A 139,078-nucleotide genomic window follows, 5' to 3' on the forward strand; every position below is an offset into this window, starting at 1 on the left:
CGTCCTTCCACCTATATGTGAAGCACAGTAACCAGAGTGGAGATCGTCTAGTATCTCTCGTCCCTTTTCTGGAGTAACGCACTTTAAGAAAGGTTGTAAGTACCCCCTTTTGAGAAGTTCCCCCTTTATAATTTCAAAATTGGTGGCTCGTCTTTTCAGTGCTGCCGCCTGTTGAGGATCATCCGGCAGTGTACCGTTTGTCAGATATGCCCTGATTGAATCCATCCAGGTTGAGCTTCTGTCTAGGATTCCAATAGGGTTTTCCTCGATGCTTCTCTTCTCCATTACTTCCCAAAAAACAGTTCGTGGAGTATCGGAGGAGGCGGATGATGCTAATTTTGACAGTGCATCTGCCTGGTTGTTTTCTGATCTCGGCACTTGGATTAGATGGAAATCCTCAAGGGAGCCGACTGCTTGTCGGACCGCCTGTAAATATTTGATCATGGCCGGATGAGTTGCTTCGTATTCGCCATTGTACTGACTCACTATCAATTGTGAATCAGAACAGGCGTCTATTTTTCTTGCCCCTGCCGCCTTGCACATGCGGATCCCGGCTAGTAAAGCTTCATATTCTGCCTCATTGTTTGAAGCCTGAAAACTGAAGCGTAGAGCATACTCGAACCTGTCGCCCTCTGGAGATTGACATACGACGCCTGCTCCACAACCATTTGAAGTAGAGCTTCCGTCCACATATACCTTCCAGACGGTCTGGAACTTGAGAGTCAAGAGGACGAGTCATCTCTACAATAAAGTCAGCAAAGGCTTGCCCCTTCACTGCTTTTCTAGGCTCGAAAGTAACTTCGAGGCTCTGAATTTCTATGGCCCATTTGATCATTCGTCCTGATGACTCCATGACAGTAAGGGGCCGCTTGATTGGTTGGTCGGTATACACGACGACTGCATGTGCCAAAAAGTAGGGCTTCAATTTTTTGACAGCCATGAAGAGTGCAAGACCAAATTTCTCCACTAGAGGATACCTCAACTCGGCATTTTTCAGTACGTGACTGACAAAGTAGACCGGGAGCTGACAGCCGTCCCTTTCAGCAAGGAGCACAGCGCTTAACGCATGATCAGAGACGGCCAGGTACATGTAGAGACTCTCTTTGGGCAAAGGGCTGACCAGCCTCGGCAAGGAATGCAAGTGAACTTTTAATTTCTGGAAGGCGGCCTCAGCATCCGGCCCCCATTCAAACCTTGCCTTTTTCTTAATTGCCTGGAAAAAGTATAGGCATTTGTCGCCTGATCGGCTTAGGAATCTCCCCAAGGCCGCCAGACAACCTGTTAATTTCTGAACCTCTCGGATGGTACGGGGCGACTGCATGTCGATGACCGCCTGTACCTTCTCAGGGTTCGCCTCTATTCCTCTCTGATTGATAAGGAATCCGAGAAATTTCCCAGACTCAACTCCAAAGACACATTTCTTGGGATTGAGCATGACATGGTGCCGCCTGAGTGTGGCGAAAGTTTCTCGGAGGTCCGACAGATGATCTGTTTGAAGTTTAGACTTGACAATCATATCATCAATATATGCCTCGACATTTCTCCCAAGTTGATCAAAGAACACAGTGTTTATCATACGTTGGAAGGTGGCCGGGGCATTCTTAAGACCAAACGGCATGACCATGTAACAGTATAACCCCTGATCAGTGACGAAGGCTGTCTTCTCCTGATCTTTCTTCCACAAAGGGATTTGATGGAAACCAGAGTAGGCGTCCATAAAGCTCATCAAAGCATGGCCGGCTGTTGAGTCGACCAGGCTATCAATTTTAGGCAGAGGGTAACTGTCTTTGGGGCACGCCTTATTCAAGTCTGTGTAGTCTACACACATTCGCCAGGTACCATTCGGCTTTTTAACAAGCACCACATTTGCAACCCAGTCTGGGAAGTAACATTGCCGAATGAATCCTGCATCAAGTAATTTTTTAACTTCGGCGGCTGCCGCCTGACTTCTTTCTTCGCCATGGTTCCGCTTCTTTTGCCGTACCGGCTTCTTTTTCGGATCCACAGCGAGTTTATGTACTGCCAGATCAGGACTAATGCCTGGCATCTCATGGACTTCAAATGCAAAGATGTCCTTGTATTCTTTCAATAAGTTGTGAAAGTCGTCACCAAGGTTTCTCAGAGCAGTCGTCCCAACTTTGACTGTTCGGTCAGGACGTGAGTCGTCTAAGATCAGGTCCGCATGCTCACCAGCCGGCTGAGGGCGGAACTCATCCGGCCGCTCCTCTGCCAATGATTGCTATTTTCTTGCTTTTCTTGCGGACTCTGACTGTGACGCCTTTCTCTTTTTGTCGCCTGTTTCTTGAACAGGCGCACTCTCCTTGACATTGTCAAGGTCTGTTTTTTCTCCACTTGACCCAGTGGCCATAACAGTGGGCTTGACATCCGAGAGATAGCATTCTCGGGCCATCCTCTGATCTCCCCTTAGGGAGCCGACTGTTCCATTATCCCTCTCAAACTTAAGCAGCATAAGAGACGGGATTATAACAGCCTTGGAATTATTCAGGGTTGGTCGACCCAGGATCATGTTGTAGGCCGAGAGTTCCTCTACTACTAGGAACCGGACTACCATGTGTCGTCCTTCCCCTTTTTCGCCTAGGCGAATAGGTAAATCTACTCGTCCCAGTGGGTGGACGACTCCTCCTCCAAACCCTATTAAAGGGTGGGAGGCCGGATTTATGCAGTCCGTCTGATATTTCAGTTTTGACAGACATTTGCTGCTGATGAGATCTGAGGAGCTCCCGGTATCTATGAGGATTCGGCCAACTCTCTGGTTGGCCACTTTACATTCAATAACAAGAGGGTCATCATGCGGCCCCCTTACCCCTCCTAGATCCTCTTCAGTGATGACAATCTCAGGAAACGTATATTTGGACGGCCGTTCTTGGTGAACGGAATTTACATCTAACCGCCTTATATTATCTTTGTTGCCCCTAATAGTGGGGCCGCCTCCTGAGAAGCCGCCTGCAATAGTGTAGACGACTGCATCATCTGTATCGGAACTGTCGGCCTGTTGATTCTTTTTGGCCGACTGCTTTTTTGAGGAAGTATTCCCCGTAGATTTCTTGACATAAGTGTCAAGATCACCTTGCTCAGCCAAGCGGTCTAGGTACCGCATGAGACTGATGCAGTCATTGGTGTGATGACCAACGTCATCATGATAAGCACAGATTTTGTCTTGGTTCCGGTTGCTAGCAGAACCCTTCATGGGGATCGGCTTCTCAATTGAGAACCGTCCCTTTATTTCTTTTAGGATAAACTGGTTATCCTTGTTAAACACATACTTTGGGGAGTATGGTTTGAATTCTTTTTTCTTCTTCTGGGCCGGCTGTTTAGAGGAATCAGCCGCCCAGACCTCTTTTCTTTTCTCATCTTTGTTAGACGACTGTTTCTGTCGTCCTTCTCTTTTGTCGAACCTTTTCCCGTCCGACTGTTTTATCGTACACAGATCAGTCGCCTGTATATAGGCTTCTGCTTCAATCAAGGCCTCTTGAAGAGTCGCCACCCTTTTTCGAACTAAGTCAAATTTGAAGGTAGACCCGTCTTTGAGACCTCTAAAAAAGTCAGTATAGGCTACCTCATCCGGTAACCCTTGAATCTGTATTCTCATCAGGTTGAACCGCCTGATGTAAGAACGAAGCCCCTCCTTCTCACCCTGCTGAATTGTTCCCAAATCAAGGGTCGTTTTCTTTGCAGGGATGTTCATGGCGAAGTTGGAGGCAAACAAGTAAGCAAGCGTCCTGAAGCTGTTTACACAACCAGTCGGCAGGTTGCCGAACCATTGCTGTGCGATTCCCTTGAGAGTCGCTGGGAAACACTTGCACCAAGTGGGATCATCCAACCCTTGAAGGTACATCAGGTTGGTGAATGCCATCAGATGGTCCTCTGGGTTAGTAGTGCCGTCATAGGCGCCTACTAGTACGTTTTTTACTTTGGCCGGCTGAGCAGCTTCAGTAATTTCCTTGGAGAAAGCCGACGGCTGTTCACCAAGTCTAAGCAACCGTAGCTGCCAGTCCATAGGTTGGACGTTTTTTGCTGCAGGTCCACCAAATGGAGGTGGCTGCATAAAATACTGTTGTTGCGGTACAAACGGTGGGTTTGGTACCGCCTGGGCACTATGAAAGCCGGACTGACGGGAGGTACCGCCTGACTGACTCTCATGGTACGACTGAGTATGCCTCATCGAGGTATTTTGTAAACTTTCTTGAAAATTTGAAGTAGAGGCCGACTCTGACAGTCGGTCACTCTTCTTCTGTTCTAACAGCAGACGAGCGTCTGTGTATGTTTTCTTCGACCCGTCCGCCTGAATGTGACGAACAGGTTTCCTATTTCCCGTAGGATAACGGAATTTTGTGAAATCAAGAGCAAGTGGCTCCCGCTTCTTGGATTTAGGATGAGGAGTCGCCTCTCGCCCTTGAACTGGCTTCCTCTTCAGTGAAGTGGAAGGTTTTTTGGCCGACTGCTCTTTGACTGAAGCAGGCGGCTGTTTGTTGATCAACTCTTGAATCTCTCCCTTGAAGCCCCTCATGAAGGTCATGAGTTCGTTCCTTGTGATGGGAGCAGACCCATCAGTCGGCTGTTGCCGAGCAGGCTGGGCGCCTGCTGGCTCGCTTCCTGTTTGAAGATGCTCCCGTTCCCTCCTTTCGGTATGACGGGTACGTCGGGCCCTTAGGGTCCCGTCTGGAGCTGTATGAGTTTCCACTTCAAATTCACTTTCGGTGTCATGGTCCGACTGAACTTGAGGGTCGTCCAGGGGACGCCTCTCTTCAGGAGTCGGTACAGACTTGGATGCCATCTCAGAAGTACTCTCCCCACAGACGGCGCCAAATGTTTCGGGGTTTTCTGATGTCCTGCGGGAGAGTTACAACACCGAGACTGGAACCGGCCGCCTGTACCTGCAAAATAACGGAGACTCCTGAGAGCTCCGCCTCCAACGGTCAAGTTAGTACCTGATTAAGGAGTAATGATTACGGAAATTAAAGCAATAAGGTCTCTCTAGGTGAGAGTGTTTAATGTATAATCCGTGAGTGATTAGTGTTCTGTCACTTTTTCTCTCTCTGATTCTCTCTTTTCTGTCTTTCTCTTAATGAGGATTAAGAGGAGTATTTATAGTCTTGAGAAGCGTGCCACTCTCTAGGTTTAGGGTAAACCTAGGGCTGACCGGGCCTCTAAACAGGATTGGGCCTTGGTGGCCGGTTTTCCCATTTGGCATGGGCGGACACATGGCGTGTCTCAATTGGTCCGCAGAGGACGTATCTGTGATTGACACGTGGCAGGCTCCTATTGGCCTACGTGAAGGACACGTGGCGGAACCTGGTTGGTCCACTTGTCAGACGGTGATTGGAGGATAAAAATCCCCTAATCATTAAGATATACAAAGTATATGAAAAATCTAATATATACAAATAAAGTAGGCATTTTTCGAGAGCATTTGGCGCGCCACATAAGCAAAGGTATTATTTCGACCAATTAAAAGTTAGATTTGTATTCTGTTTTAGAATTAAAAAATTCACTCGCCACATAAGCAAAAGTGACGAATGATGAGCAAAGATATTATTTCGACCAATTAAAAGTTAGATTTGTATTTTATTTTAGAATTAAAAAAATTCACTTGCCATATAAGCAAAAGTGACGAATGAAATTTAAAATTTTTGCCACGTAAAAACGACGAATAATGATTTATTAAGATTTAAATTATTCCTTTCAAAAAAAAAGATTTAAATTATTTTAAAACTAAAAATTATCTTTTTTAAAAGATGATCTTTTGATATTAGGATTTAATTTTTAAAAAAACTATAAATTATACAATTATTATATACAAACACTTTAAAATTAAATATTTGAAAAACGTTCAATCATTTTTTTTTTAAAAAAAACATTTTAAAAGAAATATAAATTATTAATAATTAACTAATATTCTTCAATTTTTTAAAAAAAAATCAATATTCTTAAAAAAAAAATAAAAATAACGTTCAGTCTTTATCAATATTATTCTAAAAAATAATAATAATGTTCAATTTTTATCTTATTTAGCAACCATTTCATGATTAAATAAAAAAATTTATAAGAGATTTATTTGCTACTCTACAAATATACAAGATAGAATGATATTAAAGATTTATATACATCCTCTCAAATATATATATATATATATATATATATATATATATATATATATATATATATATATATATATATACTATACAAAATACACAAACATGTGAATATTATTTATCTACACTTCTTCATGGTGTGAATTTTTTTTAGGTCTAATTCGTTGATTAATAAAAAATATGGGAAATAATGTAAGTATATCAAGGCTTTCTGATGGTAAACAAAATAAATTGATTGTTATTCATTATTTTATAAGATGTATGTTTTGTTTTATTTTACCTAATCTATATGTTACTTATCGTGTTAAATTTTGTTAAACAACTTAATTGTAACTTAATATTAATCATTCTGTATTTGAAGGGATTATGTCCATGCTCCAATTGAAAGAAATTTCTTCTTCAACTTATTTTCAGTTCAGTTCCTAATTTCTTTCTCTCATAAAATATTCAGTTCAGTTCAGCTTCAATCAGTTCATTTCAGTTCAATTCAACTTAGTTCAATAAATCAGAACAGGCCCTAAGTTCAATAAATCTTTGGAATATCAAAGTACGAGTTTCTCACCTGATGATCCTATTGGATGAGGAGGTATTATATCTTTATAAATCGTTTACATTTATTAAATCTTTTAATGAACCTTTTAATTTTTATCAATTAATTTATGATTAAACCAAATTTTTTTGTGATTTAGGTAGCTTAATTAAGTCATAAAATTAACTTAATTTTTTATTTTTAATTACAGGGTAATTACGTTCATGCCTCAATTAAAGTCAACTTTGTTCTACAATTTTGTTCAAAATTGATTGAAGGAAAAGTTTACTTCATTAGATACTTTTCAGTCGTTACAAATAAGAAGCAATATTGTCAGCGACAATAAAATAATGATTCAATTTTCCAAAATACTATTGTTTGGGCGATTGGGGACGATTAAAAAATTCCAATGCATAGATTTAATTTTGTATAATTACAATTTTTAGATTAATTTCACAACAATTATTCACTTTTTGGTAAATAATTTAATTTATTTTATAAGACTATAAAGATTAATTTTATATAAATTTTATTTTTGCTTACATGTTTAATTTATCCACTTTTATCAGATGGAAGAGATATGGCAGTGAACAAAGTTGGTGATCCTATCGAAATTTTTTTTAATACAATTTTTTTTTTACATCGAAATATTACATCTAATAACTATTATTTTTAATGTTCTTATCAAAATATTTATTAGGGGAATAAATTACATAAAATTAATAAAAAATTATCCTTAACAAACAATAGCAAAGTAATTAAAAATATTATGAGTTTGATTCTAATTACAAAAATTATTTTTATGAGATTTTATGTATAAAAAATCATGGGATATTAGGATTTAAATTATTAAAAAAAATAAAAGTTATCTTATGAAATTAATGGTTTTATCTAAATACCCGATTAATAAGATGTTTTTTTCATAAAAAAAAATTTAAAACTTATAACGCAATAAAAAAAAAACTTTACCTTCTTTAAACATTTTATGTCTAAAAAATTGAAAAGACAGATAATTTGTTAGAGATCAAAGAAGATCACAAGAAATATACAAAATGATACTTGTATATAGATTTGAGAGTTTAATTTCAAGTGTAAAAAGCAACGAATAATGATTTAGGATTTAAATTATTTTAAAAATAAAAATTATTATCTTTTCACATTAAAGATTTTATTCTAATATGTAATCAATGAAATATCATATTTACAATTTTTTTCTTTTTTTGAAAGATATCATATTATTGTCATATAACTAATAACAACGAATAAAATACAAAACAACAATAAATTAAGTCGCATTATAAATTACATTAAAAAAATTATACTTTTGTAATTGGCAATATCATTTTAATTAAATTATTATTTGTTTTTGTTTATTTCTTTTGTCTGAAATTATTAAATTGTAAAATAAATCAATAATTATAATAAAAAAAAAGATAAAAAAAAACTTAGAGTATATAGGAAAATATTTTTTCCTGAGATATATGTATGAAAAATCGTGCATCGCACGGGCTTTCATCTAGTAATAAAATAAAATAAAATAAAATAAATACTCGTACAAATATTAAAAATATGAAAAATACTTATTTAAAATCATAAAAAAAAAATAAAAAAAACAATAATGGAATATTTGGGGTGGATTGGATTGGATTGGAATAGTTTGGTCCTCAATTTTCAAATCCAAGCTCATCTGTCGGATATTAAATGTAGGCCGCAAGTGCTCTGTTGAGTTGTAAATTGAAATTTTTTATTGATTATTTACGAAATTGTCACCAAATAAACGCTTAGGGCCTCCTTTATATTATATCCAAATATAATTAGGTCGGTCTTTTCGGTAAGCACAATTACATTTTAGTTGTTCTTCTACATACAGAGTACTTTGATCGATCCTTCTAAATTTAAGTTTTGTCAAGTATGACTGATGACTACGCCATTATTGGATTGTACGTACATCTCAAATATAGTCAAATTTGTCCAAGTAACCCAACATACGTACTTCGTATATCATAAGTAGGCCAATCTCGTAGATTCATCATCCATGTTCAATAAATCTCTATAATTATAACAATCTAAACACCAGGATGACAGCAACAAATCGGGCAGCTTCAGGCTACCAGAAGCAGCCCTCAACAGAACAGGCAGCAGATAACAGCTACCAACAGAGTAGTAACAGACCAACAACCAGCAGACAGCAGAACAACCGAAGGCAAAACAGACCAAACCAGAAAAAAGCAAAAGAAAGCAGCAAAATAAATATTAAAAGTGCCTTCAAAGTAGTGAACTAGGATAAAAATATCAAGTGACAAATTATATACAAAACATCATTATCTAACCATCAAACCCTCTTTAAACTTTATCTAAAATCATCATTAGAAAATCATATTTCTCATCATCATCCACCAAATCACGAAATATCACAATTTCATCTTCGGTCATCTTAACACACAAAGATAAAGCATTGGCCTTTGAAATACCGGGAACTTTTCCTAATTCTTCACGCAATCCAACCTTAATATTTTTTGGCCCTTCAAGAATACTCACCAACTTATCAATCTGAGTATTGCTATTCTCCAATATCTTTCCCATCATTGATTCAAAGCTATTTTGAACATTTTGAATTTCTTTGTTGGTTTTCTCCACTTTTTCTTAATTGGCTTCTTGGATGAACCCTCGTCTATACTCCTTTTACTTATCCCTTCAGTCAACACATCATCATCGTGATTTGTAGATGATACTTCGGCAGATTTCTTGGATGATGTAGCATCTTGAGTAATGTCTTGGACATTCTCTTGATCATCTCTATCAAGAGGCATTGCGGCTTTCACTCCAGTTTCTCTATCCTTTGAAAATACCTCCTCAAGATCATCAAACAATGGGAGTGGTTTTCGATATAATCCCTTTGCATCGTTGTGACTGTAAAAACCAGAAAATATATCAAAGCATAATTCAAAAACAGCATACTTCATCGGATAAAAAAAGACTTCATACATAATAGTAATACAGGTATTAAACTAGAAAAATGCAATATTGTATAATAATATAATAGTATACAAAGTATACTGCAATCTTATCTGTAATTTGCCAAGAAAACTCAGCAATACAATGGAAGAAGCTGAAATTCCTACTGAAGTCTATATACATGAAAAACATGATGAATATGAGTATCGTGAGGTAACTGAAGTCTATAAGCTACTTCCCATATAGTCTCCACTACCTGAAAAGGACCATAAAACCTTGCAGAAAGTTTCTCATTTGTTACATTTCTGACAGTTTTCTGGCTTGCAATTTCAGCCAAACCCAACTCCCTACTGCAAACTTTCTTTCACTTCTATATTACTATTTTTATTAATGTAACATATATGAATTACTTATGTATCATTTTAACATATGCATTATTACAAGCCAATATAAATTGCAGCACCACAGATTCAATAGTGTCAGTCCATGTAAAAAAAAAAAAAAACAAATCTAACGTGATCAGGCTCTAAAAATTATTCTATATTTCATAATATTAATTTTTCCATATTTCAAAATGTAAAACAAGAAATATTACCTTAGCCCATTCTTCAAACAAAGTACAATCACCCGTGACCATCTTTAAAGTATCATCCCAACCAAAACCACTACCTTTATGCTTGAAATCCAACAATGCATTAAACCTTTTCTTCAAATAAGTTAGTCTTGAATCTATGTTTGATGCTTTTAATCTTGATTCGACCATCCTCTCAGCAAATAGCTTCTCTAAATGATTCAAGTAGTCACTTTTAAAGCCACCTTCCCCTTTCCATTTTCCGTCAGAATTCATCTCAACCAATAACCGAACCAACAATTCATCTTCTTCACTATACTAATCCATGTCCTCGGAACATTCCTATCACTTGCACTCATTTTTATAAAACTATAAATGCAAAAACAAAAATAATTAAGAAAGTAGGCAATTTAGTCAATAGCACAAATATAATCAAGCATTAGGGGCTCACAAAATGGATGCATAAAAGCTTCATTTAGTTAATAGTGTACAAAATATAGTGAAACATAAAAAATAAAAAAAAAATTAGCCCCTCTGAAGTTTCCAATTGTCAAACATTTGATGAGCAAGGTTGTCTCTCCAGATAATCCACGCATTAGAAGTTTCAAGAACAGTGATATAGTCCTCAACATTGTCATCCATGAATTGTCTTCCAAAATCAGTGTCCAATAAAGGTTCAAGAGGATCAAAGCCCATTTCTCTACGAGTGAGGTTATGGAGAAGACAACAAGCGCTTGTAATATCAGCATGTGTTTCAAAACCATAAAAACTACAATTTCTAAGTATTGCCCATCGCATCTCGAGTAACCCAAAACATCTCTCAATTACTTTCCTAGCAGATGAGTGTTTCATGTTGAAGTACTCCTCCGGAGTAGTAGGTTGATAGCCCTCTTTCCACTCTTTAAGATGATACCTCTAACCTCTATATGGGGCTAGGTAACCTTCTCCATCTGTGTAACCAGCATCAACCAAATAATAGTTTCCTATAAAATTTGTCAAATGTTTAATACAAATCAATTATTTTAAATCTAGCTTAAAGTTAGACTGAAAAAGTAATGTCCTCACCACGCGGAACTTTAATAGGATGTCTTCCACTAATTGAATCTTTGAGAACCCTACAATCAGCTGCGCAGCCTTTCCACCCAGGCAAAAAATTAATAAGTTGCATATTGTTTCGGGATTTTCTTCCGATCGTCCTGTAGAAAAGCATTCAGCAATAACGATCCTAGTCAGGGGCGGACCCACCTTTAGTCATAGTGGGTCCGGTGACAGAGTATTTTTTTTTTAAATAAAATATCAAAGAGACCCCTTATTATAGACAGGCGGTCTCTTTGATGCTGCTATTGGTAACAACAAACAACATCAAAGAGACCGCTTATTAAGGTAGGCGATCTCTTTAATGCTGCTATTGCTACTTAAATATAAGAGACCCGTTATTTATATAAGAGGTCTCTTTGATGCTGCTATCGCATTTCCCAATTTTTTTGCGCTACTTTTTTTTTCATTAAAGAGACCAGTTATATTTAATAACTGGTCTCTTAAGTTATCTCACTTTTTTTTGTATAATTTTTTAATAATTTTTTTTCCCTTTTTATATCTTATATTTGTACAACCGATTTTAATATTTCCCCATAAAGCTTATCAATTAACTAAAAAATCATAAAGTTGATTCAATATAATAATTTTATTGTACCATTTGTTTATAACATGTTATTTGTAGTATTTTCGACTTGTAAAATTGAATTCTTAAGTACTGTATTTGGTTGTGGTATGTATTTTTGTGTCCTATTTTTGGATTGAAATCAATTTGGTAAAATATATATATATATATATATATATATATATATATATACATAAATATAATTTTTGGATTGAAATTAATTATGAACAAGACATGGAAAAAAAAAATTGTACTTTCACAAATGATCAATAATTGATGGTGACACACTATCTCGGAAATCTTGGATCCGCCACTGCTCTTAGTCTTGCGTACACCTGAAATAAACAGAGACACCGCGGATCTGGCACTCTGCCTCCGACGATCAAGTTAGTAAACGTGCGGTAATAAGAATGGGCTAAAGTAAAAGGCAGTAAAAAGGTAGGATGATTAGGGAGAGTGTTTAGGCTATTAGGAGAGAGAGTGTGTATGTAACCCCGGCCCATTAATGACAATTAACGGGGTATTTATAGCCTAGGGATGCGTGTCCCATCAAGGGTTTTGCCTAGTGGACTGGGCTTCTGTCCCAACTCATTCATAGGCCCAAGATTGAGCGCTTATGTGGCAAGGCTAAGCAGAGTTACCCTACTTAGGTGTATGCCACATGAGCTGTCCACATGGACTGTCCACGGGAGACAGTGTCAAAGGGCAACGAGGTCCATCATGAGACGGCACAAGTCGTTGCGCAGCGGCGGAGGCCATAACAAGGTGATGGCACTCCGGCTCCTCAGTGTGCCGGATCCTCAAGGATCCGACTGACCGAATGTTGTTCATGTTGGCGGGATGCTGGCTCTCTTGGCTTTGTGCCGGGACCTCGACGCGCTGACTCCTTTGGAGCCGAATCCTCTACGGACCCGACAGTGCTTTCTTGGCACGAAAGGCCATGTGTCGTGACATAAATGGTCCACATGGCACATGGCAGACTCCAGAAAAATCAGCACACATGGCATAATGTGCCACGTGTCACGCACTGATTAGGCCATTTGGCTGCCACGCGTCAGGACCAAATTGGTCCACGTGGCACAATAAAAAACGTGTAAATACATATCTATAGAACAAGCAGCTAAAACATTTGTTGCTATGTCCTCTTTCCTTCTCCGATATCTAGGCTTTTCCGTTTCATGGACCCTCAATTTGATGTATGTTCCATCTAAAGCCCCAATACAATTCTACATATATCCAGGAAATAAAAATAAAATTAGCTATCAATGCATGTAAACTATTACTTAAACCAAACTCTAATTATATTAATCAATTTTAATCTACCTTAAACCACTTCCGTCTTTCATCCTTGCAAATTTCTTGAATAGGCTCTGGAGACTTAACAAGTTGTTGTGCAATCGCAAAACACATCTTAATACTTGACGATGTTAAAAGAATTTTACCGATAGATAAATTTTGTATGAAGTACGTGAAGTAGAAATGAATGAAATTATCTCATCCTTTTACTACTACATGAAGTCTCTATATATAGGAAAATTTTTACAATAAAATATTAAACATTATTATAATTTTGAGCATATAATTGGCCTAAACATCACATGTGAACTTTCACATTTGTATTTTTCCTCAACACTCCCCCTTGAATGTTCACATGAAATGGGGTATGGATTGCCTCATAAGAAAACTTGCTAGGTAAAACCATATGGGATAAAAATCGTAGCTAAAGAGGCACAACAAAATTATATTATATGCATTGATATACTGCCTCGTTAAAAACATTGTCAGGAAAAACCCATTGGGATAAAAACCTGATCGAAAGAAAAAAGAGTGCAATGCATATAATGCTCCCTCTGATTTCAACATAGTTCACGAAGATGACACATTCCGATTTTCTGAACTAGTTGCTCGAATTTTCTCGGCGAGATTCTCACAAGATTGGATTTGTTGGACGTTTATTTTATCTTCCTTTTGCAGATCATGTGTGAAGAATAACTTTGGGGATAGGTGTTTTGTTTAATTTATCTCTTTAATGTATCCTTCAGCTACTTAAGAGATGCATGTCGTATTGTCTTTATAGATGATGGTTCCACATTCTCTTAGCCATACACGTTCTCGTCCCGCTTCATAAAGGGCTATCAACTCGGTATGATTTGATGATGTTGTTGTCAATGTCTGCTTTGTTGATTTCCATGAAATCACAGTGCCCCCAAATGTGAATAGATATCCAGTTTGTGACTTGGCATTTTGTGGGTCTGATAAGTATCTAGCGTCTGCGTATCCGGTGAGAGTAGCATCTTGTTTTGATTGATAAAATAAACCAAGATCTTGTGTTCCTCGTAAGTATCGAAGTAAATGGCAAAATCCTTTCCAATGTCTATGTGTTGGTGCACTGTTGTACCTGGCTAACAAGTTCACAGAGAAAGCAATATCGGGTCTAGTATTGTTATCTAAATACATTAAAGCGCCAATTTCACTTGGGTACAATACTTGGGGGCCAAGAACTTCCTCATTTTCTTCTCGAGGTCTAAATGGATCATTTTTCACACTACAAGAAAACACTGTTTTAGTGACGGATTATAGTGACGGCCACAAAATCCGTCACTAAAATGCGAATTTAGTGACCGTTTTTTAAAACGGTCGCTAATTAGTGACGGTTTTCAGAAAACGGTCACTAATTAGTGACGGCTTTGGAAAACCGTCACTAATTTAGTTTAAGATATCAGAAGTTAGTTTAAGCTGATGGTATCTATATATTTAAGTATATATGAGGCTTAGGAATATACTTATACTTATCAAATATATTAAGTTTTACACTCTTATTTTTAGGCATGCCATTATGTAAGTATATTATATCACTAGAGTATATGTTATATATCTCATTGCTACTATTAAATCTCATTATGGTATAATATGTAATTTCTACATATTAATTTGTATAATTAGAAAAATATATTGGTGTATATCATTATACCATTAAATTGTATTATTTACCTATTTAATGATATCTTATTAAAATATATGTCAATATTTATAAATTTTTCATCATATTTATTACAAAATAATTAGCACTGTCAAAAACCGAACCGAACTGTTTCAACCGATCCAAATGAGAACCGAACCGATTAAAATCCTATTTTTTTGAAACCGAAAACCGACCCGAACCGCATGTTAGTAAAACCGAAACCGAACCGATCCGAGTAAATGTTAAACCGTTTAAGAACCGAACCAAATCTAAACCTAACTGAAAGGAAAATGAACCGAACCGTTTCTAACCCGAAACCGTTTAAACTGGCATAAAAACCGTTTACACCGAACCGTTAACAAACTGCAACCCGTTTGCACCGAACCATTTATAAACCAAACTGATTATAAACCGAACCGCTTATAAACCGAACCATTTATGAACCGAATCGCTTATAATTCGAACCGTTTACAAACCACTTCCTACTAGGGGTGGTTATTGGGCGGGTCTGTGCTGGTCATTATCTCCTCAATTCATCCCTCGTTATTATGACTTCAGTATGATGTCTTGAGTTCGAAAAGAGATGGTTTTTATGATTTCCATATTTCAAGAATGTTAAATGGTTTTAAATGCCTTACATTTAAAGAAAAAAAACACATAAGACTATCAGACAAGGTTCAAAGGAAGGGTAATGCAATGGGAAAACCAGAAAACAATATTGAGAAGATAGAGCAAGCACCTGAATATGGAAAATGCTATCGGTGCTAAAGCATGATCTTAAATTTGAACCATATATTCATGTAAGTGTTGCGCAATTTTTGATCATAAGCTTATCGTTGACATATGCAAGTCCTGTTTGTTTTTCACCAATTAAATACTTCAAGATCCACCATAGTATAAAAGAAGTGGTTGTCAAGTGGAAAGCCAGCAACCATATAGCAGTGTAAGACACTAGATCCTTTACCATCATACTCCTAAATACAGAGTAGGCATACTTCGAGACAAATAAGAAACAACATATCAATAATGTAAAGTGACTAAAACTATTAATACTTGTTCATTTAAGTATGGTTCTATGAGATTAGAACATTGTAGCAAAAGCCTAAACCACAATTTCATATCCTAATTACAATATTACATTTTGCAATAAACTTTTATAATATAATTTGTAATAAACTAGTAAGATCAGTATGGCTAAACTGGAAACATAACATGATATGTATTTATAAAATTAATGAGAATTTGCATATAATATGAAGTGATGAAGTCTCGACTTGATATAAAACTTGTTAACCAGCAAAAAGTTAGAAGGTAGTATAAAATTTCAAACCAAAATCGTTTAATTGCCCGAATCCAAACGACTCGATAAATAACCAATTTTTTAAAATCAAAAATAGACCCGAACCGTAATTTAGTAAATCTGAAATAAAACCGATCCAAATATGTTAAATCGTAGAAGAACCGAACCCGTTAACGAACCGAAACAGTTATAAACCGAACTAAAATAAAATTGAACCAAAAAAGAACCGAACCGTTTCTAACCCGAAATTGTTTGAACCGGGATTAAAAACCGTTTACACCGAACCGTTAACAAACCGCAACCCGTCTGCACCGAATCGTTTACAACCCGAACCGAATTTAAACCGAGATAAAAACCGTTTACACCGAACCGTTAACAAACCGCAACCCGTCTGCACCGAACCGTTTACTACCCGAACCGTTTACAACCCGAACCGAATTTAAACCGTTCAAGAATAAACCGAAACCGAATCGAACCGATAATTATTTAAACCGAACTGAAACCGACCCGTAAGACATTTAAACCGATTTCAAACCGACCCGATTTCAATCCGAACCGATTTCAAACCGAACCGAAACCGAACTATCAAACCGTTTTGACAGTACTAAAAATAATACATATATGCCTTATGTTTATTAGGATTTTTTTGAGTGATTCTCAGCGACTAATGGAAGGGCAAGGTGATAATATCATAAATATAATGATCTATAAAGATATTTTTTAATGATTATAATAGTACTTTTTGCATATCATTAAAGTATATGATTTTCTACCTGCCTAATAATTTTTCATGTCATCGGATAATCAGGACGGGACAACCGGGTCGGGTTTTTTTTTAACACCTCTAGTATAAGGTAAGTAGAAAATGACATGGAAAACAATACTCGTATGAATTATAAACTCCCATGTCGTCCTTTCGGATAAAGTTTATTGAGCTTACCGTATACTCCGTAGTATACCTTGGGTTTAGACAATAATTGTAGATTAGTAGATATTGATTAAAAAAAATACATTAGTTAATTCCAAACTTTGAATGGTCAGCTAGAACGTTCATCAAATTAAAATAAGCTATTTTCTTAAACTCAATCTACCCCAAGCTAGAAATTGGATCACTAAGCTTATGGAATAATATACTATTTTATTGTGTATATGATTGTGATATACATACTCGTGTTATCTTATAGGCATTTGATCAATCATTGTAAACCTCAAATCAAAGAAGTTTGAAATAATTGAGTATCTTAATATATATTAGGATTCTAAATTTACTAAATTTAACCTTTCATGAATTACTATCGATTAGCGGATCTTGTCCAAAAATATTAGACGTGTCAGAATCTAAGTCACTAAGCTCTCATGCAAAAACTAATTACTATGCCACAATATTTTGAACTCCGTAGGTAATATAGAGTTATTTAAGTTTTTTTTTACGGAGTACTAAATATTCAACATCTAAAAAACTAAATTACTTTGTAATTTACTAGGAATAATTTGGCCTCCCCGATAGCAAGTCTCCCTCAGGAGACAAATAATAGAGTTAATATTATTGCGCTACATGTCGAAAACTTGGTGGATGATTTAGAGTTGAGGGAATTTTACATGGTTATTTTTCATTCAAAGAAAGAAAAAAAAAATATAACGGTTGAACTAGCTTTTAATGAGATAAGCTAAGGAAAGAAATAATCAAAAAAGCCAAATGATGAAATCAAATAATATGAAATTTCCTTAAAAAAACATATACTATATGAAATTAGTTCATGGTCATAAAACTTCCAAGAGACAACAAGGCAGTCCATGTTCTTTCATATTATCCAATAGCAATATCCAAACTCCATAAATAGTAGACCCCCATCTTTCTATTTTTCCCATACATAATTAATTAATTAATTACCTAGTATATATATATATATACATATATTTTTCCTCCATTATAATTTCTTCCTTTTTCTCTCAACTTCTCTCACTATTGTTTAATTTCTAGCCATGAATGTTACAGATGATCACCATAAGCACGATGATGATCATCAAGCAATCGCGACCGATGATCTTAAAACACCTCTTCTCCCACTCAATCACAACGATGTTAATCAAGAGAGTTCCACCTCCCTAATCATGTCACTTGTCACACCTAACACGTTCTTTATTCTTCTAGGACCTTTGTTATGTGGAGTAATATGTTTGTGGGTGAAAGTTGGTGAATTGGAGTCTAGTAGAAATATGTTGGGTGTCCTTGCATGGATTTTTACGTGGTGGCTCACCATGGCGGTCCCTATGCCGATCACCTCCATGTCGCCGTTGTTCCTTTTTCCGATCTTTGGAATCTCCTCCGCCGATGTGGTTGCTAAGTCTTACATGGATGATGTGATTTCTCTTGTGCTTGGTAGCTTCATTCTTGCTCTTGCTGTTGAGCATTATAATATTCACAAGAGGTTGGCCTTGAATGTAAGTCCAAAATGTTTTTCATTTCTTGTCACTTTTAAATTTTGCTGTGGATGGCTAGTTTATATGAATACAGTTAAAACGCATGCTGATTGTTTGTTTTATCGATTAAACTAGCTTATTATTGGATCAATATTAATAGCGCAATAAGATTCTTATTTGATACATTATAAATTTAGTCTTAATTACCAGTTTATATTTACCACCATTTTGGGTTGTTGATGGTGGTGATGATGATTGAGTGTTTTGAGTTAATCAACTATTTGTAAAATATTCAATATGAATATCAGAATATGTGAGTAATGTACACCACATAGTTGAAAAGTAAGATAGACATAAAAAGATACGTGTACTTTATTATCTTAAAAGTTGAAAAGTGGCACCTGGGTTTACAACTGTGGCATACAAACTAATTGATCTTCAATAATTATTGCTCCTAAATGGCCTTCAATTTTAGCTGTTACTCAAGTACTTGTTTAGTTGTATTAGGTACTTGCATACGTATAGCATTACAAATTTACTCTGTAACATTAAATTAATAAATTTGCTTTATAAACTTCACTTTACCTATTCTTAAATTATATTATTGTTTTTTTATAAAACAATATGACACTATTACTATACATACATTTAACATTTATACAATTAGAAAGTATCCATAAGTTCTCACGTTCAAAATCAATTGCAACATTATTAATAGTTTTAATATTGTTGGTATTACTCTCTAAGCCAATTGTCTTATAAACATTAAGAATTTGAGGGGGATTAAAGCAAATTTCTAGTCTTTCTCACATTTTAATCTTGGTTATTCTTATTGGATATATGACTTTAATTAGTCTTTAAATTGGGGTGAAATTATAAGAGTTTTGAATTAATCATCCCCTGACAAAGACATGTTATTCTAGTTGTATTACTTAAATAAATTATGTGGTGATAAAACAATTTAGTACTCTCTCCGTTTCATAATGTTAGTCTCATATGGATCGGAATCAATCACATAAAATAATAAATGAAGAATATTTGGAATCTAACATTAAAGTACAAAATAATTCATAATTAGTTTACCTTATTTAAATTTTTTAATTTTTTTTTTTTTTGGAAAAGCATAAGTCATAATTGCATAATTCAAGGTAAAGATTTCCTTACTTAGAATCATGTCATCAATCCACAAACAATTAATTCCAAAAAATTTAAGTTAAAAATGGAACATATCAATATGAGTAGATCTTTTTAAAACGGCCAAAATAGTAAATGGGACTAACATTATAAAACGGAGGGAGTACAATAATTGTAGTCCCTATCTACTAATTATATAGTAAGGCGACAGCTGGTACAACGAAGTAATAAAGCCAATGATGAATAGATTCCATTATTATGGCTCATATACATTAATAAGTAATTTATATCCACTGAATTGATTGGCACATACAGTATGATTGGGGATGCTCGGTGATTTTACATTGGTCTATTTGTTTGTTCATTATTCCCACAAATACAATAAATTGTATGTATGATTGTATGAAAGATCAAAACTAATTTTCTATTGGCCCAAAATTATTTCCATGTGCTAATAATTTGTTTGTAGCTCAATAATTTTAAATTTATCTTGTGAATTATTAAATCTTTATTCAACTCACCTGAGAAAAAAAAAATAAAGATTTAGGGTGTGTTTTATTTACGTAATTTTCACTTATTTGAACTTATCTTATCTTATCTGAACTTCCCTGAATTTATCAGAACTTATATGAATTTATTAGACCTTATTAAAACTTATTTTAGTTGTAATTTGTACTTGGGTACCCTTTATCAGAACTAATTTTTCCTGAACTAAACTTATCTGAACTTATTACACCTAAAATAAGTGAAAATAAGGTAAACAGAACATAGCCTTAGTGTATAAGAAAAATTATAATAATTATGTCTCCGGACTTTATGTTTATACCAAAAGGCAAGCTCTAATTAGGGTGCTTTTTTTTTATTTCCTACCAAGACAAATGTTTGATGTTTCACATACATGTACAGATAACTCTATTATTTTGTGGCGACCCTGTAAACCCTCCTCTACTTTTACTTGGGATTTGTGGCACAACGGCATTTGTCAGCATGTGGATGCACAACGTTGCATGTGCCGTGATGATGATGCCCGTGGCCACCGGAATCCTACAACGACTTCCGACTACGAGGACAGGGGAATCCAACACCATTGACAAGTTTTGTAGGGCAGTGGTCCTTGGAGTGATATACTCTGCAGCTATAGGTGGAATATCTACTTTAACTGGGACAGGTGTCAACCTGATATTGGTTGGAATGTGGAAAAGTTATTTTCCTGAAGCGAATCCCATTAGTTTCAACACTTGGTTCTTCTTTGGGTTTCCTTTGGCCGTCATAATCTTCTTCTTTATGTGGGTTATTCTTTGTTGCTTGTATTGTGAAAGAGGCTCATCGAGGGTTCTTTCTAATTACTTGGATAAAACTCATCTCAAAACAGAACTTGACTCGCTAGGTAAAATATTCTCTAATTTTACCGAGCTCGTTTTTTTAGTGAAGTCAAATTGCTTCTAACTCCACTGCCCTATATTAACGATCTATTTATTTTATATTTATCATGAATTTTATTTAAGTCATAAAATTCGCATCATATAAGCTCACCTGACCATGTATTAATATTCATATATATAACTAACTAATTTTGGTCATAAATTTTGTTTAAGACAATTGTATGAGCTATGATTTGAAAGTATAATTTTTAAATCATGCATTCTTAATTGATACTCCTTATTTCATTATATTAATACATCTAACTAGCTAGGTACATGTTTAAGTGAAAAGTGATAAATAATTTATTGCTTAAAGTGATAATTATGAATCCACCACGATTCCTAGTGGTAGATGGTTTTGATTAAATAGTTGACAAGTAGGAAAGAGAATAAGAGATGCATCTTATCCAAAACTTTGAAGATGTCATACTTGGTATATTATACGTGGCTTAGTTTAATTATATTTATGTACAAAGTACACGTAGTATGAAAATTGTCTTTAGAACTTATCCAAATCGATTATTTGACTATTGACTCTTGTCAAGAGATAATTTGATTGTTTATTATTTTCATGGGGACGCAGGTCCAATGTCCTTCGAAGAAAAGATGGTGTTGTCCGTCTTTTCGGTAAGTAACGTTTTCTCCGTTCAAAATTAATTAATCACATCAAAATTAAAATGTCCGATTAGATTAAATGTATAAATTGAACTATTAATATGATGGACAATTATACTAATAATTATATGTAAGGATTATATATATATGTAGGTTAGTAGGATAAGTTTAAATTATGAGTGACGAATAAACTAAGTTGTTGTACATATTTTGTAGGTAATGAATTTTTACCCTTTTTATCTTTGGGAATGTAGGGGCTAATAGTGCTATGGATGACAAGGAACTTGACAGATGAACTGCCTGGATGGGGAGCTCTTTTTAAAGGAAGAGCTGGTGATGGCACTGCTAGTGTAAGTACTTTATGCATTGTAATGTTATGTAAATACTTATATTTAGAATTTTAAACATATTTAATTAGGTTTTCTTTTAATTACAATCAAATTTCATCGTAAAATTACGTGTTTCTAATATGTCTATCTTATAAGCACGGGGTACAAAATAATTCTCAAATTAAATTATATAATCTCTCTTACATGTATACAATTAAATTTAGTGGATTATATAGTATTTGGTCAAACTCTCTCACGTTGTTGACCTACGCTTGTCTCAATCATAATAGTTTATAATTTGGTCACAAAAGTCACATGCGACTTGTTTATATGGAATAGAGATATGCGTATGATCAGTTATTCACTACTTTTGAAAGCAAGGTAACATATGTAATATTAAAAGCGGTAAGTTAAAACTAATCATATAGTAATTAAAATATAATGTTTAGATAGATAGGATAAAAAAAAAAAAAAAATAACTTACTAATTACTATGTTCATATATATGAAAACAGGAAGCATGCTCCCTCCATGCATGCTAGGTTTAGTTTTAGAGTATATATATTTTTGTTGTACAACCAATATATAAATTGCATTGCTCTTAATACTTAACAATCATAGCTTGAGCTCATTAGGCTACGTACATATATTTATAGGTGTTGATGGCAACTTTGTTATTCATAATACCAAACAAAAGGCAGAAGGGAGAAAAACTAATGGATTGGAACAAGTGCAAGAAGCTGCCTTGGAACATAGTCCTTCTATTAGGTGCCGGTTTCGCTATAGCGGAAGGTGTCCGCACAAGCGGCCTTGCAGACGTCCTGTCCAAGGCATTGGACTTCCTTGAGGCCGCCCCGTTTTGGGCAATTGCCCCGGTGGTGTGCCTCATTGGTGGAACGATTACCGAGTTCACCTCCAACAACTCTACCACAACATTGTTGATCCCATTGCTAATACAAATTGCAAAAACCATGCATTTGCACCCACTCTTACTCATGGTCCCTGGAGCTATTGGAGCACAATTTTCTTACTTGCTTCCTACCGGAACACCGTCAAATGTTGTTGGGTTTTCTACTGGGCATATTGAGATCAAGGATATGCTCAAGGTTGGCTTCCCTTTGAAGATTTTTGGCACCCTTACTCTATCAGTTCTAATGCCTACTCTTGGTAAGCAACTTCTTTTTAACCTTCTAGTTTAGTTCATGACTTAATTTATTTGCTTTATAAGATATTTATATGACTAAATTTAGGGGCGGATTAAAAAAAAAAAAAAAGAAAATTATTTAGTGAAGTCAGTAAACATTTGATATGTTTTTATTGAGGTAAAATGGTTATTACTCCAATACAAGTATTTTTCAAAACATTTTTACACCATCACCCAAAATTTGTAAATTTAAGTGGGATCAATTGACTCCGGAATTAGCAAGGTAGCTATGCCAATGGATCGTTAAAATTAAAGTTTGGTACCCCAGAACACTTCTTGCACGTCTAATTTAATCTGTGGTAGCTTGGACCATGGTACTCCATGACTGTGACATGTGAGCCCAATATAATTTGCAATTAGGAAATTAAAACATATGAGAAGTTGTAATATATGAAAAATTATGAAATCATGAACAATCATATTATTCATGATCTTGTTTAATTGTATGACATGTACCTAATTGTACTTCCATGCACTGTCTATAAGAAGAATTGATGTAATACTCTATATTATGGATGAAAAAAGACTAATTTCATTTCTAACACATTTCTCTTGAGCAGGAGCCTATGTTTTTGGAACCAGTAAAATGGTGAACTACCCATTAACTTGGCGCAGCGTACAAGCATTGTAACTTTGATCAGCTGCTCGCCGGTATATATACTGAACTTACTGGTGGATGATGCAGGGCATAAGGTGCTATATCGATCAGTAGGGCTCGGCGTAATTTATATGGCCAGCGTCAATTTATTAAGAGCCAAAGATGCATATTATCCCAGTATATATATGTACTTATTTAGCACCCTAGCTGTGTAGTAGTGAGCACATTTTATGTCTTCCGATCCTTCAGGCTATGTTTGATAACTCATTTCATCGACTAGCTTGAATGATCGGGAAGTTTGTAATTTTCATGCTCGCCGTGAGTAGTAGGATCAGATTGTAGCTAGCTTGTTATGATCTTGGAGGATCCAAGAATATCTGACGTAGAAAAGTTGTAAATTCAAAGCAATCAATTATATATATATATATCATGATAATTTCATAATAGTGAGACTTATTTAAGTTGGATTATTAATCCTAGATGAACATCAAAACATAGTTGAACAGATGGACAGCTAGTAGCGATGAGAAGAAATGGAATCATTGTTTAACTAATTATGACAACATACACTAAAAATCTAATATCAATTGACTGCTATGTGACAAGTTTAATCTAGCTCATTCAACCTAATTAAGTTTAAGCATAATCCACATTACTACCTTTCAAAGCCTGAATTTTTTTTCAATTAAGATAAAACTAAAATCTAAGCTAATATAAATAAACTATTACATACAATACTTTCTCTTATACGTACCGTACGATCTTTAAAACAGATGGAATATTCACGAATACTACTTTTAATTCACTACTTGAAATAAGGGTACACTTTTCATATAGAAGATTATTAATTACATACTTGTATATGGTTTTGTAATTGACTAAGGTTTTTAATTGGACCAATATGTGATGAGTTAACAAATGTTTTTCTAAAAATATTACTAATCTTTCATTATTAGGTAATACTATATTTTGAAATGTATCAATTAAATGTTCTCGGATCCCATCATTCCCATGCATAGGAGAAAATTTCCACTTGTGAAGGGCATCACACGATGACTTTTGCATAAACCAAGGGTCCAAAGGAAAGATCCCAAGCAAATTCCATGTTATATAATAACACATGCCCTAAGATTTATACCATTTCTTGATCTAGAGCTAATCAAATTAAATATGAGGATGGATCATCAACTCTACTGCCTTTTCTCTCTTCTACTCATCGCTGTCGTCGTCTCCGCTGCTGAAGAGATCCCCCCTCCGGATCTGCCTCTCGGAGGCTACGGCCCAATAACGAACCTAAGTGACCCACATGTGATTGAGGTGGCGCAATTTGCTGTGAAGGAACACAACAAGCAAGATGAAGCCCATAAGGTCAAGTTGTTGAGCATCCTTAAGGGGTGGACTCAGGTTGTTGCCGGCATCAACTACCGCCTTATCATCACTGCCAAGACGCTATGCAGCCACGCCGATGTCCACCATTATGAGGTTGTGGTGTATGAAAGGCCTTGGCAACATTTCATGAAACTCACCTCATTCAATCAAACTACGGAATAAGTATACTACTCCGTATTACATTTAGACATACCGTAAGGTTAAATCTATGTGCTTGCATTTTATTTCGTTCTATTAAATGTAAACATATTCGACTATAATAATTTTCATTCTTGTATCAGAAGCATTAGGATCAAATTTAAGAATTTCACTCTTGAAAGTGTCTCATTATTATTCAATATACGAAGTATTAACCTTGAATACTATATAAAGTCATTAATAAATGTCATTGATAGATGTCTTTGTTCTAATAAAATGATGATTGATTCTATATATTATATCTATGTGTTTGATGTTATTTTCTCAAATTATATATAATATAACAACTATTTATTACCAATTCATAGATTTGTGGCCTGGATCAATTCAACAACTAACATTACCAAGTTTACGTGTTGGAAAAGCAAAAGAGCCTAACAGTTGAGTTTGTTATTATATATACTCCACGTACAATATTTTCATGGGTCGGTGATTTTTAATTTTTGTTGTCATAGTATAGCGCATATTAAGGTAATGGGGTTTCCAATTGCAATAATGAATCATAATATTTTGACTTGTTAAGTTGCAAACAACCTTTAGTCCTCCAGATGTCAATACGAGTTGTCAACTACTTAATTGAATGAAATCTTAAAAAGTGGTGAATAAATATTAAATCCTGTTTGTCACGTAATTTGTGGCTTCTTATACACCAATTTTAAGAATAATTCAAATTAGTCATTGAACAAAATAAATTCACAGATTCATACCCTAATTAAAGACTCGAACTTAGCAACTTTGTATAAAGTCTAGAGCATTCTCTCGAACACGAAAAAAGGAGCAAAATCAACAAAAAAAAATGTGGAAACTATCTATGACTCTATGAGAGAGTTCTAAAAAAAAAGAGGCGACAGATGATGAATCCTATGCAGTGTTATACTACTAGTAGTGTCTAGCTTAGTGCTATGAGTTGGTACTCCATCTACATGGGGTGGTTCTGAGCATATGCAGGATGGTCGATCGCACAGGATCCCTAAGTGAAACTACTATAAAAAGGCCCCGGTTATTGAATTTGGTAACATAATTTTCCTAAAAAAAAAAAAATTTAGGGTCCAATTTAACAAAATTGCACCGGGTCACTTTCAATGTTAGCATTTGTAACCCCACCTCTGAATCTACACAGCTCAGCTAGCATTAAAATTTAAGTGATTAGAGTGTAAGACTAATAATGTGAATGAATTGAAAAATAATAATTAATCAATCAATTTATCAGTAAACTTTGAGAGTGACAAATGAATGATTTTTTTCATAACAGTATGCAATGAATCATAATATACGAAATTACGAAGTACTCAATTCATGTATCTAGTGGGCTTATAATAGATTTTATTGTGTTGGGCTGTTCATTTGGGCTGATGAGACAAATTGGTTATGGAACTCAGCTCATTTTTTGGGTACGGAGTAGTATATTTTAATATACCTTTTTCGCAATTTGGCTTTTTTTTGTTTTTGAACATACTTGACTTTTTTTTTCTTTACTTTGATAATTTTTTCTTTAAAATCATATAAAATAAAATGTTACGGAATAATAAATAAGTTGTTGTTGGATATATTTTAATGTATATTATTGGAATATTAAATTTTTTATTAAAATATTATAGTGACTAGATACCCGACATTTAAACTGATTCACAGTTTCCCACTGATGCTAGGACAGAACTCGTAGATTTTGAATCCGGTTCAAAATTTTGGAATCGGTTCCGAATTCAGTTTCAATAATTATGGCCGGCTACCTGGGTTTGCTCATTCCTAATTGTAGTAGTAACTTGGCGTCAATGGTTAGGCATCACTCCCGGCCACTAGTCCCCTATACTCATTACTCCTTCCACTTTATAGTGATTGCAAAGTCATATTTGCCCATTTCATTACATCAAAATAGTTTTGTCCTTTCTAATTATTGATATTCTTATCATCTTATGTCTTGTTTAACTTTGCTCATGTATATTGAATTAGTGGTCCGTATTGTGCAAGAATTAATAGTACTTTGACATGGGACAAAAATGATACGAGTACTATGAATTAGAAGACTTTTTCTGTAATCAGTGTAATGTATCAATCATAGATGTCTGATTGCTGAAATAAGTGAGTAATAATATTTTAAACTGAAGAATTACTACGTAATTAAAATTACATTTGAGGACAACTATTTTCATCTTAGATTGTACTCCGTATTAAAATTTTATTACTGGCTGCACTATAGTTTTTACAAGTGAGAAATTAATTAAGACGAGATTAAGAATGAATATGTAGATGGGAATGCTTGATAAATAGGTATTGAAAAATGAATAGCATTTAAATCACAACTTTGAATTATTTTTAATTTGATAAATCTCAAATTGAAAACTGTGTTTTCAAAGCTAATTGAAGAATTTCCAGCTACAACAATCCTCCAACTAGAGACACGTGGACAATCAAGTGAAATCTTAGCGTGAACATAAAACATAATCAAGTGAAGTCGATCACTACAATCAGATTATTTAATTTATACGAAGTATATTGATATTGTATTTCTTTATATACGAAGTACTCTTGAGAGTGAGGGATAGCTCAAGTACGCGTACTAATTTTTCATGTGATTGAATAATTAAATATTTGCGACTGAATTGTTTTGAAAATACACACTACAAGAAAAATATTTATTTGCTGCATTAATTTATTGTTGTTGCCTCCTCAGCTGTTTTTTGTTTTTTTTTTTTTTTTTTTTATATCTCATCTACTTAACAAAATTACTAGATAGAGTGTATGCTATCACTATTAGCCTACTATTAACAGGGCCTTACTGATTTGGCCTTAGATGCACTTTGAGAATTCTTCAGCATGCCTTTGTTGATTATGTTAGAGAAACAAAGCATTAACTCAATTTAATTTTTGATAAATGTTGGATATTATGAGTTTATAACCAGTTGATTGCATTTTTGCATTATGTGCACTTCAAACCTTTATTATTTGAGGTGAAATATTTCGTATAATCATTTTTGTAATCAAATTCATAACAATAGTCTTTTTGGTTATCTTAGCCTTGACAGTAGAATTGCAGAAACAATTGTACGACCTGAAGACTGAAGATAGAGCAATAACTAGCACAACACCATGACGGGGTGTGGCTTTAATTGATGTTGCTTCCTGCAGACATTGTTCATGCTCTTGCTTGCCCAACGCTACTACTGTTACTGCCTCCTATTCTCTGTTCATATGGTCTCTGAGTTTGTAATTTGGTTTGTAAATGCGATCAATTATAGTCGCGGCTGCGTCCGTTATGTACAATTGTATTGTTTTATTATTATTTTTTTTGAAGTGTAATTTTACAAGATTTTATTGATGGAAAATTTTAAATTTATATATTGATAATAATTTTGTAGCAATTTAATGTGCATTTTCTTTACCACTACAAACAATGAAACAAGTGTCTTGGTAATATTATTGTGATAATAAGCAGCATTTAGTCATTATTTAATTGTTAAAAAATAAAAATTAACAGCGGTTAATGGTGCATAACCGTAGCAAATTTATCAATTGATTTGTTGCGGTTACATTTGCTGCCCTCCCAAAAACGCTGCAAATAAATACTTTTTAACCGCTGCAAATCAATGTTTTTTTACTAGTGACAACAATATCATGTGTTCGTTAAAGTGATTAATGTTTGCCTTGAATTACGAGTAATACTTTCATTGTTAACTCGTTTCATCTTTCATGTACCATTAATTCATTTATATTTATAATTCAAATAAATTAATAAAAGATTGGACTAAATTATTTCATTTACATTTTATATTTTACTTTTTTTAGATTTCACTTCACAATTGTCCATTTTCCTTGTTCATCCCTCCCTATAAATAACAAATTAACCCCTTAACCACCTCCCACTTTTCATTTTTCATTAAAAAAAATTTAAATATTTCTCTCGTTGGCTCTCCTGAAATCTAGAGAAAAATGTCGACCCACCCTACACTCTTGGTTGCTCTCTCTCTCCTCGCCGTGATCATCTCCGTCGCATCGGCAGCTGGGTTGCGCAGCGGCTCAGAAATCGGCGGGTTCAAGCCGATCGAAAACTTAGGTGATCCTTACGTTCAAGACATCGCAAAATTCGCGGTTAAAGAACATAATGAGCAAGAGGATTCTCATCTCGGAATTGTGAAAATCGTAAAGGGTGAAGAACAGGTTGTCTCCGGTAAAAATTACCGGCTTACGATCGCTGCTAATGATTCTCATAATTACGAGACGGTTGTTTTTGATAAGCCATGGGCAAAGTTTAGGAGTCTTACTTATTTTAGGTCCGTTAGCCTTGTTTAATTTAGATTATAGTTTTCGAGTTTTATTTAGTTTGTATTAGAAATGTTGTGACAATAATGTTATGCATGAATATTATGAGTAATATTATAATATGGGAATGAATTTCGTGTTATTGTTTGTATTTCCTGATTTTGTGTATGGATTTGTTACGGTGAATATAACAGTTATGATGTAGAAGATATTTAATCTAGTATTCAGAAATTTGGACCTTGATTAGTTAACTTATGAGTCTTATGACTTGAGGATTTGGGATGGAAGTACTCCCTATGACCCTATGTTCCTTTTTAGATGTCCCATTTTAATAGGACACATATGTTGATGTAAAACTTTGTTAATACGGAGTAAAATCTTTAACCATTGTACAACATAAATTATAAAAAAAAAATTGATATTCGAAAACTATTTAGTGAGACGATTCCAATCAATACTCACATGATGACTAAAATTTTTCTATGTTTAAATCACTAATAACATTGATCAAACTGGATTATGCGAAAAATAATACAAAATTAAAAAGTTGCAATGGAATAATTAAATAAAATTGGAGGGAGTAACTGAAATTTGTTTGTCTAACTTGGGTTGCTTTATTATTAGCAAAAGATGTCTAAACTTACAAGAATAAGTGATTGTGTGAAGGATGCAACTTAACAAAGTAAGGGTACTTTCAATTATGCTAGTTTCACTTATATAAACTTATTTGATTTTATCTAATCCTATCTCCCTCAGTTTAGTGTTTAGATTATGTTAGTGTTTAGATTATGTTCAGTTTACTTATTTAAGTTGATATCATTATTTCATAAATATTCAAATCGATCAGTCCAGATCTGTTCTTGTCATTTTGATGATTTTGTTCTTATGAATTAGTAAATATGTTAACATTTTATCAAAACGAAAAATCAGACCTGATTAGGTGAACTAACATAGCTTTAGTTGTAAAATAAAATAGGGTTAACAAGGCGAACAAACACAAGCCTAAATTAAGACACCACGACCCTAAAGGAAAATTAAGGTAAAAAATGGGACAAGGATAGTGCGTTTATCTTTTTCCATTTCAGGAAAGGTAACACCAATACTTAAAAGCATACTAATAAAATATCCATCCACTCATCAATAAAGTCAACACCGCAAAATCTAAGTAGTGTGCAAGCAAAAACAATAGTTTACCGATGGGGGGTCCAAGTCCAATCCATTATTACGCAAAATACCAAACCATGACCCCATTTCCCATTGCCCTCCCCCATCGTTTCATGTGCCAAGTAATCCATTATTAATTATTGCACCCAAGTTGTCATATCCCTTATTAATTACTTCATCCGTTTTTTATTACTCCGTAATTAAATTTGCAATACAAACTTTTTTACTATATTTAAGAAGTGTACGTGAAACTCGCATTATTTAATAAATTTAAAATGGGATTGAGCTTTAATTAAGGATAATATGACAACTTTTCACCCCAAAAGCCTTTCCATTATAGTGTGTTGTAAGTATAATAACATTTTCATTTTAAAAAACTATTAAAAGTATTAGAAAAAACACAAAAAGTATATAAGGAGTAGTTACTGTGACTATATTTTACTAATATATAAAAAAACATAGTTTGTCAAGTAAATTATCTTTGGATTAAATCATACATATTCATTATATTGACCATAATTACAAACATTAATAGTCTAATTGGTACATGAGTGAGTATGCTAGTCAAACAGTTGCATTTTTTTTTTTTGGCATTTAGAGAGCCACAAGGACGAGTGATGAGAATCGATCACAGGTCCTGTAATCGGGAAGGATGCTCTAACCATTTGAGCACGTTCTTTTTTTTTCTTTTTGGGAAATTCTACAAGGTGGCCTCCAGGTTTCAATTTTTCTAAGTTGAAGACAAACTTTATCCAACTCTCTCAAGTGGTACTCTGATTTTGAAAAAATAAGTTTAGTGTCCTTTTTTTGGTTTTATGACTAACTTTTACAATAAAAATGGTTAACCTAAGGTTTTTTAGTTTAAATATTAATTAAATTATATTTTTTTTTTTAAAAAAAAAAAAAAAAAAAAAAACAGCCCCCAACCAATGACCACCCTCCCCACCACCATCCACAACCCCAACCGGAACCCCTACACATCGCCGACGCCCAGAAACCTTTTTTCCCGCGCCTGCGCCGGCGACCCTGTCCCCCTACCCATTGAACCCACCACCTAAAAACCCCATATCCCCAACTCGAAACCCATAAAAAAACCCTCCCCCACCACCTTAAACCCCGAACAGACCCTCCCCCATCCTCGAAACTCCGTCGCCCGGGGTTTTGAGGGTGGGAGAGGGCCGTATTTGGGGTTTAACGTGGTGCGGGAGGGTTTATTGAGGTTTCGAGTTGGGTATTTGGGGGTTTCGGGTGGTGGGTTTAGTGGGTAGGGGGGACGAGTCGCCGGCGCGGAAAAAGGGCAGTCTTGGCGCCGGCGGGGGTGGGGGTGAGCTGGGCTATCGGAATGGCGAAGGCTGCCACCTTCCGAGATGGACCTGGTGGCCGGTGGAATTTCCTTTTTTAAATTTTATTATTTTAAAATATAATTTAATTAATTTTTAAACTAAAAAACATTAAGTTAACCATTTTAATTATAAAAGTTAGCCATAAAACCAAAAAAAGGACACTACACTTAATTTTGCAAAACCAGGGTGCCACTTGAGAGAGTTGGAAAAAAGTTTGTCTTCCACGTAAAAAAATTGAAACCTGGAGACCGCCATGTAGAATTTCCCTTTTTTTTTTGAACGGGAGCTCTCTCTCTATGTATGAAACGGTTGCAATCATAATTACAACTAGATTAGTCTCGTGCGATGCACGATTTGATCAAATAAAATTTTTTAAATTTATTTATTTTTTCATACCAAAATTAAAAACAAAAATATTCCCAAAACAAATAAAACATCAAATATTAAAAGAAAAAAAAAATAGAGCTCAAAGAAAAATTGAACGATGAAAATGGTTTCCAAGGATGAAAAGTTAAATTATTATTGTTAAAGAGAATAAACTATTTTTCAGAATTTGATATTAATAATAATGTAATTGACCAGAATTTTAATAAAATAAAATAAAAATCACAAAATGATGACATTATTTATAGTTTTGGAGGAAAAGTTTTTAATGACAACATCAAGTGTCTGATTATAAAATAGAATGATGTCAGCGGTTACTAGTTTAGTATTAGTTTTAGATATATATGAAACCGAGGATACTCCGTGTCATTTTTCATTTAAAAAAATTTATTAAAAAAATTAAATAAAAAAGGGACTGGATTCCATCTCCCAAGTGTCCTTTCTCCGCGTTCTTCCCTCCCTATAAATAACCCATTAACCACCATCCACTCTCATCACATTAATCTCTATCTATCTCTCTCTCCTCAAATCTAGAAAATTATAAATAAAAAAAAATCCATTTTTCTCTCTCCTAAAATTCAGATAATAATGTCGAATCGCAAAATTCTCCTCATCGTTTTCTCTCTCCTCGCCGTAATCTCCGCCGTATCCGCCGCCGGGAAACGTACCGGCGCCGTCCTCGGAGGTTACAAACCGATCAAAGACATCAATGACCCTTATGTTCAAGAAGTCGCCAAATTCGCGGTTGCGAAACACAACGAAGAAGCGAATTCTCACCTCGGAATTGTCAGAATTGTCAAAGGTGAGTCGCAGGTTGTCGCCGGAACTAATTACCGGTTTTTAATCGCCGCCGATGATCATCAACAGTACGAAACTGTTGTTTATGACAAGCCATGGCAACACTTTAGGAGCCTTACCTATTTTAAGAAAGTTTCTGCTTAGAATTTTAGATTTTTTTTTTCCGGTTTTTATTGTGATTTTACGAGTGATCTGAAAGATTACATTATATCAATAAATGTTGTACCCAAAAAAATGTTTTGATTGATCATATTAGTATATGCAATAAGAGGGAATGAATTTTGTGTAAATGTTTGTCTATTTTTTTCTAATTTAATTTCATTGTTGTTGTCATCGTTTTTGCGTGAGTTTTAATTATATGGATTATGGTGAACTCTGGTGATAAAATGATATAGTCGAGATTTAATTCTATTGTACTTTTTGATTTATGGAATGATAAGAAAGTCTCGTGATTAAATGATGTAGTCGTGATTGATCGCTTACAATTTTTATCTAAGGCAATATAGACGAAGGGGTTGCAGAAATGAATTCCATGTCTCTAGATATCAAGAAGAATGAGGATGGAAGTAACCGACAAATGAAGGAAATGCTTGCCCAAAATGCTACGTTTTCCTCGCTCTAATTTGTCTGTTCATGAAAACTTTGGGTAGAAGAAATTGTGCGGTTAGGATGCATTTCACACAATTTTGCGTTTTTTTAGGATTAACTGATTAAGAATATTAGTACGGACTACGGAGTAAGTTTTTCAAAGTTGATGGCAATTGTTGACTTCTTGTCACAATACTTTTTGGTGTTCCATCTGATTTGAGGACAGTTGTGGGTGGTTAGGTTTCAGTTCCCTTTCAATTGTTGTTGCGGAGTATTGAATACGCGGTCCTTCCTACCTATAGCCCCAAACACCACTATATCAACAAGCAATTGGTACTCTTGTTACATTATTGGTTACCCTTTCATAGACTTTGGTAAGATAAGTTAGTGGAAAAATAAAATTTAAGTTTAATTGAGGAAATATACATTCACATAAATTTTAATTTTTTTTTTTAAAAAAAAAAAATGACATGAGCTAAGTTCAAAGGTAATAAATTCAGCTAAATTAAGTTGACACAAATCACACAATAATAGAACCTTACTCATTAAGTCATCAACTGTGAGGCTTTCTTTACTAGGAATGTTAATGGAAAAGGACATGGCAGATGTTGGTCTTTCCATGTCCATTGGTTTTTCAGAGTATTTAATAAAGAAATATAAAAGTATACTTAATTAATTAATAAATTATATAGATACGGATATAAAGTGGGGATGAGGCGAGTACACACTAAATTCCACCCTCGCCCCATCATCTATGACGAGTATGATTTATATTCCCATCTACATTCCACCATCCTTACTAGACTCCCCCCCCCCCCCCCCTATTAGAATGGGTCTTCTATTGTTCTATTTGACCCGCCTTACTGACATCCCTACTTTTTACAACATACAACTCTATATGGAACATTGGCACTCTCCAAGTTGCTATAGTATTTGTTCAGTTGTTTGGTAAATCTTCAAAAGTGTGGATAGTAGAACTTTATGAGAATTTATAAATGGGATGGTTTCTAACGACAAAAAATTCAAAATCTAGGAAGTATCAATCATGGGATTAGAGTTCTTATATTACAAAACATAGAATATTACCATCCCCGCCCCCCTTTGTTCAATTAGAATTCATCAGAATTTTAAGTTTCTTTGATTTGAACCAAAAAAGATTACAAAATTCCTAGAAATTACAAGTGTGATGTATATTTTCCATTGCAATTTTTCCATTGCAATATAATTTTCCACAAGAATCAACTTCTCACGTAAACCAAACAAGCCCTAACTAATACTGTAAATTAGCCTGTTAGGTGCTGGCTCGATCAAACAATGGTGCTGGGCTGCTTTCTCAATGAAACAAAGGTATGGTTATGTAATTATGTTTCGCATCATCCATAATCCTTATATTATTAATAACCCTGACAATATAAGTTAATAAGAACTTTACGAGTAATATCAAACATCACATTTAACAATAACTCGTAGCACCAAAAAAGCGATTTACAATAACACGTTACGATTATCAAAACTTGTAATAATAATAAACAACCCATCAGTTCCTACATTACAATTAAAATAAACAAGGGATAAGTACATCAGTACATCCCTAAATGGATTAACCATAGATATAAGCCATAATATCAAACATCACATTTAACAATAACTCGTAGCACCAAAAAAGCGATTTACAATAACACGTTACGATTATCAAAACTTGTAATAATAATAAACAACCCATCAGTTCCTACATTACAATTAAAATAAACAAGGGATAAGTACATCAGTACATCCCTAAATGGATTAACCATAGATATAAGCCATTAGACGCTGCAACCGAATCAAAATCTGGCAAACCCAGGTAACAAAACATAACTTTTATCCTGTTCATTCTTTTGACTTCTTTTTCTTCTTGCTCTCACTCACAGCTGATACATCCTCACCATCATCTTTGCTCTTTTTCTTCTTCTTCTTGATAGTTCCATCTTCCTTCTCACCGTTCTCAACTGCTACAGATTGTTCTTGTTCTAATCTCCGCTTTTCCTTCTTCTTTTTCTTCTCAGACTTAGTTTCTTCCAATCCACTACCATTTGTGGCAGCAACATCGTCATCCTTGGATTTCTTTTTCTTACTCTTTTTTACAGCAGAGTCAGGCTGATTATCCAAGTCCATATCATCATCACCTGTGCATGTTTTAAAACTGAAAGGTTAGTAGCCTGAACAATATCCTCTAACCTCAGGAATCAACTAATTCAATACAATACCACCATACAAGACAAATGTCTGATACTCACCATCCTTTTGGGTTTCAATTGCTGCTTTCATGACATCAATATTTTTCCGAGGTGCAACTCCCTTGTCATAGAAGTCAAGCCTTTCCTCTACTTGTTCACGTAGCTTTTCGCCAAAAATAGTAGAGCCCTTCTCTGTATCAATGTAATTATGTATCAAAATTCAAGAATCAATTAGCCTAATCCCAACAAAAAATCAACTTGCAAGCGAGGATATAATAAGTTGCAACAGTAACTAACCTGAGAAACAGTCAATACGAGAGGCAATGGAACACTTATTTGCAAGATAACGTGCCATCCTTCCCTTGTTCCGAGAAGATGCCCGCCCAATGAAAGACGAATGGAATATCAGACCATACTTGGGTGTGTTTCCTCGTGTTTTCAGGGCCCTAAACAAAAAGTATTCAATGAGACATTTCTAATGCACAATGAGTCTTCTTACTAGGCAAATATGATGATCACACACCTCATATACTTCCAAAGGTATAATATATCAAACTAGAAAGTAAAACCAACTAAGCTAGTAGCTTCTTACCAAAAATATGCAAAGATGCCAAGAGTGCCAAACATCAACAAGGATCAGAAATTACCTGAAAAGAGCTTTCTCAGCACCAAGAATTTGCAGGGTGGAAGAAGGGCACTTTGCCAAATTTGTAAGACTACCAGCATGGGAGATCAATCTTGCCCCAACCATCTCACCAATCAAAGAGGTCAAGTTTGGGGCTATGTCGTTCATTTTTGTGACCAAGTAATCATAAAGCTTCCTCCTATACTCAGAAAGATCCATTACTCTTTGAGCAAATTGCTGGACATTAATCAAGTCAACGGGAGATAATTCTTGGCCTGCAGGAAAGCCAGCATTATTAGGATGAATTTTCTACTTTTGTCATTTTTAAATGCACATGTGAAATAAACTTTGACAAACAATGAGTATATTTACCCATAGATGCTTTAGCAGCTTCAATAATCTCCTTTGCTTTATCCTCATCACCAACAACTTCAGTCAAGTCAGACAGCTTCTCCTCAGACAACTCAGACTTGTTCTCAATATATTTGGCCAATTTAGCATAAAGATAGTTGTCATTGACTATCTTAACTAGCTCAGGGAAATGCCATGAATACCACTCCCTGCATTAAATAGGGCAAAGAGGTTTTAAAAGAGCCCTAAAATCGTTCAAAAGAAAGAAGGGTGCAACACAGTATAGGTAGCATGTGGCTAACCTTACTCTCATTGAAAATGAGTTAACATCTTTGTCAAGGGTGTCAAGCAGAAAGATCGCTTGTATAACCATGTTGTCGACACGATTAACATTGAACTTGACCTTTGCTCTGCTGTAGCTGTGTCCTAAACCCAATTGAGATTTCACTAGATCCCCAGGCTACAAAAAAATAAGAAGTGCAAAACATCCTTAAGACAAACATATCTGTAACTACCAAATTAAAACAAGCTTATCAGAATTTGGGTGCTGTGCAAGACAAAGCCTCAAAGGATTTTATAAAGGGAAAAATTCACAACCTTAAGATTCTTGATGTAATGCTCGAAGTGTAATCGAACACCACGGAGAAGCTCCAACATAAATTCATTACTTCTGCAAGAAATGTTAGTCCCTTCAGAAATACTAGCACCAAGTTTAGAGTCTGCTACTCCAACAATAAATTCTTTGGCCTTTGAATTTTGAAAACTTAGCTCTAAGAAATTTCTCAGTTCATCATTCATAATACCTGTTCATACACAATGTATAAATTAGTTCACCTTCAATCTCCTCAGTCTCTTTAAAAAACCAAGCTGACAAACCGATTTCGGCATGGTAATTGATGAGCAACAAGCTGGAACTCAAGCCATTTACAACAAATGCATAATCTAATCTGTATCACAACTACATTTCCTAAAATCAAAAGCTAAGCTATGTACTCCATATATTACAATTAAAATTAGAAAATTTAACTAAGTGTTAAGGATTCAACACATGACAATTTTCATTGTTATAAATTCAAGCATTTTGTGAATGACTCAATAACACAAGACCCATCTCTCAAAAACCAAGCAGCACATAAAATCAGTTAAAATAATCAACAAAACCATACTTTAAAATCAAACATTTTTCACAATAAAAGCACAAAAACATCAAATCAATACCAACAACAAAAACCCAGCAACAAAAACCCAGAAACAAAACAAAATGAAAATAAAAAAAATAAAAAAAAAAAAGAAAGAAAGAAAGCCCACCTTCAGAAACAGCATTGCATTGATTAAGAGCATCAAGAGCAGACTCAAAAGGCTGAAAAGCAGTAAGCTTGACAACTTTACCAAAACGATTAAGGTCAGAAACAGAGTTACGAACAGCTTCGGTGTTCTGCCCAATTTCATCTAAACCTTCAGCATGAAACAACCCATACCCGGATGAGGATTCGAATAGCAAATATGTCTTCATTACTACTTTATCTCTCCTCCTTTTCACTCTCTCTCTCTTCGCCTCTGTTGAACAAGGAAGAAGAAACAGAGAATGGAGGTGGTGGGTTTTACTTTTAGGGTTTAGGGTTTTCGTTTGATGAGTGAAGTGGGGGATTGTGCGGAATGAAATTTAGGGTTTATTATTTTAATTTCTTACTAGTTTAACCCCATTGTAATTGTAATTGTAATTGTAATTGTAATTGTAATTCTTTTTTTCAGAAATCTACCAAGGGCAAAGCGCGTGACATACGTCAAAACATTGACGGAGTAACCCCTTACAAACCGAGTTAATCCCTGACCGATCGAGTAACCGTTGATCAAGTAACCTCTGACCGTCTGATCGACCAAGTAACCCCTAGCCGACTGAGTAATTCCTAACTAAGTAATTTCGGGCACACGGTGTGGCCACACCACATATGAAACTTTGTGTAAGGATAATTGATTTTTCAAGACTTTAACCAACTAATCTAATTCGTTATTTATTTTTATTTGCTCTAGTTACATATAAACATTTATTTTTATTGCACTGTATATATAATTTGGTATACACGACCTTTTAAAATATGTATGCAAAAATTCCAATTAGGTTAATGAGCTAATAATATAACTTTAAAAAGTACGATAACAAAATTCATAATTCATTAATGATGTGTATGGTGTGTTATAGGTCAAATTTGAGCTCATGGTATTAATGCGGAGTAATATGGTAAAAAGTGTGCTATTTAAAACTAAATAGAAAATTAAATGACCTTAATGAGGTTTTTTTTTTGTTTTTTTTATTATATAAAACTAACTATGGTTTAAACCTCAACCTCCACTTTCACCTCCTAGTCTCCTACCCACATCGACTAGCCACCTCACCGTTCACCTCTCCAATAATGTTAGTCGCTTTCTTTCACCGTTTTCTCTCTCCTTCATTGAAATCCCTTCATTTTTCTCCATAACAACCATACCGATCTCCTCTCTCACTTTTGCTCTTTCGGGTCAGGTAAGGAGGTTGGTGGTTGGGGTTTCCAATCAAAAGAATGGGGTAGGGTTGGGGTTTTGGGCCAAGTAGGGGGTGTAACACCGTACCCCCAAATCTCCCTCTATGAAAATACTAGTATAATACGTATAATTATACCGTAGAGATAGGCTTATGCGTATTACTGCCGCGTGATTACGCAAGGCTACTCAAAATACTTAACTCAATAACAAACTTGCAGCGGAAAACTCAACTCTTCTTTTATTAATACTTATAAAATAGTAATAACCATTGTCAAGAGTATTCAAAAGTAGAAACAAAGACCAACATTCCTAACTAGGTGACCCGGGACTCCCAAATGCTCATTTAAATTATTGACTTCATTTGAAAATAGTCAACACTGCTTACCATTAAGGTAAACAGAGCGAACCAAAACAAATAGGAAATACAGATTAGCAAAATATGCTAAGTGTAATATAAGTAAACTCAATTTATTTGCAAACATGCTTTTAAAAACAATTCCAATAGTAAATCCAATAATTCCAAACTCATAAATTCAAATCAATTCTCAAGATTCTCAAACAATTCCAAAAACTCAATAATAATTTGGATAATAATTCAAGTGATAAAAATAATTCCTTTCTAAAAACCCAATTCATCTCCTAAGTGTGCACACCCCCCAAGCTAGTATCTTTATATTGAAAGACTATTCTTGAGGAAAGACTAGGTCATACAAAATCCATAGTCTTCAATGAATCCGCATAGTGGGATTAATATAATAATAATGCTTGTAAAACTTTTAATAAATAATTCAATAATTCTCATGAAATTCCTCTTTTGAATAAAATCAAACTTTATAATAGAATAACTCTTTGTATTTAATTCAACAAGCTTTTAAAATCAAACCTTTTTAAAAACTCTTTGAATCAATCCAACACACTTTTAAAAACCAATTCCTTTAAACATAATAAATTCAAACCATTAAAAACAAGATAGAAATCCATTCTCAAACATATTTATTAAAACATGAATTCTCAAGGTTAATTTATAAATCATAATTTAAAACAATTTAATTAAAATCACACAAACATGCTTATTAATTCAACAATTTCGAAGGTATCTAGCCACCTAAACGTACCTTGATTCTGAATTTCAATCAACACTTCGCACTTTCAAAGTTCAATCACGAATACACCTTGCAATTAACATAACCATAAGGTTATCACAGCTTATGTGCATGAACCCAAATCTAATGTGCATGAACTATAAAACTCTTTAAAAATAATACTTTAATATAAAATTACAGCTTTGAAATAAGTATTTATATTTTAAAAAACTAACCATGAAGAAAATAAAGGAATAGGATTAAAGAGAATTGAATTTGCACCGGAAAGAATAGGCAGAACTTGCAGATGCTATAACTTCTTCAATATAACTCCTAATTGGATGATTCATGAGCCTAACTTCAAGGATTTTTTGAGAGGAACAATTTTCCGTGAAATAGAAAAACCCCAAAATTGACCATAAGTTTCTGAAAATTGGCTCTAAAGATATACGGGCTGATTCTCTTTTAGAAAAGATAAGAAAACAAGTAGGAAAAGGTTGAGAGAAAAGGAGAGTAAGAGAGAAGAAGAGAATTGAGTTTTCGGTGTGACAAATATGAGAGGTATTAGGGGGTATTTATAGGCTCATGAATGAAAGAATTAAGGTAAGATTTTGTATGAAGAATTATGATAAATTTAGCTTAAGGAATTACTTGGAAAAGAGAGAAAGTCTAGTTTATTGTGATTAAGAAGAAAAAATAAGGTAAGTATGTAGTCATGAAATATTAAATGGTAAATGTCTTTGCTTGGGGATTAATCAAGAATGATTTGAGGCAAATAAATTGTATGATCAAATATTTGTGAGAAGGAGAATAGGAATTAAGGAATTTAAGGAAGAATAATTAAAATACAAAACCAACAAAATAATTAACCCAAAATTAACATAGGGTGGCTGAAAATATTGAGCATATCCATGCTCATATTTTCGTACCTCCACTCTATTTTCGAACCTCCACTACTAGTTTTAGGAAAATATTTGCTATATTTTAAGGATTAAAAATGACTGTGTACATAATATATTTTGTAGAAAATAATTAATTAGAAAATATTAACTTAAAACTAACTTAATTAATTAATAAAAATCAGATTTTCTACACTTAGAAAATTCGTAAATCTCATTAATTAATTTAGGAATTTCGGCCCTTTAATTTATAAATAAAAAATATAATTTTTGTTAATTAAAATATCCGAAAAATATATATATAATTCAATTTTTATTAAAATAAATGGATAATAAATTTTATCCAAAATCCAAAATAATCATTGAGTTTTGAAAATGTTGTTGGTGCCAAAAATCAAATATCATTTTGACTCCAAAATTCAAATAGTAAAATAAATTACTAAAATACCATTTTTTAGAAAATACTAACTATTTAATTAATTGGAAAATACGTTTTCAAAATACGGGGTATTACAGGGGGGCTGGGGTGGGGTTTTTTGTAGGGCCGGCCCTGAGGGTAGGCCTCGAGTGCGACCGCCTAGGGCCCACGCTAGAAAGGGGCCCAATTTTTTTTTTTTTTTTTAAAAAATCAGTTTTCAAACTAGTAGAAAGCTACTCCGTACTTTTTACTTGTTTAAGAAAAAAAACTACTCCTTTTTAAAAAGATATTTACTGCATTTATTTTGCAATTCACTTTAAATTACTTAGCTATTAATTAGGTGGAGATTACAATACAATATAACCTCTTCCACTACTACATTTTTAATCTAATACAACGGTACAAAATTAGCTAATACAACGGATAATTTCATACCGTTGTATTAGATTAGGCTAATACAACGGTTTATACTAAAACAGGTCTAATACTAACCGTTGTATTAGATATAAGAATCCGTTGTATAGGTCTAATACAACGGATCAGAAAAAAAAAAAAAAAAAAAAAAAAAAAGTCGTATAAACAGGTCTAATACAACGGTTTAGAGTAACCGTTGTATTAGATATAAGAATCCGTTGTATTAGACTATCAAAAAATAAATAAATCGGGAGGGCTTATTATAATATGGGCCTAATCCCTCTCAACTCTCATTATTGTCTCTTCTCACTCCTTCTCACTCCTCACTCTCATCCTCTCCGTCTCTCTCCACTCAGAGTCACTCCCTCGATGCTCTCTCTCTCCTCACTTTCATTCTCTGCCTCTCTTCAAGCATCGTCGTCGTTCATTCTTGGTATTTTCGTTTTCAGATCTTGTTTTTCTTTCGTTTTTCAGATCTTGTTTTTCGTTTTCTTGGCTTTTTTCGTTTTTCTGGGTTGTTTTTTCGTTTTTCTGGGTTTTTTTTTTCGTTTTTGGGTTTTTCGTTTCTGGGTTTTTCTGTTTTGGGTTTTTCGTTTCTGGGTTTTTTTTTTTCGTTTCTGGGTTTTTCATTTCTGGGTTTTTCGAATTCTTGATTTTTTTGGGTTTTTTTTTTCGTATTTCTGGTTTTTTTTTTTCGTTTTTCTGGGTTTTTTTAAATATGGGTTTCATTCGTTTTCTTGTTTTATTGCATTCGTTTTTCTCGTTTTCATTTTTTCGAATTTTTGATCTGGTATTTTCGTTTTCGTTTTTTTATTTCCAGATCTGCGTTTTTCGTTTTCGTTTTTTGTTTCGTTTTTAGATCTTTGTTTTTCAATTTTGCAGATCTTCGTTGTTTTTTTTATCTTCGTTTGATCGGGTATTATTTTTATCTTCGTTTGATCTGGGTTTTTTTTCGGTTTTTTATCTTCATTTGATCTGGTATTTTTTTAATCTTCGTTTTTTTTGTGTCGTTTTCAGATCTTCGTTTGATCTGGTATTATCTTCGTTTTTCGTTTTTCTACCTTTTTTTTTCAAATTTTCAGATCTTTTTTCAATTTTTTGATCGTTTTTCGTTATTCAATTTTTCGTTTATCGATTTTCAATTTTTTCAGATCTTTTTTCAGATTTTCTTATCTTAGAACAAGTGATAGAAATATTGATCAGTTCTGAACTTGGACACTTTTGGACAATCTGGACAATATAATAATAAAATTAATATTAATAATAATAATAATATTAATATAAATAATATGAATAATATAAAAAGAAAAAGAAAAAGAAAAAAAAAAAACTAATACAACGGATTGGGGAGTGATCCGTATTAGGTTCCTTTATTCCAAAAAAAAAAGAAAGCAGCCGCTCAATCCGTTGGATTAGGTCGATACCTAATCCGTTGTATTAGGTCCTTTTTATCGTTGTATTAGACCTAATCCAACCCTAGTAAATGTGACGGTTGCAAGCCGTTGTATTAGGTCTAATACAACGGTTTTTTAACACCTAATACAATGAAAAAAACCGTTGTATTAGGTCTAAAATGTAGTAGTGTTCACTTCTTCTAATCTTCCGGTTTCTATGAGTATCTGCTCTAGAATATTAATTTTTCAATTACACTGTTTCATATTTATTCAATTACCGAAATTCAAGCCTTTTAATTTTAGCTAATTAATATTATGGCAAGGGTTAAGAGATTAAACAAAATAAATAGCAACAAAAATAATTCATCTATCACCAAATATTTGAAATATTTTATACACACCCGGATGTACCGTGCACCCAACTAATCCAAAGAGTTTTTACTCTTTATTTGATGATTAAACAAACAACAATCATCAAAACAAGAACAAAATGCTTATGGGTGTACCATGCATCTGGGTGTATATAACAATCTCTCCCAAATATTCAACTCCCATATACTTATTGTTGGTTGTTTATGATGAATTTCACGGCGTCATCGACGACTTGATCTTTTCTTTAGTTGCCGATTAGACAAAGGTAATAAAATTACACAATTCTTCCTCTGTTTTTTAATACTCTGTATTATGCAAAGTTATTATTGTGTACCAGCACAACTAAAAATTAAGGTTTTTGCGACCGTCTCGAACGGTCGCTGATAATAGTAAAAATGGTCGTTATTTACTTGGTCGCAAAATTATTACGACTGATTGACGGTCGCAAATTTAATTGCGGTCGTTTTCTTATTTCAACGACCGTGTGTAAAAACGGTCGCAAATTTAATTAATTGCGACCGGACCGGGTTAATAACGGTCGCAATTTTCAGATTGGCGGTCGCTAAATTTTTTTAAAAAATAAAAAAATGAAAACAAGCGCACCCAAAACCATCTTCACCCTTTACCCACCGCCACTTCACCTTTAACCACCACCTCTGACCCGAAACCACCTCCACCCACCGCCTCTGACCCGAGACCACCTTAACCTACCGCCTCTCACCCGAAACCACCTTTACCCACCACCAACAACCGCCTCTCACCCGAAACCACCTTTACGCACCACCACCGCCCACAAAATTTTCAAAAATTCAGAAAATTACCCACAAAATCAGAAATAAAACAATTATACAAAATACAAAAAATTACCCACAAAATCAGAAATAAAACAATTATACAAAATACAGAAAATTACCCACAAATCTGAAATAAAACAATAATATATATTTTTCTGAAATTTATAAACTAAAATTACAATAAAACAATTATACATAATCAGAAATTAGAAACAATAAAACGAGATCTACAATCTAACCTAAATTAAATATCAGATCTAGAAAACTTTGACTTCTCTTAGGCTCGTTCTTGTGACGGTGGAGGTCATGACGGTGGCTCGAGTGTGTGGTCGTGACGAGCAGCGTGGAGGAGAGAGAAAGCGCCGACATCAACACCACAAGCGAAGCTTCCAATTTGAGCCGAAGCTTGAATGAGCAGCGTAGAGGAAATAGAATTCACGACCAGCGATTTTCCGGCTTCTGATTCTTCAAGTCTCGAAGTGCTTTGTCTGATTTTTCGGCAATGGAAGTCAAAGAATTAGGAGATGAGAGAGAGAGAGGAGAATGAAGTAGAGAGAGGAGGGGCGTGAGATGAAATAGAAGGAAAGAGAGGAGATAAGGAAAATGGAGGAAGAGCGGCGTGAGAAGAGAGAGAAAGAAAAAAGAGGAAGAGCGGTTGTGTTAAAAAAAAAGTAGTGTTAGTGTGAGTTGGAACCTTTTTATACCCTATTTAAAATATAAATAAATAAACAATTTCAACCGCTAAAAACGGTCGCAAATAGCGACAGTTTAACAAACAATTGCAAGCTGCGACCGTTTTTGGCGGTTGCAATTATTTTATTCTTTATTTTGAATTAATTTTGACATGTTTTTTTTTTTTAAAAAAAATTATTCATGCGACCGCCTTTAAAACGGCCGCAAAACTGCGATTGCAAAAAAACTTTCGCAGATTTCTAGTTTTGCGATCGTTTTAATGACGGTCGTAGAAAAACGGTCGCAATTTGACCGAATTCTGGTAGTGTACTGAGACTTACTATTTAGATAATACAAGTTGTTTTTATTGTCTTTTATTTAAATCTATTGTGTATAAAAAAAAATTTCTTTTTGTAAGGGGCCCTTTACTTATATTATGCCTAGGGCCCATAAATTTTCAGGAACGGGGCTGGTTTTGTGGTGGTGGTGTTGGAGGAGGAGGAGGAGGTGTTGGAGGACGTATTAATTGGGAGGATTAATGGCTTTTCATGTTTTTCACTAACCATAGTGTAATCTTAAACAAATTAGCCTCATTAAGGTCATTTTTGTGGGAAGTGATTTTTTTTAAGGATTATTTTGTATAATAAAAAAAAGTAAGGATACCATCTTTGTGGAATAAAAGTTGGGGGGCTACCATTGTAATTTTTCCTAAATTTTAATGAAGTGATTTTTTTTAAGGGTTATTTTGTATAATAAAAAAAAGTAAGGATACCATCTCTGTGGAATAAAAATTGGGGGGCTACCATTGTAATTTTTCCTAAATTTTAATGTATTTTGTAAATTGATACAAAAAAAGGGGTCGACATGCGCTGCCTGTTGTGCTCATGACAAATTCTGAATATATATTTTGGTGTGGAGAAAATTGCAAGAAAAATGATATAGACGGGATTTGATCACACGTTTTGAGTACCACCTTTTAATACTTTAACCAACTAAACTCGTTGATCATCCATAAATTTTGAATATGATGTGCATGCACGACTCATGGCCAATCAACGTTTTCTTATATGAGTTGGGCCGTGCTCATTTTATGTTAAATCAGAGTATTTACGGCCTATTCCGATTTATTGAAAACAACTAAACTTAACTGATTGAGGCTGAAATGAACTGAACTGAGCTGAGCTGAGCTGAAATGAATTGTTTATGGGAGAAGGAAATTAGGAACTGAACTGAACTGAATTAAAATTAAGCCGAACAAAATAGACCATTAGTGTTGACATACTGTCTAATCATCTCTCTTCATGCGACTCATGTCATTCCGATTCATGCCCAACTTCATCGTAAATTCGTAGTAAGTTGGTGTACTAAGATGAGTAGTACTTGCCCATTAAAAAAATGGGGTTTGATTGGGGTTGGGGTGAACCACCATAAAAATATAAAAACAAGGCAAAATCCCTCAAATATCCTTCCTTTTCCTTTCATGTGCAAACACAAGATATGCGACAAAAAATTAACTCTGATTGATGATAAAAAGAGATATACTCTACTCGATATTATTATTGTTATGTACTTGTATTGTATCCTTTTTGGTTTCAATGCACCACTGATTATCTTGATCGATTGCAACCACAAACCCTAGGAGAGAGAATATCCTAGTACAAATTTGGGGATTTCCAGATTCATTCAACCCCATTTCAATTTTTCAACTATTTTGAAGAATTTGAAACGATGAAGGGTCTTTTTAAATCCAAGCCACGAACTCCGGCGGAGATTGTCCGTCTTACTCGTGATCTCCTCGTTCAATTTGATATGGGTAGTGTTCGTGAGAGCAAGCGCGAAGAAAAGGTATATTTCGATTTTTTTAATTTGATTTTTGTTTGATCATCGGATAATTGATGAGAAAAATCTTTATTTTTTATGATTGATGATGTATAGATAACGAGAAAATTGATTTAAGATTGATTAGTAATTTCTGGTTGATTTGCAATTTTTTTAGTTAGTAGCAGAAATTTATTGGGTTTAAATAGCATTAATTTATTTTTTTATGTTTTTCTTGATCAAATTGATATGCAATATTGTATTTGTCTCGTTAAATTTATTATGTCTGTTATAATTTTGATTGAATCAGCTTTTTTTTTTTTTTTTTTTTTTTTTTTTTTTTTTTTTATAAATAATTTGAGTTCGTGCTGTATGGCAGTATTTAGGATCTTAATTTTTACGATTTGATCTTTTATGCTGATTTTTGTGCAAAACGTTTGAAAGTTTGGACCTTTTTTGCTTTTTGGCTTGTTTTTAGGTCAGTCAAGTTGGCCCTAGGATGTAAAAGTCGTCTAGAAAAGTCAGCAATACCAATTTATGCATTTATCTTAAAGTCTTTTGCTCTGTTTATCCGATACACTGTCAATGGCTTTCGGTTTTGTAATTCACTTGTATATTTGTTGTGTAGCTTTGTAGGTGATTCCTTATGGTTAGGTTTGTGAGCAGTCGTAGTGGAGTCATGGAGGGGTTTTTATTGATCTAGGGACCTTGACAACTCAGTGACATGTATCACTAATTGTGAGATTGTGGTGTTGTCAATCACGATATCTTGACTGAAAATTAGTTCCTGTAAATGTTTTATTTGATGTGTATGTAGATCATATGGGCCCATCTATCATCTCTTTTCCAGCAATTCTTATATGAAGTCAAAAATTTTGAGTCTTTGTTTATCCCAGGCTCGCGGTTGTTATCTTGAAAATCTACCGAAGATTCACTAAGTTATGAATTTGGATTGCAGTAGACTAAATTAAAAATGGCACATTAATTTTGTGCACTTCGTATTTATTGTGATTTGTGAAGTAGTAGATCTGTAGATGATCATTATGTATAAGATTAAGGCTCAAAAGTGATGCTTTTCTTATGGAATGCTGCTTGCCTTTTTCTTTTGTCTTCTATTTGCTGCTTTATCACGTTATTTGGATAATTTTTTTTATATTTCACTAGAATGCACCTGTGCTAATCGGGAATGTATCAATTTACGAAGGAAATCATTGTTAAAAAATTCCTTTAATTTCGTTATTGAAATCTTCTGGAATTATCTCGGTGCTTGATTGGTATTGATTGAATATATTTTCCCTTTTTCTTGCATGATTGTTATGTTACCAAAAGTGTAATAAACTTGGTTGCCTTTTATGTGGTATGACGTGGTGATTGATGTGGCACTGTGAAAGTATTCCCCTCTCACTAATCCCCACTTTGTTTTAATAATATAGATTTCGAGCTATTTCTTATATGGAGTTTTAACCCACGTTTTGAGGTATTAAGTACCAACTTATTGTTTGCACATTTCTCCGCCAGATGGTAGAGCTAAGCAAGTACATACGAGAATTGAAATGTGTTTTATATGGAAATAGCGAAGCAGAGCCAGTTGCCGAGTCTTGCACACAGCTGACCCAAGAGTTCTTCAAAGAGAACACATTACGTTTGCTTATCAATTGTCTTCCCAAATTGAACCTGGAGGTATGTCATGTGTCTTCTTGTTGGATGGAAAATTTGGTCACTTGCGTATTTCCCAGCTCTCATTGAAACTTTTGCCATCGGGATTCAAATGTTCAATATTGCCCAAGTTTCACTTGATGAGATTACTATTAGGACACTTGCTGCTTTCATTTTTTAGGATTGTTCCCCACTGCCTGTTGGTTTTTCTAATTTTCTAAGGGTAATCTTTTGTAGGCTCGCAAAGATGCCACTCAAATCGTTGCTAATTTGCAAAGGCAACAAGTTCAATCTCGTTTGATTGCATCTGATTACCTGGAAAGAAACATAGATCTGATGGACATTCTGATGACAGGGTATGTTATTGGGATGAGAGAATGGAAGCTAATGAACTTTCCTCTAGTGTGATAATTTTGTCTTGTTCGGGTTTATTTTCCAACTCTTTGCATAATGTATCATATTAAGTATTATAACTACTTGGGGTGATTAGACTGTGCACAAAATTGTTTCTTATCTGTGATTGGTTCTTTGAATTTTGTAATTGTTTAAGGCTTAGTAAATTTAATGAGTTACTCTTTATAATATCATGAAAGGATTTCCTTTGTAATTTAAACCTAGTTTATGATTCCTGATTCTTGTCTGAATACTTATTGTGCAGATATGAGAATACAGACATGGCCCTTCATTACGGTTCCATGTTGAGGGAGTGCATACGTCATCAAGTTGTGGCCAAGTGAGTTCTTTAGTAATGATTGTTCAGTTCCATTGAAGAAAAAGTCTTCCTTAGTTCTTGGCTCAGAGTTGACTTTGCTTTATATTAGAAACATTTTTCGCTCCATTATTGAATCTTCCGTTTTCATTTTTTCCTTGACTTTCTTCAATCCCCATTTGAGTGACATGTTATATTTATGATATTCTATAAGACTTGGTAACAATTAATTATATGATAGCATAATATCTTACATGCCAAAACTGCTATTCACAAGCAACTTCTATATTTACAACCTCTATTTCAATTTATTTGCAACATTACCATAAATGGACACTATAAATTATTTTATAAATTATTTGCAACAAATGTTTTCTTTCCTTTTTTAATTGTCATATCTTTCTATCTATCTCCTCATCACATGCAACTTTATTTTCTCTCTCCATTAATCACTCTCAAACAAATTTTACCTAAAACTGGTTAATGTCACATCGTTGCAAATAAATTGAAATGGAGATAGTATTTATCTTTCCAGACCAAAAGCTCCCCCCTTGAAATTTGTCCCTAATGGACATAATTGACTTTATTTACCTTCATGTGGACATTGTTTCATGTCAACTCATGATTATCTATCTTTAAAATTCATGCTTTATCTGTTATTCTTTACAGATATGTATTGGAATCAGACCATTTGAAGAAATTCTTTGAATTCATTCAGCTCCCAAATTTTGACATTGCTGCTGATGCTGCTGCAACTTTTAAGGTTGGGCATTTTTCTCTATGTAGATCCTTTCTTTCTTACTATCTGATCGCCAGAATGAATATGGTTTCTTTATGACGTTTTTATAAAATTGGGATATCTTGTGTCTTGTCTGAAAATTTTAGGAAAGCTTCAGGTACAGGTCATTGTGTATGCTACACATGTATTATGTGTACCTGAAGTTCTTCCAGATCTTGGTTATATTTGTTAGTTACTTATCTATGTCCTAGCTAAACTTAAGTTATACGAAGTATGTCAAGTATGCTTCAGTTTTTTACACTGTTATGGCCATGATGCAGGAACTCTTGACCAGGCATAAATCCACTGTAGCTGAATTTCTTACTAAGAACTATGATTGGGTAAGACAATATACATCTCCTTCTTTTTGTATGTTGGTTGTAAAAATGGCCAGAAACTATGTTACTACGTACCATGTACCTCAATATGAACTATAACACAAGTTAGATCAGTGTTACTTTATTTGTTAATCCTCTTATGAACCGATAACGGCATATTACATGATAATTGTACTTTTTGGCTTAATTTTTGTCTCGTACCCTATGTTGTACTAGTGAATTAAGTAACAGTGAGTTAGATATGAGGAGTAATTTCTAGTTTGAGAATCTTGCAAACATAGAATTAGTGTTGGGAGATTATGGGCTTATTGAGTTCAAAGTCTCTAAAAGGAAGTCTTCGGAGTTGCCTTATCTTACGTTGTTTGATTTAGTTGTTTTCATCACTCTATTCATCTATTTTATTTGAGTTTCTTCAGTGTGATACTGATTTTCTGAGTTCATTACATGTTCCAGTTTTTTGCAGAGTATAACTCAAAATTGCTGGAATCTACCAACTACATTACCAGAAGACAAGCAGTCAAGGTATTTAGAATGGAATCAGTAATTACTTAAGTGGTTTCATGGTTACACAAGAAGCACAACTGCCTGGGAAGTTGTAAATTGGGGAAATTTGAGGTTAACTATAGAAACTACTTAAGAAGTTCCACTTCTCATAAAAGTGGGAAGTTTTTAACTATTTCCCCTAGGTAATTGGAATGGTTTTAAGGAGTAGAACGCATAGGAATTGCTAGTTCTTTGACCTTGTAATTTCCTAAGATCAACCAAATGTGAAATGACCACTAGTATTTTTCATAATTTAGTCTACTTTTTCTTGTAAATTTGTGTTATCATTTGATACATAATTTGGTAAAATTTTCTTTTCCAGGATTGGATGAGTGCTAATTTAATTGTTGCCACCATGTATTTGCTGATCCTATCTTCGTGTCTTTCAGCTCTTGGGAGACATGTTACTTGATCGCAGCAATTCTGCAACCATGACGAAATATGTGTGCTCCAGGGATAATCTACGGATACTTATGAATCTTCTAAGGGTAATTAATACTTGTTACTTAATTTTGTCTATGCCTCCCCCCCTCCTCCTCCTCCTCCTCCTCCTCCTCAATGGAGTAATCCCCAGTCCCCCAACCTGTCCCAATCAAAAAGTTATTAGAAAAGGCGTGTGTAATGGGGGATGGAGCAATGTATTGACACCTATCTGTTATTTGGAGTCTTTGTGAATGTTTCATGGTCCTATAGCCTTGATAGTGTATACTCTCAACTTTTATTGTGATGATGCAGGAGTCGAGCAAGACCATCCAGATAGAAGCTTTTCATGTTTTCAAGGTTGGTTTCAGCAATTTCACATTCTGATTATGAGTATCTGCTTTTACTGTGTTTGATCTGTTGTGTTTTCCAAACAGCTATTTGCTGCAAACCAAAACAAGCCAGCTGACATCGCTAACATTCTTGTTGCAAACAAGAGCAAGCTTCTTCGATTACTAGGCGAGCTCAAGACTGATAAAGGTATTTTTACAAACTTCTCTCCTTCCCTGAAGTTGGTATATTGACCATGTTCCATTCAGATCTTGGATCTGTTTTTCACAAGGATGGTTATTATTTTAGACTACCTTCCTGATTTCTGATTTATGGATTTGATGATTTTGTAGAGGATCAACAATTTGATGCTGACAAGGCTCAAGTCATGCAGGAAATTGCTTCTCTTGAACCCAAAGAGCTTGCATAAGCTATTTTTATTTATTGTTTGTGTATTATCATTTTCCATTGTATCCCCGGCTCTTTTTATCCTCCCATTGAGCCCTTTTTCCAAAACATAAACCTGTGGATTTAGCAGCACCGTGGTGTCCTCTGTTTGGCACTAGTATCTAATCGTTTACTGCTCTTTTATTATTTACCCTTTTCCCTTGATCCACAGATGTTAAGTAGAAGATAGCTTCCAGTTCTCAATATCTTCTAATTTTGAGTTAATTGAGAACACCCTTTGTAAAAAAAACGTCGAAGGTAAATATGGTTGATTTGACGAGTTCAAAGTGCAATACATCTTTCTTTAAGCACCAAATGATCATTGTGTGGCTTCTTCTATGTCATATTTCTGTTGATTTCCTTTCTAATACCCATGACTTGGGTTTGTCTCGTATCTTTTACATGCTTATATACCAAGGCTGCGTTTGATGCATTGGCTGGTTGACTAATACTAAGAACGATAAACAACTGACAATGATATATTGATTGTGTACTGAACGGTTTAGGGAACAGACGTTTAGCCTAAACCTGTCTAAACCCAAGTCTAAGGCGTATTTAGGATAATTCACTCGCTGTTAGTTGCCTAATTTTAACCAAGCGTTTGTACGGCTTTGAAAAGATTCTGGTGAGAGAAAATAATTTTGGTGTAGCTGAAAACTTACCTTTCATGTGGAGATGGAAGATTGAGCCGTGAGAAGTCACGGACCAAAAGTACAAACCAGCATATTGTTTGCAGATAGGCATATTCCAAGGGCTTGGTGAGGGTTATTCCATGTTCCATGTTATGGCCCTTTTGCAGCTTGAAACTTCCGACCTTTTTCTGAAAAATGAGAAAATGGAGAATAAAAAAATGAGAGGAAAATAAAGAAATAAATAAAGTACTAATTGGAGGAACTAATGACCAAAATGGGTGGTAATCCCTTCAAGCATTTTTTTTTTTTTTTTTTTTAACACGGCAAGATATGGGGATGCTTTTCCTATTACAGAGGGGTGGAGTGAGGATCGAATCCAGTTCACTCTTGGAGGAGATGGAGGGACTAACTGCCCCTCCACTCTTTGATCCTCAATCCCTTCAAGTAGTTATATATAATGGCCATTCATTTCTTTTCACCCTTGCAAGTGTTTGGTTCATGCCTATATACGATTAGAAGTGAAGTTGTTTACACGAGACATGTTGGAGATAGCTAAATTCTTTTGCTCCAATAGGATTTTTTTATTTTGGTTGAATTTCCTTTGGAACTTGTTTGAGTTTATTTTTTCCACCATTTCAATAATTATGAAGTGTATCTTAGTGTTTTTTTTGGATCGACTTAATTTAGTTGCCTTATTTTCCGTAGTAATATCTTTGGAACATAATCGTATTATCTTACGTAGTATGTGAAATTGCAAGGTGTTAGGACTGTTTTCTAATAATCAATAGTAGTTAGGTTATCTCTAACCATTCTGTTCAATAATAATAATAATAACTATGAATGGTAAGGCTTACCGTTGTGTTCTTTGCTACCGGTTGGGTGTTCCTTTGTTCTTCGTTTCGACACCGTGTTCTGCTTGCTCAAGGGTTTTTGATGGGGATATTTATGGGGATGTGTCTTGTGCTGAGATGGTGGGTATTAAAAATCGGCATAATGTTGTTCGTGATACCCTTGTTGATATTTGTTTTCGGTCTGAGATTTCTGCAAGAAAGGAGGTTAACGTTGGGTTGACCGGAGGGAACGATGAGACTCTTCGACCTGCAGATGTGTTACTTTATTCCTGGGACAAAGACCTTGATGTGTGTGTTGACTTGATGGGGTCTTCTCCTTTAACACAATGTGGGTTGTCTGACTTCGTTCCTAGTCGTGTTGTGTCGATTGCAGCTCAGCGAACGCGGGACAAGTATGAGGCGCGTTGTAGGGCTATTGGTTATGGTTTTCTTCTTTTCTCCTTTTCTTCATTGAGGAAATTAGAGAAAAATGTTGTTGCGTTGGTGAAGCGAACTTAGACGTTCGCTAGGACTCAAGATATTGGTGCTCGTGGAGCTGCTCACATATTCAATAGGATCGGGTTCGTTATAGCTAGAGGGGAAGAGCCCAGATTGTATCTCAACTCCTCACTAATTTCTTGTAATTCGGTTAATTTTATAGATTTTTGTTATTTTTCATAATAATAATAATAATAATTTACGACTATATGTGAATATACCTAGATGGATCTAACAAAAAAAAAACCAAAACAAAGTCCAAAACTTCGATTAAAAGAGGACGGAAATCCAGCATTGCGACAAACAAAAGAACAAAAGCTATGTTAAAAAAAAAACGGAAATCTAACGTTGCGATTAAAAGAGAAAAAAAAAAAAAGTAGAAAGCATATGCCATGATTGCCAATTTGCCATCCCGCTGTGTGAAACAAAACAAAGGGTGTATAAATAGATCACTGGTCAGACACTAACACCAGAAGGATCTAAAGCTCGCAGCATCACTGCATCGTCATCACATCGCCATTCACAACTCCCTTGTAAATTCAGAAAAATGGCTACCAATGGTATTTCCTACTTTACATATATAAAATTCAGTTGTAATTTCAATGAATTTCCTTAAATTTTTTCAAAGTCTTTAACTTTATTAATTTTGGGTGTTAAATTATGGTTAATAGAGCAACTTTCAAAGTTCCTTACGACTGCTGTTGATGCTGCCAAGAAAGCTGGCGAAGTATCTCTCTCTTTCTCTACAATTTGTATGTTTTTTTTAATCAATTTTAGAAATGGGATTTTTGATTATTGTTCATATTACAGGTAATTCGGAAAGGATTTTATCAAACCAAAAATGTGGAGCACAAAGGCCAGGTTAATCTAAATCTACTTTGAGATTCTGGGTTGTTTTTAATTTTTGCGAATGTTTATTTCTGACTTTTCATTTGTTTGTTATAGATTCAGTAAAATTGTAAGAAATTATGAATGTTCTGCCAAATTGTGATTTTTTTTGGTGATGTAGCATTGGCAATTTTTTTTTATCTAATTTGATAGATTGGAATGAATTGAGCTCTGGATAATGGACATTTTTCGATGTAGTAGAAAATTAGTTGTGTATATATAGTAATCTGTAGTGTTAGTCTTGGAAAATTGGAAATTCAGGCCTGTGTAGTTGTAGGAATGATGTTAACATAATGTAATCCTTTATTTTACAGGGTTTATGTGAATATCTGCTTAATTTCCCGTGATTATCGCCATTAGCTAAGCGATTTCACTATAATCATGAGATGAGCTCGAGTTTATGAGTTATACTTCGTAAAGAAATCTAAATGAAAAGTTAAACAATGAAGTGGAAAAAAACAATGTAATTATATCTAGTTTAATTTATGCTGAGGCCAATGCTTTTCTTTACAATAACAATTGTTGTAGATAGTAGTCTAATGATTACTAAAGAATCTATGTTCTGGTGGTGTTTGAAGGCAGTGAGAGAAGGGTTGAAATTCTTTTTATTTCAATGCTACATTCATTCAATGTATACCATGAACTTTGTTCCGAGTTTGGGGGGGAAAACTCCTTAAGCTGGCAGGAATGTCGTGGATATACACCTTGCCTTGGGGATAAATCATTGTAACCCAGATTGGTTGGCAATTAAAATGGGCTCATGAATGTAATAAGCTGCTTACATTTGCTAACCTGACTTTTGGATCTACCATCCACTTTAGTACTGCCATGTACCAATCTGCATGTGCCAAAAAAGGTGGCCTTTTGGGGATGGTGAGACGGTGTATAGTGTGCACGTTTGCTTGTGCATAATGTCTTGTGTTTCAGTTAGTAGGTCTATAATCTTGCTGTGTATTGTAGACGGTATAGGAAGAGTTAATTATTCGAATCAGGGGAAATGGATTGGTTGACTGATGTTAGTGGCTCGAGTTAGCAATTCACTATTTAATCGTGGGATAACTTGTCCAAGCAGGTGGATTTGGTGACTGAAACTGACAAGGCATGCGAAGAGCTTGTCTTCAATCATCTCAAGCAATTTTACCCTGATCATAAGGTTTTTCCTTTTCTAGTTCTCCTTGTTTCCCCTCCCCTGAATGTCTTATGTTGATTATATTTTATTTTTTATGTTAGTTCATTGGTGAAGAAACTACAGCTGCCTATGGTGCTACAGAGCTGACAGATGATCCTACATGGATCGTTGATCCACTTGACGGGACAACTAACTTTGTGCATGGGTAAATAGTTACAACCTTTAACTTTCTTGCTGAAGTTGATTCTTTCTAAGTTTAGTTGTTTCACTTGCTAACTCTCAGGTTCCCATTCGTGTGTGTCTCTATTGGTCTCACCATTGGAAAAGTCCCAACTGTCGGTGTCGTATATAATCCAATTATGAATGAGGTGAGAACCGCCAATCCTTGAGATTTATAATGCGGTTAAGACAGTGTGAGTCGATTGAGCACTATAAGAAATCACAATTGACCTTTGTATGTCCTTTTGACCACTCTACACGCAGGAAGTTTTTTTCTTGTAATATAGTAATTGAAGTTCAGATCAGAACTTGTGTAAGTTTTATGAACTGACATTTGGCTTTTTAGCTTTTCACCGGTGTCCGAGGGCAAGGGGCTTTTCTGAATGGAAAACCCATACAAGGTATGTGTAACTAATTCAGTTGCTAGCTTCTTGATTTCGTGACTTTCTTATTCAGAACCTAATCTCTCACCTTCGTGCAGTTTCTTCGAAAGATGAGCTTGTCAATTGTCTCCTTGCTACGGAGGTATTTTAAAAGACACTTTTCATTTATTTTTGGAAATTGTGTATACAGCCCTAAGGGCTAAAAAGCTAAATGCTTGTTTACAACCCTAAGGTTTGTATATAACATTACCGTTGATTTGTACTTTTGAATTACAACTTTTTCAATTGATTCCATAGTTGTGATAATTCTGGATCATCAGTGTTTCTTTTCAACTTCTCTGTTCTGTTTGCCAAGTCTTGTTAACTTTCTATCTTCGAGAACAGTTATATATATATATGAAGTGTCTTTTAGAAAGACTTCTCGTGTTGTGTTTCTTGAGTTAGATACTTGCAAATGTTGCAATTCATTATTGCCTTATTCTTATCAAGATTATCTTATACAATTCAACTTATGATTGTTTATTCAATTTGTTGGAGCAGACTGGTACAAAACGTGATAAAGCCACTGTTGATGCCACAACAAATCGAATTAATTCATTGCTTTTCAAGGTATAAATCTGAATTGTGTATTGTATATGGAGAAATAAGCATTTTGTGTAAGCTAAATATATTTCTCCTGTAATCAGGTGAGATCTGTAAGAATGTCAGGCTCCTGTGCACTGAACTTATGCGGTATAGCTTGCGGAAGACTTGATCTATTTTATGAATCTGGATATGGGGGTGCATGGTATAAAATCTTGTCTTGTCCTTGCTTCTTATCTATCATATTATATTCAAAGACCTGTTTTAACTCGATTAGGATTTGCAATGCTGAATATTTATGAAAAAAGATGCGCATGTTTTAACAGTTTTTCCTGTGTCAGGGATGTGGCAGCTGGTATTGTAATTGTTGAAGAGGCTGGAGGCCGTGTTTTTGATCCGTAAGATACAAACTTGTCGTGTTAAATTCTTGCATTTCTTGTTATTTCTTTTGTTTTGTTGATTTCCTCTTTGCCATTTAACTTTAATATAAACCATAGATCATGTTATATCTTCACAAAGATGTGTTGGTCCTTAGCATAAGGAGTGTTGACCAGCTTATGCTTGTGTTGAAAATCTAAGCTTAAGATGTGTTTAGTTCTCGTAAATAGTACACCTTCAATCCTAATTAATACTTCGTAAGTTCATAGGCGACATTTGATTTGGAATAGTTTTTAGGTAAAACGTCACAACTATTCTTCACTATTTAAATTCTTGTATTTCCATCATGCCAATGCTGTATGTACATTGAAATCTTATAAAAGTATTAGGGTAATATGAGAAAGCTCAAAAATTCACTTACTTTTTTGGAAAGTGCCTTGTTAAATTGAGACTGACGACTAAAATTAGACAGCAGCCTATCATTTTCAGACAGAGATAGGGAGTAATTGATTTATTGTGGTTGCCGTTGTTTTAATTTCAGGTCTGGTAAAGATTATGATATAACAGTCACGCGAATAGCTGCTTCAAACCCACTTATTAAGGATTCATTTACTGAGGCTTTCCGACAAGTTGAATGAGAGAACAAGCTAGCAAAACATGAACAATACATTTATTCTACAAACTTGGTGTCGCACCTTTCTGTCAACACCGGCATTTGGTATGGTCATTTTTTCCGTTTGAGCATTTGATAACTGTTATTTCTTATTGTTTACAGTCCAATTTCTAATCAATGTTCCTAATGTATTGAAACTGTTAAGAATCCTAAAGAAAAGAGTGTGACATACTTTAAAGCTCTTCGTCTCCTACTGATTTATCCTCTCTGCATTACATAAATTCTTTCTCTAACCATACATTTTCGCCTCCAAAAGAGAAAATATTCTGCTAAAAGATAAAGAAAGCTCATGTTAGAGATAGATTTAACTCAATGTACACGTTCATGCTTCATGGGCCTTCTTGTTAATTACTGCTGGTATTTTGGCTTGCTGCAACCTTGGTCTTCTTACTTTTCTTAACTATTTCCAATACTAACGCAACAACCCCCCATGGTGTTAGCACACAAAAGAAGGCGGCCCTCGCATCTATATCAGGTTTGAGGATAGTGAGACCCAAGCTTATGTTGAAAAGGCCGAGGATTACAGTTGCCTTCCCAACTAAGTGGTGGTACTTGCTCCAGTAGGATCTATATTTGTGGTCCTTGTGTGGTCTGAGCACAAGTGCAGATACCTGAAGATTATAGAGTCAAAACACGAAAAATAAGTACTCCTTTGGTCCCTAAAAATTATAAACCGGTGTCTATCCTAGCACTTATTAATTAATTATTACCATATTATAGTGGGTACTCCGTAGTGTAGTATTACCATATTAAAAAGTGTTGCAATTATTTTAAAACTAAAAAAATAAAATAAAAAGAGTTGTACTCGTAATTACTCTGTTGAACAGTGAATATGCGTATGTATAGTACCTGAAACGTGGCCATACAAAAGAGGGCAGTCCCGATCCGTTTATGGTCGACAAAATGTCTTAGGCCTTGGACGCTATTAAGTTTGAGACCAATGGCCCAGCCTGTAGCACCAAGCATGTATGCTGGGATTTGGCACCCAATATGAAGATAAAACCAATTTGAGTCATCTTTTGGGAAAAATTCCTTGTAATGTCTTGCTATCATAATTCCAAAAGGCATCAGTATTCCCCAGCCAATTATATTTAGTCACATGCGCCTGAAATCGAAGTTATGTTTGCATGAATAAAAAGAGTATAACTTTTACTTGTAGCTTTTATCAAGCATATAAACACATGAAATTACACAATAATATTTATTACTATTAATTCAAGATTCGTCATTGTTTTTTGTTTTTAATTTTCAATTTTCTTGAAAACTAAAAAATTTCAATTTAACTCACCTTTGGTATGCTTTTGGACGGAAAAGGGAGTATAGGTCTCAAACAGTGAAAAAAAAAGTGAAAGGTCCAAAAAAGGTGAAAATGGCAAATGTTAGACCTCAATCTTGTACTTAACTCTCCAATTTTCTGTTGCGTCAAAGTAATTTTAAGTTCATTATGTAATCTAATGACTCAAGGTTTGGTAAAAAAAAATAAAAAAAAACTCAAAAGGTAAAACCCAAAAATTATCTGTGCTTTCACATTTTCTTGTTATATTATGAAAAATCCGTCTATAGTTATCACAATTTCTATGTTTTTTTTTTCCGAGCAACATGTACGTATATTAATTATTTGGAAACTAAAATCCGAAAAAAAAACTCACAGTTCTTATCGGAGTAGGTTTTTCGGAGAGGATGATGTCACCGGAAAGAAGATTAAGGGAAGCCATGGAATGAAGGTTAGGGTAAGCATTATTATGCCATAGGGGTGTCCCATACTCGTTTATGAGCCCTTCTTGCCAAAGTTGATTAATAACTGTCTTATTTTTAGGGACCTTAATCGTTGCAAATATAAAAATCTCGTCTTTAATAACCGCGGCCTTTAGTCCCGTTACATCGAAACTCAAAGCACCCTTAGCAAGGCCCGTCTTATAGGTGGTAATAGGGGACGTGTATGCCAAAACCGACCCATTGTCACCACTGCGGTATGCCACCAAGGTTTGTGCTCCGATCATGGCTTTTCCCCTAGGATTTATAGCCCATGCAACCCACTTGGCCAAGGAGCCGGGTCCAAGACCGGGGTGGCGGTAGGCGATTTCGAGTATTCCCATTGAAGGGTTGTAGTTGTAATGTAGGGAGGAGTTAAAAAAGGGGAGATCAACACATTTTTTATAGCCATGTGGTTTTTTTAAAATTGGTGCAAATTTGTGATTGGCGCACGGAGTTGATTGTGCGTAAAAGGGTAGAGTTGTAACAAACAATATGAAAATGGAAGAAAACATATTTTACGTATATATGAAAATGATTTTGAAGTTTTTATAAAGTGTCAAAAATTATGGCGAAACAAGAGGATGTTACAGATTGTAATTTTACATACATTAACATTGTATTATCAAGACAGCTATAGAGTTGAGGAATCCAGGATTATTATGATTGTTTAATCCATGCATGTAATATAATATTAAATAAAAAGGACTAAATATAGTGTTATAAACTTAGCATTATATATCATGTACTAAGCTAAATTGCTAATGAAAGCATATTAAAAATTTAATATGCTTTGATCATTAATAAAAACATTTGAATATCAAATGATCGAAATTAAAAGTGCAAAGCACACCATAAGGGTGTAGCTTCAAAATAGAACATATTCTGTTATGTAAAAATTATGTACTTAGCTTGCTTTGTATATATAGTTATCTATTTATTCGAGCACTTTTATATAGCTATGTGGTATGCATGCTCCGTATCACTCCAAATCTCCAATATAATTTGATTAATTGTTATTTGCTATATGTTGATTAGAATTTAGAAAATGATTAGAATGTATGCATAGACCACAAAAAAGTTCCTATGATGTGGTGGGTAAGAACGATGATCAAATAGATAAATAAAAAAATTTGTTGATTTAGAAATTAGATATATATTCGGATATTCTTGACAATTGGAGGTTACTAGATTAAAAAAAAAAAAAAGAAGTTGATTATACCCTAATTAGGAATCACAAACAATTCTCCAAGTTGTTGCACTTTTTTTTGCACCGATACTTAATTGCATGCATTGCCAGTCGCTATAAAGGTAGTTTATTTTCCTAACAAGTGTTCTTTATGTATTACAAACGTAAACCTGTTACAAATTAATTAAATCTATTGCAAATTAAAGAATAATATATCATCGTCTTTAACCTAAACATATACTCATATATAATATAAAAAAATAAAAATAAAAAATACAAAAAAACCCATGAAGTAATTAACCATACAATAATACATTATTACCTCTAAAAATGGCTTCAAAAATGTCGATCTCCTAAAAAGACGAAAGAAAAGAAAGCTCATACATAAACTAGACTTAAATCAATGTTTGTGTGCTACGTTCGTTCATGGTCCTTGTTATTAAACAATACTAAAATGCTCCGTATTGTGCTAGTATTTTCATCTGTTTTTCACTTATCTGCAACATCGGACTTCCTTCTTTTGTTAACAATGTACTCGAGCACAACATCAACGACCACATATACCAGAAGCACACCCAAGTATGCAATCTTCCAACCTAGAGCAGGATCGAGAAGCTTGAGACCTTGCAATATATTGATGGTGCTTAATGACAGTATCAAGTACCCAATTGTATGATGGTATTTGTTCCAGTAATTTCTATATTGGTGTTCTATATGTGGCCTAATTAGAAGAGCAGACACCTGAAAAAAATATTGTACACAAAACACAAATTAAATCTTATAAATTATGGAACCTTAATTGTTTACATACTATAAGTATAAATGTATGTTATGTATGTACCTGAAGCGTGGCCATACAAAAGAGAATGATGCCGATCCATCTGTGGGATAGGTGGAAGAACTCGTGGGAGCCGTTGCTGATTTTGAGACCGGTGGCCCAACCAGCCACTCCGACGATGTAGGCTGTGAGTTGACACCCAACATGAAGGTAGAACCAAGTAGGGTCTGCTGATGGGATAATAGCCTTCATATGCCTTGCTATTATTATTCCCAGAGGCATCAATATTCCCCAGCTTACTACATTCATCACCCCATGCGCCTAGATCAAAATATTATTGCGTATAACGTAGGGTGTAAGATAACATAAATATGTAACCAATTTGGGACGTACATATGTATATACTGCAAAATTATACTTGTACAAAATTATAGATGTCTAAACATAACATACAAACATAATAATACTTAATTATTGTGTTATGTTTTGCATTTCCACATTTATATTCTGTTTTCACGTTTATCTAATACTATAATGTTCGTTCTTTCTCATCTTTAATTGTTTCCCTTGGTCTGTAGTTGTAATAAATGTATGCACTTATACATTATTAGGTAACAACATAATGGATTATTAAAACTAAAACATAGGCTTACATATTTCCATGAAGAACCAAGACCTGCGGCACCAGCAGTAGGAGCGAGGACACCAGAAAGAAGGTTAAGGGAAGCCATGGAACGAACATTAGGCCCCGAAAGTGGATGCTGCTGGGCAGTCCCATCCGCGGAAAGGGGCCCTTCTTGCCAAACCTGGTTAAGCACCGTCCCATTATTAGGGACCTTAATCGTTGCAACCATAACAATCTCATCATTAACAATTTCGGCCTTTAGTCCCGTTACATTAAAACTCAAGTCACCCTTAGTAAGTGTGGTCGCATAGGACGTAATAGGGGACGTGTATGCCACAACGGACCCGTCTTTGGGACTACGGTATGCCACCAAAGATTGTGCACCAACCATGCCTTTCGCGGTAGGGTTAAGAGCCCATGCAACCCACTTTGAGGAGGCCCCGGGTCCCATACCGGGGTGGCGGTAGGCAATGTTAAGTGTTTCCATAGAAGGATTGTAGCTATAATGTAGGGCGGAGCTTAATACCGGGAGATCAATACAATTTCTATAGCCATTTGGTTTGTTTAAGGTTGCGGCGAATTTGTACTTAGTACATGGAATAGATTGAGCATTGGAACGTAGTGTTGTTGTAATTAACAACATAAAAATTAATAAGTATCTATTTTCCATAATAGAATTATATGATGATTTTTTTTTTTGGTGGGGTTAGAGGAAAATTAGGAAAGTGTTAAATGTAAGGTGAAAGAAAAGGAAATTGTAGACAGTAAATCTGCATATAATATAAAGGAGAGAAGATAAGGGGAGAGGGATTTTAGGACAACTTCTAATTACCTACCACTAATGTGAATGTCAGGTTTTTACCTAATAATATTATGTTATAAACAAGAAACAAATTTTATTGTTTGTATTCTTGTTTATTTGTAATCTTAAACATTCAAAAATTGAAACAGCTAGATTATCGGGCGGTTTTATTAATATGATTGTGTGGTTGAAGATGAGGAAAAAATCTTACCCTAATTATTTGATTGGGTGTAGGATGATTAGTGTCGTTTTAAACTCAATAAAGAAAATTACATTAGAAAGTCCTCCGTAACCAACAAATTCAATTTTCATGAGGATATCTAATGGGTTAATATTAATGTAGAAGAGACAGAAGAACAAATATATAGTCATTATTTAAAACTAATTTTGACCTTATAAATGGCAGGTCGGCATTAATTTACCAATGTGTAATCGGTTACATGACTAGTTTCTCGATCTAAACACATAACGATAATCTCAATTATCGAAAGTCCATAGATGAATTTAGATGTCTTCGATAATATGGTCTGATTTCCTTTAACGTAATTGATGATTAAGAGGCTATATCATGCAACACCTTTGAGGGTTATTCTTTTTTGTTATGCAACACCATTGACTCTTTGAGGCTTTAATGACCATGTTCTGTTCTGTATACCTTTGAACCTTTCCTCCTAATCGTTCCTATGAATTGAAAGACCCTTATTGTTTTGAGAACTGGGCCATGATGGGCCTTTGGTAAAAAAAAAATCCTTAGTCCATTATATATATGGGCTTTTGGTACTACAAATACAACTCCATCAATCAAAATTTTAAAAGAGAAGTGTAATGTCTAATGTGTAAATTTTTTTAGGAAATAAATTGCAAATGTGCAATTAAACAAAATGCTGCAAGGAATTGGGCTTTGGTCTATATGCAAGTAATAAATAACTAGATCTAACCAAGAACCTCAAGTGTATCATGCAGTCATTCACAAGATACAATCGGTTATATACAGAGTTATCAAACACAAATTCTTCAAAAAAACGGGTGTACGTTAATTTTTTGTAAGATGAGCTAAAGTTATTATAAAAATATTTAAAGTTACCCTTTATACTACAAAAGTTATTATTGTTTTAAATAATAAATTTTATTTCACAAAAAACTTATAATGTATTAGATTAATCATATTAGTCTTTATAATATGTAATCATGAATTTATAAGAAATTACACATTAAAATAAAATTCAAATCAACGACAAATGAAAAGTTACCCTTTAAATGGTTAAAGTTACCATAAAATTAGTTAAAATTACCCTCAAACTGACTGTCTTACAATAAAATTAACGTACACTCGCCTTACACAAAACTTATTGACTATCAAATAAGTATTCTCGATTATATTATTTACTTGTAAATAATAAATGGCAACATCTCTATATGACTATATCAGGCAAGAAACTTCATAAATTTAACAAGTTGTAGTATAAAACTTTTCACATTACCTTAATGATACTCTTGAGTGATTTTAATAAAACACAAGAAGAAAAGGACAGTGCTGAACTGGTGGAGTTGAAAAAACTCACAAAATTGACATTTAAATTAAATATTATTTTATATAATTTCAAATCAAAGTATCAAACGCAACCTGTTATTTAAGAACAAAAGTTCTAATATGAACAACAACCACTTGTCTCGAATGTTTCATGATCATGATAATAATCATGACGTTAAACAGCTAAGAGGATAAAGAACACAAATTTAAACTCTATATACTATTTCACATTGATATTGTTTTTTTTCTTCAAACTTCGACTCACTTATTATTTATATGGCCATCTAAGTGAATTAGCTTTGATTATATTAGGTTTTACGAGTATATAAAGGGAAAAAAAAATAACATATGCAAGTTTATTAGATGTATCTCAATGTGAATTTTCATAATTCTAAATTTTATATAATCTTTATTTATATACACTCAATAATATTAATGATCAAAGATATGTCTTAGAGTACGGAATAGCAAGTATGTAAAAGTCGAAGTGAGTCAAACTTTTAATGAGGAAGACGCATGCATGTATTTTGATGATGAGTAGCAGTTTGAAAATAGGCGGTAGCTAAGAGGAAGGGGTCAGAGTGTGTATGTCACAGTGGGCAAGCGGGCAAAAGCTCAAGTACAAGGAATTATGCACTGTCCGCCACTAAATTTAGGATGTTGAAGAAAATAAAATCATACAAACTGATAAGGTTTGGTCCCATATTTTTATATCCTTAGCCCTCCAACTGTTTAATTTCCTTGGACCATCTTCATTTTCCCTCCACAATATTTATGAACTAGTAATTGTTTGACCATTCAAGGTCTTAATCAAGTTGTTGGTATGATATGATGTATAATAGTTGATCATTCTAGCTAGTGGTGTATTACTTAGGCAATCAGTGCGCAGTTGGCTTGTAATTAGTTTACTTATTAAACGGTTTAGGTTTACCCACTTGATGTTATTAATTAGGTTGTTCATATGGGTTGATCGACGTTGTTAGTTACAGAAATTTTTCAATTGTTTATGGCTTAATCAAAGTCGAAATAAACGTTTGTTACTCCGTATTATAAAGAGACGGAGGTGAGCCAATGACAATAAATATTTATTTTTTACATTTATTTGTAGTAAAACTCTAAAATGCTGACATATTGATCGTTAAAAACAATAGAAAATGGGTGGGTTGGGTGCTAGACCTCTAGTACTAGATGTTGATAACAACAATACTAATGAGGAATTGAAAGGGATGGAGGTTGCCTAAGCCCCACGAATAGCCATTTCAAATATATCAATCTACATCACAATCCCAAGGGTTCCACAATCATTTTTTTCTTTGCAAAACCATATAGAAAATCAAGGCTCAAGCAAAATCGTGAGGCTAATAACACAATTAATTGGATTGCTAGTATCCGATGACTAGTCACTTCAAAATAAAGAATAGTATATCCCATTTTGCAAGTATAAAAATATGTTTTTTTTTTTTTTTTTTTTTTTTTTTTTATGGTGTAGAAAGAGCCACAGGCCCAAAAGGTTATTTGATGTAGGCGAGATTTAATATCATGTCTTGAATACCCTTCAACATTTTAACCAACTTAGCTAGTTAATCATCCACGACATGCAAGTATAAATATTTGTACCTTTGGCCTTTAAAGTTTGTCAAAGCACATTAAAAAGTAAAAATATTAGTAAAAAATTTAGCACATTAATATTTTGAAAATAAATGCCATTTATATTTTCATAATTATATAAAGCTCTTAATTTAGGATGGCATCAATAAATGTAATGTAAAAACAAGTGACCCATTAAAATTAGGACAATTGTCTATTTACATTATTAACTTGAGAGGGATTGAGTACTTTGTTTTTCATCGTTTAATTTCCACTCATATTGTATTGGCTTAGTTGTCACACCAATGCTTATTGCAAGTTTACAACCAAATAATTCTTTCAAAAATAATTTTCTTAAAAAAATGTGGTAAGTAGTAATCAACTCAAGCAATTAATATAACTATATAAGTGATTATTGTACGGGGTTTACTAAGTAGTGGTGAAAAAAATAATCAAGTATTCACAAAAAAGACAGCTTTGGATGCCACCATGGAAAGAGGCTTGACTTAGAGTGCTAATTTGTGTCAAAGCCTAAGAGCAATTAATCAAAGTAATGCAGTAGTCCAAGTCTGCGGGATAATCATTAAGCTAAGTAACTAGCTTTTTCTCTAAAAAAAATGGATAATATAATTTAATCCATGGTAATGATATAATGTAGAGCGGGAAAAGAAAATGTATCGCATGAAATTTATTAGATTCGTATTAATGCGTACTTAGCTTTTCACCACAACAACAACAACAAAGCCTTAGTCCCAAAATAATTTGGGACATACTTAGGTTCGTACTTAGCTTTTCACTAATCAAAAGAAATTTAGCAATCTATAAACGTAAATACTGTAAAATAGACATGGTTGGATCTAGCGTAGCATGATCAGATTTTTTTTCTGAAGGAAGCAAGTACTTGCTTAAACAACTTAAATTAAAAAAATCTTTAACACATACTTGTAGCATTTAGCAATGCATGAATAATCGAAAAATATATGTTGATCAATGTAAATTAAACAACATTTAATTTAATCGAATGATGTATATTTTTTTAGCTTCTATGCTGTTGTAACTTGTAAGACTAGTAACACTTATAAGGGTTGTATACGATGATTCTAATGTAGTCTTATGACTTTTGACTACCACAATGTATTAAAATGGACGGTAGAGATTATTTGTTTTTATTTATTTATTTTTTATTTATTTTTTTTTACTTTAATTAAAAATAATTTTTTGAATATTTTAAATATATTTATATGTTCTAGAAATTATTTTTTAATATTTTTGAAATTCTAAAAATAAAAAAATATATATATAATAATTAAAAAGTGATTTTTAATTAAAATTACTAATTAAAAATAAATCAAAAAACAAACAATTTCAACCATCCATTTAAAAAAATTGTGGTAGTCAAAAGTAATAAGACTACATTTAAAATTTTCGGGGTTGTATATATCATTTTTCTATATATAATTAAAGTAGGAGATTAAGTGTCAATAAAATATACAAGTAGATTACAGTATGTGTTGTAATTATGACGAACATGCTTTATTTTTCACTTAGGAGGAGTCAAATTTGGTTCTAAGTTTTTGTGCATCATAAAAAATAAAGTTAGTGTTTACCTGTAAAAACATCTTAGTTATCACCATCATTATTTTTTTTTGAAATAATTATTAACCACACAATATAAAAGGATATTATTGCTTGGTTTGGACTCTATAATTTCATTTCAATCTTTAATTATATTCTTTGACAAAATGGTGATGTCAAGTAGTAGCTTTAGTTTATGTGTCACTCTCGAATGGCTTTTCTTTTTTTGATCTCCATTAATTTAATTACGTGAGCAATATAATTATGATTTATGCATTCGTTTATCTTTATCAGTCAACCTTGAATTATCTCTTTTTCTTTTAATCCTTAAGGGACCTTCTTAGAACTTACCTTCATATATCGACAAATTCATTATACAAATACATACGGAGTATACAAATAAAATCTTTGCACCAAAAGAATAATATCATCTTGGGCTCCTAGCCTTATACTTCGTATTATTTGCACCGATAAGATCTCAGTCTTAATTAATTTATCCCTACTTTTTAAAAATTTGAGTTAACTTTTGTGAATAGTACGATTATATCCTTTAGAAAATTAATTTACTTATTTGTCCTCATTAATATTAATTATCTATGTATTTTGAACTCTTAAAAATAGTGTGCTTATATTTTTACCCCTAAAAATAGTTGTTTCTATATATAATTTCCCTCATTAATCATACCAACAACTAAAGTTATGGTATAAGGCTAAATCGAAAAACTTAACGAACATGGCTAGATATGGCACGCGCATCACGCGCGTTAACCACCCTAGTTATATACAAAGATCACATCAATAATGTATATAGACTAGTCCCTCTATATTCGAAAGTTTGACTCACTTTTAATTTGGCATATTGTATAAAGTTCGAGTAATAACTTTTATTTAATTTCGGTATTAGCAAACTCTCTTTGCTATGGAAGTATATATATATATGCATGGAGTGTCTTTAACTCCTTTCACTCCATACTACGGAGCATTTACACAATTTTGCCGCTCTTTATAACTTTATCTCATTTATTTTTTTCACCTTTTTCTTAAACTCACTCGGATTTCAAGTACTCGTCTCACTCGGTTTTTTTTAGATGACTATTGTTAATTGATTTCTTTCAATTTAATCGTTCATATTTATGTATTACTACTATTATTGTACGCTAGAAAACTGTATATAGCCTCAAATCTTGATTGCTAATTAAGCTAGCTACTATCTCTTTCTATTTTTGAAAGTTTCTTACACTTTAATATTTATATTTAGAGTTTAATTTGAAATCTTTGATCCCAAGTTCTCACTATAATATAAAAATATTATCATTATAATTATTTCTCATAATGATATCAAAGATGTATATTATTGTAGTCCACGCAAAGAATTTATGTAAAGAATATCATGTAACGAAGGTAGTATGTGAAATGCAAATAATTTATGTAAAGATTTTAATGTAACGGAGGTACTACTCAGGTAGTACCCTACTTGAAACATAAGCTTCTTGCAATAGACTAATAGTACGTGCTCCTCCTTGTCTCTTTAATGTGGTACAGGTCATGCATTCATGCATCAAAACCTTATTAATTAGTAAGAAAGATAATTTAGTAAAGAAGATAATTGTGTCTTTGGTTGTTACGTATGATATCAAACCTAGCTATAGGAATAATATCATACAAGATAATTATTATTTAATATTTATACTCTTACTTATACGAGTATGTACTAAATTGGTGCACTAATATACCTACTACAAGGCTACGTAATAGTGTAGGTAGTACATATATACATGAAGCAAATCATGAATAAATAAATACGTAGTAGATAAATAGATTAATATTTATTATAAATAGAATAAAAGGAGCTTTAAAAAAAAAGGAGTAAAATGCGTAGGTTTATAATGGTTCAAGCATTGAGGTCGGGGTTGGGACAACCAAATCTGCCTAATCCAATGTTGACTCTTTAATTAAGGGTGATTTACAACTCATCATGTCCTTAATTCAAACCAATGCACCTCACTATTTTCATTATTATATTAACTTTTTTAGTTAATTTCAGTACAAGTGTACTATATTTATTTTTAAATTAGTTTTTAATTTAATTTTAGGTGTAGTGCCCTCAAAAATGAGGAGTGTAATCTAAGACTCACACGTTTTCACAATATTTTGCTTTTTATTATTTTTAAGCTATGATTTATCCTTTTTATTATACAGTATTTTATACAAGTACTTATTTTTATGAATTTGTCGTATTTGTTAATAGTCACCGATTTTGGATTAGCAATTCTTATCAGTGGAATAATGCAAAATTATACAAATGTAATAGAGCATCTTAGGGTATTAATTTTTTTAAAACATTAGTTACCAATCTAACAATCTTATATTTTAGTGAATTATAATTGCATGTGGGTTAAAATGTCCTATACAGTACACCTCGTGTTGTTTTGCATACCATAAATTCATAAGTACAATAGTACAGCTTAGGCTTGCATTTCTTTCCACAATACCAGCTCGGATATGATATTTTCTCCATCTTTTGTATAATTAAAACATAGTTGGGGTTGTTTGGCAATTGGCGATTGTCTGTTGGTTGTTGGCTTGTTTGACTGACTGAAAGTATTAGCTGTATGGATTGACTTTATAAGTAAGCTGTTTAAGCCGGCTGTTTACAAAAGTGTTTGGTAAAATTATTTATGGTTGTTAGCTGTTTATTAGTGATAAAGTGGACCAACAAGCTAAAAAGCCAATAGAAAAAGCTACTCCTATTAGCTTTTAGCTTTTGGTGGAAAAGCCAGCTTAAAAGTCAACTACCAAATATAAGTTTTGGCTATTTGACCAAACTAAAAAGGCAAAAGTTAGACAAAAAACCAATTGCCAAACACCAACTCTTCATCTTGGCATGTATTTTATGGATGAGGTGCTTAGTGGAGGTAAAACGGATAAGCTAATAAAATAACTTAAACATTGATATGAGAGACATGTTAAATTATTAGTGTTACATATTTATTTATTTATTTATTTTATATCTAATTTAATTTATCATCTTGTCTCCTCTAATTTCCTCTATAAAAAAAATTCCTCAAAAAATTTCCCCCTTCACAAATTTTGACTACATATGTTATAGGAGCTGAGTAACTACTACTACAACATTTGGTTGCACCGAAAAAGATATCCGTGCAACCAGCTATACTTAGATTCTTTGTTGATCTTAATCAACCAATAACAATCAACTTTTTTTAATTAATTCTTACATATTAGCAAAATGAGAAAACTAATACTATCGATTATGCTACATAATGTGGTATAATTCCCCTAAAGTAATAGATCATGTAGGTACAAATAGGATTGGTCCCGACAAAACCATATTAAATGAACATATATATTTGACCTCTAAAGGTCCAAAGAGACAATCATAATACTAAAAAAATAAGAATGCTTCAATTAATTAAACATTCGTTAACACTAATTACTAGATCAAATCTATATCAACATGTAGCATCCTTCCTGTCTAATTATAATACTGTTTTCCCTAGTCCTAAAGCCACAAACAATTAATTATATACTTACTTACTTAATTAACTTAACACTCCTCGTTAATTAATCATTAATCATGTTTCCGGTACTAGCAAGCACGTGTGACTCTTACGTGTGAAAGTACAAAAAGGCCGGTCCAAAAAATCTAAACCGTTGAACCGTCAAATCTCACGCAATTCGAGGCAAAAGTAACAGTTGACTGTCTCTAAAATTCAAAATGAATATACACCGTTCGATGAAGATCAGACGGTGGAGATGAAACCGTGTACGATAATGATGAAATGTTAAGTTGAGTTATCTGTAAACACGTGTCCTTTAGTCCAGGTAATTGTACGGTCATCTTAACTGACTAAATATTGGAGTTGTAAAAAGTGATAAAGGTTTCCAACTACCTTCTGTCTTCCCCCACGTGTAAGCCTGTCAAGTACAGGTGATCTGGTTTGCTACATTTGGATTCTTTGCCCTCTTGGTTTAGCAATAGACAAGTTTTTAAGTTTAATCTCTCTGTTTTAAGACCAATTATAAGTACAGTTAGTTGGGGCTAGCTGTGTGAATAATTCGAAAAATCGAACCTGAAAATCGAAAAGTTCGGACAAAGAAATACGGGTAATTGAGTCGAAATCGATATATTGACATTTGGTAATAGAATCGAAGTGAATAATAATCTACAATACAAGAATGAATTTAACACAAAGGATCATTGATAAATCAACCTAAGTGCATGATGAAAACCCTTACTTTAAAAGGTTTGTGTGTTATGTAGAGTTTCATGTCCAATCTCTATCTGATCTCTAGGTATATATTGTTTAACTTTGTCAATTTGAATTTTCTAAACAAAGCTGAATTCAATATTTGTTTGGTTTTCTACACGCATACACAATATGTACTGTACAATGTAAGCATATAAGTAAATAATACTTTTACAATATCAACTTTTTATAATTTTAACTCTTATATAATTATAGATATTTAGCATATAAAATGTGTTTTGTGATGCGTAATTTTATCCTTGTTGCAATATTTGTGGAACAGAGAGAGTAGATTATATTCTATTCGTATCAAGTAATAATTTGTAACTTAATTTTACCATTAACATGATTATAAGGGACCAAGAAAATAAAGCCATAAAGGTCATTCTAAAATTAACATTCAAAAGCATAAAAATCATTCGTACTTTATTACAAAGTTATAGTTGCATTCAACCCCTTTTCAAAGACATAGTTCAGAATTTCTATGTGCCAAATAAATAAATTCAATAAAGTTATGAATTTACGTCATACTTTTGAAGGGAGTTTCCTTGATGCCTTTAGTATAACATAATTTATACATTTATATGACCAAATATGAAATTTAAATAATTAAGTAAGAAGGAATTTCTTCGTTATAATTTAATAATCCTTATCGAATGTCACCAAAACACGCTAATTTCTAATTATTTAGTTGCTTTTAAGCTAAGAACACACCAACAGAAAGACCTTCACACAATATTACAAGTAATTAAATTAATTAATTAATTTATTGATTAAAGCTTTAAGTACGTCTAATTTAGCCAATTTAGAATTTAGATGTACTAGTCCCACCATTAATTATCATGAATAGAGTCAATAGACTGCGCCAAAGTTGGTGTTCAATGTTTCACGCCTTCTAAATTCGTATTATTAAAATTTGTCTTTTCGAAAAGGCCATATTAATCTAATTAAATTTTTCTCCCTAACTGATAATCCATGTTACTTTCAGTCATATTACGCCTTTTAAGAATCAAAGTAATTGAACGCAAAGTTGGCATGCAAGAGTTTATAGACGACAAACATTAATCAAAAATCAAAATGCATCGTTTGATGATTAATCAGCGTAAAACAATTGTTTTGACTTAGTTAGGTGCGAATCTCTTATCTACTATAGGAGTTTAAGAAAATCTTCATCATATGATTGGGATTTGTTTGATGGTTTCAGAAAGCATTTGGTGGGATTGTCTCACACAAACTTACCGAGAAATATGACTCATACGAGTCTAGAATTTTAGATCTCGGCTCGATCAATAGCTCGACGAACATAGGCAGCTATGAGTATGAAGTATAAATGAGCCACCCCAATGCTCGAGTTTATTTGTTCATCTAGCTAGAGTCCTTTTTATCACTACCCTTTTTTTTTTTTTTGAGGAAATTTTATATCACTGCCTTAGTACCTTTACAACCACACACAATTGTTATATAATTTGGTTTTAATGTTTCTACAAATAATATTATTGAGTTGTGCAAAAAATATTAAAGAGTATAATAAATTCTGTCACTCATATAAGTCATTTTTAAGTGTTGCTGAAAATTGGATGTTGAATTAGAAGGACAAATAATAATTACATGATTATGACTAGTGCATTTATATATTAAGAATATACTCCATACCCAAAATATTTATCAAAAGCAAAGTATAACATCATTTCTTTCATTTTTCCAGTTGTAACATTGGTGTTCTCATGCTCATTAATGTATTATATATAATGAAATAAAGGTTTACATTGACAAATCAAGTTAATGGTGAAAATTATTGTCAAGGTTTTTATAATGTTTGAATCCTAATAGAAAAACTTTCCTACCAAAAAAGACAGTACAAATACTTGTTACTCTCTTTGTCGTCCTATATATGATTTAATTTAGTATTGGTTTCTATTTTTCATAATAATTGAGGGTAGTGCAAAGAGTGTATAATTTTCACATTTAATAATAGCATTACAATATGATTAAGTGTATCATTTTTATTAAGATTATAAATCAAACATGCACTCAAAGAATTTTTGGATACATCCATATATATTTTATACAAGAGTATGAAAAGGTATTTAATTGGTGAATCATAATTTAAATACGTAAAATTACAAATACAAAGATTAGAAACGACACTATATTATACAAGGTGATACTTATTGTTACAAAAACTTACTATTAATAATATAATGAATTAGCTACTACGTCCGTTACATATTAGTTGCAACTTTTAAATTTTTTATTTCTCACAAATAATATTCTAAAATTGCAACTAATATGTAACGGAGATAGTAGTATAATTTAAAAGGGGTTGGAACAGTAGCAAATCTTGTACGAAGTATAATAATATAAGAGCCGTCGTTAGAAGTATAATATGATTTACATGCACTATATATAGTTGAATTGTTTCTTGTTTAACAAGGCCTGCAGTAGTTGCATAATAATAATAACAATCAGATACACGAATGATACACGGGGATGGAGGATAAAAATAAGACAAGCCGAATAATAAAAAGATAGGATAAACCAAAAAAACCACAGAAATTTAATAAATTAAACAAGAAGATTACGACGGCAAATCACCAGCCATACTACACCTACGCCCATTTCAATCGACTGTCACATCACCCCCTTTACGATTAATTTTAGAGGAGAGAATCATCTACCTTTACGGAATTACGGCCGGGTAATTAAGAAATTAATTAATTTATGATTAATTTTAATACGAGACGGTTTCATAATTATTGTAAGTTACGTGAAAAATATCGTCCATCTCACTCAAAATTTGGAACACTACGTATAAATACGAATTATAAGTTATCTATCTTGTATGAATATTGAATACCTCATTGATCTCCATTTAACAATTTTAAGCAAAAACAATCTTTTATATATGAGGTGTGAATCGTGTGGTTGTGTAATGCATTTAAGCATGTTCTCTGTTATTATTTTCAATGATAATCAAGCAAAAATTAAATACCAGGTGTATTATTGGGGTATGTTATTCTAGGATGTCATAAAAAAAACTAACACAAACTATTAGGTGCAGCAGTTCGCAACCAATGTTTGGTGCGGCACACTCCTTCTTCTCTTCCTTTTTCTTTTTCTCTCCTCTACTCCACGTTTTTACTGGGTACCCCTTCTTCTCTTCTCTTTCTCTCTCCACTGTTCCTCTTTTTTTCTCTACTCCTCTTTAAGCTAGGTAATTTTCATTGAAATTGGTGCGATTTGCAGCTGGTCGTGAAGGTGGCGTGGGTGGTGGTGCGATTTGCGAAATTGGTGGTTGGAGGTGGCGCAGGTCGTGAAGGTGGCTTGTGGTGCGATTTACGAAATTGGTGGTTGGAGGTGGCGCAGGTCGTGAAGGTGACTTGTGGTGCGATTTGCGAAATTGGTTGTTGGAGGTGGCGCGGGTCGTGGCTGCGGTTGTGCTCCGGTAGAAGCTGCGGTGTGGCTGTGCAGGGTGCTTGTAGCAGGTTTGGCCTGGTGTTTAGGGGAAAGGTGGTGGCTGGACGGTGGTGCCTTGCTGGTTGCGTGGCTGTTTGGGGTTCAGCAGATCTAGTGTAAATGGACGGTGGTGCCCTGCTGGCTGCGTGGTTGTTTCGGATTGTGCAAGTGGTGCCCTGCTGGCTGCGTGGCTGAGTAGCGGTTGGGCATTTGGGGTGCAGCCGGTGGTTTGTTCGGTTGTTTGTTGGGTTGGTGTTGGTGAATTGGGGGAACAAGGGAGATATGCTTGCGTGAGTGGTGAGGAGAAATGAAGTAAAAATAAGTACTAATGAGTGGTGAGTGGTGGTGAAAAGAAAACTAATGACGCATATCAGCCATTAAAATGAACATATAAGCCAATTAATGTCTGATATCAGTCAATATTAGGAACACATGACATTAATAAAAATGTATCAGTCAATACAAGGAATATATCAGTCAACAAATAAAACATATCAGCCAACAAAAGAAACATATCATCCAACAGAAGATACATATCAGCCAAAAGATGGAACATATTAGCCAACAAATGAAGCATATCAGCCAACAAAAGGATGAAATCAGCAAGTAAAAGCAACATGTAAGCCAACAAAATAAACACATTAACCAACACAATGAAACATATAAGCCAACAATTAAAATATACATATCAGCCAACAAAATAAAGATATCAACCAACTAATGTCTAATAGCAGCCAACAAAAGGAACATTGAAAAAAAAAAAAAAAAACATAACAGCCAACAAAAGGAATATATTAGCCAACACAAAAATCATATTAACCAACAAATGAAACATATCAGTCAACACATGAAACATATCAGTCAACTGAAACATATCAGCCAACTAGTAAACTATATCATCCAGCCTGCCGCACGCAAAATTTGCGTGCGGCTTTCCGCACCCAACACCTTCTCAAAAACTAAAGGATCATCTTTTTAAAAAGTAAGAATTTACTTATACAAAACTTTTTAATTTACACTTACCCTATATAGGTTAAAAGCTTAAGGCCGATGTTTATAGGATCTTCAATCATCGATTAATCCCCACGCCATCAAGCTATCAATTAACCTTCGGCAAATGAACAATAAAAATGGAGGAAATATATAGTTAGATAGTTAATAGATTTTTAGATAAGAAGTATATAATTTAATAAGACATTATTATTATTATTATTGATTTGAGTTAAAGCTGTCATAAAAATGATAAAGTATATTAATTAATTTTAGATTTTAACTATTAGTTTAAACTTTTGAATGAATAAGTCCTTTACCATAGTATTAGAGCTTGGGTATCAATCCTCTTATAAACTACGGAGTAGTTCTTTAAACACTATTAGATAAGAAATTACCCTGACCAGATGTCCAACCCGTATAATAGAGTATTATTGCTCTAACCTTTCTAGTTAGCTCTGAATCCAAATACTGAAATACTACTTAGAAAATAATTTAACAATACAGTAGGTCGACAAAATACATTTTAAAAGCAGTAAGTGACCATTATTAGTGTGATATTTTACTAAATAATCTCACATGGCATCAAAGTGATCAACTTCAATTCTCTGTACTAAGTTAATCCTACGGATTACTATTTATTTTTATGGAAACTATCAAAAGAAGCTGTCATTGAAGTTTTCTTGCAAACATTTGTGTTTCTCCTGACCCTTATTTCGATCCCCTGATCGCATGAAACTGATAGCTGTATACTTACAATATTGCTTAGTTGTTTGTCCTAATATTTTAAGATTATATGAATGTGATTATGTGAATACATATGGATTTACCTTAAATTGATAAAATCACTGTGCTAATGTAAATATATTAGTTGGTTTTCCTCATAATATTTAATACAAAGTAGCATGAAAAAAATATGAAATTACAATAATCATTAAAGTTATGCATTACTTTAAAATATCTTACTGGTTGAAATTATGCATTAACAACCGTAAAACTCAGACGGTTACAAGTAAAATAGAACAGAATTACTCCCTATATAAGTCAACCCATTACTCATAATATTTGAAAGTAGATGAAAAGGTAAAGAAATTTCCCTACTCATAAACGTATGTAAATATTCTTAATGACTCGTATTAAAAATGATTTTTTGTGCCCGAATACCCAATACGGAGTAATTTTCGGAACCTATGAAACTGCAATGGTAAGAACTATAAATTAACTCCAAAATGCAAAGGAAATGGGTCCTTAAACTGACCATATCATACTAATATAAGATGAACATGTGCCCCATCTAGTTGGAGCATCAAGTGGTATTAGAGCTTATGGTCCGGTTGGGGCATAAACATACAACACAGAAGAATGATGTTGCTCAATGATGTGTGTATAAATCTTTGAGACCGCCTTAGTTAATCAGGCTTATTGACGAAATATTGTAAATTAGCCCCTTTTGTGGGCAAGCTTTGCAATATAGCACACTTTTTTTTTTCAAAAAAAAAAAAAAACTTAGATCTAGCATCACCATTCACGATGGATGAACCACCACCACCACCATCTCCGACTACTTCATGTCATCTCGCCGGTCATCGGTCATTACGAAGCCACCGCACTACCACCATTATTCCCCTATCATCTCGCCGGTCAACCACGAACCACCACAATCATCTCCGTCTTCTCGTGTTCGTCTCAGCCGCCATCACCATCACAACCCCTTGTTCCTCTCCGAAAGGCCCTCTTCGTGTCCCTCTTCTTCTTCCCTTCTTCCTCCTTCCTTAACAACCACTCCACCGCTGCTTTGCGGCAGTAACAAAAAGATACCCTAATAGAAAAAGGGGGTAAATTAGGGCCATATCAACCCCTTAGGGTAGCATCTTCTTCGCGGGAAGCAATTTTAACCACCTTAGGTGTTGGTGGCGGTGGTCTGCAATAGAGATTTCATGGAGGAAGAAGGTGGGTTTTTTAATGGAAGAATGGAGAAGGGAGGAAGAAAGGGATGAAACTTACAAAATTATCCCTAATTAAACAAATAAAATTACCCATATACCCCCTGAATTACATTGCTTGTCAATTAGATTGATCAACAAGTATTTCCTCTAAATCTTTGACAGTTTTTACCAGAATGGAGGATGGAAAGTGAATTCCAAAGAGTGAGATATATGCTCTTTTAAATGAACGAATAATCGATTTGATCGAAAAATACGAAGGATATTTGGTTATTGGAGTCATCACTTCGGGGATCACTGCGGCGTGACTGAATGTAGAGCAGTCCGCTCTTACAGCCTTTGATCAATTAATACGAGTACTCACTAGAGGTTGATTTTCTTGTACCCAAATACCCAATTATTAGATATACTAGTAGTTACATAAGCTACAAGTCCTATAAAACTTGAATAGTGCAAGTAACACAATTTTGTTGAGTCCCAAATGTGAAAGAAATGGGTCCCTTTCCCTTATAAACAAGGTCTATTGTAACAAAGAGTTGAGCTACCCTCACCTCCATCCATCCATCCACCCTTATTAAACCCCATTTTGGCAATTACCAACCTGTCACTCTATCCTCATCACTCATCTTCTTTCTCACTCTCTCTCTTTCTCTCTCTCTCTCTCTCCTCCCAACACAATAGTACAACAGAATCACCCCTCTTCACCTCCAGCTAATACCCAGACCCACCCTTTTCTTTCTCTTTCTCTCCCCTAAAACTTAAATTAATGGCTTAATTACATTATATATTCCCTTTTATTTCCATCTTTTCTTCTTTTTTTCCTATCTCTCTCTACCGTTGATAACCCCATTAACAAACTTACAGTTTTGAGCTCAATAACATCCATCAATGGTGTCGGTGGAAGAAACCCACTCTAATTCTACTCGATTACATTCCATGTACGCTAACTTTCACTCCCCTTCTTCTCTCTCCTCCGCTTCTTCCACCCAGATATGGCGAGAACGAGGCCGCTCCATGAGAACCGTTCGTTCCACCATCTTCTGCCCTTCTCCTTCCCCCTCCGCCGGCGCCGCCGACCTTCCGCCGCCGCACCCTCCGACGGCGAGCAACTTCGTCTCCGAGAATCTCACTGACTCAGTCATGGACATCCGACTCGGTGAACTCGCTTCTCGAACTGCCAAATCGATCAAATCTTCCTTCGCTGATGACGATTTTGGCCTTCTCGACGATCTCTCCCGCTCTTTTAGCGACTACTCTGTGTGTAGCAGTGATATTTCCGGCGAGCTTCAGAGGTTAGCTGCGACTGCTTCGATCGGGCCGGGTTCGGGCCCTGGATCGGGTGAAATGGATCTAGAGCCCGAACCATGTGAAGGGTTTCTTCAGAGAGAGAGCTTTTCGACGGAGATTATCGAGAGTATTTCGCCGGAGGATTTACAGCCTACGGTAAAATTCTGTGTTGATAGCTTATCATCGCCGTCGGCGGCGATTAAACGGTCGGCGGCGGCGAAGCTACGGTTGTTGGCGAAGAATCGGGCCGATAATCGGGTTTTGATTGCGGATTCGGGTGCTGTTCCGGGTTTGGTTCCGTTGTTGAAGTCTACTGATCCGTGGACTCAAGAACACGCGGTGACGGCACTACTTAACTTGTCTTTACACCCGGATAACAAGCGGCCGATTGCCGAAGCTTCTGGTGCGATAAAATCTTTAATCTATGTGTTGAAGACGGGGACGGAGACGTCGAAGCAGAACGCAGCCGCGGCGTTGATGAGTTTGGCGATGGTTGAGGAGGAGACGCGCCTTACGATTGGCGCGTCCGGGGCGATACCGCCATTGGTGGCGCTTCTTATAAATGGGACTACAAGGGGGAAGAAGGACGCGCTTACGACGTTGTATAAGCTGTGTTCGGCGAAGTTGAACAAGGAGAGAGCGGTGAATGCTGGGGTGGTGAGTCATCTTGTGGGGTTGGTGGCTGATCAGGGGAGTGGGATGGCGGAGAAGGCGATGGTGGTGTTGAGTAGTTTGGCGGGGATCGAGGCGGGGAGGACGGCGATAGCGGAGGAAGGAGGGATAGCAGCGTTGGTGGAGGCGGTGGAGGAGAGCTCGCAGAAAGGGAAGGAATTCGCGGTGGTGACATTGTTGCAGTTGTGTGGGGAGAGTGTTAGGAATAGAGGGTTGTTGGTTGCTGAAGGGGGTATTCCTCCTCTTGTTGCTTTGTCTCAGATTGGCACGGCTCGTGCTAAGCAGAAGGTCAGTGTTGAACTAATCTTGATGCTTTTATTAGGTTTTGTGGGTGATTTATTTTGTTTGTGATTTTATTGGTTTGGTTGCAAGTTTTTGGTTGATTAATTTGTGGAATTGTAAGGTTAGGAATGCATGATTAGCTATGGAATTGTTTGGTTAGGAATGATTAGGTTATGAGATTGCGAGGCCGAACTTAAAATGTTGGAGATTGTGGAGAAAATTGTGTAATTATATGTTGAAGTGATCATTTTGTGCTCAAGGAGTGTATGGATTTGGGTAAAATTGAGTAGAATACATCATGGTGTTTGGTTGTTTAACTTTAATTGTCAATCTTGCTTGATTAATGTAGAAAAAGGAGTGATCTGGCTTGGTTTGCAATAAGTTCGTGAAGTTAGAGTGAAATGAATGCAATTTAACTCGAATTGGGTGATTTGAGTATGGAATACTTGGTTGGCCAAAATTGATCATCAGTCCAAAAATAATATTAGAGAAGTGCATTGATAAGTGCTTTCTTTTATACTCCATCAGAGGAGAAATTAAAGGCCGTTCTTGATTGTTAATTCTTTGATCTATGAAGGATTGTGATAAAAAAGTGAGGGTTTTGGTAATTATGTCATGCAATCCCCTTTTAAGATTTAGAGTATTGGGCACTTATGTCACACAATTTCCTTCCAACTACTGACTAGTTCATATGCACTCTTTTAAAAGGAAGAAGGTTTGTTTCTAAGCTAAGCTATTGGGGATTTGGGGTTGATCAGCCATTAATTAGGACATTAGGTTGCTGGTTGTTTACTGACCTTGACATGTTCCCTTCGAATGAACATCATCCTTTTCTTGGGTAGTTTGGGAGCAGGGCGGAAGAGATCATCTGTTTAATCCAGACTTTAATCTACCTAACTAACTACGACTGATGATGCTTCAATTACATTTTGACTAAGGGTAGTTAAAGTGTCTGAGACAATGAGACTCTGTCAAGATTTAGATTGCATTACGAGTTTACTTTATAGTTTGTCAATATAATTCCACTATAGTGTTGATTTTATTTGTTTTAGTGAGGTGACTTTTTTGGGTGCGAGCAGTTAATTTACTATATTCTTATCATCTTTTGTTAATTATGACAGGCTGAAACCCTTCTTAAAATATTGAGGGAGCCGAGGAAACAAGAGGCAGCAGCTTCGTCGTCAAGTCCTTAACAACCAACCGAAGTGGTATATTTTACAATTAACTTTGGGGTTTTGCTTCCATAGTACTGTATATATCGAGGAGGTAGAGTGGTTTTGCCTTTGGTGGTGTCTAGTATGTACAGTTGTGTGGTTTTTGGGAAAGGACTGGAGAAACTCATTATTAGGAACTGTATTGAGATCTTCCTCAAGCTGACTTAGATATTCATTAGTAGTTTGCAAATAGGTTCTCTGTTTATCTTCTCCAACCCTCCTCTCTTGTAGTCATCTTTTTTCCTCTTTTCATAGCCGCCACATATTTGGAGATGGCCGAAATTCTTTGTGAATCAGTTTTCGCTTCTCAGAAGTTTGGGCTTGACGGGGTTCTAGTCCTTCCAATTTTTTGTTCCGGTGGTGCAAAAATTTGTAACATTTTCGTAGTATTATTTATAGGATGTACTATCTGTATGAAGTAATTAGTGTAGATGTGCTTAAAATATGAATTGATGGAAACAAGAGGGTACTTGCAATCCATCTTAGCTTTGGGTTATATTTAGAGGAATTGTTGAAGTTGTACATGTGTAATGTTTGGGTGTAAAACTATTATCAAAATGATATTGTTAGGTTGTTGGGTGTTGAGAAATTGTGACTCAGATTTTTATTGTCACCTCATCTTCAGGCAAGATTATTGATTGTTTGTCCTGAAATTTTTTACTACTCCTTCACCCATACTTGAATGTTTTGTACGGTGAGATTTGGTGTGACTAAATAAATGATTGAGCTCAAAATATTTGTTCATTCCAAATCTAATAAAGATCTAGTTTTGACCATGATCCTTGAGCATTGAATCGATTTAAAAATGTGTCAAAACTAAAATCTTACTACCTATGGAAATTTCCATCCTAACATGAGCAAAAGGCTACGAGAGTTAGAGGAGATTTGAGGTTATAAAATTACACTTGAATGTAGAATGGATACCCTAAATTACCTATATTAGGTGCGTGTTGCGAATAGCATTACATTTGAGTTTGGGTGTTGCTAATTGTAAAGCAATTGTTGGTATGGTTCGATTCCCTATATCTATATTTTTCTTCTCCTTTTACTAGAAGCGTAGTTTCTCACAAATTTGCTACTCCCTCCGTCTCTAATATTTTGCCCGGTCATTTGATTTTTCGCGGTCATCAAAACGGTCTTAAAATCGTTTTATCTTTCCTTTTGTACGTGTAAAAATTATAAAAATTAGATATTAATAAAATATACAATTAAACAAATTTAACAAGATCTCACATGACTATATTATCTCTTAATCTTTTATAGGTTAAGAGTATATTATGATCAAGGATATTAAAGTTTGACCCATAATTTTACAAGGGAGTAAAAAATTTAGGGACAGACGGAGTATTTGGTATAATTTACCCAAGATAGTAGAAATCTTAGATTGCCGACATGAAGCTCATGATCCATAAATTTGCTACAATTGGGAGCTAAACTTAGTTGCAAAAGCTTGATGTATAAATTGGTGATGATATAACAAGGACGATTTGAGAGATGAGACCCATTTGCAATTAATTGCCTTTGTATTTTTGTACTAGGACTAGGACTCCTTCGACAAGGCGGATCTCTTTGTCACCCTAAAGACAATGACAACACATTATTTCTCAAAACTTCTTTCGTCTTCACCCTTCTCACTGTTACTTCAATTCTTTAGCAAATTCCATTTGCAATCACATAAAATGTTTGTGATTGTGGCTTTACAAACGTGACGTAAATGTGTAAATAGATAGGTGATGACTGATGAGTGTATAAGGAGTGTATAAGGAAAAAATGGATAATAAAGTGCGTGAAAATGTGTAAATTTTGTAGGATATCCGCATATAGGGGTAAATAAATGGAATCGTTACATATGAAAAAAAATATAGGTATATTTAAAATATTAGCAAATCTAATATATATAAATAAAGTAGGCATTTTTCAAGAGCATTCGGCCCGCCACGTAAGAAATATACTTATTTTGACCAATAAGAAGAAGGATTTGTATTTTATTTTTGAATTAAAAAATTATGTCGCTACCTAGATAATTTTTTTTTTTTTTTTTTTTTTTTTGACAAAAGCAAAATCAAGCAAAACACTTATAACAGAAGGGATGGGGTAATCCTGCACTTCCTAGCTTTATCATTAGCTTTTTGGACTTGCTCCCTTGGGACCTTTAATATAGCGCATCGTTGAAAGGTTGATCCTATCTCCCTAATCTCCTTGATGAGCCACTTTATCGACACCACCTCACTTGCCTTGCACAGAAGGCTATTGACCAAAGTGACAGAATCAGACAGAATTAGGATCCCAGTTCTTCCTTGTAATCGGGCCCACCTCATGGCTTCCAGACAAGCCCAGGCTTCACATTGGATAGCAGACGCTGCAGCTCCCTGTTTCCCCCCTTCCTCCACCTCATGGCCCTGCCCTTGAGTTTGAACCACCCACCCTATCCCTGCTCTCGTCGAGTTCTTATCCCAAGAGCCATCAACTTCCACAACAAAGTCATCCAGCTTATCTCCTTCCTTACCTAGCTGGACAAGGTGAAAACCCGGGGGAAAACCTGGGTCCTCACCACTCCTAACCTCTCCCCCATAGTCTCTGTTGCCATGGTTGAAGAAAGTATCATGGTCCTGAAGTGCAATGTTAATAAAATTATGTCGCCACCTAGATAAAAGTAACGAATTAGATTTGATATATCTAAAATTTTAATGCCACGTAGATTACAATCCACGAATTAAATTATTTTAATGAAAAAAATAAAGTAAAAATATAGGAAAAAATAAATTTATTAGTTCAATACTACGAGTATAAGAAATATAAAAAAAAATATACTAAAAAATATTTAAATGATAAACGCTTATAATATAGTTTGATACCTATCGTTATAAGATAAATTTTGATAGTATTTATGATAAGAAATACAAATTTTTCGTTAATTATAATTAAATTAAATTTGTGATACCTACCATTATAAATTGATACATCATACGACACAAACAAAATTTCGTATCAATAAAAAACCCCATCAAGCAAATTTTGTGTTAGTAATTTTGTGTTTATTTTTGGTCATCAATGGCCGGGTAATTTTTAGCTTAATTTTTAAAATCCTATGTTTAAATTAGTATTTCTTATTATTGATTACATCGTATTAATTTGGGATACTCAACGATTATATGTTTATGTTTTATTTACTAAATATTTTTTTACATTCAAATCTAACACATCATACGACACAAATAAAATTTCGTATCAATACAAAACCCCATCAAGCGAATTTTATGTTAGTAATTTTGTGTTAGTTTTAGGTCATCAATGTCCGGGTAATTTTTAAAATCTTATGTTTAAATTTATATTTGTATTATTACTTACATTGTATTTATTTAGAATACTTAACGATTATTTGTTTATGTAATAGCATACGATTAGATGTTGTATACTTATGGATGACTTTGGTTATTTATGGAGATGATGAAAAAATTCCAATGCATAGATTTGATTTTATATTGTGGACGAGGTTGGTGGTCTATCGAAATAAAAGATATGGTAAAACAATGAATAATGATTTAGGATTTAAATTATTAAAAATTTATCATTTCACATTAAAGATTTTATATAACGGAAAAAATATCATATTTACAATTTATTTATATTTAATAAATTCATTATAAATTACAGTTTAAAAAATATTAAACTTTTGTAATTTTGTCTGAAATTATTAAATACAATAAATTAAATAATTAAAAATGAAAAAACCGTGCATCGCACGAGCTTCCATCTAGTGGAATATATTAAGAATTTTTAAAACAGAAGTCATATGAAGTATTTTTTAGCATAATAATAGTAAAAAAAAACAAGGAAAATTTAATAACAATAAACCAACCTTTGCCCCATTCTCCCATAACGAAACAACCTTTAAATCTGCTCAAAATAAACACAAGTTTGTATTTTTTCTCTCATAATAAACCCAACTGACCTATGACCTGAACAATCGGTCATTTTATTTATTTTCCTTTAATTATTTTTTTTAGATTAACAAAATAAATTAAATTAAATTAAAAAAAAATAAAAAAAAATAAAAAACTCAAACCTCCCCTAACCCCACTGCCAACCCCTCCTCCATTAAATCCGGCCACCATGCCCTTCACCACCTCCCTTTCCGGCCACCCTCCCCTTCACCTCTCTTTCCAACCACCTTGTCTTTCTGGCCACAACCCACCCGAAACCGGCCAATCCCCACCCGAAAACCCCCACCGGAACCGAACAAGCCTAAAACCCCCACTCGGATTCCGGCATCCTCCAAGACCCCCACCCTTGAAATCGGTATATCCTTAAACCCCCACCAGCCACCACTTACACCGACGCCGCCCAAAACCATCTCCCCTATCTTTAAAACAAATCACCTTACTCATATGCTTCAAAACACCACCATCTTTACCAAACTCAGAAGCATTGGGTGCCTTTGCTACTCTTGGCTTTACCCAATACTTCTCGTCTTCTCCTGAATTGCACATTCTACTCCTTCCATCTTTGTCAGTTATTCTCCATTTCTACTTCCAGAACCTCTACTACTGCCTTGAGGCCCTTGATCTAACCACCAACAAAATCTATACTTCTTGTTGTGTCAAATTCATTTTATCAATACTTCAATAACTAAATGTCTGCCCCTCTATTTTCTCATCCTACATTCCAACCTGCACCCGATAAATTGAATTGGGCACCATCTTAATTACCTCCAAATCTATAACTACGCAAAGTTTGCAACAAATTGCTTATGAATCTGAATAGTAACTTCCTCAGTGAATTGATCTCCAAACAAAAACACAACACAACATTAATTAAAAATAAAATAATTAAATAATAAACACAACCCTCTGCTGCCCAGTACTAGCGCCACCAACTCGCAACCCCTCGCGCTACACAACCTCGCCCACCGGCAGCCACCAATTCGAACAAGCAAAATCATAATGGGGCGTTGAGTGGTGTCATGGAGGGTGGCGGAAAGGGAGGGGGGTCACCGGAGTCAGGGGAATGGGTTGAGCACCGGCTGCCAGCCGCCGGCAGTGTAGGGGTGGTGCTGTGCTTGGAGGTGTTGCTGGCGTTTGGTGATGATGTTGTGGTTGTTCTTTGTTGTGGCAGTAGGGTGGTTTTGATTTTATTTTATTTTTTTTTTATTTCTTTTTTTTGTAAGAATTATCAAAATTTAAAAATTAAAAAAAAAAAAACTTGACCAATGATTTAATGACATGTGGACTTTTACCTGTTATAACAGGTAGGTAACCTGCTTGGTCCATTTTGAGCGAAAAATGGCAAACTTCTGTCTAATATGGGCAGATTTATAGGTTTGTCCATTTTGGGAGAACCGGCCAAAGGTTGGTCTATTTACGTTAATTTTTCTAAAAAACAAAAAAAAAAAGTAATTAGCATAATAAAGTTAGTTGTTTGGGCCGTACTTGGGCTTTAATTCTATATGTTGAACCTTACCTGCACAATTAGACCTCTACTTAATTTCCTTACATTTATAACGTTAGGTTTTGTGCCATATAATTCTCTCTAATTTATTTCCCTCCAAAAAAAACGGTAATTTAAATAGATGAATGAAGACTTTGAGATCAGCTGTGAAAAGCTGTTTCTACGAGGTTCCTTCTCTCCATTGTCACGCATTGAAGCTTGGAACAATAGAAAGCACTTACGATGCAAACGTTATCGTAAGCGGGTATGCGAAACACGGTCATTTGAAGATTGCACACCAACTGTTCGACGAAATGTCTCGCAGAGATACTGTTTCTTGGAACACCATGATTGCTGGCTATGTAAATTCTGGATCTTTTGGTCCCTCTTGGAAACTATTGATTGATATGAGACGGCGTGGATTCGCGGTCGATAAGTACACTTTTGGTAGTATTCTTAAGGGAGTTGCTTCCAATGGAGAGTTTAGTTGTGGGGAGCAATTGCATTCTATGGTTATTAAGGCGGGGTCTCAATTTAATGTTTATACTGCAAGTTCACTTTTGAATATGTATGCTAAGTGCGGGAGGATCGAGGATGCGTATTCGGTGTTTAAGATTATGCCTAACCGTAGTTCTGTCTCTTGGAACGCTATGATTGCAGGGTTTGTGGAGCAAGGTGATTTTGAGACTGCATTCGAGCTTTTCGATGGCATGGGAAAAGAGGGCGCGAAGATTGAAGATGGAACAGTTGCACCATTATTAACAGTACTTAATGACCCTGATTATTTCCGGTTACCTATTCAACTGCATTCAAAGATTATCAAGCTTGGGTTGAGTACTAACAATATTGTTTGCAATGCTCTTCTTACGTCATATTCTGAGTGCGGTTCGTTGGAATATGCAGAGAAGATGTTCTATGGTGCCTTTGATGTTCATGATTTGGTAACTTGGAATTCCATGCTGGGGGCATACCTTCTACATAACAAGGAAAGCCTTGCATTTAAAGTATTTGTTGATATGCAATTGTTTGGTTTCGAACCTGATATATATACATATACCAGTGTTGTCAGAGCCTGTTTCAAAGAGACACATCAGCTGTATGGAAAATGTGTCCATTGCTTGATAATAAAGCGGGGACTAGAGAGTTCCACAGCAATAGCCAATGCATTAATAGCTATGTATATGAAGTCGACTGAAAAAGCTGTAGCAGATGCACTAAGATTGTTTGAATCAATAGATCCTAAAGATTCCGTCTCTTGGAATTCTGTTGTAACTGGGTTCTCACAGTTTGGCTTCAATGAAGATGCAATAAAGTTCTTTGGGAAGATGAGGTCACATAATTTTGGGATTGATCACTATTCTCTTTCTGCAGTCCTGAGATCTTGTGCAGACTTAGCAGCCTTGCAATTGGGCCGTCAAATTCATGCTTTGACTCTTAGATCTGGATTAGAAACTAATGAGCATGTAGCTGGCTCCTTAATTTTCATGTATACTAAATGTGGCCTACTTGACAATGCTAGAAAGTCTTTTGAAGAAACCCCAAAAGACAGCCCAATTACTTGGAACTTTATCATTTTTGGGTATGCTCAGCATGGGCAAGGCAAAATCGCTCTTGAGCTTTTCCATCAGATGACAGAAAGTAAGGTGAAGCTTGATCATGTGACCTTCGTTGCTGTCCTAACTGCATGTAGCCACATGGGTTGGGTGGAAGAAGGTCGAAATGTTCTTAAAACAATGGAATCAAAGTATGGCATTACACTGCGAATGGAACATTATGCTTGTGCTATTGATTTGTTTGGAAGAGCTGGGCTCTTAGGTGAGGTGAAGTCCTTGGTCAAATCAATGCCATTTGAGCCTGATGTAATGGTGTGGAAAACTGTATTGGGTGCATGTAGAAGCTGCGGAGATGTCGAATATGCAACTAAGGTTGCAAATCATCTGCTTGAAATCGCTCCTCAAGAGCACTGTAGTTATGTTATCCTGTCTGATATCTATGGGCGTCTTAAGAGGTGGGAAGAAAAGGCTAATCTGACAAGGTTGATGAGAGAAAGGGGAATAAGGAAGGTCCCAGGCAGCAGCTGGATAGAGATAAACAATGAAGCTCATGCTTTTAATGCCGAGGGTAGTTGTCATACCAATGTCATAGAAATATATGCAACCTTAGAAGGACTTATGAAGGAAATCAGAATGCTAAAAGATGCCTCTAACTTAGAGATTTCTGTTGAGGAGTGGGCTCTCCTTGATGTTGATTGCTGATGACTCGCTGACAGTTCAAGCATATATCGTGGACTTGGCAGCAAAGGTAGTTATTTGAACATTTACCTCTAGCTCATGTCCTGGAATTAGCCTTTTAGATGGAAGTATAATCTACTCTGCAGTTCCATCTTTAGGATTAACATGCTATCTGCTTCATCAAATTATGACAACATGCTCAACCTTTGTTGTTTTAATTTGCATAAAATGGCAGTGACAATTAAAAATAAAGAGGATGTGGATTCCCAGTTACGCTGTTATACGGTTTGTTGGTGTCTTTTCACTTGATTTTCTTTTTGTCCTTTCTAATGGACCTGGAGAGTGAAGTGGTGGTATCCATGACATATAACAGCCACGGATCCATAAATTAGCTTTTGAGTAAGTCCCAATGAAAAAAGCATTTTGCTGTTTTTAATCACTAAAAAAAATTCAATTACAATGAACCATTAATTATTAAAATAAATCACAATTTAGCTCCTTTAAAAAAACATGTTAAAAAAAAAGTGATGCTAAAATGGTTGGGGCCATGCCATGCCATGGGCCAATGACATTGAATATATGTTTCGTTGATAAAGTTTAGAGATATATCTTGGTTTCTAGCTATTCTCTTTATTATAACTAATAATATAAGTGTTTGGCTCTTTGTTGATTATCGATTGGGTTTTAGTATATTAATGTTGATTGTATTCAAATTTAAACAAGCCATGGTATTTTTTTACTTAAGAAAAAGAAAAGCTTAATTATGATTGTTTACGAACCATTACAAAGGAAGGATATATACAAAAACTAAAGATAGACGCATTTGACGAAGAATTTGATTCTTCCCGCAACCTAGCAAGTACATTTTTACTTAGAAATGTAAGAAAGCTATTCATCCAACTAGTGTTTTTGATGGCTAAGAATGAATTCTGAAATCATTATCGCATTATAGCTAGCTTTATTTGCTTATTTTACTTGATCACTACTAATCAAGATTCACTACCTTTGTTCTCTTGCTTTCTTCCCCCACCTAGAAGCCTAGGCTTGAATCCCTTTTCTAGCATATGCTCCACCTCCTCAATGGGTAGCCCTTTGGTTTCGGGCACCAAGATGTAGATAAAAATGAGCCCGACTATTGAGAAACCGGCGAACAAGAGGAAGGTTCCTGCTGATCCCAAGGCTTGGGTTAGGGTTAGGAATGTTTCACTAACAATGAGATTAGCTGTCCAGTTAGCCACGGCAGCTATCCCTCCACCAATTCCTCTGTACCTCAAAGGGTATATTTCTGAGTTCACGATCCATGGTGCTGTTCCCATTCCCGGGGAGAAGGATATGATGTATGCTCCTAAAAGAATGACAGCCAAAAAACCAAATTTGCTAGGACAACCTTCTGTGAAGTACACTCTTCGCTCCTTTAGACATGCTGCTTTTAAGCCATCTGTTTTCGACACACATGCTCCTGGATGTAACTGATAATATACCGAAAAGAAGAACAAGGAACCTAATTAATATGACTAGTACTTTGAAAATAACATTCTACAAAGCAAGACATTAAGAAGTTTAAGTAATTAAGTTTACCTCATTTCCTGGATTTGCACGGAAAGCACAACCTGAGGTGCTTTTCAAACAAGTCATACAGTTCCAAGTTGCAGGATTTTGAGCAGTGGAAAAAGCAGGACAAGTAGAGTTAACTCCAAAATGGGTAGATTCTGCAACACTGATTCTAGGAGCATGCGCAGCAGCTTGATAGAAGACAATAGCCAAGGCAATAAGGCATGTAATGATGCCAAACAAAGAAATGATCATAAGCCTCCTTCTCCCATACCTGTCGACAAACATCATGCTGACAACCGACCCAACTGCATTAAGTCCGGAGGTGATTAAAGAAAGATCCATGGCCGTGCTTTTCGAGGCAATCCCTGCTAACTGCACAATTGTAGGGCTGTAGTACATGATCGTACTGATACCCACAAACTGTTGAGCCACTTGAACTGTGACTCCAGCATATAGCCCTCTTCGGAAAACTTGGTTTCCCCAAGCATTCTTTATTTTGTTTAACATGTTACCTCCACCAACTAATTCGTCTTCTGCCTTTTCAGAGTCAACCGATGCCTTGAGTGCTTTCATTTCCTCTTCCAATTCTTCTGCAGGATAGATCTTAGCCAAGATAGCTTCTGCCTCAGACACTTTTTCCTGATCCCAACAAAGAAAGGGAAAAAAATTCGTAAAAATCTTGGAGTTGACAAAGCTTGGGAGGTCTACATCGACTAAAAATGTACACAAACTCCCTATAACTGTTTGTATTTGGTGGCAAAGTCTTGTATGAGACGGTCTTTTAATATGCAGTAACTTGCAGGAAAATCAGATAACGTACTGTTCACTGTTTTTGTGTAGATGCAACTCTAAACATCTGATAATAAATATGTAAAAGGTCTCACATAAGACTTGCCGAATTATGAAGTTACAGTTGCACATAATTCACACATACCTTTCTGTAAAGCCATCTAGGAGACTCTGGAAGGGACAACATCAAGATTAGTTGCACTAATGCTGGTAGAGCAGCCACCCCCAGCATCCATCTCCAAGTCCCCTTAACCTGAATGACAGTACACAGGACCGGTACATATCTAAGTTTGTTAGTAAAAAAATAAATCACAATATAACATTTTTCACAAGAACCTAAACTTTGCCAAATATATGTAGCACATAGGCCACATACAGATACATTACCCGAGTGAAACCAAGGTTGATGAGGTAAGATAAAAACTGGCCTCCTGTGATGAGAAAACCATTAGTGCTAACAAGGGCACCTCGGATCCTGCTAGGGGAAGTTTCGGATATGTACAAAGGTGAAGTCATAGAAGCCATTCCGACTCCTAGGCCAACAAATATTCTTCCAAGTATGATCACCCATGGAGCAGGAGCAAGGGCCATGATAACAGCACCAATGAAGAACAAAACATCAGCAATTATAATTGTTGGTCTCCTCCCTTTCTTATTGTTTAGCCACCCTCCGAGTCCTGCTCCGATGATTGCTCCTGCAACCGCCATGGACACAATGGTTTCCTACCAAACGAATCATTCACAAAAAAAATCTCAAAACTTCATTGCATGGTTACTCCCTTTTAAAGTTGTTTAGCAGAAATTGTTTATTTAAATGAGTATATATTACTAATAATTTTATTCTTATTTTGCTACTGAAGCTGAGCATAACACATCAAATTTCTACTACTTAAACATGTCAATCCAAAGAGCATTAACCACAGAGTACAAGTTGAAATCTGATGCAACATACGTACGTATTTAACACCTAAAGAATGCTATTAACATAAATTAAAGAACAAAACTTTGAGGTTTCTAGTGAGTAACATTGCTCTACTCCGCTGAAATATTCTATGCAAAAATCACTAAAATAATAATAGTAAAATTAGATACATATATACCTGCAACCATGTTTTTCGTTCCACTTCTTTAAAATCTTCCTTAATGTAAAGAAGAGCACCAGATACAACACCTACACAATCAATTTAATCACCATTACTCACCAGTCACCACCAATCTTCTTCAAGCATAAAACTTTGACATAAATTAAATTTTATACATTTATACAATAACCACCACTCATAATATATAAACCCCGCCTTAGACACACGCGTTACAGACTGTGCCTAAGGCAGATTTGGTTCACATGTGCGCAACTTTATCTCTAATCAACCTAATTAAATGTAAATTAAGTAAAAGTAATAAACAAGAAGGTTAAAAAAAACAAACCAACCTGTGTCATAACCAAAGAGAAGGCCTCCAATGCCAGCAGAAAGAGCAAGCCGCATAATATAAGGAGTTTTTCCAATTGTTCTGAAACATTCTGTAAACTCTGTTCTATCTGCCTTCACTATTCCACCTTCCACCATTTTTTTTTAATGCAAATTTCTGTCTTTTTATTTCTATTATTTTTAAGAAATCAAAACATTTAAGATTTCAGTTTTTAAGAGTGAAAGAGAAAAAGAGGAGAGAAAAGGAGAAAAATTTGTGTAACTTTTTTTTTTTTTTTTTTTGGTACACAAATTTTTTCCCTACCTTTGTTCTTATTTTATTTAAGGTTCACTACATTATTTGTTCTTATTTCACTACATTATTTTATTTGATCATGACTAATCAAGATTCACTACCTTTGTTCTCCTGCTTTCTTCCCCCACCTAGAAGCCTAGGCTTGAATCCCTTCTCTAGCATATGCTCCACCTCCTCAATGGGTAGCCCTTTGGTTTCGGGCACCAAGATGTAGATAAAAATGAGCCCGATTATTGAGAAACCGGCGAACAAGAGGAAGGTTCCTGCTGATCCCAAGGCTTGGGTTAGGGTTAGGAATGTTTCACTAACAATGAGATTAGCTGTCCAGTTAGCCACGGCAGCTATCCCTCCACCAATTCCTCTGTACCTCAATGAGTATATTTCTGAGTTCACGATCCATGGTGCTGTTCCCATTCCCGGGGAGTAGGATATAATGTATGCTCCTAAGAGAATGACAGCCAAAAAACCAAATTTGCTTGGACAACCTTCTGTGAAGTACACTCTTTGTTCCTTTTGACATGCTGCTTTTAAGCCATCTGTTTTCGACACACATGCTCCTGGATGCAACTGATAATATATTGAAAAGAAGAACAAAGAGCCAAATTAATATGACTGGTACTTTGCAAAATTTATTTTAAAAAGCAAAGACATTTAGAAGTTTTAGTAAGTTTACCTCATTTCCTTGGTTCGCACAGAAAGCACAACCTGAAGTACCTTTTAAACAGGTCATACAGTTCCAAGATGCAGGATTTTGAGCAGCGGTGTAAGCAGAACAAGTAGAGTTAACTCCAAAATTGCTAGATTCCGCAAAACTGATTCTAGGAGCATGCGCAGCAGCTTCATAGAAGACAATAGCCAAGGCAATAAGGCATGTAATGATGCCAACCAAAGAGATGATCATAAGCCGCCTCCTCCCATGCCTGTCTACAAACATCATGCTGACAATCGACCCAACTGCATTGAGTCCGGAGGTGATTAAAGAAAGAGCCATTGCAGTGCTTTTTGAGGCAATCCCTGCGAACTGCACAATTGTGGGGCTGTAGTACATGATTGTATTGATACCCACAAATTGTTGAGCCACTTGAACAGTGATTCCAGCATATAGCCCTCTTCGGAAAACTTGGTTTCCCCAAGCATTCTGTATCTTGCTTAACATGTTATTTCCACCAACTAATTCGTCTTCTGCCTTTTCAGAGTCAACTGATGCTCTGAGTGCTTTCATTTCCACTTCTAATTCTTCCGCGGGATAGATCTTAGCCAAGATAGCTTCTGCCTCAGTCACTTTGTCCTGATCCCAAAGATAGGGAAAAAAATTCATAAAAATCTTGGAGTAAACAAAGCTTGGGAAGGTCTACATTGAATACATACCACAACTTTCCTATAATAACTGTTTAGATTATTTGGGGAAAAAAAATTATATGAGACGGTATTTTAATACTTAGTAACTTTCAGAAAAACCACATAACATTATACTGTTTTTTTGTAGAGGCAACTTTAAACATCTGATAATAAATATGTAAAAGGTCTCACATAAGACTAGCCGAAGTTACAGTTGCACATAATTCACTCATACCTTTCTGTAAAGCCATCTAGGAGACTCCGGAAGGGACAACATGAGTACTAGTTGCACTAATGCTGGAATAGCAGCCACCCCCAGCATCCATCGCCAAGTCCCCTTAACCTGAATGACAATACACAGGACCGTGTACACATCTAAGTTTGTTTGTAAGAATATAAATCACAGTATAACATTTTTCACAAGAAACTAAACTTAGCAAAATATATGTAGCACATACAGATGCATTACCTGAGTAAAACCAAGGTTGACAAGGTATGATACGAACTGGCCTATTGTGATGAGCAAACCATTAGTGCTAACAAGGGCACCACGGATCCTGCTTGGGGAAGTCTCGGATATGTATAAAGGCGAAGTCATGGAAGCCATTCCGACTCCTAGGCCAACGAATATTCGTCCAAGTATGATTACCCATGGAGCAGGAGCAAGGGCCATGATAACAGCACCAATGAAAAACAAAACATCAGCAAATATAATAGTTGGTCTCCTCCCTATCTTATCATTTAGCCACCCTCCGAGTCCTGCTCCGATGATTGCTCCTGCACCCGCCATGGACACAATGGTTTCCTACCAAACAAATCATCCACAAAAAGTCTCAAAACTTCATTGCATTGTTACTCCTTTTGAAGTTGTATAGCAGAGATTGATTATTCAAATGAGTATATAATATTATCATCGTTTAATACTAATTAATTATGTTTATATTTTACTATTGAAGCTGAACATAAGACACCAAATTTAATTTAATGGTCCACAACTTAATTGAAAGAGTATTAACTATGTCGTAGTACACTATTAGATGTGTTATACTCGTATTAGACATGTCAAACAGATTGGTCGTGTCCATTCTAAAATTCGACTCTAATTTGGTCAGATAGTGCTCAGTTGAGCAGTTTTAAAAAACTCTAAGCAGGTTGAGTTGGGTTTACATCAATCAATTTCATGTTCAAATCGAGTCAAGTTTAGACATGTTAAGTTGGAACCTAAAGCAACATACGTAAATAACACCTAAAGAAATGCTACTCCGTATTAATGTAAAGAACAACACTTTTAAGTTTCTTGTGAGTATACATGTAATGCCTAATTCCAAACTTTGGTATCATCGAGATAAATACTAAGCAACAATCACAAAAATTAAAAACATACCTGCAACCATGTTTTTTGTTCCACTTCTTTAAAATCTTCCTTAATGTAAAGAAGAGCCCCAGATATAACACCTACACAATCAATTTAATCATCATTATTCACCACCAATCATCTTCAAGCATAAAACTTTGACATTATACAATAACTGAATAACCACCACACATAATATAAACCCCGCCTTAGACACAAGCATTAACATACGGTGTAGTCTAAGGCGGGTTTGGTTCACATATACGCAACCTTACCTCTAATCAAATCGAATGTAAATTGAGTAAAATTAAAAAACAAGAAGATTAAAAAAGCAAACCTGTGTCATAACCAAAGAGAAGGCCTCCAATGCCAGCAGAAAGAGCAAGCCGCATAATATAAGGAGTTTTTCCAATTGTTCCGAAACATTCTGTAAACTCTGTTCTATCTGCCTTTACAATTCCACCTTCCACCATTCTTTTTTGCAAATTTCTGTCTCTTAAAGAAATCAAAATATTCAAGATTTCGGTATTTAAGAGAGTGTAAGAGAAAAAGAGGAGAGAAATTTGTGAAACTTTTTTTTTAATCACATGTAGTGCGAGTATTTTCTTAATTATTTGCAGTCAAAGTAAATATAATATGACGTCGTTTGAAAGTTGAAACCAATCAGAACAATCTGGATAAAGAAAGAGATTAAAAAATTTATATTACCCTTTATTTATTTGATTGATGACCAATAAATCTCTTATAATACGGGTGTTTAGGTGTAGAAATAACGATGTAATCTTGTAAAGTTGTACTCCTACTCTATCTTGGACTACTGGAAAATTAAATTATGGATTTTAAACAAAGAAAGTTATACTCTTACTAGAGATTTGTTTATAATATGGAGAAAGATAATTTTCTACTTCGTAAATTTTTTTATACATGGTAAGTAATTTCTATTGTAGCATATTACTTGTAAAAAAAAAAAAAACAACACTTTAAACATTGACATATTAACATATCGGTAAAAAAACAACAACTCGGTAGGGACAAAGGATAAAGCATGTGAAAGATTTATTAGATAAAAAAAACAAAGGTAGAAGAAAAAAAAAAACTAATGACATCATCATAATATTTTGGTGAAATTTTTTTTTATGTCAGAGTAACATGTATACAATTTGAAAAAGGGTTGATGTCAGGAACATTTTGTTTTAGTATTAGTTAATAAATTACTCATTGATCGAGTATAATAAGACTAAAAGATTACGCTCTGAAGAAACTATTGTATGGTCTAATAAGATAAGAATCAACGTTAGTCTAGTCCACGTACAATTGGATCGAGTAGTGGATACTGTTTAGGGTTGTTTATTCAGTTTGTGTTAAACTCTAACCAAGTTGAGTTTTAGTTAATCTATGTTTTCTTTATTGATTAAAACTTGTTTGTAGGATCTAATTATAACTTAAATAGACTTTTGTTGAAATTTGTTATTATACATGATGTTACGACACAATAGAGGAGAAATATATTTTCAATTACTGATATACTGTTTAGTACATCAAATTTATAAGACATGTTAATTATATATTATAATGATAATTTTTTAAAAAAAAAACACAGCTCATATTAAAACGAAATATTAAATTCATTTCACAATGAGGCAAAAAAGGAATACAATAAACATGTATTGAATATAAATTGTTATAACATAAATATAGAAAACATTAATAGCAAAGGGAGACAAGTAATTTTTTTGGCTGAAGAAATATCAAAATACAGACATTTAATTAAAATCATTTTGAAAGACGTTAGAAGTACAAATTTTCTAATGGAAAAAGTTTTAGAAATGAACCTCAAAGTTGTAACACGACTCCTTTATTATTCGACAAAGTTGTACACATCCAATAAGTAAATATAGATCAATGTATAATTAAAAAATATAAGCGGTATTAAGTAATAAAGTTCAAAAAAAATGCTTTGGAATTTCTAAAAAGAAAAAAAAGGAATGTGAATGAGATGCTTTAGAATTTATTAGTATATGTAGATTTACGTGAATCAATTTGGTATATGTGAAATTGTGGATAAGGATTATTACTCTCATCCTAAATTAGTTGCATTACATTACTGAATTGGAGATATTGGATAAGTTAAAAGAATTTTGCTGAGAAAAAAAAAAGCTAAAAAGGTTGAAATTCCCAATTTAGCACTTTGGAATGTACCTATTCCGATAATACTATACCATGGTTGTGGTGTCATAAGTTGGCATTATTCATCGTAATTCCCAAAGCTAGTAATTTAAAAAAATGAGTTGCCGTGCGATAAATAGCTAATTGGCAATTGCATATGAAAATGAATATGCAAAAGAAGATAAGATAAAATATGGACGATTTATCAAAATATTGTTAATTTGAAACTTATTTATTATTTTACCTTGGTACTAAACTTATTTACAAAATTGTTGTCCACGTAGGATTGGAAATACGTTTGGGTCTATTTAATTTTTTAAAAAACAAACCGCTACTTTAGATAGTTGTTTTAGTATCAAAACCATTATTCAAAGTAGCGGTTTTAGTATCAAAACCGCTGTTCAAAGTAGTGGTTTTCCTTAATACTCCACACAGCAACAAACTACTCTGTTGAATATATTAAAATTAAAACAAAACAAAAACACACCACGACAATCCTCTCCATTTCCACCAGACCACCACACACATCACGTTGCCGGTCCTCATCGACGTCCTTCTGCACACCAGCGGCCAACCCAATTCACGTCGCCACCACCAATTGATGAACAAATTGGTTTTTTGATATTTACCCCCAAATTGATAAGGTATTTAGCCATCTATTGATGGATAGACCTCTAATCACTATTGATGGGACTCACTTATACGGGAGGTACAAGGGCACCTTACTCAAAGCAATGGCAACCGATGCAAACTTTCAGCTTTTCCCTCTTGTCTTTGCGATTGTAGAAAATGAGTCTATTGAAACTTGGTCATGGTTCATGACATGTCTTAGGCAATCAGTCACCCAAAGAAGAGGTTTATGTGTCATATCTGATCGACATGTAGGGATACTAGATGCAATGAATAAGGAGGGGAGTGGATGGGAGGAGCCTTTTGCAGATCATAGGTATTGCATTAAGATCACAAGTTTTTCACCTTCAGTTTCATCTCTTGCTTTGACTACTACTACACCTATGCTCTCATCTAGTCCTTTGACTACTACTACACCTCTGCCCTCTTTTACTCCTAATTATCCTCGATCTTCTTTGCTTGCAATCCTAGTTCACCCTCGTTCACATCCATGTTGCCACATAATATTTCTGATATTTCTACTCAGTTAGCCTCTTCTACGGTTGTATCTCCACCACTGGTTTATGCTCAACGATCCACTATCACTGCGTCACCCATTTTGGAAGTGGATGAGTCAAATTTTGAAACACCATCACCATTACATCGTAAGAAACGTCATTAGAGTAGGAGACGTGTAACTTATTTTGATTCATTGGAACTCATTTTGGTAATTTGGAATATTTGTTATATGTACTTGCTTTAGTTAATCCAATGTTATTATAAATATTTTGGTTTGTTTGTGGAAATTTGTGTATTGGTTGGAATTGTTTTAGATAGGTTAATTGTAAAAGTTGTGTAGATGTGTACAGAGCATGATATTGTTACAAAAAATGTGCAGGGGATATTTTTGGCAAAAGTTACAAAAAATGTGAAACGGAGGTAGTATATGATTAAATAATACAAAATAAAAAGACGGATAAAGTAGGAGTGACTAAGCAAAAGTATAAATGTGAAAATAAACTTTGTAGAACACAAAACAAAATGGATATGATGAAACAATTATTCTACATATTCATCTTTTGTTTGTATTCATGACCGTGTCTATACCCAATCATGTGCAAATGTAAACAAATATCAAATTAAATTTGTATGTATGCTAAATAATTATTGTTGTAAGAATAAAAGATTGTACCTTACAAAAAATTAAGTGAGAGGTAATTACTCCTTAAAGATTTCAAACTCAAAAGTTCCTGTCGTGTGAATGTGTGATTAGTGGTGTCTTAGAAGCGAATTCCACCATTACCGGTGTGGTTAACGTTTCTCTAATTCAATAAAACTTGAAAACTATAAAAATCACTCAAGAACTCACAAGAATATTTTTGTAGAAAAGTGGTTTATATTTCTTCCTTATCCATATAATTCTTACATTAACTATTGAGTTATGTTACATATATGCTCAATTTTATAGGGAATATGCGTACCAAAAAATTGACTTAAATTACGGAATATAAACTCCCAAAAAAGTTAAAAAATCAGTAAAGTTAATTTTAGACGAGAGAAATACTCCATATTTTTGTTAACAAGAGTAAAAAAAAAAAAAGCAATCGACTAGTAAAGTTAAAGAAAGTAAATTTGTGTGTCTAAGCTGTCTTAATTTACGTTCCCAAAAAAATTGGGTTATTAGCCAACAATGTAACAACTACCTAGTGACTGTTAAAAAAGGAAACAAATTAGAAAAATGAAATTATGACCACATATTTTTCGTCATAAATAAAATTTAAATTAAATATGACACTTCACTTTACTTAATTGGCAACTACAACCAATTAAACTATGGAGTATATACTACATATATTTACATCCACTCTTCACCTTTTGTTTCAAAACAAATCTCCCTCTTTTTTCCTCTTTTTTTTTTGCATATTTTTCTCCGTTAAATTTTCAACAACTTTTCAAAATATTATTAAAAACAAAAACATAAGATCGAAGAAGAAGAAAACAGCTGCTTTCAAAGAAGGCTGGCGTTTTCTTTGGTAAGTTTATCTTTAATCTTAATACTTTATGATCCAGTAGAAGTTATGCATATACTCTTAATGTGTCATGTGTATATAATATGGTCTTTCCATGTTTATGTATGGTCGTATGAATCTATTTAAACTATCAATAGTTCAGTCGAGTTTCAAAGTTTTTTCCTACGCACATAAAAATATTTGTATACAATGGGTTTATTATAATGAGTAATGATGTACGAGTAGTATGTATTGAGTAAGTAATTGTTTTCAGAAGTGAATTTGTTTTTATAATTATATCTAGGTGAAAGATATAGAGATGGTACCGTGAAATTGGTAACGTTTTTATATTTCGTCTCTTTTGCTTTCATAAGGTGAAGGAGAAATAAATCCCAATTTTCCAATATAGTCATTTGTATAAGGTAAAAAAAAAAAAAATGGTGGTCTTTTAATGGTTTTCATATGAGAAGCAATGTTTATTAACACAATTAATTTTCAACTTTTCATTCATATGACAAGCAATGTTAATTAACACAATTAGTTTTCAATCATATGACAGAGCAATACTAATTAACACAATTTTTTTAACTCAATTACATCTAGTACTTTTACAAAATATCCCTCAACTAAACGCAGATTCTTAAGAATCATAGTTTTACAAGAAGCAATCTGTTTAAAAAGGAGTAATTAGTTATTTATATAGTTTTATAGATAGATAAAACAAGAGTAACATGAAATTCTGAGAGTGATGGAAAGCTCAAGTAGTTAGAATTTCCCTCCCGATTTCAGGTGATCCCGAGATCGATTCTCATCACTCGTCCTTGTGGCTCTCTAAACACTAAAAAAAATAAAATTCTCGGAAAAGTTACATAAAAATTTAATAAGTCACAAGAGTTACAAAAATGATTCTTAAATTCAAGGATAAAGTAAAAAATATCTCGATTTACGTGTTCACGTTTTAATAAGCAAAACGAGACATTTACATAACTTTTTAGTGAAATCTGAGCTCAATTTGGACCCTTAAGCCCTATAATAGCCCCCAAAACCATTAACGAGAGGTTTTCCAATGCGTAAATCGATAAAAAAAATATTAATAAATAGAGAGTGGGCCCCATTAACCGAATTTTTTAACGGCGGGATAACGGCAAGGTTACCGTATAGAAACAAAATGTATATTGAGGTTACAGTGTAGAATGTCATATAAGTTGGGACACAACGTAGAAAAGTGAAATTAATAAGGTTACTATATAGAAAAAAACTTTTTTTTTTTTTTAAATCTTCCCCACCACTTTCAATTCCGTTTTACATTTTTAGGCCTTTATGTTTGGTACTACGCAATTCATGAGGAAAGCACTAATATGAAGCATATCCGAAGAGCTTTCAATGAAGCACTTCCTATGAATAGCCCATTTTTACACGCGGATTGTATATTATTACTTCCTCCGTTCTAGTAATATTGCAATAATTGAAATTTTACTATTCATCATGTTTGTTTGACTACAAATTATGATGTATACGTAAAGTTTTCATCCTTGTTGCAATATTTGTGGAACAGAGGAAGTACATTATCACTCCTCTTTTTTTTTTTTTTTTTTTTTTTATGCAACAGTTTGATCGGCATATTTGTCGAGACGTACCTTTAACCATTAATATTTGTAATTGTCTATTGGAAAAAATTCTAACAAAATTAAATTATGAAAATACAAATTGTGACGAATCTAATAATATATTATACTAAGTATAATAAGTCAAACATGACACGTGAATATTGTAAAAGTCAAACTGATACATTTAATATAAAACGGAGGGAGTACTTTCGTTTCATATTATGTGCAATATCTACTAAAAATGATTGCACTACATACTCCATATTTTGTGCAACAAATGTTTTTTTTTCCTTTTTAAATTGCCAATTCTCTCTATCTTTCGCTTCATCACATGTATCGCTATCTTTCTCTCAATTTAATACTCACAAACAAATTTTGTATAAAAGTCTGTACAACTGTACAAGCTCATTTGTTGCACATAATATGAAACCGTGGTGTACTAAAAATATATAATTCAAAGTACGTTAATAACATACTTACATATGAGTTATGTATGTCGAAGTATTGTTTTAGTATTATTTATTGAAAAAAAAATAAAAAATTCAAGTGATTAAGAGAAAAATAATACAAAAATCCACAAATATTAAACTCCAATCTCATTCACCAAATAGAAACTTCAAAAATTTAATTAAAATATATGATATCGGATGTACGTATTGGTAATAAGGATTAGCAGGAAGTATTGTATTGTGTGCATAGTAAAAATCAACTCATGGTAATTAATAAAAGATGAATTCAACTGTAGGGTCATATTAGAGGAATTATATTAGACAGTACATAGTCTAATTAATAATAGTTAAAGCTAGCCTAATCCGATTAATTATTTGTCATGCAATATTTAATACAAAGCTCTGTGCAGCATCCCTAGATTAGATGATATGTTGGATTGTTCAGATTTCACATTTTCTCTTGAGTTTTCCGACCAAGTTTTGAGTAGCTCGGCTCAACTTGTCAACATCTAAAATCGAGCTTGAGTCAAACCTACTTGAGTCAAGTATTGATCAAGTATTATCCCATTCCATAAGCATCCCGGTCTGGCCTTATTGTGCCATGGATCAATTGCTAGATGCTAGCCACTCATGTGAACCAACATAAGGGAGTAGTACCCAAATCATTACTCAAAATATAATGATGCATTCAAAAGAAAAGGCAATCCCACTTCTCATCACTAATCTTCATGAAAAGGACTAAATGGTTGTACTTAAAAACATTTAATGAAGAATAAAGCTTTTGTTACCGTTCACATACATATCATGTTTGGAAGTTGGAACTCTCAAACTTATTTATCATATGCCCCAAAAATAAACAAAGGTTGCTTCCAATTAATCTGTCACATCTTTTCTACCTTTAACAACTTTTTATCATATTCATATGTATATGCATGCACCCAAATGGCCAATCACAGATAGACTATTGAAACTAATTCATACCACGTGTTTGGCTTTGAGTTATTGTAGAAGAATGTCATAATTGGTGACATAGAACATATTTTCAGTAGATAATATCATCTAATTTATATACTTACTGTTTGGGTCCAATTTAGTCCAATTGGACCTAGGCATTAAATGATCCAATTAAAAACTCAAGGTCAAGGTTCAACTCTCCAATTGTGCTAAAGTCAAAGGTCAGCCCTCAAAGCAAGCCAATTGGGCTAAGGCCCAACTTCTCCATGTATGAAGAGGTATAAAAGCCATCAATATTCATATATACACATTCATTCATATATTCATATAGTCACATTCATTCACATATTCTCATATATTCTCATAACTCAAGAAAAGCCTCAAGCAACAAATTCTCTTGCATAGTGTTCTCTTTCTACACATTGTACTGACTTTAGCATCGGAGGGGCCTTCCTCGGCAACACCCCCGAGGCTAGTTTACGTGTGTTTACTGTGCAGGAAACCTTCGGCCCAACATTACTTGGACCGAATCCAGTCTTCTCCGTTTCAGCGGACCTTCGGCAAGGTCCCATTGTTTTCACCCGAAACAATATGGCGCCGTCTGTGGGGATCAAACCCACGACCAGGTGAAGGACCAGATAGAGGACATGGTCCGGAAGGGATACTTGAAAAAATACATCGCGGATCACCGCGAGAAAAAAGAATCCGAGAAGTCAGCAAAGGACTCTCGGCAAGACCTCGACTTCCCCCGGAAAAACAGTAAATAGCCGGAGGGGAAATTCCCTCCGATCAATGTTATCTCGGGAGGAATATACTCTCGGAGGGAGCACAAGCGACACCTTAGAGCTTTGACTCACCAGGTGAACAGCGCTGACATTCAATCTCCCCAATCGCCGGTGCCGAACATGACGTTCACAGCCGCCGACTGCCGGGGGATAGCGTTCCCTCACGAGGATCCGTTGGTAATCATTGCCACGGTGGCCAACCACGACGTCAGTAAGGTCCTTGTTGACGGTGGCAGCGGAGCAAACATTCTGTTCCGAAAGGCCTACAATCAAATCAAGCTGAAGCCCAAGCACCTTACGCCGGTACCCTACCCGGTATCCGGGTTCAACGGGGCTTCAACTTATCCAGATGGGAAGGTGACACTTCCTGTCACCATCGGCTGCGATGAGGCAGCCAGGAACGTCATGATTGAATTTTTGGTCATTGACGCTCCTTTAGTGTACAACGTGATTTTGGGGAGACCCATAATTCATGAGATCCAAGGGGTCGTCTCAACTTATCATCAGCTGATGATTTACGTCTCAGACGCCGGCTTCCCCGAAAGGATACAGGGCAACCAAAAGGACGCCTGAAGGTGCAACTACCTCAAGCCATCCAGTAGTCGCCCAGATGACGACAAGGATGAGGAGGAGAAAGAAAAAGAAAGAGAGCCAAGCACAAAAAAGCCGAAAGGCCTAAGTGCTTCGGCCCAAGGATCTGTACCCAGAGGTAAAGGGCCCGAAAGGGAAAAGGCTAGCTCTTCAGCTGAGCCACAAGACTCAGAGAGCCAGCCGAAGAACAAAAAGACTGGGACACCTGCTGACATTGGCAGCAGGCTAGATTATGAGGAGTCCAGTCCATCAGCAATGGACATGGACCAACAGACTGAAACAGTTGAGTTGGCCGAAGGAGACGTTGAGAAATGTGTAACAATCGGGATGGACCTTGATCCGAACACCCGTTGTGAACTTATTCAGCTCCTTCGGGACAACAGAGATGTGTTTGCTTTCTCGGCAGCTGATATGCCCGGGATAAGTTCAGACCTCATCTCCCATAAGCTTAATGTTGACCCAACGTGTCGACCAGTTAAGCAAAAGAAGCGGAATTACTCCGCTAATAAGAACCGAGACATCGCAGCCGAGGTCAAAAAATTGCTGGAGGCAGGATTCATCGAACCTTGCCAATATCCAGAATGGCTGGCAAATGTGGTGATGGTTCAGAAGCCCAATGGTACCTGGAGGATGTGCGTTGACTTCACGGACCTAAATAAGGCTTGTCCGAAGGATTTCTATCCCTTGCCGAGGATCGATCAGCTAGTCGATTCGACAAGTGGCCATGCCTTGCTTAGTTTCATGGACGTATTCTCGGGGTATCATCAGATCTTCATGCACCCCGACGATCGAGCAAAGACAGCATTCGTCACGAACGCTGGGGTGTACAATTACAAAATGATGCCCTTCGGATTGAAAAATGCGGGGGCAACCTATCAAAGGCTGGTGGATCAAGTTTTTGCCGATCAAAAGGGCCGAAACATGGAAGTCTATGTCGACGATTCGATCGTCAAAAGCAAAAAACCTGAGGACCATGTAAAGGACCTAGCTGAAACTTTCGCCACCTTGAGAAAACATCAAATGAAGCTGAATCCGAAGAAGTGTGTCTTCGGCGTGAAGTCAGGGAAATTCCTTGGGTTCATGGTCAGCAAAAGGGGGATTGATGCCAATCATTCCAAAGTCAAAGCGGCGCTCGACCTTCCTGAGCCGAAAACGAAGCGGGATGTTCAGCGGCTCACCGGAAGAATGGCAGCCCTCTCGAGGTTCATTTCCAGAGCTTCGGATAAGGGGTTACCTTTCTTCAAAGCCCTGAAACTCCCGAAAACAAAAGAGCTCGTTTGGGAGGAAGAGCAAAAAGACGCCTTTAAACAGCTTCGGGAGCATCTGGCTCAACTCCCAACGCTGGCTAGCCCAGCTGAAGGAGAAACTTTGTACCTGTATGTGGCCGTTAGCCCAGCCACCATCAGCGCAGTATTGCTGAAGGAAGAAAGTAAAAGTCAGCAACCGATCTACTTCGTCAGTCATACATTGACGGATGCCGAGACTCGCTATCCTCTACTCGAGAAAGTCGCTTTCGCGGTAGTAGTAGCTGCTCGGAAGCTGAGGCCCTATTTTGATTGCCATCAGATAGTGGTCTTAACTGATCAGCCGTTGGAAAAAGTTATCGGCAAGGTTGAAAAATCTGGTAGGCTAGCCAAGTGGGCTTTTGAGCTCACCGAATTCAGCATCAGCTACCGTCCGAGGGCTGCCATTAAGGCTCAAGCTCTAGAGGATTTCTTGGCCGAATGCTCATACCAAGAAGCGCTAGACAGTGAAAAGAAAGTCTGGACTGTGTTTACGGATGGATCTTCCACCGAAAACGGTTCGGGGGCAGGAGTGGTGATAACTTCTCCCGAAGGCAAATCCTTTGAGTATGCACTAAAATTTTCTTTTAAGGCCTCGAACAATGAAGCCGAATATGAGGCAGCAATCGCCGGCCTAGAATTGTGCATCTCCCTGGAAGCCGATCATGTCTGCCTGAAAACAGACTCTCAGCTAGTTGCATATCAGATCAGCGGCAGCTACGAGGCCAAAGAGCCCTCCATGATAGCTTATCTTGCCAAGACCAAGTCAGTCATTGCAGAGCTGAAAACTTTTGAGGTTCAGCTGATCCCAAGGGGTCAGAATACTCAAGCCGATGCACTCTCTAAAATTTCCAGTTCATCTCTTACCGAGCTGAACAGATCTGTATATGTAGAAGTGCGTCGAGAGAGAAGTGTCGACGAAGCACCTGAAGTGTGCTGCGCTGACCCAGAGCCTAGTTGGATGGACCCCATCCTAGCTTTCAAGCTTCGGGGAGAAACTCCCGAAGATAAAGCTTTGGCCTCCAAGATAAAGAGAACCAGCTCTAGGTTCATTGTCTTCAGGGGGGAACTTCTGAAAAAGTACTTCTCAGCCCCATTGCTGAAATGCGTGGGACCAACAGATGCAGATTATATCCTACGGGAGATTCACCTTGGCATCTGTGGGAACCACATTGGGGGAAGGACCTTAGCCCACAAGGCATTGAGGGCTGGATATTACTGGCCCACCATGATCGCAGATGCTAAGGAGCTGGTTCGGAAATGCGAAAAATGTCAAAAGTACGCTCCAGTTATCCATCAGCCAGCAAGGGATCTTCAGCCGATCCTTAATCCACTCCCGTTCGCCCAATGGGGACTGGATATACTGGGACCATTTCCAGAGGCTGTGTACCAGAAAAAATGGCTGATAGTTGGTGTCGACTACTTCAGTAAATGGATCGAGGCCGAAGCAGCCTCGAACATTACAGAGCAAACTGTCAGAAAATTTATCTGGCAGAATATCATCACTCGATTTGGCATCCCGAGAGTATTTGTCTTCGATCATGGGAGGCAGTTTGATAACTTACCGCTGAAGCGGTATACAGATCAGTTCGGCATCAAACTGGCATATTCAGCGGTATGCCACCCGCAAAGTAACGGACAAGCCGAAGCTGTAAATAAACATATCTTAAATGCCCTCAAGAAGAGGGTAGAAGATCAAAAGTCCAAGTGGCTGGAGGAGCTCCCAGGAACCCTTTGGTCCCTTCGGACAACTAAAAAAGAGGCAACGGGCTATTCACCTTTTGAACTGGTGTATGGTGCCGAAGCCGTCCTTCCAGTGGAAATTGGCTCTGAGAGCCTACGAGTGCACCACTTCTCGGCTGAGAATGAGAAACTGATGAGGGAATCTCTCGATTTCCTTGACGAAGTAAGAGACTCAGCCCGAGACAGAATGGCCGCTTATAAGCAGAGAATCAGCAAATTTTATAACCGAAGGGTCCATGTAAGGCCTCTCAAAATTGGATACCTTGTCCTTCGGAATGCTGCTGCAGTTCAGAAAGGCCGAATCCATGGGAAACTCTCAGCTGCATGGGAAGGACCTTATGAAATCTATGATGAGCTTCAGCCAGGGACATACCGACTTCGGCAGTTGGATGGAACTGAGTTGAAAAATCACTGGAACGCTGATGTACTGAAAAAATATCATGTGTAAACCCTTCGGGGCAGAACAATCTTTGTAAGTACATTTTGAACTAATGAAAGGCCTTGGAGCCGCCATTTATATAAATGTTTACAACTTTTTATCCTTTCAAAGTTTTCTTTGTTCTATCTACTCTTTAAGGGTTTTTTATTCAGCCTCGTCTGAAACCTTCGCCTTCGGGTAACTGGGTTTCAGATTGCTGACAAAACTCGTCTTTTTAAAGAACACTGGTCTTTCAGCTGAAGTCAAACCTCAGTAAGACTTGTTCTCCAAAGACATGAGTCCATGGACAATTCTGGGATATTGCCTTAACTGAGCCTTGTATCCCAGAGAGCCATTATCCGAAACATTGCCTTAAGTTGGCCCTGTGTTTCGGGTATCCATTTTTCAAAGATAGACAGAAAATTAAGGATAACAGCAACAGTTGAAAATTGTTTATTCAGCCTCGTCTGAAACCTTCGCCTTCGGGTAACTAGGTTTCAGATTGCTGACAAAACTCGTCTTTTTAAAGAACACTGGTCTTTCAGCTGAAGTCCAACTTCAGTAAGACTTGTTCTCCAACGACGAGTCCATGGACAATTCTGGGATATTGCCTTAACTGAGCCTTGTATCCCAGAAAGCCATTATCCGAAACATTGCCTTCAGTTGGCCCTGTGTTTCGGATATCCGTCTTTTTAAAGAACACTGGTCTTTCAGCTGAAGTCCAACTTCAGTAAGACTTGTTCCCCAAAGACATGAGTCCATGGACAATTCTGGGATATTGCCTTAACTGAGCATTGTATCCCAGAAAGCTATTATCCGAAACATTGCCTTCAGTTGGCCCTGTGTTTCGGATATCCATTTTTTAAAGAACTCTAGTCTTTCAGCTGAAGTCAAGCTTCAGTAAGATTTGTTCTCCAAAGGCGTTATCCGAAGCATTGCCTTCAGTTGGCCCTGTGTTTCGAATACCCATTTTGAAGAAATAAAGAAATTGTTTATTTAGCTGAAGCCATACTTCAATTTCTGGGGGGGCAAGAAGCACTATCAGTGCAAGTTTATGTTGAGCAGAATTGAAGAAACAGTAAAGCATTCAAAAACAAAGCAACTGAAGAAAAGAGCATCAAATTAATAATTTATGCTCAGAAATTGAGCTACAAGTTCAATTAAACTGTATCGGCAGCCGCCCACAAGCGGAAAATAACAGCTGCCGAAATACGTACATAAGCAAAAAAATAAACTGTTGTACGACAAGGCAAGCTGAAGCAAAAAACAAGGCAAAAAATTCAGAAAGCGGCAAGTCTAAAGTTAAGCGCATGATGAACCGCAAGATTCTGAAGACGACTGCCCGAGTTCCTATGCTTCAGCCCGAGGATCAGACTGATCAGCATTGTTGTGCCCCATGGTGGCCTCAACCCCAGCAGCAGAAGAAGCAGGCTTTGCACTCTGCCGAGCCTCCCTTTCCCTCTGTTCAGCCTCCAACTCCATTCTCTCAGCTTCTTCTTCGGCTTCCTTAGCCTTAAGAATTTCAGCTTCGACTGGAGTTGCATACTTCATATGAGGGTCTTCGGGATTCTGGACCCATTCAGCACATTTGGACCAGTCCAGCTTCGGCTCAGCATGAAGGCAGACTCTTCGGCATACTCTGAACCCGTTTTTGAAACCCATCTCATATTCTTCCTGGGTATAGACACGGACTTTGAGTAGAGCCTCAGCATCAGCCAACTTCTTCTAGGTCTCCTCCAAGTCTTCCTTGGATTTCTTCAGCTCATCGGCGAGCTTGGAGGAGGAACCTTTCAGCTCATTCAGCTCCTGCTGAACTTGGGAAGCCTCTGTCTGAGCCTGGGCCACTTCTTCTTTTTTGGCCATCAGCTGATCCTCAGCCTCCTGGAGCTTAGCTCTTTGAGCTTCAGCAGCAGCAGCAGCCTCTGAGAGTTGGACATCCCTGGCCAGGAGCAGCTCTTCAGCAGCCATTCTGCTGCCTTCAAGAGCTTCTAACCGTTGCTGCACTTCAGCTTGTGCAGCAGCCCCTTCCTGGATTCGGCTCTCAATGGCAGCCTTGAATTTGGGGACGTCCACTCCCATGTGCTCCTGGAGGAATTTTTCCCCTTCCATCAGTGGGGGAAAAACTTCCTTCTCCATAGCGTCGCAGAAGGTTTTGAGGGCTTCAGCAGCTTTTTTCTCATATTCCTCACCCTTCTGCTGCTTCTCTTCAGCTGCTGCTTGCTTCAGCTTAGCAAGCTTTAATTCCTCTTCAGCTACCTTCTTGTCGTGCTCAGCAGCGTCTACCCTATCTTGTAGGGTATCTATCAGCTCTACAGTAAGAGTCTGATTGTGCACGAACTGAAAACAGGAGCACAAGTTAAAAAAAAATAAAAAATAAAAATAGAGCTGAATTTTAGAGGAAATAAATGCAAGGAAAATCACCTGGATCATCAGCAGTTGGTTAGACCTGGCTGGGTCAGGAACTGATCTGCTGGATTCGCCCATCCCAGCAGTGGCCTTCAGCGACCAGATTCTTGCCTTATCTACTTCGGACATGCCAGCAAAATCGCCGAAGTAGGCTGCAACACCTTCTCGGTTCTGACCCGATATGAGGTCCCAGATGTGATCTGGGATTGGAATTCGGGGGGCCGAGAAACCCATCTCTCCAGATTGCAGAGTCTGGAAGGAAGGAAAGGATGATGACGGAGCTTCTTTAGCTTTGGATGGCTTAGCATCATCCTTCTCAGAAGAGTCAATTACTATGACCTCTTCTTCTTCAGGGGTGAGGACGAAAGCCTCAACCTCTCTTGCAATGTCTGCCGTGAAACCCTCAGCACTGGGCATCACGGCATCCTTATTTTTGTGCTCAGCAGCACTCTCCTGAATTTCTTCTTGGACCCCTCCCTTAGATTCGGGAGTTCTCTAATCCACCTCCATCTCAGGAGGTGGCGGAGGGGTCTTTTGAGGTGATTGGGGTGGTGGCCGGGGAACCCTCGGCGATCCATTGCCTTCCTCGGGTTCCCTTATTTCAACGCCGATGGTCATCGGCCTCCGCTGAAAGTCATGAGGGCCGATGATGGCCATTCTTCGGCGCCTTTTCTGAAGGGGCTGCTCGTCCATGTCTGAGTCTGAAGACTCTTCTTGTATTTGGTCTTCGGGACGAACAGGGGCTTTCCCTTCTCTGTGTCTGTTACTCTCTTCAGACTGTAACAGACAGGGGGGAGGAAGAATGTGAGTACAAAAAAAAAAAAAAAAAAAAAAAAAGAAAGACAAAGTTAAGTCTGAAAGCTCACCGAGGTCTTCAGCAAAGCCTCGTCTTCTTCAGCTGCCCTAGCTGCAGCTTCTTCTTCAGCAGCTCTGGAGGACCCTTCTCCTCCTTCGCAAGCTTCGAGAACCTGTGCAACCTCTTCGGCTGTACGGGCAGCTTCAACTTCTTCGTCCAGCAGCTGAAACCAGGGGTCTCTCTTCTTCCACCAAGGATTCTGCCTCTGATACAGAGCAACAGCATCAATTTGGAAGTGGGAAGAGTCTAGATGAACTTCCCTATGCCTCGGTTCAGTGATAGACGGGGCCCGATCAGTTACAACTCGTTCTCGGTTGACACCAAGACGAGCGTAGTTAATGCCAACGTTGGTCTCGTCCCGTTCTGAAAAAAAAAGGGGAAAGGTCAGTTCAGTTAGGTTGGCACAACATAAAACGAAGTGAGGAGAAAAAGAGATAATTAAAAAGCCTCGGCCCAAGCCGAAGAAGCTTACCATCCTTAAACTTTCGGCTGAGGCCAACAGCTGCTAGCATGTTCTCTTGGAAAACATAATGCGTATCGGGGAGCCAAGTCTCCGGGATATGCTGCATTCGGCCGCTGCCCCCCCGGTTCGGAAGCTTGCCGAAGATGTTCTGCTGATTAAGGTTCGGATCTGGCCCGTTATCTGCGGGGGGACCTAGACTTCCCATGTCGGGATCAGGCTCAGCAAGGTACCGGGGAGCGCTGAAGACGCAAGGGTGGCCTGGGTCCGTGGGTGCCCTAACCCAAATCCATTGACCTCTCCAGTCCTTGTCTGAAGAGTCGTTCGGCCACATGGTCAGGTACTGGGGCCGAGACTCAATTCGGTACCACCCAGAACCATGGCTTCCGTGCCCACTTTGAATATTTGGCACTAGCCGATGAAGATTTTTGAAGCAGTGCAGGTTCGGCACATACTTGAAGAACTTGCAGACCCATAAGTATGTCATCACCCTTCGGATGCTGGTGGGAGTTAGTTGACATAGGGAGATATTGTAATGGATCAGCAAGTCTCGGACGAATACGTCCAAAGGGAACCTCAGCCCATACTGAATCTGTCTTGTGTACACCCCCACATACCCCGGGGGTGGACGATGGATTCTATCGGATGCCGCGGGCATTCGGCACCAATACCCATCAGCTTCAAAAATGCCGTAATGCAACTCAATTTGCTCGGCAAACCAATATTGTTCGGCATTCTCCACCCACCATGAGTAGGGGCGGTTCTTTATCATGGCCGAAGCTACTTCGACATTCTCCCACTCTGAAAACCCGGGGAGGATATCCCAAAGGACAGCGGGAACTTCATCGTCCCGTCCAGAAGCGCTCGGCCCCTCCGTTCTCTGAGGAGGAGCCGAGGAAATTGGAGTCGCCCTAATCCCTTCAGCAGGGTCAGACTCTGGCCTTTGTCCATTCCAGGTCCCAATCCTGTTCCTAGGATCGGGAATTGGCCTTGCTCTTCTTGGAGCACGGGCTCTACCTCTAACTCCTCTTGCCATTGATTATTTCGAAGAAAAAAGTCGAAAAAAAAGGGGAAGGAGTTCGAATTCGAAGAAAAATAAACTGAAATCAAAAGAATTTACCTTAATCTGAAGCGAAAGTTGCCGATTTACGAGTTCGTAGTGGCAAGTCTCAGTTTCTAAGCTTAATGCTCGGGGAATTTGCGAAGTTTTGATGCGGGTTCTTGGGTTCTCTCGAGAATTCTGGGTTTGTGTTGGTGAATAAGTGAGGAGAGATGACGCGCTTCTGATTATATCTCCAGAAATGGGAATGCGGGGAGTCCGCGTTTCAATTTCTCTTAAATACCCCACTAAGTAACCGTTAAACACACGACCTTGCGATTAAACTGCCCATTATCCGTCCAACTTCCACAATCATCCGCCTTAACCGTTGTTATCTCATTAATTACGGTTTAAATTCAAATTTTTGGATTAATTAAATCATTTACTTCCCTCCTTTTCTGAATTAAATCAAACCCGACCCGTCATCCTTCCAAATCGGGTCTGGGGGGCAAGTTGTTTGGGTCCAATTTAGTCCAATTGGGCCTAGGCATTAAATGATCCAATTAAAAGCCCAAGGTCAAGGTTCAACTCTCCAATTGTGCTAAAGTCAAAGGTCAGCCCTCAAAGCAAGCCAATTGGGCTAAGGCCCAACTTCTCCATGTATGAAGAGGTATAAAAGCCATCAATATTCATATATACACATTCATTCATATATTCATATAGTCACATTCATTCACATATTCTCATATATTCTCATAACTCAAGAAAAGCCTCAAGCAACAAATTCTCTTGCATAGTGTTCTCTTTCTACACATTGTACTGACTTTAGCATCGGAGGGGCCTTCCTCGGCAACACCCCCGAGGCTAGTTTACGTGTGTTTACTGTGCAGGAAACCTTCGGCCCAACATTACTTGGACCGAATCCAGTCTTCTCCGTTTCAGCGGACCTTCGGCAAGGTCCCATTGTTTTCACCCGAAACACTTACTACGGAGTAATTGTTAACGATGATGATGTATCTAGCTACATTTAGTTGTAAATGTGAATAATGTGATTACACATACACAATTTTGTTTGATGTTTCATTATAGTTTGATGGCTAGTGTAAAATTGCCTAAGTGAAAGAGAGTATAAGGCCATGACATATTTTAGTTTTTAGAGTGACAAAAATCGGTTTAATTTCTTTTAAAGTTCTCTCCTTTATCTTTGTAATCTCTTACAAATTTTGGATTGATTTTAGTCTAAGATCCTAATCCATCTTTTCTTGCAAAATTTGGAGTGATTTTAGTCTAACATCCGGGTTGGATCATATTTAATCAATTGGTACATTCGTTTTTTACTTAAGGAGAGTAGTAAGATGTCTAAGAACTCATTAGAAAATATATAAACATATAGAAGTGAAGTAGCAAAAAAATATATAAAAAAAAAGTATACAAAGTATATAATTGAAGTGTATATTGATCTAACTAGTTGGCTTGGTTAGAGTTTCGACAATAGTATTTGCTACTATAACAATTATTTAATAGATTCATTTTTAATTATTCAATACGATTTGGAAAGATAAACGGATGTGAAATAAGGAATCCTTGGAATGATTGGAGGAAAAACACAAGATGCCAAATGTTAGCTAATTGAGAGTTCCATAAGTAGCTCCAAACACTTCCAAATCCTAGCTAAATTTATTGATCAAAGCCTAAGCAAATATAAAAAAAAACTTCAAAAAAAAAAAAAAAAAGACCAAAATACATTTGTCAAGAATGGGATTCGAACCCATGCCCTTTCGGACCAGTACCTGAAACTGGCGCCTTAGACCAACTCGGCCATCTTGACTTTGTTGTACCATGTATCATAATTTTGTTATAAATAGGTTAAAATTACTTTAGGCCCAAATAGTTTCTACAAGTACCATGTGCAAGCATGTCACCCAATGGGCCGTTTTTGTTGGGTTAATTTATTCAATTGTTATACATAGTAGACTACATTTTCATCATAAACTTTCTATCCATTTAGGCCATATGGCAATATGACCATAATCAAATGGTTATAAATAAAACCCTTTCATCCTACTATATTCTTTGCATGGTTCACTAATTTTTCAACTTCACTTAGTTCAAAACCAATCCCCTTTGGAGCCTCTATGGCACACAGAGTTGTCAAATTAAGTTTACGATCAAGTTCTGTCAGATTGTAGTCGAATTAATGAGTCATGTTTTGTCAGCTCTAGTGGCATATGGCTAATGAAATCGAAGATGTCCACAAATCTTTCAATGCTTTGATCAATTGGAACAATTCTCATAATTTTCAACAAGTTAATCGAGCGACTAAATAATGAATACGTAACTATTGTTTCTTATATGCCAATTGACTAATGACTATTGTTATAATTCTATTATTGTATTTGATGCATTAGATGGAATCAAACCTAATTTTTTCACTATAATTCGTACTCCGTACCCATTTTTTTTTTTTTTGGAATAGAACTCATACTCCATACTTATGTACTACAAGAATTTGAATAGGTGAATTAGATTCATTAGCTAAAGAAAATGACAACTCTGTCCATAATTTCCACTAGATTAGTCAAAAGCTATTGTTTATATGAGGCTGATAAATAATGGGCTAACCTAAAGTCAAAAATTAAACCCAGCCCAAACAAATTGAATTCAAACTTCAAAGCCACCTGTTTTCTCCATTAACATCTTTTTTTTTTAAAAAAAAAAACTATTAAAAAAATTAGGGCTTTTCATCATCTTCTTCTTCAACCTTCATCATCATCTTCCAAGTTTTAATCTTTCTGATTCTTTATCTTAATTTAATCTCTCTGAAATTTGTATATGTTTTAAAATTTTGAATTTGAAAAAGGGGTTTTGAATTGTTTTTAAATTAGTTATTAAAATGGGAAGATTGTTTATAGAATCACTTCCAGGTCCAAGGATATTCAAATGCAGCTGCTGTAAAGTTGACTCTGCATCTCCAGACGACATCGTTTCGAAGAACTTTCAGGGGCGTTTTGGTAAAGCTTATCTCTTCAGATGTGTGTATGTATGCTTCTCTCTCTTTCTCTTCATTTTCCTTTATTTTGTTAGTGTTTGTTCTGATTCCGATTTTCTTGGAATTATTATGTTTTATACTTTTATGTATTGCTTTTACGGCCCGTTTGGTAGGTAGTAATAAATAGCAATAATGAGAATGAATTTGTATATATAAATATATGTTAATTCCAATGGAAAAAGTAAATTTGAATTATAATGTTGATGGAATTGATTTAATTAGAATTATAAGGTTGATGATCATCCTTATCTCCCAAAATAATTAATAAAAATTGATGATGTTCTTGCATATATTAAGGTATTGCTGTAGTATTCTAAATTTCTAATTAGCTCACCCTATGAAATGTTATGTTGTTGAATGGAAGTGTGTTAGTGCTCTAATTAGTTTGTTTTGAGAAGCTTGATTGGGGATTAAGTGAAGCTGAACCTAAATTTGATGAATGTTATGTTACTTGGATTCGAATTGTTGATAACATAATACTTGAATACATCAAATTAGACTTCATAAAATGCCCTGCTATTTTGTTAATTCTGCATACTTTAGTCTTTCGGAGTGGTCAGTGGATGTTAACAATCTTAGTTCGTCTAAGTTTTGGAAGGTGGGATAGAACCTCGTCTACATAACTACCCTTTGTGGCAACTTATACACCAATATATACATTATATCTTAGTCCTTAAGACATGCAAAGTAGGTTGCTAGTTGGAAACTCATGGCTTTAACAAGCTTCAGATATCCTTTCACTTCCCTTTTGTGAGATGTTATTCAAGATGAATTAAGAATTTATCGGGTAAGTGGAATTTGTTATATGGATTATTTGTAAGGACAATTATTAGGTGTACTTTGTGCTTATCACTTTTTCATGTTTTCATTTTACCTTAAGTTACTTAAGTACTTGTTTTAAGTTCTCTCAAACAAAAGTATGGACTCATGAAATTTATTTTGAACCCAGAAAAATGAAACTCTTCTTAAGTACTTGTTTTAAGTTCTCTCAAACATAAGTATGGACTCATGAAATTTATTTTGAACCCAGAAAAATGAAACTCTTCATAATGTAGTTGAATTTGACATTGAAACACTGCTATCTAAGTACGAAAAAATAGGGCTTATATATTCAGATGCTTATGCTCTCACAACTAGCTGAACAATTTAAGAGTGGGTTAAGGAGACACCAGACACCTTTGCAACCCTTCTTGAAACGTTGTCATGTCACCATGTAGATGCTCTAAAGTCTTGATAAGCTTTACAAACTCAAATTGTGGTGACTTGTAGTTGTGCCTCAGAACTGACACGAGGAAGCTCTGACAAAATTAGTCTTTATCAGATTTCACTGTCATGTGTCCTAGTAAAATGAACTGATGTCCAACTGTAAGTGTCTGCATTGAGGATTAAAGGTCATCCGAGAAGAGTTAGAAGACTAGATTTTCATTCTGCTTATGCTAAGAGTTGCAAATTGGATTCTTGCCTTCTATAGGCAATACTATTAAAGACAGTTAACGCTGTTTTGTGTCAAACTTATTGAACTTATTTACTGAAACATTTCAGAGTTAATATCTGTCTTGGGCCTACTGAGGAACGACATCTTACAAGTGGACTGCATGCTGTGAGTGACATATATTGTAGCTATTGCTTGCAAATACTCGGTTGGAAATATGTAAGTATCAGAATGATCAATTTCTGCTCTTTCATGACTTAAGCTATTCAAGCAAACATTGTTTGAATGTTTTGGCCAATCACTGCATGTGTTGTGCTGATATTTATTTGCAGAAGCTTTAACTTGTATATGTAGTTGTATTCTACCATAAATTTGATAGCCTACTTAAACTTTATCATTTTTATTTCATAGCCTATCATACATTATTAAATAAAAGGTATTATTTATATGAAAGGTCACAGCTGTTAGATGGATTAAATTCTTACTTTGTCCACTTCAATTTCTTGTTTGATCATTGTACATTTGTACTAGTATTATAAATATAAATGTAGATGGTAAATAGCTTGAGATTCTCAACTCCTCTATTCTAAAATTGAATAATTTGATAATAGATTGAGGATCTTTTGTTAGCAAACCATAATGTCATATATACATGACAGGTCTTGCTCCCACTTTCCATTCTATTTGTCAATACCAACTTTTTGTTTGATGCATTTACTAAACATCACGCTCCTACAAACTGGTTTTATAAATTTCCTTGAGATGACGATAAGAATGATTTCGCTGTGGTTTCAGGGTTCTTACACTTCTTGTTCTAATTGTGCATATGACTACCTGATTGAATTTGATCATCCTGGAGGCTGACTTACTGTAGTTACTGACACTGACTTAGCTGTTGACCAAGTTCTAAACAATTGTATTATGGATTGAACATCGAGAATTTATTTGTTTTCGGTTCTTCTAATCAATACATTTCAGAGATACAACCTTTATGTTTGGCCGCCATAATAATTTTTACCGGCTCTGCTATGAGGTCATCAGTTGTTATATTATCGAGTTAGTTTCTCAGGTTTTTTTTTTGTATCATTGATGTGAATGCAGGAGAAGGCATATGAAGAGAGCGAAAAGTACAAGGAAGGGATGTACATTCTAGAGAAATATAGAATGCTGAAGGTTGGCTGGTAATGCTTTCAAGCACTTTCATGCAGTGCTGTAGTATAAATTAATCTTGTGATTCTTCACACTTTAGAATATCAAGCTTGATATATGAATCATTTTAGATACTGCGTTATATAAAGTATTTTGGCTTGGTTCACGTGTGTGAGCCAAATTATTAGGAGCTTGAAAATTTATGATGTTTTGTTTTCATCACCAAATAGCAGGATGTACAGTATGAAAAAGATTTGATAGTTGTCAAAAAAGCCATATTTCTCTTTATATACTCTTTCAATTATACTCCCCAAAGTGTTTAGTGTTATTCGTTCACATGCAAGGGAATTGGGGATGTTGCCTGTCCTTTTCGATTATGCTTGGATTTTATCCAAGAATATATTACGGATGATAATATAGTTTGATAAGAGTGCTATATAAGATTGAAGGCTAGAGCAGCTGGCTAGCTCTTTGACTTATAGATTGGAGATCTAGGATCCTAGGATGGATTATTTTTATTATTTACCTTTCCTTGAAAATTATTAATATCATTTACGCCATATGAATGTTAGTTATGTCCCTATTATAATTTTTTTTCGTGAAAAAGTTTATGTATTAATGTATAAAACTTACTTCATACATAGTATTCTTTGCTCAAATACTAATTTGCCTAAGTAAAATTATCATACTTGTATACTATCAATAAGGCGAATTGTTGAATAATTTTGCTTATGATATTACTCCATTCTGGCCACTTTACATGCCCTAGTTGACCCAACAAATGCTCTTACATGTTTCATCAAATGGGATGATATTCTAATATTTTCAAGAAGAGAATGCATCATCTAAAAGTTTGTGCCTTTAATAATGTGATGTGGACCAGTAAATTTTTAATTTTGTTCCTGTTGAAAGAATGTGGACAAATACCAACAGAGCAAATGTCAAACAAACAAGTAGACATATTGCAAAAATTACAGTGATATATGAGCCAGGTGGTCCAGCACTAAAGAGATTTGTGGGCCCACAGTCCACATATATCAGAGTAAACTACTAAAATGGGCCTTGTCACAGTCCACCTCAAAGTAGTAAGCCTACTATGTGTCTTGTGTTATGTGGGGCCCCGGGAAAATTGACCCGGAATTGCATGATAATGATATGTGAAAAAAGGATCGTGTTTTTTTTGTAGCCATGAAACTAAGATAATGTATGACCCAATTTTTAAATATAACGGCTTCTTATTCACACAACTCTTCCCCTCCTTTTTTTTTATTTTTTTTATTTTTTAGTAAAATTTTTTATTTTTATTTAATAATAATCTTATTTTATTGGCTTATTTTATGCGAAACGTCTCTTTGTTACATTGCCACACGTCCTTCAATGTTCTTTCTATTCTTAGTTATTGTACTTGAGAGTTGAGATCCATCTAAGCATGTTACCCATGAAAATGCAAGTTAAGTCCTTAAGCTATAGTGATATGTTTTTTCACAATTAAATAGAAAAATAAACGGTTTTTCGCATGGATTTTGAGGGTTTTTGCTAGGGCATGATCCTCACCTCGTGCTAATTTACCAATCATTTATTTGAAATAAATTGAAAATACCCATGTTTTAATAATTGTGAACTCACAATGGCCTATATGAATCAAAATAAAAAGATGCAAACAAACAATAAAATTGCTTATACTATTTGAAACTTTCTCCTTTTCTAATTACAAGCAAGGTATGACTAAAGGTCTAAAGCTCTATTTCAAACTCACACAAGTAGTCTGAATGATTTCAAATTATAAATAATACTTCCTCCTTTTTTTTTTTTTTTTTAACTTGACATGTTTCATTCATCATGCTTGTCAATGTATAACTTTAATTAACCTTCAATAACTTCAAATCTCGATAAGTAAAAATTATGATAAATAGATTTTATAACAATAGATGATTCTAACTAGATTCCACATAAATATGTATTTTCTTATATATATCTTACAAAAGATGGTCAAAGAAGGAGATGTAATTAGTGTAAAAGTCAAGGTAGGTCAAGTAAAAATGAAAAGAGAATGTATGTATACTACATTGTCATCCATCAACAACCCTAACCTTTATGGTAGAGGCTTAACCATTAACTAGCAATTACCTTTATTTGTAAAAACTTAGCAAGTTTGTTACTAAGGTTAGGGTTTGACTTCCATCAATAATAGTTGGTGGTTTAGCCTCTACTACCATGCATGAAAAGCAATTCGCTGGTGATCATGTGGATAACTTAGGCTAAAGATATCTATACTCCAATTTAGGTCATTGCATTTATCACTATTCTTATTAGTAAAAATCTACTTTAGTAAGAATGCATGTGTTAAGAGCTTAAGTCTATGTTATATATTATTATTTGCTATACTTTGGGGTCTATTTTATTAGGTGTAAAATAAAAGAAATAATTAAAACATGTTACATACGCATTGTATGGCAAAGTATTATTTTACTAAAATGAGAAGTTGGTTAACTGTTCCGTACTGTTTGGCCAAATATCCTCTCAAATTAAGCTAACTTTTAACAAATTTGGTTACATTCTTATCCCCACCAATATAATGGCCACCATATTTATTAAATCATGTGCAATCTGTTTATATAAAGATGTCAGGTTACATCATTTTGCACATACCAAAAATTTTCAATGTATATAAGAAAAAATGTTTCCAAATATTATTAAACATTTAACCAACATATTAGGTTCATCATTTAGCTTTTAATCTAATCTTCAACTAATTTAATTAAAGAATTGAAATTTTCACAAAAAAGAAAAAAAATGAGGTACAACTCATTTAAATTTATTCCTTGAAATTATTTTGAAAAGCACATACTAAAAATAAAAATAAAAATAAAAATTAAAAAAAAAAAAAAGTTAATGGTATATTGGTATGCACAGAATAATTCCCAAAAATAATGCAAGGAACTTAGAATCTTGTGTTGATGAAAAGGGTATAATTAGTTGGCATTTGATCCAAAAATGTAAGCATGTTAGTGACTAATTCATTGCTTATCTCCATGTGAATGAGTGAGGGCATGTGTTTTGTCCCATGATATGTGTGAAAGGACAACAATAATTCAGCCTTCTTTCCCCTAGAGAGAGAAAGTTAGAAGGGAAATTGTAACAATTCCCATATAAATAATTAAATATAATGATAAAATCTTGTTGGTCGTAGAATAGCTAATATTTCTTCCGTCCAAAATTAATAGTCTAATACTCCGTATAAATTTATATTGTTTATTACTTTTAATTGTATGTTGAACAAGAAATTTGTAAACTTTTCCCATTACAATACTAATGTCTTGTGATAAGATATTTATCAACATTTATTTATATTAGTTACTTGGCAAAATTATGTGATATTTGGTATATAGAGAAACGAAAAATATCTTCTTGTAACTTGAAATCTTTGAAATTCTTGTAAGTTTTTTTTTTTTTTTTTTTTTAATAACAAACTAGATACTCAAATTTTTATTGATGAAAACTATGAAAAATAATCCAAAGAAATTAAATTTATATAGAAAACAAATTCAATGAATAATAATATTTCAAGTTGGGGTCAAGTTAAAAACATGTTAAAATTATAAGTTTATAACTATATAAGACACTTGATCCAATTAACTTTTTCACCATAAATCTTAAATAATCTTCCAAGACTTGTTCTTTGCAATAAGCTCGCTTAAGATATGAGTTAGTCATAAATATTTGAAATTTAAGAACAAAGTTTTAAACAAACATAAGAACAAATTCATTTATAAACAAATATGGAGATTGGCTATAGTCAAAAACTAGTTTTCCAAATACGTTGGCCAGAGGAGATACAGAGAATATACTTTGTAATTTTGTATATGACAACCACGGAAATATTAAAAAAAGACCTTTTAATTTTATCATTTTGGCAAAACAATCAGTATTATCAAAAATAAAAAGGGACCGGACAACATAACAACTAATACTGAGTGGTGGAAGTGATAAAGAGAAGAAAAAAAAATGATTAAATCGACAGAATTGATGACTTCAGAGCATTAAAAGCTAGAACCTTAAAACATTCAGCCCATCTAATAGCACTCTGCATGACAAAAGTATTAGACTATCTAAATGAAGTCACAAAAATTCTTTTGAACGGTATAAGCAGCTCACAAGCATTCTGAAGAGTTTAAACATTACAAACTCAACTAGATATTCACTACAGCAATTGAATACCTCATAAGAATATAAACATCTTGGCTGGAAAAACTATATGAGAGAAGATCAGAAACACCCACTTCTTAGTTCTTTATGTACCCGCCGCATGTTGCAAAGTGATGGATGTGATACTATGTGTAACCCGCGATTCAAATTTACAAATTCCAATGAACGAAGACAAAAAAAAAAACAAAAAAAAACAAAAAAAAAAACAGGAAAAAAAACCTAGATAAAATGACCAAGTAGTGTGTGCCGATCTTTGTTACTAGAGTATTGTAAATCCAAGCAGCAACTCTGACCAATGCTACGACCCCCAAATTTCTACTTACTGAATTACAGAAAACGGTTCTTGCAGATCTTTGTTCACCTACAGAAACTTCGACATCCAATTGAATAATTTTCTCCTAGGCAGCAATCCCTGAAACTACACAACAAATAGCATACGTCAGTACAAAGAGAATTGACGTGAATTTTAAGCACCACAGTTGTATATTTTAGGATAGTAGATACAATTCAGTTAATCTTATATTCTTTCTGTCACCAGCTTCTGTCTTATGCAGAAAATAGGAGTAATCTTTCTTTGCATCAAAAAGGATCAACATGACTCACGCACTTTACGTCAAAAAAACTCTACTCTAATGAGACTCCAATAGATCAGTGATATTTAAGTACAGTGTCATACAACGGTGGCATTTTTGTGTAAATTTCTTGGCGATGTGTGTGGAAGAGGGGGATGGGATTTTGGATGAACTAACCATTCAAACCGAGGAAACCCATCTTTCAAGCTAAGTCCAATATGTTCCTTAGGTAATTTAGATTAAGTTAATGAAGAAGATTCCTTTACAAGTGTACCAGTGACAAAATCTAAGGCATGTTGGCAGTCGGCACCATGTCAATTACCCATATAAGTATACTACAGATCATTATAGAGTAGAAACAAAAAGGATTCTTGAACGATGGATTGAATGGAACATTAAAGCAACAAGTTCAGCACATTCAGCTAACTTTGTTTATAAGTTTTCTTAGTCTACAAGATTGTACCAGACAATTTAGTTCAAAATACATCTGACATATAGGCCTTTGTGTCTTACTCACTAACCAAAAACAGCAGGTAGTTAAGGCAAGGGCAGCCTATGGCACTGACATGGACAGATGACCACCAGCATTAAACTTTTCAAAGATAAGCAACCAGACATTCAGATCAACAGATACCAATAACCAAACTAGTTATCAAAAAAACAAATGAATATTATATCTTAAATTTTGAGATTTACGTTTTAGACCAACATCCACTTCAACAAACCAGGAACTCTGCTTAGTTAACTCTTGATATTAATCTGCCATACCCTCAAATAACATCAAACCCAAGACAAGCCCCTGAGTCCTGACTCAAATCAAAGCCACTAAATTATGCATCTAACAAGAGTAAGTTGTTGATATTAAATGTATTTTCTTCACTTCGTAAATTTCATTAAAAGTGTTGCAGGTTATTTAGATGGAGAATAGCTTTTTCAGAGAAAATTATCAATAGTAATGACATCTTTTGAAATAAATGAACTAATTCAGCAAGGACTATACACATAGCTTATTATTTAACCACATCTTGTACACTTGTTAGTTGCCACTAATGACTAAGCTAATTGGTTTTAATGCTTGCACTTCCTTTCTTTTTGCAATGATTCACAAATTATTGCTAAATCGGAAAATATTTGGAGCTCTTTTAAGTTTTTTTTTTTTTTTTTTTTTGAAGGAAAAGTATGTTAATACCCAATTGAGAAGCAAAATCAATAAAAGTAGGGGAAAGACGTGTCCAAATGGTTAAATTGTGTGTGTTAGCACGTCATAAAGAGAACAAGCTCTTACCTCTATTTTGCTATTGACAAATGCTATAACTACCAACACAAACCAGCAGGATTATTGAGTGGAACATCTGAAACTGAATTTCCAAGTCCAAATTCAAATGAACCAGATCCCTTTAGTCCCAAAGACGGTAAAAGCAAGGATTGCTCATTCCCACCACCAAGGAAATCATCAAACTTAGCATCAAATCCACCATCTAATGAAGGAAAAGATGATACAGGCTGTGTCCTGGTTCTGATGTCTCTGCCATACAATCCCATTGCTGATCCAAGATTGTTATCTTCCCGACCATAGCTAAGGCTGAGACCATTTGAGACAGAAGCACGCCCTCCACCTTGAACAGGAATGGCAGAAGTATTCCAAATGAACTCACTATTCTTAAGAGCATCTGCCTCAATATCCCTAAAGTTCATAGAAGCATTGTTTCCAGTGATAGAAGTGTCAATGATGCTCCCATTTCCATTTCCATTTCCCCACAAGCTCCAGGAAGATGAGCCAATGGTGGAAGCACTACCCCTGTTCACCCCATCAAACTCGGCAAAGCTGTCGTGTCTATTGATGTTGCCATTATGTAATGCACTTAAACCTTGCTCAAAGTTCAACTTTGGAAAGAGATTTGCAGTTTCCCCAAAGCCTGGACTCATTCTTGGCTCATAGTTCAATGCACTACCATAACTAGAAGGGCTAAATGAAGGGAATCCACCTCGAGCAAAAGGCATGGGACTTTGGCGTTCATCAATTTTCAATCCATGTCCTCCAATCGGGCTTGGATTGTAGCCCTGCGTATAGCCATTGAGGAAGCTATTAACTCTAGTAAGTCCACCACTACCACCACCTAAAGGACTCCTAGTTGGCCCTGGTGATAGCTCTTTGGGAACAGCTCGTTTGACCTCAACCATTTTACCATTGAGTTCATGAAAGGTTTTCATCAGTGCTCTCTCAACTGCATCTTCTGAGTCAAAGGTTATGAATCCAAAGCCTCTTGGCCTTTGGGTGTTGTGATCATACATAACCACAACATCAGTGATGATCCCAAACTGATCAAAGTACCTTTTGAAGTCCCCTTCAGTCACAGTAGATGGTAAGCCCCCCACAAATATCTTCTTTGTGCGAGTAGGCACTGGCGATGCACTAGGGCTGTTGTGGTTTCTGGTCAGAACATGCTGATCATCTCTAGGAACAGCCTTCTTTGCCTCAACCTGATCACATACAATTAATTGAACTGTGTAAGTTAGCATCTCAAGCTTCTGAACTTAATTTATCACAGCATTGTGGAACATCAACCAACACCTTAAACGTGTACTTGAGTTCAAAAACTGATTGGCATTTTACAAGGCAGATGCCAATAAGAAATTATTAAAATACAATGGCAAGTTGTCAATCAGGAGCTTCAAGAGTAGATTAATTAAAGCACATTATACACCATCAGTAATCGCGATGTCATGTTAAACTACTTCACATGATTAAATTTAATCGAGCAACATCATCAGAACTTATTATTCTCTGTTAGCTTTATAGAATTCTTTCATTTTTCTCTCTTATTATCAATAGATAGATCCATGACAACAAAAATGACTACCATTAACATACAAATCTAGCTCAATTCTAATGAATTGAGCACCTCTAAACTATGTATGTGACATGTAAGTACAAACAATCAAATTATACCTCCACCATAAATGCAAACAATCACAATTTGCACTTCCTATATCAAAAAGGCAACAATTATTAATACATAGAACATACACCAAAAAAAAAAAGAGAATCAATATATGAAATAGGCAAACTTCTTACAGTTCTACCATCTATCATATGCTTCTGCCTCACAACTCGCTCAGCAACAACCGGGTCAGCATAGATAACAAAGCCGAACCCACGAGCACGGCCCGTTGCTCGATCCTTCATGATCACAGCCTCAACCACCTCACCAAATGTTTGAAAATACTCCCTCAGACGATCTTCATTTGTATCCCAAGAAATCCCACCAATGAAAAGCTTCCCTGGCTCCATCTTCGAATCTATCAATAATGTTCAACACCCAAAACAACATCAAATATCCATACACTTAAAAATAAAAGCTTCTGCATAATTCCACCCAAAACATGTCCGAACCACATAATAAAACTATAATATAATCACCACAGGGTAAATAGCATATAAAACAACGGATCCAACACAACTAAAACAGCAACAATATGCTGAATCCATATCATATATTATATCAAACAATCATATTATTATTAAAAAGTTCAGAATTATGGTTAAAATCAAATGGGTATTGCTTAAATCAATATAAAATCAGCAGATCCTTCATGGGTAAGTGCTAGATCAATGATCAATCAAATCCATAATCTGGGATTTCAATAAATAAAAAAAAAAACCCACAAAAGTTCAATCAAAACCTAGAAAAATTCAATCAAAACCCACGTAATCAAAGTTAAAAACTTTAAATTAGAAATGAAAAATTGCAGAAATCAGTACCAGATTGTTAAATTTGTAGGGGGTAAAAACCCAATAAATATAAATTAATGGATCTAAGAGGAGGTTTAAAACAAGAACAAGAGAGAGATTAGGTCCTCCTCCCTTCTTCTTCTTCTTCTCTCCTCAACCCCCCCTTTTTTTTGAATTTATTGGTGTTCTTACAAAATTCTGAAAGAGGAGGAAAATCTAATGGAAGAAAAAACAGAGGATTGAGAAAGAGAAGAAAGAGGGTATTATATGTAAAGAGAGCTTAAAAAAAAAGGGGATAAAAATAATAAATGGGCAGAAATGGGGAGGAGAGAGAGAGGGGTAAGCTTTGGTTATCCTCTCGTGGAGAAGAGGAGACGAAGAAAGATGGTGACTTGCCAGTTTTTAAGTTGGATTTCAAAAGTTGAGTGTATGCCTCTTCTTTACCTCCTCCTTTTTTTTTTCTTTTTTTTTTTAAAAATCTTTTTTTTTTCAAAATTTTAAAAATTTGTTTGTAAAATACAAAAATAAAATCTTAAAAATAAAATAAAATAAATAAAACACAATTATTACCTTGAGAATCAAGGTTAATAGTGAGTAAAGTATGGATATTTAATAGTGAAATGACCTAAATTTTGAAATACGGAGTATGTAAATTTAATTTTTTTTTTTACAATTTGATATTTTGTTATACAGTGAATAGATCTCTCTTATTAACATGATTGTATGAGATACTATGATTTGTGATTGTCTAAAATCCCCCGTTCCCACCTAAAAAAAATTAAACACTGCATAAATAATTTGATAAATGTGAAGGTTCAAATATATCCAATCTTGATTATTCGTAACAACTCCAAATATAGTGTATAATATTTTCAAAGAATTCATTTCGTAGAAAAATATTTTATGAGATAAACAAGAAGATCTTATTTGACACGACTAACAATTGCCATCATACACATGTTAAGAAACAAGTTGTTTGCTAACTTATGAGAAAAAAAAACCTAGTAAAATAGGGTATATATATTAAAAGATAAAAGATGGGCCTTATAGGGTTCATATTAGCCCTAATTGTATGCATAAATGATAGGGAAGGAATCTTTTCATAATTACATGACCATATAATATAGGAAATCTCATTATATAAACTTCATATTTCATATTTATCTATTATAAGAAAACTTTAAATAAAAAAGAATAACCAAGCTCTCTCGGCATGCTACAAACATAGCAAAGTTGCAACTAATTAACAATTTACAAAATAGAAAAGTGTAGCAACTAAAAAGAAACGAAAGAAGTATATACTATCTATTAAATGACAATAGCTACTCGGATGACGACCGGAATACCACTACAAATTGAAATTCTAACAATTGGAGTGGAGAAGCAATGAAACAAGCGATAACCTCGCCAAAGTGACGCTATAACTAATCAAATACACGACTTTAAGGAATCTAATATTAGAAAATTGACTTAGTAATTCAAAATAATTATGTTTAAGTGAATTGCTTTGCAAACTACTAACCTTCAAAGCTTCAATTATTATGTGAGTTTATTAAGAATTCACTTGGGGGGCTAGTTGTATAGGCTGATATTGGTGCCGATATAATAATACTGGATCCAGGTCAGGCCAGGTCACACCTCGATAACTACTTTAAATAACGACGTTTAAGTCATATCAACATATTTACAGCATCATGGTTAGCCACGTGGTCAGTTACTTTCAACACATGGACACTTGCCACTTGTTCGACATGCAAGTCACGTGGCCTAATTGCTTTCCTATAAATACCTATGATTTACTCATTTCATTGATTGTGTAGGTACTTAGCTTGACAATGCGGTTTTATAAATTTTGGATACGGGTATCGGAGCACATCCGAAACAAATAGTGCAATACAAAAAGGAAAATTACATAAAGAATGATTTAATAATCAATTTTACTCATAGGGTTGCAATTGTTGTCCATACAACAAACCAATGCATCGTGCTATTGCTCAATCCAAACACTACTTTTTTTACTAATGATAAAATACACATTATTTATGATGAAAATATACCTTAACGCTGATTGTTAGGTGTAAACATGATATATGGTGAACCAATACATTACTCATGTGATTATACCTTAATTGTAAATAGACTACTCCATACAATTGATAAAACGCGTGCACATATCTGACATATACTTGACTAGAATTATAAAATAAAAACGTCAGTGTGTATATTTATTATTGTTTGGGGTGTTAAATAGGGACTAATAAACCCTTGATGTAAATACGTGACATACTTTTATCAAGATGTAAACATTTGAATTAAAGAGCATTAGATCATAGTCCAGTAGTTGAAGTATCACCTTCGATTCTAGTATTCCATGGATTAAGTCATACCTAGATAAGTCGGACACACTCGAACTCATTTTATTTTCTCTTTAATCAAAATTAGGCCCACTACATGACCTTGAAAAAACTATTCGAAAATTTGTTCGTTCATTATTCCATTCTTTACTAGTAGAGGTAGTAGCTAAAAACAAGGTTCTCTTACTTTTAACAAGTTTTTGTCATAGCTTTTACTCCCACCAAATCACAGGATTCCCATAACTTTAGTCAACTATCCATTGGATCGACGCCAAATAATTCTGTTACATAAAGTCCTTAATTAGGGTTGATACCTTAAACTTGTAATCAAATTCTGTATTTTTTTTTGGTTGAAGGGCTGATTAAATACTAATTACATCATTATTCGATCTTGCAACTTAATTTCTTTACATCAATAATATATATAGTAACGACAATAAAATTAAATAAGATAAAAGAATAACGTTATATAAGAGTGTGAATACCTTTCTCACAAGAGGAAATAATACTACGTAATAATGTGATGAGCCGTTATCATTTCATTTAAGAATTAAAGCAACAAGTCCATAGTAATTAAATACATCTTCTTTAATTAGGCAAAATATAGAGAGGCATAAAAATACTTAATATAGTAGGGTGTATAAATCGGCGGCCTGCTGCATAAGGTTGGTATTTATACCAAAATTGCCAACCTAATAATCACCTGGCAAAAAATTAGTGTTACCCTTACATACTCCTATATATTCCTATATTTAATTAATGAAGACAACATAACATAACATGCTTTGTTTCCTTCATGTGGGAGCAAGGCATAAATGATTTGCGTTGTCACTATGCTAATCTATCTCTTAATTTAATCTATCATTTATTGTTTTAATGCAATATCTATTATGGATAGCTTTATACGTTAATACACCATTTTTGAATGTTAATTCGATAGACCATGTTCATATGATTTTGGATTAGTTTAACTCTATTTGGATGAGATAGAACATGCAAAGTCAAATCAAGTTTAAATAATTATATTATAATAAAATTTTACATTTATCATGTTTTATCTATTCTACGCACGGTAAATGGATATATATATATATATATATCCAAGTCAATATCCAAGTCAATATTTAGTTCATTTATAAGACTATTGGGTGTCTTTATGAAATACAAAGTATGCAATCATTTATGTGTAGAATACGGAGTATGACACTTATGACTTAAATAGGTTGATTAGGTCCAATCAGCTGTAAACATTGAATAAAATCAGATATAATGAGATTCAATTAGATCAAATAAGTTCATTTCAAGTGAAAAAAACACACCCGTACATTGAATACTCATCGAGTCATCGTATGGTAGTAGATTCAAGAAGCTTGGGATATATATGCAAGAGTTATACACAAATCATTAGATTCCTAAGAAGGTTCATATAGTTAAAGATAGCTAACTATTGATGTAAAAAAAAATGAACTTTATTTAACCTAACTTTATAATCAGTATTATATGATAAAAGATTAACAAGCTAAGGAATTGAAGAAAAAGGGGAAAGTGGTAGCAAGATGTGTGAATAGCACAGAAGGGATAACTTTGTGCCTCCACTTCCTGAAAGAGAATTAAACAGCTAATTAAAATCCAATCAAAGATGTAAATTAAAATGTTTCCAATTAGCCCACTGTACCACATGTATCATGTATGTATGTGTAATCAAATTATGCTGCCTTTGCTTGCTAATCACCACAACATATATTATAATTTTCTAACCGAATATCTATTCTGATTCTTTAATTATTGGAGACTTCTTTTCTTTATTTATAAATTAAAACTAATTTAAATTATTATAAAGGCGGTTCCATTTTATGTAATATATTTGTTGAATTGACCTTTTCCTCAAAGCCTATTATATAATATAGTACTACTGGCTTAATCTAATACTTAATTAATATATATAGGGATTTAGATGCAATGTACCGATTAGTTTTACCCTCTTCTTGTCAAATACTACTAATAAATTAATTACAGTTTAATCTTGTGTATATTATTGTTTTAAACATGTGACTCATACTGCTATTTTGTTCTATATATAGCTTTTTTTTTTTAAAAAAAAAAAAATAATCTAGAAGGAGACATGTTCTACTTCCTCTGGTTTTTGTACGATAAATCATTTGTTTTAATAAGTCGATATGAAAAAATCAAGTGTAATTTGATTTGAACGATGCTACTAAACTCATAGTTTTTGCTAATTTTACACTACGTATATATGTAAACCATTCATTTGTTTCAAGAGATTATCAATGCAAGAATCCTTGTTTAACATTTTCCCGTATTATATATACCAATATGATAATTCAGCCGATAATTACCCATCAAGAGTCTTTAGCATTTGGTTTCATTTGTATTATGGTTAGTACAAGAGGTTACAACTTACTAGAGCTGTTAAACAGAACATTAGGACACATATATTAGGTAATGAATTTGTACTTATCATATCTGACTAAGATTTGCTCCTTTACAGAGATAAGAATAACGTGGAAAGGCAATTTAGGCATCTTTTTAAAATATGGGGCTAAACTTTAGGGATCAAATTCGCCTCATGCAGAAAACACAAGGTTTTATTTTTATATTTAGTGCAACAATTTTTAAGTACTACGTATTATTTCATGAGTAGTTCACCCAAAGTATATACTAACTTTGATTAGAAAAAGTAAAGGCTCATAATAATTGAACTTTAAGTAATTTCTAATTTTGTTTAAAAATGGTGTTGAGTATTTAACTACAGCCGCCTTTAGTTTATTACTCGTATTGATCATGAATGTATATCTAGTTAGCCTATTAGCACAATTATTAAACATTAATGGGTATTATCAAATGATACAATGATATATGATAAATTAATGCTACATAGTAATGAAAAATAAGTCCTTATGTGTGTGTTTATTACTCATTGTCTCGATTGGTTTGGTTGTTCATTAAAAAAAGTTACCATGCATGTAATATATGGTACTATATGTTATTAGCTAGTGTAATAGAGCAAATAACAAAAGTGTAGATCAATTGGTAAGTCATTTGCACTCTAATTGATAGGTTGCAAGTTTTAAGTCTAAATAAATATTCATATTGACCAGCAACTACTCAACTAGTTCAATGATCAATATAATATTGTCAATAGGGGTGGTTGCTTCTTGCTTCAGTTTGATGCATTTAAGGACATACAATCAATTTGACATTTTGGCAACTATGCCAAATTGCACAGCATAAAAATTGTTTTGGTGCAATATTTTCCAATTTTCATTATGTAATAGGGAGAAGTATTGGCGCATAGGGCCTATGTGCCAATGAAATAAATAGGATGACATTTTTGTAAACAATGGGAACATGAGAAAAAGCGGTGGTGCAAAATTTGATGGAAAAAAGTATCACTACATGCATAATGGTACATTAAATGTATCACTGTACCATTAAGGGAGAGAAAAAAAATAATAAAAATCCCAAAATGCCCTCCTATGTGCTTGTGAAACACATAGACCCTATGCGCCTATATGCACTCCAATGTACTAGGAATATTATCTTTTTGACTTTTTGGGTTAACAATAACTTATACGGAGTAGCTTTGAATTTCAACTAGGAACTTTGAACATAACCTTGGAAGTGAAGTAGTGAACATAACATTTCCCTCACATAAATTAATTATAAGTAGTAGAAATTAAAAAATTTGCGAAAGTTAGATCAAAAACCTAAGTTGGATGATATCCTTTATAACTGGACTAGGTTAGAACTCGTGCGATGCACGGTTTATATAAAATCTATTTTTATAATTTGTACATTTTTTAAAAATAAATAAATATAAACAAGAATTATGCACCTTGTACAAAAATATCTGTACTTTTAAAATTTTAGATTTTCATTAAAATTATGATATAATTCCTGTTCAACGTCGCCTAATACATATTTCAATGTAGGAGTCTATTTATTAGTGTGCTACTTAAAATTATTTCATTTTTTAAGGATAAATTGATAGGTTGTAGTTGTAACGTAGAAGCTTTTAAGGATAAAATTATTCAAATTTCAAAATTATTAAATATGATAGCTCCACAAAAAAAAAAAAAAAAGGATGACATCATCCTTGCATTTAGGCAGGAAAATTTTTATTATGGGAGTGACATAGTAATAGTTAACAGATGTGATATCATGTATATAAGCCAACAACAGAAACATATCAGCCAACGGGACATAACAAACTTTAATAAAAACGTATCAGTCAACACAAGGAACATATCAGCCAACAAATGAAACATATGAGCCAACAAAAGGAACATATCATCCAACAAAAGATACATATCAGCCAACAGAAGAAACATATCAGCCAACAAAAGGATGAAATCAGCAAACAAAGGCAACAAGTAAGCCAACAAAATAAACACATCAGCCAACAAAATGAAACATATAAGCCAACAATTAAAATATACCTATCAACCAACAAAATAAAGCTATCATCCAACTAAAGAAACATATAAGCCAACTGATGTCTGATAGCAGCCAACAAAAGGAACATATCAAAAAAAAAAAAAAAAAAAAAAACAAAACATATCAGCCAACAACAAGAATATATTAGCTGTAACACCCTAGAAATTTCTTTCCTTTAAAAAACCTGTTTTGCCCTTTTAAAAATACGAAATAGGAAAATCTAAGACATTACCGCCACCGTGAAAACGGCTAAGGCAATTATCAAAGACACACAGCGGAAGACTATCTTTAAAACTATCCAAAACAAGTCAACTTAAAAGTCAAACCAAAAGAAAGTAAAGTCAAACCAAAGTTAAACGAAGTCAAACAAAGTCAACCTACAACTTGGAACCATTGTAGGCCCTCGTGAAAACCGAACAATACTCAATACCCTTTGCGTTAGTTTCACAAGCATGATAAAATAAATAATATTCAAAGCAAATAAAACACAACATATACCTATGGAAACTAAGCATGATTCGCTCTTCACTCATGCTCATCATGATAATGCTCCATCACCTGAAAAGCTTCTCTTTACTTGTCCCCACTACTCGCCATTAGAAATGGGTCGTCGTAGGGCCAAGGTAACGACAAGGCCAAACAAACATACAACACACAATCAACAATGTTGAGTACATGCGTAATAAAATAACACTAACATGCTTTCATCCTATCATCACTCAACTTACCTTGTTGCGCCTGTGAATAAGCATACAAGACATCCAACATTTAACTAGACAAATACCAATTTCCATTTAATTTGATTACGCATCGAACGGGTTTCAACCAAATCTCTGCCCCAAATAAATTGAGGTAAACTACACCGGGAGTTAACCGGGTAGGCAAATGTCACATGAGGTGACTGGACGTCCTGCGCATAAAATAAATAAAAAGGAAAATACAGTGTCTTGTACTCCCAGTAGAAGTTATGGTCAAATATAAAGTCGCATAACTCCCCCCATATGTTCATACTTGAGGTATATATGTTCCAAGAGTTTTGGTGCGTAATCTCTTTCACTTTACGCTACTTACGTATTAACTTGTGATGACTTCAACCAATCAATCAAGAGCAAACATCATAACAATCAATACAAACTTCTCAATTCATTCTTGAATTAATTAGTGAGCACATTCTATTTATTAGTTGAACCCTTTTTAATCTACATCGGTGTCAAAGACACCTTAAACGCATAATGCGCCGCAAATCCTATCCTTCGGTGTTGGAAACACCTTAAGTGCACATAAGCACCGCAATACAATTTATTCTTGTGTACTAAGACACTTGATAGCTCAATTCTCATGCTTAAAGCATCAATACAAATTATATGAACCATTATAAAATTCCTTTTTAGTATTCCAAACCAACATAAACACTTAGTTTAATTAAACATGCTTTCCATCATGCCAATAATAAAAGTGTGGTTCATATTCAACATGCCAACATAATTAATTCCAATCATCGATTCATCATAAATAATTTATACATCACGAATCATTCACCAACATCAATCATACAACAAATTCCAACCAACACCTATCATGATACTACTTGAAATTAATTTATCAAAGCCTAGCATGCTTCTACATACTCAAATAATTACCGAGTACGCGAATGTAACTTAAATATGATTTCAAATTCGCCATGACTAAATAAAATCACTCACTTGGAAAACTCCTACAAACCAAAATTACAAAGAGGCATTAATACCTATTCCACACACATTTCCAGCAATATATACACTCTTTAAATCACTTCTAAACCCTCTAAAATAAGCTGAAATTTAATTTAAAACCCTTACTTTTATTCCCAATTAATGGGTAATTAAAAATCCTTTCAAGAAACTTAATTAGCTTATATACAAAAATTCCAGCTTTATTAAATCATTTAAAATTGCTGTAATTGTGTTTTAAAACACTTATTTCAATAATTTAAATCACCCATAAACAATTTCCTTCAATATACGTAAATTTAGAAACCTAGGGTTTGTAATTTGGGGCTTTTTAATTCAAAACCAAATCTGAAAATTTATATAATCATACTTAAAATCAACCATCATAAAAATCATCACAAAACCCAAAAACAATAATTAGATCAAGGGTGGATTTAATTAAAAAAATCAAAAGAAGAATTTTTATTTGAAAGCGGCGCACGACCACCAAGGCCGGGCTGCTGTCGCGCCTGCTTGGTGGCCGCCGCTGCCGGCGAGTGCTGGTGGTGGTGGTGGCAGCCGGCCGGTGGTGGCGGTGGCGGGCCGGTGGTGGTGTGTGTGGGTGGTGATGAAACAAAATAAAAAAATAAATAAAAAAAGGGAAGGGGAAAATAAGAGAGAGAAAGAGAAAATAAGAGGAGAGAGAAAGAGAGTGTTACCTTGGGTATTCTCTACCTTTGGCAAAGTTTAATTTGCCCATGTGATGGGTATTTATACTCCCTTTCTAAAACCCTCCTAGACTTAAATTCCCTTTTTACTTTTAATGATCCCTTTTCAATTCAAACTAACATTTTGACTTTACTTAAATACCATTGACTTTAAAAATTACCTTTTTATAAAATTATATGCCCCAATGATTTTAAATTATAAAATAAAGTATTTCCAAATCATGAAATAAAATATTTTCAAGATTGCTAAATAAATAAATTGGACCTTTAATTTAAAGCTAAAACTCTTTAATTTAGTAAAACATCATAAATAATTCATTTTAACTTATTTAAATACTTTAAGAAATACTTATTTAAGTTAAAATACGTATAAAAATACAGGGTATTACATTAGCCAACACAAAAACCATATCAGCCAACAAATGAAACATATCAGCCAACATATGAAACATATCAGCCAACAAGTAAAATATATCAGCTAGCCTGCCGCACGCATAATTTGCATGCGGCACTCCGCACTCAATACCTTCTCTACAAAATAATACTTCGTATCACTTCTAGTATTCTTACCCACAATCAATTTGTTTTAGGTTGGATTTGATTCCAATGTTTAGAAAACCAAACCAAAGCACAATTCATATTTGTTTGAAACCTAAATCAATCCATGATTCTAAAACCACGATACCAAATCAAACCACATCCTAATTCTAATACTACGTAGGAGTATATGAATAAAAGGAATTAGCTTTAAGTAGAAAGCTCTAAAAACCAATTCTTGAAATCCTACTCATTTTTCTTTACAAAATTTTCAAACATAACTATTTTTTTTAAAGAAAATTAATTCATTAATAGAAGAGTCATACGACATCTACAATATAAATCAAAACTAGCAAATACAATACAAACCGAATCAAATAATATTCTAATTTGACAAAACTACGATCGTTGTTATCTGGATCTGACATTTCTAAATGCCCTCTTTCACACCGCTGTTTGATACAGCTTTTCACGAGGGGTTTTTTCGA

General features: G+C 34.8%; 14 protein-coding genes and 1 non-coding gene across 15 annotated transcripts; 8 read left to right on the forward strand and 7 right to left on the reverse strand.

Annotated features, from left to right (window-relative positions):
• The first annotated feature begins 17,694 nt into the window (after positions 1-17,694).
• LOC110687452 (tonoplast dicarboxylate transporter-like) lies at positions 17,695-24,255 on the forward strand. The gene is made up of 6 exons (XM_021864105.1): positions 17,695-18,532; positions 20,552-21,032; positions 21,650-21,693; positions 21,936-22,031; positions 22,666-23,176; positions 23,774-24,255. The coding sequence occupies exons 1-6, from the start codon at positions 18,074-18,076 to the stop codon at positions 23,842-23,844; spliced, it is 1,662 nt and encodes a 553-aa protein (XP_021719797.1). The 5' UTR covers positions 17,695-18,073; the 3' UTR covers positions 23,845-24,255.
• Positions 24,256-29,017: 4,762 nt separating this feature from the next.
• On the forward strand, positions 29,018-29,797 carry LOC110687104 (cysteine proteinase inhibitor 1-like). The gene has a single exon (XM_021863725.1). It carries the CDS (start codon positions 29,326-29,328, stop codon positions 29,683-29,685), a length of 360 nt encoding a protein of 119 aa, XP_021719417.1. The 5' UTR covers positions 29,018-29,325; the 3' UTR covers positions 29,686-29,797.
• A 3,126-nt stretch (positions 29,798-32,923) lies between these two features.
• On the forward strand, positions 32,924-33,672 carry LOC110687453 (cysteine proteinase inhibitor 1-like). Its single transcript, XM_021864106.1, has one exon. It carries the CDS (start codon positions 33,135-33,137, stop codon positions 33,486-33,488), a length of 354 nt encoding a protein of 117 aa, XP_021719798.1. The 5' UTR covers positions 32,924-33,134; the 3' UTR covers positions 33,489-33,672.
• A 1,873-nt stretch (positions 33,673-35,545) lies between these two features.
• On the reverse strand, positions 35,546-38,788 carry LOC110687454 (nucleolar protein 56-like). The gene is made up of 8 exons (XM_021864107.1): positions 38,433-38,788; positions 37,722-37,927; positions 37,427-37,584; positions 37,146-37,333; positions 36,796-37,048; positions 36,446-36,594; positions 36,209-36,340; positions 35,546-36,097 (listed from the first exon to the last, which is right to left on the reverse strand). Exons 1-8 carry the CDS (start codon positions 38,635-38,637, stop codon positions 35,802-35,804), a joined length of 1,587 nt encoding a protein of 528 aa, XP_021719799.1. The 5' UTR covers positions 38,638-38,788; the 3' UTR covers positions 35,546-35,801.
• Positions 38,789-47,417: 8,629 nt separating this feature from the next.
• LOC110687455 (putative MO25-like protein At5g47540) lies at positions 47,418-53,044 on the forward strand. The gene is made up of 11 exons (XM_021864109.1): positions 47,418-47,534; positions 49,026-49,187; positions 49,401-49,519; positions 49,822-49,896; positions 50,542-50,635; positions 50,932-50,991; positions 51,442-51,510; positions 51,921-52,019; positions 52,267-52,311; positions 52,389-52,491; positions 52,635-53,044. Exons 1-11 carry the CDS (start codon positions 47,418-47,420, stop codon positions 52,709-52,711), a joined length of 1,020 nt encoding a protein of 339 aa, XP_021719801.1. The 3' UTR covers positions 52,712-53,044.
• A 2,035-nt stretch (positions 53,045-55,079) lies between these two features.
• On the forward strand, positions 55,080-59,130 carry LOC110687456 (inositol monophosphatase). The gene is made up of 12 exons (XM_021864110.1): positions 55,080-55,248; positions 55,360-55,415; positions 55,499-55,549; positions 56,649-56,729; positions 56,807-56,910; positions 56,989-57,073; positions 57,271-57,325; positions 57,406-57,449; positions 57,848-57,916; positions 57,994-58,094; positions 58,231-58,287; positions 58,809-59,130. Exons 1-12 carry the CDS (start codon positions 55,236-55,238, stop codon positions 58,903-58,905), a joined length of 813 nt encoding a protein of 270 aa, XP_021719802.1. The 5' UTR covers positions 55,080-55,235; the 3' UTR covers positions 58,906-59,130.
• On the reverse strand, positions 59,021-61,391 carry LOC110687546 (cytochrome b561 and DOMON domain-containing protein At5g47530-like). The gene is made up of 3 exons (XM_021864205.1): positions 60,567-61,391; positions 59,790-60,030; positions 59,021-59,551 (listed from the first exon to the last, which is right to left on the reverse strand). The coding sequence occupies exons 1-3, from the start codon at positions 61,205-61,207 to the stop codon at positions 59,285-59,287; spliced, it is 1,149 nt and encodes a 382-aa protein (XP_021719897.1). The 5' UTR covers positions 61,208-61,391; the 3' UTR covers positions 59,021-59,284.
• A 343-nt stretch (positions 61,392-61,734) lies between these two features.
• LOC110687106 (cytochrome b561 and DOMON domain-containing protein At4g17280-like) lies at positions 61,735-64,369 on the reverse strand. The gene is made up of 3 exons (XM_021863726.1): positions 63,313-64,369; positions 62,723-62,980; positions 61,735-62,622 (listed from the first exon to the last, which is right to left on the reverse strand). The coding sequence occupies exons 1-3, from the start codon at positions 63,952-63,954 to the stop codon at positions 62,371-62,373; spliced, it is 1,152 nt and encodes a 383-aa protein (XP_021719418.1). The 5' UTR covers positions 63,955-64,369; the 3' UTR covers positions 61,735-62,370.
• A 14,739-nt stretch (positions 64,370-79,108) lies between these two features.
• On the forward strand, positions 79,109-83,568 carry LOC110687457 (U-box domain-containing protein 4-like). The gene is made up of 2 exons (XM_021864111.1): positions 79,109-81,683; positions 82,799-83,568. Exons 1-2 carry the CDS (start codon positions 80,325-80,327, stop codon positions 82,868-82,870), a joined length of 1,431 nt encoding a protein of 476 aa, XP_021719803.1. The 5' UTR covers positions 79,109-80,324; the 3' UTR covers positions 82,871-83,568.
• Positions 83,569-86,572: 3,004 nt separating this feature from the next.
• On the forward strand, positions 86,573-91,177 carry LOC110687458 (putative pentatricopeptide repeat-containing protein At3g25970). The gene has a single exon (XM_021864112.1). It carries the CDS (start codon positions 88,465-88,467, stop codon positions 90,571-90,573), a length of 2,109 nt encoding a protein of 702 aa, XP_021719804.1. The 5' UTR covers positions 86,573-88,464; the 3' UTR covers positions 90,574-91,177.
• Positions 91,178-91,276: 99 nt separating this feature from the next.
• On the reverse strand, positions 91,277-94,580 carry LOC110687461 (inositol transporter 4-like). Its single transcript, XM_021864113.1, has 6 exons — positions 94,325-94,580; positions 93,993-94,063; positions 93,280-93,615; positions 93,038-93,145; positions 92,128-92,742; positions 91,277-92,018 (listed from the first exon to the last, which is right to left on the reverse strand). Exons 1-6 carry the CDS (start codon positions 94,458-94,460, stop codon positions 91,539-91,541), a joined length of 1,746 nt encoding a protein of 581 aa, XP_021719805.1. The 5' UTR covers positions 94,461-94,580; the 3' UTR covers positions 91,277-91,538.
• A 41-nt stretch (positions 94,581-94,621) lies between these two features.
• LOC110687462 (inositol transporter 4-like) lies at positions 94,622-97,981 on the reverse strand. The gene is made up of 6 exons (XM_021864114.1): positions 97,647-97,981; positions 97,340-97,410; positions 96,425-96,760; positions 96,191-96,298; positions 95,291-95,905; positions 94,622-95,184 (listed from the first exon to the last, which is right to left on the reverse strand). Exons 1-6 carry the CDS (start codon positions 97,780-97,782, stop codon positions 94,705-94,707), a joined length of 1,746 nt encoding a protein of 581 aa, XP_021719806.1. The 5' UTR covers positions 97,783-97,981; the 3' UTR covers positions 94,622-94,704.
• An 18,450-nt stretch (positions 97,982-116,431) lies between these two features.
• On the reverse strand, positions 116,432-116,512 carry TRNAL-CAG. The gene has a single exon. It is a non-coding gene; the product is annotated as a tRNA-Leu (tRNA).
• A 490-nt stretch (positions 116,513-117,002) lies between these two features.
• On the forward strand, positions 117,003-120,620 carry LOC110687463 (putative yippee-like protein Os10g0369500). Its single transcript, XM_021864115.1, has 3 exons — positions 117,003-117,720; positions 119,276-119,384; positions 120,267-120,620. The coding sequence occupies exons 1-3, from the start codon at positions 117,578-117,580 to the stop codon at positions 120,348-120,350; spliced, it is 336 nt and encodes a 111-aa protein (XP_021719807.1). The 5' UTR covers positions 117,003-117,577; the 3' UTR covers positions 120,351-120,620.
• Positions 120,621-124,414: 3,794 nt separating this feature from the next.
• LOC110687465 (heterogeneous nuclear ribonucleoprotein 1-like) lies at positions 124,415-129,312 on the reverse strand. Its single transcript, XM_021864116.1, has 4 exons — positions 128,856-129,312; positions 128,169-128,392; positions 126,378-127,573; positions 124,415-124,938 (listed from the first exon to the last, which is right to left on the reverse strand). Exons 2-3 carry the CDS (start codon positions 128,382-128,384, stop codon positions 126,407-126,409), a joined length of 1,383 nt encoding a protein of 460 aa, XP_021719808.1. The 5' UTR covers positions 128,385-128,392; positions 128,856-129,312; the 3' UTR covers positions 124,415-124,938; positions 126,378-126,406.
• Between the last annotated feature and the right edge of the window lie 9,766 nt (positions 129,313-139,078).

Source organism: Chenopodium quinoa, unplaced genomic scaffold (genome assembly GCF_001683475.1).
Source record: "Chenopodium quinoa cultivar QQ74 unplaced genomic scaffold, ASM168347v1, whole genome shotgun sequence".
Taxonomy (NCBI): Eukaryota; Viridiplantae; Streptophyta; class Magnoliopsida; order Caryophyllales; family Amaranthaceae; genus Chenopodium; species Chenopodium quinoa.

What these genes read in the sequence shown, in the direction of transcription:
- LOC110687452 (XM_021864105.1), top strand. Translation starts at nt 18,074, where the DNA reads ATGAATGTTACAGATGATCACCATAAGCACGATGATGATCATCAAGCA. An exon ending in AACAGAACTTGACTCGCTAG is followed by an intron (nt 21,033 to 21,649) that starts GTAAAATATTCT and finishes ATGGGGACGCAG; the next exon opens with GTCCAATGTCCTTCGAAGAA. An exon ending in CTGGTGATGGCACTGCTAGT is followed by an intron (nt 22,032 to 22,665) that starts GTAAGTACTTTA and finishes ATATATTTATAG; the next exon opens with GTGTTGATGGCAACTTTGTT.
- LOC110687104 (XM_021863725.1), top strand. Translation starts at nt 29,326, where the DNA reads ATGTCGACCCACCCTACACTCTTGGTTGCTCTCTCTCTCCTCGCCGTG.
- LOC110687453 (XM_021864106.1), top strand. Translation starts at nt 33,135, where the DNA reads ATGTCGAATCGCAAAATTCTCCTCATCGTTTTCTCTCTCCTCGCCGTA.
- LOC110687454 (XM_021864107.1), bottom strand. Translation starts at nt 38,637, where the DNA reads ATGAAGACATATTTGCTATTCGAATCCTCATCCGGGTATGGGTTGTTT. An exon ending in ATGCAATGCTGTTTCTGAAG is followed by an intron (nt 37,928 to 38,432) that starts GTGGGCTTTCTT and finishes GTGTATGAACAG; the next exon opens with GTATTATGAATGATGAACTG. An exon ending in TCATTTTCAATGAGAGTAAG is followed by an intron (nt 37,334 to 37,426) that starts GTTAGCCACATG and finishes TATTTAATGCAG; the next exon opens with GGAGTGGTATTCATGGCATT.
- LOC110687455 (XM_021864109.1), top strand. Translation starts at nt 47,418, where the DNA reads ATGAAGGGTCTTTTTAAATCCAAGCCACGAACTCCGGCGGAGATTGTC. An exon ending in AGAGCAAGCGCGAAGAAAAG is followed by an intron (nt 47,535 to 49,025) that starts GTATATTTCGAT and finishes TTTCTCCGCCAG; the next exon opens with ATGGTAGAGCTAAGCAAGTA. An exon ending in CGAGCTCAAGACTGATAAAG is followed by an intron (nt 52,492 to 52,634) that starts GTATTTTTACAA and finishes ATGATTTTGTAG; the next exon opens with AGGATCAACAATTTGATGCT.
- LOC110687456 (XM_021864110.1), top strand. An exon ending in ATGTGGAGCACAAAGGCCAG is followed by an intron (nt 55,550 to 56,648) that starts GTTAATCTAAAT and finishes TTGTCCAAGCAG; the next exon opens with GTGGATTTGGTGACTGAAAC. An exon ending in ACAACTAACTTTGTGCATGG is followed by an intron (nt 56,911 to 56,988) that starts GTAAATAGTTAC and finishes GCTAACTCTCAG; the next exon opens with GTTCCCATTCGTGTGTGTCT.
- LOC110687546 (XM_021864205.1), bottom strand. Translation starts at nt 61,207, where the DNA reads ATGTTTTCTTCCATTTTCATATTGTTTGTTACAACTCTACCCTTTTAC. An exon ending in AGTTTTTTTTTCGGATTTTA is followed by an intron (nt 60,031 to 60,566) that starts GTTTCCAAATAA and finishes CATGTGACTAAA; the next exon opens with TATAATTGGCTGGGGAATAC. An exon ending in TTTGTATGGCCACGTTTCAG is followed by an intron (nt 59,552 to 59,789) that starts GTACTATACATA and finishes TATAATCTTCAG; the next exon opens with GTATCTGCACTTGTGCTCAG.
- LOC110687106 (XM_021863726.1), bottom strand. Translation starts at nt 63,954, where the DNA reads ATGGAAAATAGATACTTATTAATTTTTATGTTGTTAATTACAACAACA. An exon ending in TTGGTTCTTCATGGAAATAT is followed by an intron (nt 62,981 to 63,312) that starts GTAAGCCTATGT and finishes ATTTTGATCTAG; the next exon opens with GCGCATGGGGTGATGAATGT. An exon ending in TTTGTATGGCCACGCTTCAG is followed by an intron (nt 62,623 to 62,722) that starts GTACATACATAA and finishes TATTTTTTTCAG; the next exon opens with GTGTCTGCTCTTCTAATTAG.
- LOC110687457 (XM_021864111.1), top strand. Translation starts at nt 80,325, where the DNA reads ATGGTGTCGGTGGAAGAAACCCACTCTAATTCTACTCGATTACATTCC. An exon ending in CGGCTCGTGCTAAGCAGAAG is followed by an intron (nt 81,684 to 82,798) that starts GTCAGTGTTGAA and finishes TAATTATGACAG; the next exon opens with GCTGAAACCCTTCTTAAAAT.
- LOC110687458 (XM_021864112.1), top strand. Translation starts at nt 88,465, where the DNA reads ATGAAGACTTTGAGATCAGCTGTGAAAAGCTGTTTCTACGAGGTTCCT.
- LOC110687461 (XM_021864113.1), bottom strand. Translation starts at nt 94,460, where the DNA reads ATGGTGGAAGGTGGAATAGTGAAGGCAGATAGAACAGAGTTTACAGAA. An exon ending in TCTCTTTGGTTATGACACAG is followed by an intron (nt 94,064 to 94,324) that starts GTTGGTTTGTTT and finishes TTGATTGTGTAG; the next exon opens with GTGTTGTATCTGGTGCTCTT. An exon ending in AACGAAAAACATGGTTGCAG is followed by an intron (nt 93,616 to 93,992) that starts GTATATATGTAT and finishes TTCGTTTGGTAG; the next exon opens with GAAACCATTGTGTCCATGGC.
- LOC110687462 (XM_021864114.1), bottom strand. Translation starts at nt 97,782, where the DNA reads ATGGTGGAAGGTGGAATTGTAAAGGCAGATAGAACAGAGTTTACAGAA. An exon ending in AACAAAAAACATGGTTGCAG is followed by an intron (nt 96,761 to 97,339) that starts GTATGTTTTTAA and finishes TTTGTTTGGTAG; the next exon opens with GAAACCATTGTGTCCATGGC. An exon ending in TCAACCTTGGTTTTACTCAG is followed by an intron (nt 96,299 to 96,424) that starts GTAATGCATCTG and finishes ATTGTCATTCAG; the next exon opens with GTTAAGGGGACTTGGCGATG.
- LOC110687463 (XM_021864115.1), top strand. Translation starts at nt 117,578, where the DNA reads ATGGGAAGATTGTTTATAGAATCACTTCCAGGTCCAAGGATATTCAAA. An exon ending in GCTTATCTCTTCAGATGTGT is followed by an intron (nt 117,721 to 119,275) that starts GTATGTATGCTT and finishes GAAACATTTCAG; the next exon opens with AGTTAATATCTGTCTTGGGC. An exon ending in AAATACTCGGTTGGAAATAT is followed by an intron (nt 119,385 to 120,266) that starts GTAAGTATCAGA and finishes ATGTGAATGCAG; the next exon opens with GAGAAGGCATATGAAGAGAG.
- LOC110687465 (XM_021864116.1), bottom strand. Translation starts at nt 128,384, where the DNA reads ATGGAGCCAGGGAAGCTTTTCATTGGTGGGATTTCTTGGGATACAAAT. An exon ending in ATATGATAGATGGTAGAACT is followed by an intron (nt 127,574 to 128,168) that starts GTAAGAAGTTTG and finishes GTATGTGATCAG; the next exon opens with GTTGAGGCAAAGAAGGCTGT.